The sequence below is a fragment of the Leptinotarsa decemlineata genome, unplaced genomic scaffold, assembly GCF_025532065.1.
Source record: "Leptinotarsa decemlineata unplaced genomic scaffold, Ldec_3_MD MMD2_tig00026316_RagTag_RagTag, whole genome shotgun sequence".
Taxonomy (NCBI): domain Eukaryota; kingdom Metazoa; phylum Arthropoda; class Insecta; order Coleoptera; family Chrysomelidae; genus Leptinotarsa; species Leptinotarsa decemlineata.
This window is the reverse complement of record NW_027412685.1, coordinates 35,598-179,776: the sequence shown is the minus strand read 5'-3', so window position 1 is coordinate 179,776 and position 144,179 is coordinate 35,598. Positions and strand designations below refer to the sequence as shown.

Here is a 144,179-nt window from a genome sequence, read left to right as displayed (position 1 = left end):
TAATATTGTCTCTCACTCTCCGGTTTGAGCATGAGACAATTATGTTCTTGGCTTTGTCTCTCGATGAATATCTGGCATTGTTAGGTACTCTATGTATGTATTGAATATCATTTTCAGATATCGAAACATTCAGAAGATTGAATATTTCATTCATTATTTCATTCAGATTTTCGTTCTCTCTCTCCTGTATGCCATGGATCTCGAGATTATTCATTCTTGATGCTTGATCAAAATCATTCAACTTGGTGCCTAAAGTCTCGATGCTCAGTTTTATTTGAGCATTTTCAGCAGAGAGCTTTTCTATTTTCTTAGCGCATTCATTGAATTTTGAAAGATGTTCCTCAAAATCTGTTATTTTGGCACTACAAAAGGACACAGATTCTCTGAGAATTTTCATTTTATCTCGCATCTCATGCATATCATTTCTAAGTGCCTGTAGAATTGGTGTGATATTGGGAATGCCATCGTTCCAATCAGTGGTCTAATCAGCGCGGTCGGAACCAGTTGTAGCCGACTGTCGAGTAGTACAGACATCCAACAAAGTTTGTAGGTCGGTGTGATCACGTACTTTTTTACGGCAGTTTGGACAATTCCACTGGGTACCCTCGAGCCGCAAAACATCCAGCTGACTCACTGATAGGTTTAGACACTAACCATGGAAAAACTTTTGGCAAAAACCACTACATTGGATCCCCGACTTTTTACGAATAACAGCCTCGGTACATATACCACAGAGTTTACTCATTATAGAAAAGCAATGTGTTTTGAAAACAAAACAATTATAGTTCACAAAATTATTTCAATCAATTGTTGATGTCTCGATTTCACTTTAGATTATTCAAAATTATTTTTCAAACGGTGAAACCCACTAAAACACGATGTGAAACACAGAGCGAAGCAAGGCAACAAGTTCATACGACGGAAGTAATATTGATATTACTCATATTATTGATTTAGTATTTTCATCTGTTCATGAATATGATTTTTTAACCATAAGCTAATTCACATATATTTTTATTATTATTATTATTATTCTGGCATCGACTAATGTTGAGAAGGTCTGTTGCTTTCAGAAAGTTCAAAACATTTCTTATAGCTTTGGTACTGTAATGAATCTGAAGTCGGCCCTGACCGTTATCTCAGACACCTAACATATGACTGACTGATCGCTAAAGGAATAATCTCGACAAGTCGCCGCGAACAGTCTAGGCCACTACCGAAATAACTAGAGAAATCTAGCACGGTCGTTGCCAATATATAAGCCGGCTTCTCGTCCCGAGATGGCCGTCTTTACCTAGAAAGTGAATCGTGCGTTTAAAGAAAGAATTCTAACCGTGAAGATGAATTAAGCGTTAGTTGCTAAGTGTTGCATATAAATTAGTTGTGATAGTGAAATATTGTTAAAAATAAATTTGTTTAAGACACTTAATTCCTAGTGAACTTGAAAGTCACCGAATTGAAGCCAGAATTGGAGGAGAGAGAGCTATATTCTTCCGGAAAGAAATCAGTACTCCAGAAGAGACTATGGGATAACTTGATTGAATCAGGAGAAGATCCCGAAACATATTTATTCGAAGTTTCTGGGGGTGATTTGAGTTCAATAATGAGCAAACTTGATGGACTTCAACAAAATTCGGCAAGCCTTGAAGATAAGCTTCTGGAAAATGTAAAAAGATAAATTTCTAGAAAATTCGGTGAGTTTGAAAGATGAACTTCAACAAAATTCGAAGTGTCTGGAGGAGAAGCTTCTGGAAAACTCGAAGAGTTTGGAAGACAAGCTTCTGGAAAATTCGAAAAGTTTGGAAGATAAATTTCTAGAGAATTCGAATAGCTTGAAGGAACAGCTTTTAGAGAATGCAGAAGTCTTGAAGAAAGAGGTTTGTAGTGTGGCGAGCCTACTCGAAGAAAAGATAGAGACAGAGATAGATAAAATCAGGAAGGAAATGAACACAGAAGTAGAGGAAATCAAAGGCGGAGTTCAGGCAGAAATCAGCGAGATAAAAAAAAACATTCAGCAAGTTGCCAAACCAAATCTTTAATTCTGCCCACCCCACAGAAACGGTTACTGAAAACTCAATTCCGGAACTGAAAGATGTCAAACTCAGTTTTGAACCAGGAAAGCTCTCCATCAAGCCGCCCCAGTTCGATGGAAAAACTTCTTGGGCAAATTACCGCCGACAATTCGAAGCTGCGGCCAGAGCGAATGTATGGAATGCAGGAGAAAAGGCGGTAGCATTAGCATTGGCGTTGCGTGGAGAAGCAACGAATATTTTGCAAAGCCTCACGGCCCAAAAACAGGAAGACTATGACCAACTCATAAAGCATCTTGAGCTACGGTATGGACAGGCACACCTAGAACACGTTTACCATTCACAGCTGAAGAACCGCTGTCAGAAATCAGGAGAATCCCTACAGGAGTTTGAAGCCGACATAGCTCGATTGGCCCGTCTGGTATATCCTGCTTCACCCGAAAATGTAATGGAGCGGTTAGCAGTTCAGACATTCTTGAATGGACTTTGCGACCTAGAAACGAAGCAAGCCTTGACGCTAGCTCATCCCAAACATCTCGTGGATGCACTGGCAAGCGCTCTGGAGGCTGCAAAATAATCCTGCAAGAGCCAGAGCAAAGTTCGAGCTATCGAGGAAGATGGAAAAGTGCCTGCTGATATTGAGACCACCATCAGGAAAGTAATGAAAGAAGTGTTGCCTGAGAGGAAACAAATAAGATGCTGGAACTATGGAAAAATTGGACATGTGCGTATCAAATGTCCAGCTCTCAAAGGATCGACACCAAATCAGGAAAACTAGAGGGAGTCGATGAGAAGGGGAAATCATCGGCATGTACCCAGCAAGGCCCCGTAAAAAACGCATATGTTGCCGTTCTTTAACGACAAGACAAAGGTGTTTTCGTAGACGGCCTCATCAACAACGAGCCTTGCACCATGCTGATAGATACAGGTGCGACGAGAACCATTCTTGCGCCAACCTTTGCCAAAACACCGGCAAGAATTGAACCGTCAAGCTGGAAGCTACACACCGCCACAGGGGAGCCAGCCACTGTTTTTGGAGAACTACCAATTGAATTGGTATTGGGCAGCACTAAATTGAAACATCGTGCATTGGTGGCGGACATCGAGGACGATGCGATTATTGGAATAGACATAATGAATTCCAGAGAGTTCAAGCTGAATTTTGAAGATGGCGTCCCACGTGTCGGCGGAGAAGAGCTGGTGCTTCATGGAAGAAGTGATGAGATGATTAGAGTCCTGTTGGCCGAAGACGTGTGCGTACCTGAGAGGGATGAAACCATCCTAGAGGCTCGCTTGGACGGAGGTGCGAGCAGCGGAAATGTGGTAATGTTCGAGCCCAAGATACATGACGAGAAAATTGGACGAGGAATCGCACTGGGGAAGACCCTGTTGCGTGTTGATGAAGTTTCGCCAGTCAGGGTCATGAATGTCAATTACTTTCATGTGACCTTGAAGAAGGGAACAATGCTGGTAATTGATATTTCCTTCAAGGACATACCATCAACTCACCGATCTAAATTGAGGGAGTTAGTCAAGAGGTACCAGGAAATCTTCGATATTGGAGGAGGAAAAGGCCGCATAAAATCGACACGGGGAATGCCCGACAAATCCGGCAATCAGCTAGAAGACTCCCCCTTGCGAAGAAAGGAGAGGCAGACAAGATAGTCAGCGATATGGAAAAAGAAGGAGTCATCGAACCATCTGACAGCCTGCGTAGATTATCGCCAACTGAATCAAGTGACGAAGAAAGACAGCTACCCTCTTTTAAGAATCGACGACACCCCAGACACGCTAGCCGGCTCCACAATTTTCTCGACTTTGGATTTGAAGAGTGGATATTGGCGAGTTGAATTGGCCCCAGAAGATCGAGAAAAGACTGCTTTCACCATCGGCTCAGGAAGACGTGTCTAATGTATCCCGACTATATAATCGTGGCGGTAGACGAACAAAAGATCAAAGCAGTTAAGGATTGGCCCATTCCAAGAGACATACATCAGCTTCGGAGCTTCCTTGGTTCATGTACCTACTACCGCAGATATGTGCTGGGGTTTGCCAACATCGCCAAACCATGGACTCGACTTACAGAAGGGCAGATCCAGTTCCAGAGGTCTGAGGAATGCCAAGACTCATTCGAGAAGTTGAAAAGAGCTTTTGATCAACGCTCCTGTTTTGAGCTATCCCCTACCGGACGGAAAGTTCATTTTAGATACGGAACGCTCAGTAATCCAGAGCGTAATTATTGTGTCACCAGACGAGAGCTGTTGGCCGTTGACAAAGGTGTAGAACATTACTACAAATACGTGTATGGAAGAAGATTTCTGTTGAGAACGGACCATACGGCTCTCAAATGGCTTCTGCAGTTCAAAAATCCTGAGGGCCAAGTAGCGCGGTGGATTGAGAGACTACAAGAATTTGACTTCGAAATAGAACATCGAGCTGGGACTAGCCATAAAAACGCAGATGCCCTATCACGGAGACCATGCCCCGATGACTGCTCACATTGCCGACGAGCAGAAGAGAAGGAAGCAGCTATTTGTAGAACTAGAGCTGTGGACGACAACTGGGAGGATGATAAGATCAAGGAAGACCATGATAAAGACCCAGATCTTGGTTTAGTCATCGGATGGAAGGAAAGTAACTGAAGACCATCGTGGTAGGAGGTAGCAGGTTATTCGCCAGCGGTCAAGTCCTACTGGGCACAATGGAACTTCCTTACCTTGGAAAACGAGGTTCTGAAGCGGGTGTTGGAGTCAGAAGACGATGCAGAAGAAAGGCGCCAGACAGTGGTACCCAGGAGCAGACGACGGGAGGTGCTCAAAGAAATACATGATGGAGTCACTGAAGGACATCTGGGAGTAACCAAGACCCTCCGGAAAGTAAGACAACGGTTTTACTGGGTTAAATGTCAAGCCGACGTCAAGGACTGGTGCAGAAAGTGTGCTGTATGCGCTGCCAGTAACGGACCTAGGATACGACCGAAAGCTCCAATGCGCCAGTATAACGACATCGACATCGCCGGCCCGTTGCCATAGTTCGACCATGGGAACAAATACATCCTGATAGCCATGGACTACGCCAGTAAGTGGGCAGAAGCCTATGCTGCCCAACCAGGAAACCTTTACCGTCGCTGACGTCCTGGTGAAGGAATGGATATATCGATTCGATGTCCCATTGGAGCTGCATTCGGACCAGGGCAGAAATTTTGAGTCCAACCTGTTCCAAGAAATATGTAAACTGTTGGACATTCGAAAGACCAGAACCATAGCCTTACATTCACAGTGCGATGGAATGGTGGAACGAATGAATAATACCATAAACCGCCTCTTGTCCAAGGTCTGATCATTAAAGAGACTGGGACCAATACCTCCAACTGTTCCTGCTGGCTTATCGTTCAGCAGTGCACGAGTCGAACGGTCAAACCCCTGCCAGTATTATAATGGGCCGAGAGCTGCGGCTTCTTTGCGACCTGAAGTTTGGGACTCCTCCAGAATAAGACACTGAGGGGGAAGACTATGTCAGCAAGCTTCGGCAGAGAATGGACGACATCCATGAACGAGTCCGTCTGAACATCCGGAGTGCCAGCGATAGAATGAAGAAGGCCTATGACATCAAGGCGAATGCTGGAGAATTCGAAACCGGTGACCTAGTTTGGCTGTACAACCCTAAGCGACGCTGTAGTTTATCACCGAAGTTGCGGAACTCGTGGGAAGGTCCGTACAAAATCATGAAAAAGATTAATGTTCTCGTCTACCGAATCCATAAACCACCTCGAGGAAAGCCTAGGATCGTCCATTTCAATGGATTGGCTCCTTAAGCTGGAAATCAGATCACCAGAGGATGGAATGGCGTTCCAGCAATTCATGTCCTTATACTCGAACGGACAGAAGGTCGTACATGGGGTAACTCGAGAAGAGCCACGAGACCTTTTCAAGGTTTCAGTTGATTAAGCACTAGCTCACTGCGTGGCAGAGGATCTCCAAATTTCCAAGGATATCGCTGTGGTATTCAACAAGGAATTCGGTCAGCTCCAAACATTACGAGACCAGAATCCAGAAGTCGAAGGAGTGCTACAGTTGAAGAAGGGTCAGATAAACATCTTCTACTTGGTGACCGAAAAGCATTCTCGAGACAAACCGTCCTATGAAAATGTCTGGAGGAGTCTTACTAGACTGAAGGAGACGATGCTCGACCAGAATCTCGTGGACTTGGCAATTCCTGGAAAATTGTGAGAAGCATGTTGGAAACGATCATCAGATCCAGCGGCATCGAGATTTTGGTGTGCGGTAACCATCTTCCACTACCGAGCATGAAGACTGTGGAGTGTTACTTCCATCAAACTTCACAGTGCAGATATGGGGAGTCCTGCAGGTATCGACACACGCCAAGGATGGCATTCCGGGACGAAACGTCTTCAAGAAAGGGGTAATGTAATGAATCTGAAGCCGGCCCTGACCGTTATCTCAGGCACCAAACAAATGACTCATCGCGAAAAGAATAATCTCGACAAGTCACCGCAAACAGTCTGGGCCACTACCGAAATAACTAGAGAAATCTAGCATGGTCGTTGCCAATATATAAGCCGGCTTCTCGTCCCGAGATGGCAGTCTGTACCTAGAAAGTGAATCGTGCGTTCAAAGAAAAAATTCTAACCGTGAAGATATATTAAGCGTTAGTTGCTAAGTGGTGCATATGAATTAGTTGTGATAGTGAAATATTGTTAAAAATAAATTTGTTTAAGACAGTTAATTCTTCAACTCGTTACAGTACTAAGGCAAGTTCTGATATCATCCGGTAAGTTATATCGTTGTCGATCGGCTTCATATTGGTGGCATTCTAAGGGAAGGTGTTTGACCGTCATCAAAGTTTGGCAATTTTCACAGGATGGTTGTCTTTTCATCACGTACTTTTTTACGGCAGTTTGGACAATTCCACTGGGTACCCTCGAGCCGCAAAACATCCAGCTGACTCACTGATAGGTTTATACACGAAACATGGAAAAACTTTTGGCAAAAACCGAAACGAAACGAAACATTTTCAACCACCTTCAAACAAATGGTTGTCTTTGTCTTTTCAGTATATAATATAATGTTAAGTTCGTATGTCCTATCCTAAGTCGTATTATTATGACTTGTTCTCTTCTCGTTAGCCCTTGTGGAAGTCTCATGGCTGCAATATCGGGTTTGATATCTTTCAATTTTGAATCTTTGTTTGTCTATTTGTGTTGCCATGTGTTGAGTATTGAGTTTTTTATGAATTTTTTTGTGTCATTTGGACTCACAGGTATATTCAGATCGACATTATTCCCAGTTACAACTCTTGCTGCAGTGTCAACTTTCTCATTACCGTCAATTCCTATATGACCAGGAACCCAAACAAATATGATCGATTTTCCTTTGGACTGGAGACATCTCATCGGTGTTAAGATTCTTTGTACCAGCGGATATTTACCGAAAGAGTTTTCTATTGCTTGAATATAACTCAGCGAGTCTATGCAAAGGATTCATGAATGAAAATTACGTGAGTCCATGTATAGCAATGCTTGCCAGATTGCATATAGATCTACTATGAAAACATTCGCTTGATTCGGTAACGTCCAGAAGTGGGTTGATCCCAAACATGCGAAAGCACTTCCAGTTCCTTGCTCAGTATTCGATCCATCCGTGTACACTATATGGCTATCGGGTATGTTTCAATTATTCTTTTGAATCCAGTCCTGATCACCGCTGGGTTGATTTCCTCTTTGTTGAATACATAACAATCTAAGTTGCTTTCAATCGGTTTCATTTCCCACGGGGGAGACTCGCAGAATTCTAACTTATATATATCTGGAAAGCGGGTATCCATTGAAGACATCAGCTCTTTCAGTCGTACACCGGTTGGGCGAGAAATAGTAGGACGTCTTGCGCGAATGAATTCTTCTTCCTCTATAAACGTATGCTGCTAAAAGTTGGTTTCTTCTGTATTTGAGTAGCGATATCCCTGCTTCACAACACAATGATTTAAGCGGACTAGTCCGGTAGGCCCCCAAGGCCAGTTTCAATCCAGTACAGTGGATTGAATCTAACACTCTGAGAGTAGAAGAACGAGCTGCACTGTATTTGGTATAACCGTAGTCCATCTTAGACATTACTAGAGTTTTATATAGTTGCACTGCGATGTCTCTATCACTTCCTCACTTAATCTTAAATACTGCTCGGTTAAAAGCTTTTTTGCATCTTACGGCTGTCATTAATGTGAGATTTTCAATGCAGTTTTCTGTCTAGAATCAAACCAAGAAATTTGATTGGTTCAACACATTCAACGTTCTGGTTTTGTAATTCCAGTTTTGGGTCATTGTAAATATTGCGTAGACGACAGAAGTGGATGCACTCAGTCTTAGTGGTAGAGAATTTGAATACAAGACGGTTTGTCTTATTTTCCAATTTATCGATAGTGTCTTGAAGTGTTTCATCTATTGATTGTATCGATGGGGAAGAGAAAAAATTGACATATCATCAACATACAAGCTCTTTCCTACCATTGGGTTGATGTTTTCAATAATATTGTTGATTGCTATCGAGAAGAGGGGGACGCTAAGTGTTGATCCTTTAGGGACTCCGTTTTCAAGCTCTCGTTGGGTGGAGATAGTATTTCCATTTCTGATAGAGAATTTCCGATCATCCAGAAATCCTTCGATGAATATTGGTAAGTTCCCTCTGATTCCCAAATCATATAAGGTTTTCAAGCTCTCGTTGGGTAGAGATAGTATTTCCATTTCTGATAGAGAATTTCGGATCATTCAGAAATCCTTCGATGAATATTGGTAAGTTCCCTCTGATTCCCAAATCATATAAAGTTTTGAGAATATTATAACGTCAAGTTGTGTCATACGCTTTCTCTATATCAAAGAAAACCATGTGTTCTCGTTTCGCGAAGCTATCTTATATTGAGTATTCTAAAAGTGTGAGCTAGTCGACTGTGGACATACAGCATCGAAAATTCGCTTGAGATGGTGTTTCTAAAATCCATATCAGGCGTTTGCTCACCATCTTCTTTAAGTGACTACTCATACAACAGGTGAGTGATAATGGTCTGTAGTTTGACGACAATTTCATATCTTTATCTTGTTTGGGAACAGGAATAATGATAGCTTTCCTCCATTTATTGGGATATGTTCTTTCTAGCCATATCCTGTTATATAGTTCCAGAATGACTGTTTTTGCTTTTAATGGGAGTTTTTTTATGAATTCATAAGGAATATTGTCGTTACCCGGAGCAGAGTTTTTTGTTACGTTCAATGTAATCTCAAATTCCTTTAGCGTTGAGGGTTTATTGTATTGTTATGTAGCCAATTCATTGAAGTTCGATGGAATTTCAAATTCTTGTTTTTGTTGTGCGAACTCCGGATTGAAATTTTTTAAAGTACTGATTTCCTGGAATTGATTAGCAAGTGCTTGTGCCATGTCATTGTCGTTAGTTATTAACTGCCCATCCACGATGAGGGCTTGTGAAGTAGTTGAAAAGTGTTTTCCTTTTATTGCTCTTATTTTATTCCAGATTTCTGATAGCGGTTTATCGCTCATCAATGATGATACAAAGTTTCTCCATGTTTCTCTCCTACTGGTGAGTATCAGTTTCCGAGATTTTGATCTTTCTTTTTTAAAGGAAGTAAGATTATCTTGGGTAGGAACTCTTTTTAATATGTTGAATTTGTGTTATTTATCAGCAATTGCTTGGTCTCTTTCAGAGTTCCACCATGAGACTAGGACTGGAATCAACGTTTCGGCGGCTCCTACTATTTGCCTTGCAACCGATTCTACTGCCTTTTCTCAGTTTCCTCAGTTTTCATTTCATATAGATCTCAGTTAGCTCTTTCAGTTGCCATCGCTTTCTAGGATATTCTTTGATTTTTATGCTGGCCAATTCAATGGAAATTGGAATATGATCACTTGAGAGGTGATCACTGAGGCATTGCCATTTCAGGAACGGAGTTAATTCCGGTGAGCAATGCCATCACGCTTCCACGCAAAGTCGGGCAAATATAGGTTACATATTGTTAAAATATAAGGATATTCAATTCGGATGGATATAGCCTGAAAGTCTGTCCGTAGAGTAACATAAGACGTAGGTATGTTTTCTTCAATTAAGTACATAACCCCTCCGTTCGCTTTTCTTTCATGATTGACGTCTTTCCTCTAAGATTTATAGCCTCTTAAACTGAAATTTTCCTCTGGTTTCAGGTGCGATTCTTGAATACAGATAATGGAAGGAGCCCTCTCTATCATAATTTGCTTCAAGTCACAATAGTGGTATTTTAATCCGTTACAATTCCATTGTAGGATATTTTCTATTCGAGACATTATGAGTATACTGTGTGTAGAGTATAATACAAATTATTCGAGTTTAGAGAGTTATTGAATAAATAAACTGAGTTATTGAATAAATAGACTGAATAAATAAACAAATATAGAGAAATGAATACAAGTAAATATTATAAAGTGTATACGTATTATTCAAACTATTATCAAAGATTTATATCACGGGTGAATTTTGGTGGGTTAGAGGAGTTTCTCGCCTTGCCTTTTGGCCATCCTCTCTTCTATTTACTCTGAGAAGAAACGGATGTATTTGATTCGGTATCTGATATAGGTTTGAGGCTTGGAGTTCTCACTGCATTCTTCCTTTCACCTTGGTGTGTTGGGATTTTCTCGCTCGATGAAATGAGAGGATTTGCTGGTTTCTCAAATGTTCGTTTTGAGATTTGTTTGGCGATGGCATTGTTTATTATTAGGGATAATCTTGGGAGCAATTAATTTATCAGGTCTGATACGTTCGCATTCATTGGCTTTGGATTATTACCAACGCTTTGGGCATACGAGATTCTTGAAGTGGGTGTCGTAATTACCACCTTTTTCTTGGCCTCTGCATATGTTAAGTTATCTTTGACTTTAGTTTCCTGTATAGCTACCTCAGTTTTATATATAGGGCAATCTCTACTTCGTGCACTACGGTTACCGTTATAGTCAATACATTCGATAGGTTTCTCGCATGGTGATCCCTCATAAATCGCTTTTCCGCATATACAGACTTGATTGTTTTCACATCTGAGGGATGTATGTCCAAATTTCTGACATCTGGCGCCAGATATTCGGTGGTGACCGTTCGCGACACTTCATGCTGTGTCATTCATCTCCTGAGCACGGTCTACACTTCGAGATTGCAGATTTATCAAGGTTTACTCCTTATTTGAGCTGTCCTTGGCTTCGTTACTCATTTTCGACCTTACCGGCATGGGTGACCCTACCAGGAGAGTAAACTCCAGCCCGCATCGCTCTCAGAGTCATTGTAACTACTGAGCCCCTCCACCATGTCAAGGTTCCACAGCTCCGAGGAAGGGTCACATATATTAATATTATCAATTGTATTGCACAACCATATGCAATAAAAGCGTACATAGTTCATTGCATGTTAACCTCAAAGTCTTTGAGTAGGTACACAACTGACTTTCATGATTATGATTATTGAAAAGTCCAGATTATTTTATATTCATCATCCATGTAATTTAACCTTTGGTCTGATTGGATACAAATGAATAAATCTAGTATCATTTCAAACAGTACCACTATGTTGATTAATAAGGGAAGATACTTCCAAATCACATTCACCGATAAATTTTTAATACATTTTTTAAAGCTTGTTTCATGAAGTCAACGAAAATGAGGATGATTTGCTTGATTGTGATTGAATATCCAATAATTTAACTCCTTTCAAATGCGTATGATTGGAACTACTTATACATTAATCAATTTTGGTACTTCTACTGTACTGACAACTTCGAAGGCAATAATCAGGTAACCACCATGAAAGAGCAGATCAACATTTTTAAAGCTTGAAAGGAATTATTCGAGTGTAATTTCCACTTTTTTCCATCGCGCGCGCAGTGTTATCAACATCAAAATAATCCATTCCTCGCTTTTTAATTTCTTTAACAATTTTAATTGAATTTTTGAATTCAAGTATACCGTGTACTAATGTTGATTATTATCAGGGAACATAAAAGAGCCTCACGCTGGTTTGAAAAGTAAACTGAGCTACTTTCATTACTTGAAAACAATAATAACTGGAGAGAATATGATGCAATAATATTATTATTGGAGCAGAATGGTTTCACTTTATGTCTGTCTCTTATTGTCTGTCTTTTAAGTCTTTTATTTATGTCTGTCTTCTAACTGAACATGTATCTAAATGAACTTTGGGCTTTTGGATTTGCTGATAACTATAATTATTATATGAATTGAAGAAAATATTGAATGTTAATTTTTTCCCAGTCATGTAGTAGGTTGTTGCTCAGAAAACGGTTAATTTAAAACAGTCTTTTAAACTGGGATTGCATATTCAACAATATAATAAACGAATATACAAAGAAAATGAAGTGCAGATGTATACTGATCTGAAATATTAGCCATATATGAGGTAGGATGGAAACTCCCAAAGCGAGGAGTATAGTAAACGACTACAATAGAAACTATTTACGAAGATTTATAGATTATGTACAGAAGTTTTTTCCAGATACAAACTGGAAGACAAACTCTTTCAGAACTACTACTTTCACAAGAACATTGAATTATACGAAAGGAGCATGTACTTTCGAAACAACAACTTTCAAATGTACATTGAATCGCATAAAATACATATTTTTTCATTCAGATCGTGCTCCACATACATCCTTTTCAGATAATGTTACAAAACGAAACACATATTTCTTTCATAACATCGTGACTTGATGAATATTACTGGAGTTTTTTCCCAACATCAAACCATTATTTCGAAACCTCGACACGTGTTTCGATCATCAAGTGATCATCTTCAAGAGAAGGATTAAACTAAAAATACTTACAATATTATCCTTATTTGAACCATATATACCTCTTCTAGGTACCTGTGTCTTGAGTGTCTTAAATTGATTTCACAATATTGCCTTATCTACAAGTCTTAAATTAATTTTACAATGTGTTCTTATGGTACCTTTAATAATTAGAATATTATTTTAACAAGCTATATAGTACAGTATAAGGTATTGGTCCACCATCGTCATTCATAATATTATTATGTTTACTTATTTCTTCACTCTCATGGGCATCTAGATTCCTGTTGTTGTTAACTTGTCTAACTAATCTTAATGAACTAAAGTCTATGGAATGGTTTTGTTGCAAAATATGATGGACGACTGCTGATTTTTCCGGTCTTCCATATTTTAAGTATGCTAAGTGTTCCTTATAATAGATCATTTTGTCTGTCCATAATGTTTGGCATCGCAGTCCTTACATTTGGTTTCGTTAATTCCAGACTTTTCCGAATTCTCTACTTTGTCTTTTGGATTTCCTGAAAGGCTCTGTAGTGTATGACTTGTTTTAAAAACCACCTTCATACCTAGTTTCTTGAAAATATTTCCAAAGTTCTTCGTGTATTGGTGGTACAGAACTTGATTTTTGTCGTTTTTGAAAGTCGATATTTCGTTCATTTTTGACTTAAACTTTTTCTTCCTTATTAGACAACTTAACAACAACAGGCATCTAGATGCCTATGAGAGTGTAGAGATAAGTAAACATAATGATAGTATGACTAAGGATGGTGAACCAATACCTTATAGTATACTATATAGCTTGTTAAAATAATATTTTAATTGTTAGAGTTACCTGACTATTACATGAAAACACATTGTAAAATCAATTAAAGACTAGTAGATGACGCAATATTGTGAAAGCAATTCAAGACACTCAAGACACAGGCACCTAGAAGAGGTATCTATGGTATGAATAAGGATAACATTGTAAGTATTTTCAGTTTATTCCTCCTCTTGGAGATGATCACTTAGTGATCGAAACACGTGTCGAGGTATTAAAATGACGGTTTTGTGTTGGGAAAAATTTTCTGTAATATTCATTACTACACCAAAGGTTCCAAACAGTGCATCACAAGTATCATAACTTGATGTCATATTACAGATATCAGAATTTCTATGAAAGCTACAAAACCATTACCCTCCTCTGATCCAAAAGTAAAACGACCCTTAGTAGTATCATTAATGAAACTACTCGTAATGCAGACTGAGTAAACGTTTTAGTGAGTTCACGAATATTTTGACTGTGAACAATAAAAAGTTGAAGTCAAACTGGTTTGAACAAAAATAATAAAATACAAAATTCGAGCCGAATCTACAATAACATTTTAACTTCTGACTAAATATATCAAAAGTTTTTGCTATATGATGATATTGAAAACTGAGAATGAACAATCGAATCTGTTTTCATGTGCTAAGATAATTTCTATGCGTCTGGTATGGATAGTAGAATATTCTTAGTAATGGTAAAAACTGATTCAACATACCAAAGAGGTTTCCAAACCACATAAATCGTTAGGAATGTAGATGGTGGTTTATGTTTGTTCATGTTCAGTTAAAATAAAAGATGTACAAATTTACATGGGTTTTGATTTTGTAATGTTTAATATAAAGATATTTCTTGAAATCGTAAGTTATTTGGTAGATTCACAGATGCATAATATTTCCATCCATAGGTAGACCATGTGTTGCCATTGGATTATTCAGTAATAATATTTTTGATAGCCATAAAAAATCCATTAAGCATAAGTAAAACCTTACACAAACATTTCATATTCCCCTTACAACTTTGGGGCTCCATCAAAAAAAATATAATGCAAGGAAACATCTTTGAACATGTAGTATTTTAATAGAGGAATAAGAAAATGATAAGGTAAATACAAACCATACACTAGCAGAAGATGGGCTGCCAGTCACGCCCAATAGAGCGAGAAGAAGTATGTTTTCTCAAAAAACGGCGCATTTATTCTTAATTCATTTTCGCCGACATCGAAACCGAGAGGCATCCTGAAGTTGTAAGACGAAAGTCTTATGGAACTGAAACTTTTCATTGTTATCTACTAGTTATTTCAATGAAGTATAAGAAATACATATTGAATGGGAATTACTCGACAAACCAAGCAACGTGTAGAACATGAACGATGAAGGTTATCGCCCAATAATTCATAAACAGAAAGTATTAGCGAAAAGAGAAGCGAATCGCGTTCATCTAGTAGCTACCGAAAATGGTTAAAATGATTCGAAAATGGCATATGGAAATGTATCAGGTCAGAAAATTTCAGCAATAACCTTTTTCAAACGAAAACATTGCAAGTCTGAATGGGGTGATCACTAACCCCCTGGGTCAAAGAGTAACATGTCAATTGATGGAAGTATGACAAGTGAAGCTTTCATATCATGGCTTAACCGATATGCCTTGTTCAAAAACCAAGGACAAACACAAATCATTTTTTATGGGACCAAGAAACTTTTTGAAGCATCTATTACTGAAAATACAAAATACTATGTAATTACTTCAGTTGCAATCCCAGAATCTCCGTTTGCGCCAAGGATCGTGAAGAAAGGATAGAAAAAAATATAAGTGGATCTAGAGTAACCCAGCCAATGAGTCCCAATCCTTGGTCAATTCTTAATTCATCAAAACACAAAAACAAAGAAGATAGTGATTTATCATTTGATTCAGAAGTTTCCCATCGTGATGACTCATACAGAGAGAGTGACAATGAACCACTGATCAAATTTATTTCTGCTTCTATAGTAAATATTAGGGATGGAGAAGTACTTTGTGATGGTTTTGATAAATCTTTGGATAAGTCTTGGGTTTCTTGGTTACTCCTGAAATGAAAGTTGTATCGTCACAAAGAAAAGTATCGTTGGATTCATTCTCTTTTTAGCCAGAAGACTCGCAAACGAAATCTGCTCCAAAGAATTTGTCACTTGTAGTTGAGTCTTGGTTTTGTTTCTTGTGCAAAACAGATAGTTAAATCGGTATGAGGTTTTGTATTCTATTAAACAGATACGTACGTCCACGAAGAATGCGTCAGTCTTACTAAGACTGACAAAGATATCTTCGTTTATTCAGACTTGGTATATGTCAATGAAAATGTTACTTTTGTTTTGTTTTTGATGAGAATATCTATTTTCATTTTTCACCTGAGTAGCACTTACGAAATGATTCAGTATGAAAAAATTTCATTATTCTTCCTAATTCGATGTTCTTGGTGATATGCCTGAATGTTTTAGTAAATGTGAAAGGAAACAAATTATTCCAATTACAACTATTTCATACTTCGCATATTGGAGATTACGATTAGGTTAGGTCCAAAGTGAGTGGGTCTATTCGACCCTCCACCACAACACGCAAGGGTTTATTGTGGCTCACACCTATTCACATTCGACCAAATAAACCCGACTTCTTAAAGAAGCCGATTAGTTTGTATGGTGAGTGGTCTTTCAGGTCACATGGTAAGAGTACGGCTTTGCCGAACTCTAAAAACCTAATTCTTTATTTGGCAAAGCCTAAAGCGATGCCAACGACAGATTCTGGTCCTGTGGAGTTGCTTGCAGTACCCACATATTGGAGGACTTGTTGTAGAATGTTTTCTATAACGTACAGGTACATCTAACCGAAAATTTCAAAATGAAAAATAACAGTTCCTATGGATTGTAATATTTGGCTCATGTACCTTAGTTCATTGTTTGATTCCATCAATAATTGTTGTAGATATTTCGTGAAAAGTAATAACATTTTCATGAAGCTCGAATAATAGAAAATCATATGTCCTTTGACAACAACGCCGAATATAACACAAACTCACTTATTTTGTTGTCATTTTGTAAACTTGAGTATCTCATTATATGCCACAGAGACATCTGAAGTTTAGTAGGGTAATCAAGTTATTATTTTTTCATCAATATAACTCTAACTATCGACTTTCCTCCATTGCCAAGCTTGATTCCAGGAATTTACTTATCAAATATCACAAATATAACGTCAGATGGGGTAAATCACTGCGTTTTGTTTTTATTAAAAACACTTGACATTGTTGAAATTCCATGAAGTCTAAAATGTTATTCAAGCCGATTAGGAATTGGGCAAGAAAATGTTTGGGAAATTTCAAATGTTTAATTTGCACACAATGGTCTTCTTATTATGAAAAATCATATACCTATTGTTATAGTGAAGAAGAAAGTAAAACAAATCATGAAATTATGAAACGACAACAAAAATTAATTGGCGTTCCGGGGCGACTTCATTGATTCCAGTGGCGCATTTGCCACTTGCCAAAACTTACTACATCGAATGTAGCTTTGTAGGGTACTGATCATTTTTTATGAGCTTTTAGATGAGGTATCACAAGTAGTGAGTTGCCATTTAGGAATATAAAATTGGGGTGGCTTGGGGCGACAGGGTAAGTGAAAACAAGTTAGCTTCCACATCATTTTGTTTCTTCCTCCCTATCATGGAAGTTGTCTTCAGCGATTTCTTGTATTTCATTTGGTTGCTCAGATATAGCCATTGTAAGTTTTCAAATTGTCACCCTGTATATGAATTGTTGGTGTAGCCTGAAATTTCAACTGTGTCACAGCAACGGAAACAAGCAACAACCCAGCTGTAGAAAAAAACAATGGATTTGTGTCCTATGTCATGCCTCATTATTGAATTTTGTTTTTGGACAATGCGAAAACCAGCAACAACCCAACCACAGAAATAGAAAGAAAAATCCTAACCTCACTATTAATAATAATAAGCACACTCTTCAATCAAAGTGTACTCATGGTATGCAATATACGGACTCAAAGCTCTGATACAGTATTTATATTTATATCTGTTGGTCGGTAGCCAGGCGGTTCGACGTGGGTGCTTTATTCACTCAGTCAATCGGCCGATGTGTGAGTCGATGGTTCAATCCCCAGCCTGAAGGCTAGATTTTCACTTGCTATCGTCCAACCCGTGTTAGAAATCACACGTTAAAAAATAAGACCTCGTTAGTCCTTAGTTCGCACAAGTTTCGACTTCTGAGGGTTGTCGTTCGTAGGGGTGCGATAGCTGATTAACGAAAAAAAACATATTTCAAACATTTTTTTCAATTGCAAAACTGATGGAAGTGAAAGGACAAAACATAAATTTCATGAAGATGTCGGTCGACTCGATCAGTTCTATCTGCTTGTTCATCAACACGTACGCAAAACATGTTTATTGCTTTTTCACTAATTTGGACTTCCATTGTCTATTATATAAAATGATTTGAAATCTCTGAAACAACTAAAAAAGAAGACTTGAAAATGAAACGTTGAAAATAACAATTATATTAAGCAAAAAAAACCTGAAATGAAACCTGTTACGTGTTCGGAAGTAAACTGTTTTTACACGATCTGCTTCCTACTATAAATATTTTTGTTGATTTTTACCTGAGTTCTTCTTCTTCTTGATTTACCTCTTCTCCCCGTAAAGGTTTGAAATGTTAAATCTAAAGTTCTCACGAATAGGAATATGCTGAACTGGTTTCAGGGTTTTGATCCGTCTACTGTGCTATTATCTTTAATCACTCGACGTTTCGACAAAATCTCATTTTTCACCATCTGGCGTTTATCTGTTAAGTGTTGACCGTGTGGAAGTTGACCGACCTTACTCGATTCGCCTCCTACTATATAGGTATGTTATATCTTGTTTTCCACAATTCACTTTTTAAAAATTGGTTTATTTCTTTATAAACACTTCATTACAATATTTGAATATAATGTGAAAAACTTGGAACATTAACTGAATAAGTAATTGATATGAATCGTATATGAACTGTACTAGAGAATGATTTCTAAGTTAATGAACATCTTTCTGACCTCGCAGGGTCTATTTATACGTTTGGTATTAAAAACAATATTTGAACAGTGTCAGCAATTGCTTTGTCTGGAGCACAAGTGTTCATATTGCTGATACTGCACAATAAGCACTTTTAGCAGGAAGCTGTTATCGCTTTGTAATTTAATACGTGTGAGACATTAATTCGCATATAACAACTCCTCTTTTATACAAAAAGTTGCTGCTTTTTGCTGCAACTTTTCACAAAACATTTTCCTTGTGGAAACTGGTGTTGAGTTGGATTTCCTCTTCTATAGGTTCCTGGAGGTTGATACTTGGTCTTCTCCTGGGGATGAATCTCGTTAAGATACGGGATGGTTGTCTGTCTGATCTTGGATGATCCGGGGGTGGTTGGTTCGAAGTGGATGTAATACCGATTCGTATTGGTCCTTTTCGTCTACATTTGTAAAAGATGTAAAGTATGATTAATACAATGATCAATGTTATAGTGCAATATGTGAACCATGATATGTGCTTGTTCACAAACGGCTCATTGATAAGTTTATCCAATTTTTCGGAATATTGGTTTAATTTATGTTGAGCGATGTTCAACTCGTCAACGTTGATTTTGTTGAGTTTCAGCGGTTTCAGTTCTGGAAGATGTCGTTTTTCAGGAAGATGGTCGCAACAGCTGTATGGTATTCGAACGGCATGGTTTTTATATGTGACGTTCTTATATCTATCGACGAAGTATTTGGAGTGAATTCTAGTGCTTCCAACGAATGAGCTGCATCCGGGTTGGAGTTTTAGCAGGGAATTGGTTTTGATCACTCGTGTAACTGGTTCCATATTTTCGCAGTTAATGGTGATTGGTAGAACTTCAGATATTGTTATGAGCCACAAATTTAGACTCAGTTCCTGGACATTGTATTCCGTAGCGTAGATCAGTGAAGACTGGCAAGTTTTCGGAAGGACGGTCAATCTTCTCAATAGTTGGGCTTCGCATATAGCTTCGCTGTCAATCGGGTAGGGTAGTAGATCGGAACAGATTCTTACGCCATGATTCAGAGTTTTACAGTTTTCTAAATTTTGAAGTGAAATGTACAACAAGGATTCGTCATCTCTCGCAATATATTTTTGAACAGTTAATAATATGTGATGAAGTCCCGTTCGGTTATCTGGAATTGGTATTGGTAAAAGTCGATACAGAGTGTATGTTTCTGGTTCGACCAGTGGAATTTTTAATATGAAAACAATTCTTTTGTCCACTTGATATGCTTCAAGTTCGATGATTTCGATATATTGAGCAACATGTGAGAGCATTGTGGGTAAAGGTAGATTGTTTTTATGGAGTGATTGAGAAATTTCCTGAAGTGAGTTCATTAGGTCATTAGGAGTGATAATTGAACTGTGAAGTATTTTCAATCTAGCGAATGTTATTGAATTCAATATGTCATCAAGAGTTGATTCCAAGAAAAGATAGCTTTCCATTAATGTTTCACATATTTCCAATGTTTTCAATTGTGCTTCATAATACGCAAGATCGTCTGAAATATTCTAGATTGATTGTTCTATTTGCTTGATATCTCGATTGAAGGTTTCTTCATCGATTTGAAGTTTTTGAATAGTTCTGTTGAAATTTCTAATTACTGATGTGGTCACTGATATTTGATTTTTCAAAAGGTTTTCTAATTGGTGTTCGTCTTGAGTGAGTTTATTAATACAGTTGGTGTAATATTCGCCGTCTGACGAGTCTAGATTACCAGTAATGGCTTTCCAGAAGGTGCCTATTCCATTAATTAATCCTCGTTTGGATCTTTTATAATAATTTTGGGTGTCTGCAAATATTTCTCGATATTAAAATCGAGTGAGTTAGATATTTGGGTCAATAAACTAATGTGTGTTTTCACTTCGGTTTTGAAGGATAACATTCTAGGGTTTGATTGGTCAAAAGTATATAGCATGTTTTCCAAAATTTTGTTGTTGTTATTTAAGGCAAATTCTATGGAGTCCAAGTCTTTGTAGACGAGAAGAGTCCATTTATCATTGGAAATTTTCAAAGTGCTTTCTTCGTAAAGAAAAATTCCTATTGTGTTATTAATGGGTTGAACGGAGTATTGGGAATGTGTTTTGTGTGTTGCTGAAATCAGTAGGAGAATCCTGAAAATGAAATCAATTTTCAGTACAAGGTCGTAGTCTGTCAAAATTTACTTTTGTTTTTTGTCTTGTCTTCCAATTAACTAGCATTGCTGAGTTTTGGTAGATTTCTATAATTTCGAATGAGCCATTAAATTTGTTTTCTAGTTTATTTTTAATTTGGGATTCTTTAACGTAAACATTGTCTCCTACCTTATACTCATGTATATTTTGTGCAACGTTTCTATCGAATCGAATTTTGGATTTTTCTTTTTGGTCTTGTGTTCTTTGACGAGCAATTTTATAATAATAAGAGATTTTATTATTTAAATCTCGTATGTACTTGGTTATGAGTTCTTTTTGGTTGTACAGAGTTTCGGGTGGTCTACTAGAGGTGTGTTCGAAAAGTAGTTCGTAAGGGGTGAATCCGTGTGTTTTGTTTTTTGTGTTATTGTAACAAATTATTGCGTATGGTGAAATACTTAAGGGGTGTTCATCAGGGTTGTCGATTTTATTTGTTCTTATCATTTCTAGAAGGGTCGCGTGAAAACGTTCTAAGGAACCGTTTGATTGCGGATGGTCCACACTAGAAAATGATTGTTTAATGTCATAAAGCGTACAAAGGTCTTTCAGTAGGGCGTTGTTGAATTCTCGACCGAAGTCACAATGAATTCTGAGTGGAGTTCCGTAGTGTTGAAAGTATAGCAGTAAAGTGTTTACTACTGATTTTGCTGATTTATTTTCAATTGGGTAAGCTTGGGTAAATTTGGTGAGTTCGTCTCGAATTGTAAGTATATAGTTTTTTGTGGGAATTTCAAGAATGTCAATGTTTATTCTCTCGAATGGTGTCTTCGGAGTTTCTGTAATGACTAAAGGGCTTTTAAGGTTTTGTCTGCAAATTTTTGCTTTTTTGCAAGTTTCGCAGTTCTTTACAAAATTTTCTACGTCTTTGATTAAATTTGGCCAATTATATTTTTCTTTTACGCGTCTAACCGTTTCGTTAATTCCTCGATGTAAATTATTTTTTCCTGAATGGCATTGGTCCATTACGATGGGAATTTGGTCTTCGTCGGGAGTTCTTGTTAGATTTTGGCATACTGTTATTTTAATTTCTTTTTCAGCGAAAATGAAAGAAAGAATTTCCAAAATTGGTAAATCCAAATTATTTTCGACAAAGTACGTTTTGGAAATGTCTATTTCATCTGTTCATTTATAAAGGATGAAGAATAGAATTTCTACTGCTGAGGTATGATCGAAGGGTAGAGCAATTATGAAATATTTCCTGTCTTTAACGGTTTTACTTGAGAGAATATTGATTCTATCGTTGTAAAATTCGGCATTTTCCTCGAATATGTCATCTATGATTTTATGATGAAGATCTTCTAATTTATTTTGACAGAAAAAGGTGAGGATGTATTTATGTGATTTGTCTAAAAGTTGCGAATTGTCAAATTTGATTTTTGAGTAGTCAATCAGGGATCGAGTTTTATATAAGTGACTGAAATTTTCGTATTCTTGTAAAATTTGTTCAAAGGGGGTTTCTTCGTGTTCTGGTGTTTCTTTGTTTTGTGTTTCTGTGTCTGGTGTTTCTATGTCTTGTGTTTCTGCGTCTGTTGGTTTGTTCGTTTCATCGATTTCGTTTGAAGCGAGTATCGTGAAAATTTGCACATTCTCTGAAGTGATTAATTTTGATCCGTGATAGGGCGTCGGCATTTTTGTTTATTTTGCCAGGTTTATACTCTATTTCGTAGTCGTACTCTTCTAATTTGAGTCTCCAACGTGCCAGCCTACTACCTGGGTCTTTTATTGAAAAAAGCCAAGTGAGGGGTCTATGGTCAGTGATGAGTTTGAACTTTCTTCCGAACAGGTATGGTCGAAAGTGTTTCACAGCCCGTACAATCGCTAAAAGTTCTCTGTCAATCGTAGAGTACTTTGATTCAGCGTTGCATAGTGTTCTGGAGGCATATGCTATTGGAAGGTCTTTTCCTATCGGTCCTTGTGAAAGAACAGCTCCTATTGCAAATGCGCTAGCATCTGTCGTTAAGAGGAAAGGTTCTTCGAAGTTGGGGTAAATCAAAATTGAACTAGAAGTAAGGGCTTATTTCAATTCGTTGAATGATTTCAAACATTCTGAGTCGAATTTAAATGGGGTATCTTTTTGTAGTAATTTTGTGAGTGGTTTGGAAATTTTGGCAAAATTTGGTATGAAGCGTCGATAATAACCAGATAAACCTAAAAAGGATTTGATTTCTTTTGGGTTTCTTGGTTGGGGGAATTCTTGGATGCATTCAACTTTGGAGGGGTTTGGTTTAATGCCGTTTTTCGTGATGACGTGTCCAAGATAAGCGACTTCTTTTCTTAAAAATTCGCATTTGTTAGGCCGAATTTTCAAGTTGGCTTTCCTTAGTCTTTTGAACACTTCCGTCAGTCTTGAAATATGTTCATGGATCGTTGGTGAGTATATAATGATATCATCCATATATACAAGACAGCGCTCGTTTTGGATGCCAAGGAGGATGTTATCCATCACTCTTTGGAACGTGGATGGTGCGTTCTTTAATCCAAAAGGCATACGGGCAAATTCATAGTGACCGTTCTCAACAGAGAAGGCTGTTTTTGGAACGTCTTTTGGGTCGATTTCGATCTGGTGAAATCCTGACGCAAGATCGAGGGTGGTAAAATACTGACATTTTCCAAGCTGATCTAGCAGGTCGGAAATGTTGGGTAACGGATATTTATCGGCTACTGACAGTTCGTTCAGTTTTCGATAGTCAATCACAACACGCCATTTGGGTTTTCCTGAAGCATCTAGCTTTTTCGATACTACCCAAACAGGGGATGACCATGGGGATGTCGAATGTTGAATGATACCTTGATTAGGCATTTTGGAAATTTGAGTTTTGACTTCTTCTTTGTGAATATGAGGGTATCTGTAAGATTTTCTAAACACGGGTCTCGCATTGTTAGTTTCGATTGTGTGTTTAATTTCATTTGTGAAGGTGAGATTGTCGCCTTCAAGATAAAATATGTCAGAAAATCATAGGCATAATTCGGTTATCATTTGTTCTTCTTCATGGTTTAAATGGTCAAGTCTGAGTTGGTTTTTTATCTCTTGAGTTCTGTCAATTTGTTCTAAATCAAAGTTCTAATTTAAAGTTCAAAATTGATTCAAAGTCTGTTATTGGTTCGAGAATAAGGTCTAAAAAATCTATTGTTTTGGGGATTGCGTTGGCGTTTAAGATAGATGTCAAATTTTACTAAAGCATTTGGTATTCTGACTTTATCTTTTTCTTGCGCTAACAGTATAGCGTCGGTATTTTTGAGGTTACTTTTGAGTTTGAATATTCTTTCTGTTCTGGGTTCAATTGAAATTTGGTTTGGTTTCGAATTTTCAATTACTTCATTATCTATAACTTTGAACAAAGGAACTGTTTTGAAATTTGTGATTAATTGTTTGTTTTTTAGATCAATAATGCAATTATAATGTTCTAGAAAATCGGATCCTAATAAACCATCGAATTCAATATCAAGGTTGTGAACATAGACTTTGTGGGGATCATTATCTCTGAAATTCATCAGAGTCGATTCAGTGATTAAAACTTTTTGGTCCGTGATTCCCTGGACTATTACATTTTCTGGGAATCGCTGAAGGTATTTTTCACAAGTTTTTGGTTTGAATATCAAAATTCCTGCACCAGTATCTATTAAAATTTTGAAGGTATTTGAAAGGTCTTTGATGTAGTATAAGTTTTTTGAATTCATTGAGTGAAGTGAACTTACATGAAGCGTTGTTCCGGGAAGTTCAGATCGGGGTGATAATCTTCTAGGTTCATCGATTGGATTTGAGTTTGAATGTCCGATGTTATGTCTTGGGATTGACTGAAATCTGGAGGGTGATGTTGTGTTGGAAGTGAAAGAAAATCCTGGTACTCTGAGATATTTGGATTGTTTAAATATTGGCCATGTTGGTCATTTTGGTCATATTGATCGTATTGATCATATTGCGGGCATTGACCATTATCGGTATAATAGTCATTTTCTTGGCTACTAGCTGTATAGTAGTTCTCATACTCTGTGTTATAATCTTGAAGAGGTTGAGATTCTTCATATGTAACGCAATGTGTTCTTTGTTGATTTGAGTTGGGGTTGCGTTGAATTACTGAGGGACGATTCTGGTTTTGGTTTTGGAAATTTGGCCTAGGTGGGGTATTTTGGAATTGCGGTCTTTGTTGATTGTTTTGAAATTGTGGTCTTTGTTGATTGGTTTGAAAATTCGTTTGAGGACGGTTTTGTTGGGGAAAATTTGGTTTCGGAAAGTTCGTATTTTGAAAGGAATTTGTGTTATTTGGTGGTGGTCGTTGTCTTTGGCGGTATTCGTTCGACAAATGACCAAAGCGTCCACAAAAGTTACACGTTCTAGAAGACTGAGGTTGTTGGGGTCTTTTGGAAATGTTGTTTTTCTATTGGTTATGTTTGTCATGCTTTTGGTTTTCGAAATACGAAAGTTGGAGTTCTCTCCTGATTCGCATATGTGCTTCGAGCATGTCTCTGGGGTTTCCAGCGCGTATGATTTGTCCTAGTCTGGGTTCAAGTCCGGTAAGTAGTGTATTCAGTGTCATCGTTTCGATGAGTCTCGATTGAGCTGTTTTTTGATCGGCAGTGAGAGTAGATTTATGAATACAAGCGTGCATTTTGGCGTTATGTACTTGTAATCTGTTGAAAAATATCAACGCGGTTTCATTTGGTAGCTGTTTAAGTCTTTGCAGGTCTTGGATGAAGGAGGTGAGATCTCGGGTATCACCAAAGTTTAAATTCAGTAGGTGTCTGATCTCTTGATATGTTTCGGGGTTTCGAGTGCTTATCAGTTGGGCAGCTCTTCCGCGAAGTTTGTTTTTAATGTGTATCGTCAAAAGATTTCTTTGGTCGCGAGTTCACATTTGGTATGCACAATCGCAAGCATTTGTAAAGGTTGTTAGAAATATTTGGTCTCCTTCAAATTCAGGGACGATCGAAAATATTTCCGACAATTCATATGGTTCAATTTCGGGAAAAGGTTCAGGGATTGGTTCAGGGGCATTTTCGTTGTCAGGCATATCGCTCAATTAATCGATTCACTGGACTATAATAAATCAATAATAGCAATACTCAATACCTCTGAGATAATCGAACAGTACGATTATTTTGATGATAATTGATCTGTGCAATTATCAACAATTGGTTTTACAATAAGCCAATAATCAATCTGTATGATTATTGCAATGAAATAAAATTCAATACAATAAACGAGATGAATCTTTGTTGACTTACAGTATTTGTTTCATGGGTGATTCGTCTTGTTCTCGAAGTTTTCCACCAGGGGCTTCACTAGGTGTTCCTTCCGTGGTTTTCTTCAAGTGATGACTCCTCGGGTTCTCTTGGTTCTCGCTTTCTCGAAGGGCTCGGTCCTTTGTTTCCTTAAAGGGCTTGGTTCTTTGATTCCTTGAAGGATTGGAATCCACCGCTGCCAGTTAGAATTTTCTTGTTCTAGCAACGTTCAGGAATCCTACCGACTGCGCCAATTTGTTATATCTTGTTTTCCACAATTCACTTTTTAAAAATTGGTTTATTTCTTTATAAACACTTTATTACAATATTTGAATATAATGTGAAAAACTTGGAACATTAACTGAATAAGTAATTGATATGAATCATATATGAACTGTACTAGAGAATGATTTTTAAGTTAATGAAAATCTTTCTAACCTCGCAGGGTCTATTTATACGTTTGGTATGAAAAACAATATTTGAACAGTGTCAGCAATTGCTTTGTCTGGAGCACAAGTGTTCATATTGCTGATACTGCACAATAAGCACTTTTAGCAGGAAGCTGTTATCGCTTTGTAATTTAATACGTGTGAGACACTAATTCGCATATAACAGGTATATTGATGTTTGTTACGTGTTCGGAAGTAGACTGTTCTTACACGATCGGCTTCCTACTATAAATATTGTTGTTGATTTTTATCTGAGTTTTTCTTCTTCTTGATTTACCTCTTCTCTCCGTAAAGGTTTGAAATGTTAAATCTAAAGTTCTCACGAATAGGAATATGCTGAACTGGTTTCAGGGTTTTGATCCGTCTACTGTGCTATTATCTTTAATCACTCGACGTTTCGACAAAATCTCATTTTTCACCATCTGGCGTTTATCTGTTAAGTGTTCGGAAGTTGACCGACCTTACTCGATTCGCCTCCTACTATATAGGTATATTGATGTTTGTTACGAGTTCGGAAGTAGACTGTTCTTACACGATCTGCTTCCTACTATAAATATTGTTGTTGATTTTTACCTGAGTTCTTCTTCTTCTTGATTTACCTCTTCTCCCCGTAAAGGTTTGAAATGTTAAATCTAAAGTTCTCACGAATAGGAATATGCTGAACTGGTTTCAGGGTTTTGATCCGTCTACTGTGCTATTATCTTTAATCACTCGACGTTTCGACAAAATCTCATTTTTCACCATCTGGCGTTTATCTGTTAAGTGTTCGGAAGTTGACCGACCTTACTCGATTCGCCTCCTACTATATAGGTATATTGATGTTTGTTACGTGTTCGGAAGTAGACTGTTCTTACACGATCTGCTTCCTACTATAAATATTGTTGTTGATTTTTATCTGAGTTTTTCTTCTTCTTGATTTACCTCTTCTCCCCGTAAAGGTTTGAAATGTTAAATCTAAAGTTCTCACGAATAGGAATATGCTGAACTGGTTTCCGGGTTTTGATCCGTCTACTGTGCTATTATCTTTGATCACACGACGTTTCGACAAAATCTCATTTTTCACCATCTGGTGTTTAACTGTTAAGTGTTCGGAAGTTGACAGAACTTACTCGATCCGCTATCTACTACGTAGGTAACTTGATGTTTGTTATTGTGTTCGGAAGTAGACTGTCCTTACACGATCTGCTTCCTACTATAAATATTGGTGTTGATTTTTACGTGAGTTCTTCTTCTTGATTAACCTCTTCTTCCTGTAAAGGTTTGAAATGTTGAATCTATTGAAGTTTATTACGTGTTTGGAACACGTGCACTGGGGAACCATATTTTAACTCATTCTTCTGACATATTGTAATCTGGGTGGAATCAAGCGGCTCGATTCAGTAGAAATTATCAATAAAAGAGGGACCAGTTCCATAATTCTATTCGATGTCCCTTTTTATCAAGGTTGCTTGTGATATTTGTGTTTCCAATCAGGCGGATGGATTTTTTTCAATGAAATCTGGCAGTATCAGAATATGCTCAGAAGCTGAGTTACTCTGTACTTCCTCATATGTATGAGGAACTGCAGAGGACTGAGAGGTAGAGAGGATTGAAAGTTACTGAGATGTGTTCAAATTGTTGATTCGAAATAGTGTTCCGTATTCACGACAAGCTCACTTTCTCATAACAGTAACGTGATTATACCAGGAGCAAGAGATGTTACGCTGTTGATGAAATTTGAGCCCTGATTTTATGATGTCTGGTTTTGCCACAATCTTCTTCTTGAAGAAAACCGATGGGGTTTTAGAGCTCAATATTCTATTTCGTTTTTTGTCACCACAAACTGATTTTTCTCAGGTCTACCTCGGAATATAAAATCTCGAGTTCAACGATAAACCAGGAAAAAATGTTGATCATTTACGAACCAAAGACTTTGATTGAAAACATTTTCCTGCTACTGCACTTTCCGCAAAATCTATCCGTTGTATAACTAGTAGAAATGTATTCAATACTGTTCAAAAATATTCAAATTCAACTTGAATATGGCATATTTTTATGCCACACTAACTTTTCACAATAAAAGGGTAAAAGGGTCATATTAGTCATTTTTTCTTTCGACATGTCAGTGAGGTGTTCATGAACTTTTGAGGAAACACGCCGTTTTCTTTAAATAAACTCGATATTTATGGTTCACTCAACTGTAAGAATTACTAAAATGAAACTTGAATTCTCCTGTAAAAATGGAAAACATTTAAAATAGCGCATTTTCGTGTCATACGTGTGTATTTACAGATTACAGAGATAGCCTATCTAAAACATACCACCAAGAATTAAGGAGAGGGGCAACAAAATCCAAACTGACATCAGTTTTTTTCCGATAGAAACAACTTTTGAAGCAAAATGCATAGCAAAATCTCCAACCCTTCAAGTATCATATCCCAATTTTTTTTTAAATACGAATAGGGTCCAAGTAATACCTGACTGAGGAAGGATGTTTATTCCTCATACATGATTCCTAATTTTTATTTAATTTCTCTTCAAGACTGGTCCAATGAGTCAAAAAAATGCTCTTCGCCAACGTACATACTCTTTAATGGAAATTACCGTAACTTTTTCACAGGTTTTCATGGTTTTGAAAAATAAGTTCAATAATGTCTAGTGTTTCGGAAATTGATTACACCATAGTTGATGAATTTGAAAGATTCAACGAATTTTGAAATACTATAAGTCGAAAGACTATCTAGCAACTACTCGACTTATCTAGGTCTGATGCGGAAACTCAATAATTGTGTATTCACTAAAAAGAAGTCCTGCAAATCAGCAAAAACAATGAATTCTTTCAGAGGAATTCAAATACAGTTTGAGAAATTAAATCTAATATATATTTTTTATTTTTCGTCAAACATACTAATACATTTCAAAACTCTATTTTTCTGAAAGAGTAGATAGCCCTTCGAAAATGAAGCATCACAGTATAGAGATTATGTCTTGTGTTCTGCTACAAAACGCCTTGTTGTACATTTTCGATGGACCACTAGTATGACAGGAATATAAAATTTTATATTTTCATACATACAGAGAATTTTGAATCATCCATTGATCAGCTCAAGGAAAATTTCATAAATTGATTGACAGTTTGAAAAATATTCAATCAAACTCCCATTACTTCCGCATTAGGGAGAGAAGTTCTGTAAAATTGAAATTTGAAATTTTCATTTTCTTTCATTTTATTCAACGCGGGGCGTAATTTAACTGCTTCCCAAATATTTCGATGTCTGGTACATGTTGATTGATACATGATATTGCAACTGAAAAATCGAAAGCAAACGGATACGTAAAACGCCAACTTTCTTTCTCTCGACCTCAAATTTAACGACACTTTGATTTTTGAAGCGGTACCTTATATCGTGAGCTAACATTCATTCCAGGTGGAGGCAGATATGTAAGACTGTCAGTGAAAACGTGAATTCGGAGCTGTTACTTATAGCCTAAATTTGAAAAAGTCATACGTGTGCGAGGCGAGGAAAATTGGTAAATGAAAAAACAGACTCCAATGTTGACACTTTATTTTCAATATAATTTTTACAAGATTTCTGATGTTGTTTTCTAGAATGAAATAACTCAAATGTTGTAAACTAGGTAAGATCCATCATTTCACCTAATATGTAAATGGCGGAGAAAGAACAACTGATACAAATTGTAATGAAACATTTCCACCTATTATTATGGGTAGCGTTATAATTCAGAAACTCATTGAGATTGTTTGAAAAATGATGATTGAATTTTATGCAATTGCAATTCAATAATTCCTCTTGAAAATAGTATAGTTTTTGTTAGAATTCAAAATGGCCCTACCAACACAGTTTTTATTCTGAACACAGCATGTTCCGCATCACTTCTTAATATTATAAAATAGTTAGTCTGTTGATATAGAATTGTCGATTTTTTTCGAATTGACTAATATATGACTAGGAAATATTGATACTTGTAGCGAATATTTTTGAAATGACTCCTACTTTCAGACTGAATATCCCAACCAGCCCAGAGAAAATTAAGATATCCATCTATTTTTCAAATCTTATCATAATTCCTGAAATCAGAATATGATCTCCAGTATATTTGGTCCCTTGATGTAATTCATTCTCCTGGAATGTCTTAAGGATTTATTGGCACATAGTGGAATTAGTAATATTGATAGATTTTTGAATTCAAATTTGAATGATTGATGAAATAAAAAACTAGGCTGAAAAATAGACATTTTAGTGAACATGCTGAGTTTTGTTAATTATATTCCCAATAAATATCAATAGAGTAATATTCAAGTCCGAGTTGAGATCATGTGGGTCAATTCTTCGGAAATTCAAAATTTCGTAGGGCGGCTGAAATTCATTACAAGATTCAATATTCTTCCAGTTTTTTGTTCAATAATAACTGTAATAATAGCTGTTATGTTCGAAAAATCATACTTCATGAAAATGTTGATGTTATATAATTATCCCTAGTTGAAATCAAAATGCCTGTGAGCAGTTTATTTAGAAACACGTGACGGCGTTGAAATAGCACCTCCAATAATTTTTACCCTTTTGTTGTCCCATACCGCCATGTCCTCTTCTTTGTAAATCCATCTGAAAAAAATAAACACGAATGAAACAACTGTATTTTTTTTTTCATGATAAAGATAATTTTTCAATTTTACATTTTTCACATTCGATTTGTTTTTCTGAATCTTGTTGGATTATGTATATGATATGCATGTTCGAAATTATCATATATCACCAATTAATTCAATGTTAGTCAATAAAAATATCTGCCAAGAACTTTTTGTAGTATAATGCAAAAATCATCTAAATCCAATTATAATTTGATCTAAAATCCATACTTCAATAAATCGAACAGTTTTAGGCCTATATAGCATATTTAAGGTTTTCAGCCAAAATTTGTATAAGGATTCTTTTCGAATTACTTACTTTACATCTCAATTTAGGTAATATAGTATCAAAGGCAAATTTTAAATCACCTTCAATTGAAGTTTGAGTAGAATATAGAATTTCAAATACTATTAATCATACAATAGTATTAGTTTGAAAATGCCCTTATAGGTCGAAACTGCAATAACGTTAGTAACTAATAGAAGTGATAAAAAAACATAGATAGTTTCATTTCTCATTTTTCATGATGATCTCCTATCAATTCAATAAATGATTCGATTCAATTCCTTTCTTTCGCTACAACGGATTATATTTGCACATGAGCCATATGACTAGTATCAATTATTCCGTTGATTGTATCCAGTATAAAATGGCTAAAATCGCATATACGGCTTATGCTAAGTACAAATAATGCATAGTGGTTTCAGGAGATATGCAACTGCATTATCCCATGGAGTTGAAAACATCTTCTCAACAGACCGTAATAAATCCCTCGCTTTCCAAGGCAACAATTTGCAATTGGTTCTCACAAAATATAAATGTATAGTCCCTATTAGTAGCAAAAATCCAAGAACGGTGCAATACCAAACTGTACCAAAAGTTGTGCAATATATTTGAATTTAATGACAAATTCTGACTTGATCCAAATGGAACTTTCTATAAATAAAATTTTCATGTTTGTAAAATAGAAACAATTCATAATAATTAATGATTTCGTCAGACTACTTCTCTGGAGTCCAAAGAAGTCCAAATCATGGAATAACGAAATTAGTCATCTACAGTTACCAGACTGAGTCATGGCCGGTGAGAGAAATCGTATCTGCGTAAAGTTTGGGTCGGTATTCAAAATATCCTTATGCAATTAACTTTTAAAATCCATCACTAACTGAATACGGTCCTGAAATTGGATGTTTACGGCTCGAATAATCTAACAGACTGATAACAGATTTCTACACATCTTGAGGTAGGGGCTTCTCACCGGCCATGACTCAGTCCGGCAGCTGTAGTTATAACATTAGATATTTCTTCATGAAAAATTTGTACTTCATGTATCGGATAATTTTTGAGTTGGAAGTAATTATGACAGTCTAATTGCATTGCATTCTTATAGTGTGAAAATTCTTACCGATCTCACATCGTCGTCAGACATTAGATAATGCTTGCTGCTCCTGGATGAGAACCCATCTAATCTGTTAGGATTTCGAAAGGTTTCTTCTCTCACATCTTCTTCCATTGCTTCTTTCAATGCCACCATGAGTTTATTTACTAACATTGCTGTTCGTTTCTTTGGAACGATAAGCTGAAAAGAAAATTCGAGTTAATTTTTTCTTTTTTATTTATGTTTATAATTTATTGGGACTGCAATGCTTTTTTTTGAGTCGAAATAGGTGGTGCACGTAGATCATCTTCACATTATAAAACATATTGAAAAAAAAACAAATTCAATTGTATACATACTATATACCGTATGACACAGACTTATGGTACACCTCCCTTTTTTTCTTTATTCTTTCACCTATTTTTATGGAACTATTAATATTGATTATGCTTACAAAGAGGCACTTTTTGACGTAATGTGAGATTTTTTTCAACTTCCGGTTTTTCCGGAAATCTTATCTACGTTTAATTTTCAAACAAAACACCCTGTATATTATTACATTTTTGAAATCTACGCAATTTTCTGAATCCAATGATACCCGATACTTGATATTTTAAGCGTTAAGACGCTCGGTTTATTTTTCGATCTAGAGGGACATGAACGTGAAAAGAATTAATATTATTTCAATTAAGTCAACACAACGAATCAACATCCTTGTATGGAATAAAACTTAGATACTCATTTTCTCATATTGTGATTCATTTAAAAAACAAAACGTTTTAAAATACACAAATAAATCATAACAGCTGTTCAAAATGTAGACCGTCAACATCCAGGCATTTTGGAGCTCGTTTCGCGGTATTTTGAATCACACTGGCCAATTGTTGAGGCGTTATATTCTGAATGGCTTATCTTACTCGTACTTCCAGGTCCTCGCGGGTTGTTGGGGAAGTTGCGTAGACAATATATTTCAAGTGACCCCAAATGAAAAAGTCCAACGGGATTAAGTCGGGTGATCTAGCAGGCCGCCTAATAGGACCATGTGTTCCAATCCATTGCTTCCCAAATCTATCACGAAGGTACTCCGTCACTGCCCTAATATTATGGGAAGGTGCTCTATCCTGCTGAAAAAACAGTCGATTTGCCAGATTAAGCGGTAAATCTTCTAAATATCCTTCAATTTTATTTCCGAGAAAACCTAGGTATCTATCACCACTCAAAGGACCAGGCCAATTATTCTAACACATCCAACCAGACATTGAATCCAAAGCGTTCTTGGAAATTTTTCTTCTGAAACAAATTCTGATTTTCTTGTGCCCAATATCGGGTATTCTTTCTATTAAAGAAACCAAGATTGGTGAATCTTGACTCATCTGAGAATACAATTGTTTTCAAAAACTCATTATTGGGCTGCACATCATTGTGTAGAACCCATCTGCAATATTCCACCCTTCTTACGCTATCGGCGTCATACAGATGTTGGTGAAGTTTATATTTGAAAGACCGATACTTGTGTTTTTTTACAATTCTTCTTACACTTTCACGACTGATATCCAACTCAAAAGCCAGGTGCCTAAGCGATACTGTTTTATCGATTTCCAACCTCATGAGGACATTTATTTTCATTTCTTCAGATATAAAATAAATAATAATGATAAAATTTTCATTACCCTCATTATGATCAGGCTCACGTCTGAACTTCTCTTCAAGACGCTAGAAATAATTTCTAGCCGGACATTGTCGTGCGGGACATCGCTCCGAGTATATCCGGAGCGATGTCTACTTTCTCGTTTCTGTTATACACTTGTGGCATTTTAAACTTATTTCTGTTAGAAATCCGATTGACAACAATGTGTTCAGTAACTAACAAACAATGTCAGTTTATAGAAATGTCAAAAGTTGTTTGTAATTCATAGCCACCTCATTAACTTACCTTTATTAAATTGCGAAAATACTTAATAATTTTCATGGCTCTCTAGATCGAAAAATAAACCGAGCGTCTTAACACTTGAAATATCAAGTATGGCTATCATTGGATTCAAAAAATTGTGTAGATTTCAAAAATGAAATAATATACAGGGTGTTTTATTTGAAAATTGAACGTTGATAAGATTTCCGAAAAAACCGGAAGTTGAAAAAAATCTCAAATTACGTCAAAAAGTGCCAATAAAGAATAATAGGGGGGTGTACCATAAGTCTGTGTCACACGGTAAAGTACACGAGGTACTCTTATTTTCAAATAAACCTTTTTTGTTGGTCGGATAAATTAGAAAAAAGTGCCTGACTCGGGGGACAATGAAGCTTGTTTTCAAATCATAACATTTTTGTTTTGTGTATACAAATACTTTTAATAGAAAATTGCTACGGAGCATGAATATTCACTTCTACGAATGAAAATTATGAGCAAAAATTCACGAAATGAGCAATTATAAAAAGATAAATTCATGAAAATTTTCCAGTAATCCAACAGAAAAAATACATGTATCTTCATACATGTTGGATTTGTGGGGATAATGAGTTTCTGAACAACACTTGGTATCGTTTTATAAAAACTTGAGAAAAATGAACAGATATTCATATATCTAATTGGAAATTTTCAAGAAATATTTGGAGTTGATGCATGTCTTCTTCTACATGTGTTGTGATGCGAGACTGCAGGATAAAATGTTAACTCTCCTTCTTCATATCATTTGAAATGGAGGCGGTAAGTAATCTGAAAACTTCAGTTTGATCAGCAGCTGAATTGTCATACTACTGAATCAAAATGGACTGAGCATTTGGATTTCTTAACATGGGCAAAATATCAGAAACAATGCACGAATATGAAATATTTGGTTAACATTTGAGGGATCAGATAATCAAAAAATCAAATTGGATTTTGAAAAATGACCATTTTTAAAATGTTCCGTATATTTTTCTCATACGCTTGAAATAGTATCGACAAAATTAGATGAAATATATTCATATATTTAATCATTTTGGGATATTCAAAGACGTACTGGCATGTCTTCATTCGTTAAAAAATGTTCATTAACTCCTAATGAGGAAAATGAGGAAAATTATATGAAACTTCGAACTTCATTCATTTGAACTTTCGTATGAAATGAAAATTTCTTCAATATAAGGACTCACATTCTTCATCCTTTTGAATAACTCTTAATCTGTTTAAAAGTTGTTTTTCCGTTAACCACCTGTCGCACCCCTACGAACGACAACCCTCAGAAGTAGAAACTTGTGCGAGCTAAGGATTAACGGGGTCTTAACTTTTAACGTGTGATTCCTAACACTATTTCAAAATGCTTATTAATTTTTTGTCATTACCCTCCAGAACTGTAACGTGACCCTTTTTTTTTTAATTTTTGTTTGCGAGTGAAAGTTCACTATTGATTACAATGATTGCTTGCAATTATAATAGCAATATTCATGTTCCTTCTAATATATGAGTCTAAATTATGACCATAGGAAAATCTAATTCTGTACTGTCTTCACTGAAATGAAGTTTCGTTTGATCAAACGTTTGATGATATAAACAATGCTAACTTTGAAAATTTCAATGACAAATTATCCCTTGTCATCAATAGATTTTCATATTCTGATTACAACAACAAAGTTTGTCAAAAATAGTCGGTAAGAAAAGGCCAGTTGAAGATCATCTGCTATTTCTTGGTTGATTACATTGTCCCATTAAAGTTTCCGACATTAGAAAATAATACTTGTTTTCTTAGTACTGAATGCTTATGAATTACTTACTTGTTTTCTGTAATCAATAATTCTTCATCATTTCAATCATTACTGTTAACACAACCCATTATTTTCGGTTTGTCAGTGACAATTCACCTTTGATTGTAATGCTTTCGTCATATAATTATAATAACAATCTTTATGTTTCTTGAAAAATATAATTTGCAGGACTATGACTAGAGTCATAACTAAAGCAGTAATACGGTTTATTACGAATGAAATATTCATTTCTTGAATTTTCACATTTCAATTTTCTGCTATAAATGGCACTGTCCTCAATACATGCTTCAGAAAAAAAAATCTCAATAGCCTTCAGCATGAATGATACAACTATAATCTATTTATAAAAACAAAACGAGAATTATCCTCAAAGTTGGTCTTTTCAGATTATATCGCCCCATTCGGCAGGAGGTTAATGCAATTGTTTGTCGGTCGCAGCACGGCACAATTCCGCTGCCATTGGCTTTTAGCTACGAAATGATGCACTAATGGCCTCAGATTTAGCTACTTGAGGGAAGTAAATGGTGCTGAAAGTGACTAGAGTTATAACATTATCTACGAGTTACAAACGATTGCCAAACTGTGAAGGAAACGTCTTGTAATTTTTCATAAACGTGTCGATCTTGAACACAATTAATTTAAATTTCTTAATTTTTAGAAAGATTCATACCAATTTTCCTGTTGCTATTCTTTCAAATATATGAACTACTGAATTCATTATTATTTCCTTTCCTTTTTTTCCAAGCATCTTTTAAATATTTTTCAGGTGTGAAAATAGCACTCTTTTCTAGGATGCTGGTGTGTAAATTACAGGACAGTTGCGAAAAACAGATAGTCCAATCAACATACGACAGCAATGGCAAACTGCAACAAGTTAAACAATAATTCAGTGATTCTGAGATGTGAATTGTTTTGAGTTGTTCTCAATTTCCACGTCGTTAATTAACGTTGAGTTTCCACTGAATATTTTCAGAGATATGCTCGAACAGATCTATTTCCGATTTGAAATTAACATTTTCCTATTTTAATTTCCAACCGCCCTTCAACTTTTACTGTCGTTATACTCGTGTTCTAGATATGCTCTGTCAATGACTCCATGAGGTATCTAGGGAGCATGATGGGTATAATCAATTCGGTCTGTCGTTCGTTCAACGTAGCAAAATTACTTATGATGCACTGTTTGGAACCTTTGGTGTAGTATTGAATATTACTGGAGTTTTTTCCCAATACCAAATCGTTATTTTTTACACCACGACACGTGTTTCGATCACCAAGTGATCATCTGCAAGAGGAAGATTAAACTGGAAACTTCTCTAAGCTAATGCCATTTATGCTATACAGGTATACCATACAGTTAACCATACCGTCCTAAATTGATTTTACAATTTGCCTTATCTATTATTTTACAATATGTCCTTATGTAATGTTTCAATGTTATAGCTATATATAAAACAATTTTCAGCTACATACAAAATTAATTTCACAATATTGCCTACCCAAATTTATTTTTACAATGTGTCCTATGTAACTCCAATAATATTTGTTTGAAGGTGATTGACAATGTTTCGTGATGAATTTCACTAGTTCGGACTTCCATTGTCTATTATATAAAATGATTTGAAATCCCTGAAACAAGTAAAAAAGAATAATTAAAAAAGAATAGTTGATAATAACAATTATATTAAGTAACAATAAACCTGAAATGAAATGATAGTAAAATAACCTACAAGTAAAAATATAATAATTGAATAAATAAAAATTAAAGGAATGCAAAAAAGAAAATAATAAAAATAAAAAGGTGTGGAGATTCCAAGTCACGTTAGTTCACGACGTTTCGATTGTTGGTATCTACAATCGTCTTCGGGTGATGACTGGACTGATTCCTCCGAGAGATGACTATTTTATAGGTCGTTGAAATACTTTCACTTTCTCTACTTTCCATTTTCCGCTTCACTGATTCCGTGAGAGATGACCGATTTGGCGGGAGTTGGTCATTTCTCGTTTGATGATGGGTTTCCATATGTTTCGTATATCTACGCTGGCCTGTCCAACAACGTATTCAGCCAGGCCAGCGTAGATATACGAAACATATGGAAACCCATCATCAAACGAGAAATGACCAACTCCCGCCAAATCGGTCATCTCTCACGGAATCAGTGAAGCGGAAAATGGAAAGTAGAGAAAGTGAAAGTATTTCAACGACCTATAAAATAGTCATCTCTTGGAGGAATCAGTCCAGTCATCACCCGAAGACGATTGTAGATACCAACAATCGAAACGTCGTGAACTAACGTGACTTGGAATCTCCACACCTTTTTATTTTTATTATTTTCTTTTTTGCATTCCTTTAATTTTCATTTATTCAATTATTATATTTTTACTTGTAGGTTATTTTACTATCATTTCATTTCAGGTTTATTGTTACTTAATATAATTGTTATTTTCAACTATTCTTTTTTAATTATTCTTTTTTACTTGTTTCAGGGATTTCAAATCATTTTATATAATAGACAATGGAAGTCCGAACTAGTGAAATTCTCCAATAATATTATTTTAACAAGCTATATAGTATGCTATTTGGTATTGGTCCGTCATCGTTATTCATAATATTATTATGTTTACTTATTTCTACACTCTCATAGGCATCTAGTTGTCTGTTGTTGTTAACTTGTATAACTAATCTTAATGAACTGAAGTCTATGAAATGGTTTTGATGCAAAATATGATGGGTGACTGCTGATTTTTCAGGTCTTCCATGTTTAAATTGTGCTATGTGTTCCTTGTATCTTACTTTAATAGATCTTTTTGTATGTCCACAATATTTTGAATCGCAGTCCTCACATTCAATTTCGTAAATTCCAGACTTTTCCGAATTCTGACTGAATTTTAAGCGTAAATTTACGCTACAGACTCCCTGACTCCCTTGCAAAGGAAGGTGCGGCAAGCAGCTTCATCGGACCAAAACCTGTCATTGGCATCGCTTTAGGCTTTGCCAAACAAAGATTGAACATCTGGATGGCAGAAGATTTATGGACTCCTGGGATAAAATTCCAGAATTGGCTCACTCCAAGGCGTTTATTCACCCTTCGAAGCTTGATATTAAACAGTGGTTGGATTACACTAGGTATGAAGTACGATGTCTAACAGACCTTCTTACAGGTCACTGTCATTTGAATCATCATATGCAGAGACTCGAACTATCGGAAGACAGTGTGTGTCGACTCTGTTTGGAAAATGATGGAACATCAGAGAACATACTTTGTGCCTGCCCCACTGTGGACCGAATAAGGAATTTAGAGCTTGGCAGATCCGTACTCTCACCATCTGACCTGAAAGACCACTCACCATACAAAATAATCGGCTTCATTGAGAAACTGGGTTCATTTGGTCGAATATGAATAGGTGTGAGCCACAATAAACCCTTGTGGGTTGCGGTGGAGGGTCGAATAGACCCACTCACTTTGGACCTAATCTTAGACATACCCAATAAGAAATATATCCAACCAATTTTGTTTATTTTTATAAGAAATCTATATGATATAATTTTCTTTTTGTCCATGTATATATTTTTTTCGTTATAAATATTTCTAGATGTGTATGTGTGAGTATTTACACTTTATTCAATTTCAATTTTCATTCATTAACCCAATTGAGTTCAACAGATTTTTCACAGTAAATTATATGAATATAGACATAATTACATCTAACTTACCTGCTGAAAGTGAAACTAACTCAAAGATGAAAAATAACAGTGACAAAATAAAATTACTGATATGCGAGAATTGAAATAAAGATTAAATGAACTACGAGGATATGAAGATTCAATAATTGAAGAAGTTAATGTTTATTTTCATAAAGTTCTCCTGATATGTCATATATTTACAGTCAATCACATTTTCAAATCATCTGCAAAAAGTAAGACATCTGTAGATATATTTTAAGTTAACTTCGATAACATTCATAAAAGTATTGAAAAGAAATGGCCACGGGTGGCTTCCTTGTGGTACACCTGATAAAACACTAATTTCATGAGATACGAATTTCTTTACTTCTACATACTTCTGTTACTTATATAGCTTATCAACCATTCCAGTAGTGTCAAATGCTTTGGAGAAGTCAGAATGGATGACATCTACTTGATGTTTATCCTCCAGAGCATTCAACATATACTTTGAAAATAACAGTAGGTTATGAAATGTATTTTCAGTCTGCAGCCAGCACATTCACAGAATTCCTCTGTGATAATTTTCTTTTGACATATATAATCCATTCTAATTATTTATTTGAATGGGATTAATTGATCGATCCTGTACAACTAACAGGATACTTATTTACTGCACAATTCAAATTCGTCTTTTATAATTTGACGATGTCGACTGACCACTATACCTACCACTTTGTATATAGTCAATGTTACATGACTTGTAGATAAATTATATTTGATATATTATTATGAAATTCCATTGAAATTTTTTAGTAATATTTGCTTATAGGATCAGCGGCAAGGGGCAGCATTGGAAATACTTCACCGAATAGACTAAGTTCCGAAGAAAATCCTTATGTTACGAAAAGACTTAAACTCTCTAAAAAATGAGCCTCTGTTGATTTAAAAAACCTTGAAGAAAATTGTTTAGGAAAAATGAAGGAGCACAAGTAAAAATATAATATCAGAAACAGAAACAAAATATAACCCTTACTCATGAATAAATTCATCGAACCGAAGTGTCTCGGATGCAAAGTCCCAAAACAATATAACACAATATCGACTGAAATGCGTTAGACATTCGTTTGCTTTCAAAAGAGAAGTGTAAATATACAGTGCGAATCTTTAACTTGGAATGAATAAATAAAAAAAAAACAAATGAACTTTTCAGTTCTCACTCAGAACTGAACAATACGGAATAAAAATGAATTATAAACCAGTATAAGTGCCTGCATCGTCTAATTTGTTTCGAATCTGCTTTCGATTTCGTTCTGTTAAATGAGTTTGTGTGTATGCATGATAATATTTCGTAATTATGAGGTAATTTCTCTTTGACGTCTATTTATTTTGTACCTGCTTTTGATCAGTCACAGTTTTCCTTGTCGAATCTTTGCATTTTATACATATATTTTCATCAAGTACTTTCTTGGTTTTTCTCATTTTGTCTTCAATCGAGGACCGCCTGCCCGGTACTGACGATGCCCAATAGGCCGAAACAGCTGTATACCGGTGGCTCTTAAATTGAAATCAATATGGAAATAGGAGTGAGTATCTATTTATCTTATATATATATATATATATATATATATATATATATATATATATATATATATATATATATATATATATATATATATATATATATATATATATATATATATATATATATATATATATATATATATATATATATTTGGAATGGTACTAATGAATTGTTGACCAACTTCCAACCCCAGTCTGTAGGGTCTAGCTGATAAGCAAACCACACTTGAACTTGGAATATACCCGAAAAAGATGCTGATGAGCAGCCACGCACACAATTCAACAGAGGACAGATGTTGTCTCAAGGTTACAATGTCGTATACATTGAGGGACTGGGTTTCATTTTACCAGATATTCTCATGTTTATAACTCATGTATATTTTATATTATAAGTGTAGGTTACAATGACCGATAGAAGAATATTTTGGCATATCAATTACAGAGATGTATATACGTTGCGTACTCATGCATATTATGACGATTACAACTTTTACAACTTTATGAATCGTCATATCTCAAAAACGGTGGCTCGTAGGAAAAAAATATTGATACATTTTTTGTAAATAATTTTATGATCTATAATTTTTCCTTGAGTATTTTCATGATTAATCTCACTGTTTTGCTTAAAATCGCGAAAAACTAATTTTTTTACCTTTGACCTTGAATAAAATTTTTTCCATACAGGGTAAGGATGGGGAACTTTCAAATTTTATTTTTGATCCTATTTTAAACAATCTCACTGATTTTCAGCTTGGTGGGAATTTAGGTAGTTTTGCTCTTATTTTTTGTTCTAATTTGACCAGACTATTATCCCATTATCAAGTATAAAAACTGAATAGTTAGTTAGTTTTTATAAGAATACTGATGATGGGATTATCTTTTCATACTCATTTTGAATAAATCCATATAACTCTTTAATTTTGAAGGTTTCTCATATGTATTATTTAATATATTATAGCAATTGATTCGTCTTCAACATATGTTTATATGTCTGGTGTTCGATCAGGAATGCTTTGATTTTGGCTCTGGTATAATCCAATGAAAGCGGTAGTGGAAAACAGAGGACTTACATGGTTGAACATATTTATCCAAAATACCCTTGAGCGAAATAATATACATCCTCAAATGCGATAGTGTTAACACTAGAAGAGATGTCGATGGCCTTAATAGTGCAAATTTCAATTTGATAAGTAAAATACTTGAATATTTACCATTTTTTCATTTTCTTCTTTTTGTCAGTGATTAAAAAACAGGCACCACCTTATCAGAATCACATATAAAGCCATCCGTTTATTTTTAAATAAATTGATCCTGCAACCTTTCTTCAGAAAAACTATTGGATCATTAAACTAGTGATAGAAATATTCCAAAATGAGACTCATTAATGAAGGATGCTTGAAATGGAAGTAGTACCGAAAAATTTCATAACAGGAAAAAATGAATCGTTGGAGCACTTTACAAATTTCTGGTGAGGTACACTCGTTTTCACTTTCCAAGTTCACATTTTTATTCTGGTTTTTCACTGAAAACAATGATTGCATTTGACGTTTGAGAACATCCGTACATTCATACTTGCATACGTTATAATCACATATGACTGTTTATTAATGAATTTGCTAATCTGTGATTGGCCACGACGGTATTGAGGAATGTATCTCGTCAACAGACATTGGTTTGAAAGTATGAGTTATGGATCATTGCCTATTTGGACCAATAGGAAACGATCGCATAATTGACGCTTTTTTTTAGTTATAGAAAATCGTACCCTTTATTCTGAGAATTTTACTCAACTCCAACAGAAAACGCTTTGCAATATCTTGAAACGTGTAATTTATCTAAATCCATTCAATTATCACAGGAAGCTAGCTGCACTGGAGGTTCTTCACATATATAATATGTTGATCAATATAAGTTTATTTCCTTCATTAAAGCAACAGTTTAAATGGAATAGCCATGTTACGATGGTTCGTACACAGATAAATCTCAAAGGTAATAACATAAAAGCAGAGGATATGCATACTGGATAGTCTAACTTCGATAGTTCATTCTATTTGTTCAATATGTATAAGATCATTGACGATCTGAAATATTTCAAGAATTCGCAGAAATATTATTTTTTTGAGTTTTCGTTTCACGAAACTAAAAATAATTTTGTAAAATCCAACGAACATCGTAAGGATTGGTGGGGATGAATTAATGATGTAATCTTTTCCATTGGTGCTCATCATAATCATAAGGAAACTTCACAGACAAAGAAGATTCTGGCATTTGAATAGATAACACAGATCGTATATTTATTCGTACTTGAAATATGTTATACTTTCTGGATGACTATTTTATTGTTTGTTCGATTGCAAAAAGCAAACTAATGAACGGTGATTCATCAATTGTACTCAAAGCTCTTCGTTTCTAATTCAACATCGTCTTCCTAAGAGAATACATATCCACCACAAACGATAAAGTATTTTCTTCGAGGACAAAACACAAGCACTACAGGAAATTTTTTAAGGCGCTCTAGGAGCAGTGACTGTGCGAGGTGCGAAGATATTCACATTGGATTTAAATTAAATTGAATCCATATAGAAAAACGTTCACAGTTCTTCAAATGAAAGAGTTCTCAAACAGTGAAGTTTAAAGTGTAGTGAGTTGAACCTTGAAACACTTGAACACTTTCCGTGAAAGTATATATAGAAAGAGAAAAATATCCAACCTTTCTTGGATGTTCCAGAGTATCAAGGTTACAAGTGATGTTCGCGTCTCCAATCAAGTGGATGGCTCTTTTCTGGAATAAATCCAGCAGCTTCAGGGTATGCTTAGGGGTGGACCTCCATACATCAGAACAATACTCCAAAGAAGGTCTGATATGAGCTTTATGAAACATCAAAAGTTGCTGAGGTGTGTTCAGTTTTCTGGTTCGTAACAGTGTTTTGAACTTTTGAGAAGCAGCCTTTGCAATTCCAGCGACATGATTGTGCCAAGACATATTGGTGTCCATTATAACCCTCAACAAACTTATCGAAGCAGAAAGCGAAATTGTCTGTCCTGATATTATTATATCCGATTTAGAGACATTTATCTTTTTGGAAAAAACCATTGCCGGGTTTTTTCGGCATTGAATTGAACCTGGTTACATTCACTCCAATTCTAGATCCTCATTAAGACATACTGCCGGTGAAAATGTGCATCCACAGTCAATGTCCAATCCAAATGGAATGGACATCGACTGGATTATACAAAAATTATATGAGCCTATGAATGTCTTCACGTTTGTGATATGAGTAGATTCGTCTCTTCGGTGACATAAAGTCATAATGTTATTCAGGTAATCATTTATTTATTAATTTCTGACCAAACTCACTCAATTTGTCTGATAACACAAAGAATGCATATGAAATCCATAATTCATTAAATTGAAAGACCAATCTATGTAATTTTTCAAATATTGTTATCACAATGTAGGGTTATATTATCCAGGTCAAGATGTGTTATGTGTGATGTTATAAAATGTGTTTTGGGGCAGAGATATGTCTATGTCGATCAGTAATTCCTAATTGCTTGGTAAAAAAAAGCACGCAATCGATGCCACAACTCCTTGGACATCCATATCGGAATGAAATGGACAAGTGTCCCACCTCTTCGGTGCTAACTCTACCTTTTAGTAGGTCATTTTCTCTGGGGCTAGTGTTATTTTAGTTTGATTCTGCCAATAAAATTGTTCATTATTCATTATTGTTATCAATTCAATGTTATTGTGAAAATTGTTTTCTTTCAGTTTGTATTTGAAATTAACTTCTATGATTAATCTACACATTTTGTGAGTTGTTTTCGAACTCATTTATTTTCTTTCTTCGTTGTTCGTGGATTTTCAACTTCCTTTGGAAGTTTCCCACTGTTTCTGTATAATGATGGAGAAGTAGAAAATAAAAAATATTTCTTTGCCACGGTAGGTATAGTATTGGGAAAACTATGGGTTGAGTCGACTTTAATTCAAACTCATCAGTTTTAGTCATAACAAACCATTTTTAATATATTCATTCTAATTATAATTCAATTCACCCTAATTTCAAAGAATTTGCATATTTGCTGATCAAAAGTTCTGAAAATGTAAACCTAAATTCTCCAGAGGTCTACGAACTCGTAGCGTCAATATTTTCAATTCAATTTCAATTATCTCTTTTGCGAGTATTTCAAATAAGTATCAGAAGTATTTTTGCGAGGTAGTCGACCTCTTTAAAAAGCTGAGGAACATCTCATTCCATTACTTTTGAAGCATTCGACGTGTTCATCACAAAGTAATTCAATTATGTATACGGGTCAAAGAATCCAGAAAATTTCAAAAGGACAATTTATTCATCATCTGAAAGGAGAATTGGTGTGGATTAATTATCTAAAATATAAGGAAAAGTTGTTGGTTTCTCCTCGGAGTTCCAAACGGTGTGTATTTATGACTATCAACTTGAAAAAATATTTATGTTGCTATTATTATAACATCCCTGCTATTATAACATCCCATGTATAATAAAGAATTGAGCATCTATTATGCTATTATTAACAAATGTCACTGGGAATAATATTCACTTTCCTAACATTTTATGGAATGACTCACAAAAATATCATAGTTGGAAAAAACCTCTTTGGTTTTCTACTTCCATCAATATAGAAAATGGGGAAATTCGAGGGTAGGAGGAAAAAGAACAAAAATCAAATACATTGATGAATAAATGAATTGAGTACTAATTCTCATAATGTCATCTAGATTTGGTGCTGTAGAGACGATAAGGCAAGTGTCTCACGTCGAAACATTGGATGTCCACCATTGAGGATGACAGTGTTCCATGTAAGTGAAATTTTACCTCTTTCTATTACTATATTGTGTAGCAATCCTGTGAATTATATCTGATTCAATTCCATAACGAATGTTTGGAAAACAAACTGACTAAAGTGTGTTCTGTATAATTCATTGTTTATATAAAAGTTTTTGTTTCTAAAGTATTTTTTCCGTTTAATTCAATGTTTTTATGAAAGTATTTGTTTCAAGAATACTTTTTTTTGTATTTGTATCTGAAAGTTACTTATTTGTATGATCTACACATCTTTATTGAGAGTAAATTTTCTGGAATTTTTTTTATGAAGATGGAGAAATAGAAAGCCCAAACCTTCTGTTTCAAATTATACTCATTTTCAAGATATTCATGTTCATATGCATGACTGTAGTTGACTTTGGTTAGTTGATTTCTAATATAACATAGCATTACCACAATTTTACGAAAACTGTTCTGAACTACTCCAGAGGTGTCAAAATTCCTTAAATGCAACATTAACAGACGAAAACAATTATGAATAAAAAATTCAGTGAAACCGCTTGATTCCCAATATTTGTTCATTTTTCAAATCTTCATTTTTTTACATTATGCCATCATATGCATTTTATAGTACTGAAAAATTTCTTCAACTCTAGCTATTATTGTGTAGTTACTTTATTTTACTTGTACAAATAATAATAATAAAAAAAAAATTAGATTTCACTTTAAGCTACTTGCATATATTATCTGTCACTGTTCTTGCATCTTTTTATTATGTCTACTTAACTTCTAATAACATGTATATATACACTAACTATAGATAAGCACAATTGCTTTATGTTCGGTTCTGACTAGTCTGATAAAGTTTTATACTGTATGTACCACATGTATAAAATCTTTCAATGATGAATAAATTTCTATTCTATTCTATTCTATTCTATTTATCTTCATAAGTTCATTTTTTATTTTTATTGTTCGCATTTGAGTAATATTATGCAATAAATTTAAGAATTCATCTTTATTTCAGTTCACAATGTTTGTTCACTTCACAAATTAAAATTTCTTCATTTTTTTGAAACGTTACCATTTCCTTTCTTTCATTTAAACATGAAAATGGATTTTTGAGAAGGCTTTTCTTCCAGTTTGTGACGAAAAGTTACTACTTTGCATGATCTACACATTTTTTATGAAGTTTATTTCCAGAAATGGATTTCTTCCTTTCTTTCTTTGGAAGATTCCCACATTTTTTTGTATAAAGATCAAGAAGTAGAAAGCCAAAACCTTTCTTTTTCATTAACAAATACTATTTGAATATTTCTGCTAGCTGCTTCTCAAATGTATTTTCGAATACGATACAATAATTACACTAAGTTTATGTGTTCTTTCCTTTCGTCACTGAAAAAAACAACTATTTAATCAACTAGACACTCATTGCCGATGCGAAGCCATGGCAATGAAACTAGCCAAAGCACTGAATCTGTTTCTCTGTCTTGTGGAACAAATACATTTTCCCGATTGTTTTTTTTTTAATTATTATTCTGGCATCGACTACTGAGGTTGTACTATACGATAAATGTTTATATTTCGTTGAAAAGGTCTGTTGCTTTCAGAAAGTTCAAAACATTTCTTATAGCTTTGGTACTGAGGCAAGTTCTGATATTATCCGAAAAGTTATGTTAAGTTCGTATATCCTATCCTAATTCGTGTTATTATGACTTGTTCTCTTCTCGTTAGCCCGATTGTTTGTACAGTATTTTGGAAAATCGAAATGAAATCATAAAATCATAAAATTTTTATTTTGGATATAAATCATTGATATTCACTGCACTTTTATAGTTTTTAATTTTGAACCGTTGAATCGTATTTTCTATTAATTATTATTGGTAGCTTTCAAATATATGCTGGAATCACATTAGCAGTTCCGTTGCTAGAATTGACAAGTTTTTGATTTTTTTATCAAATGAACAATTGTTTTCATCATAGCGAGAGCATGTAGAAGTGACCAACTATACCGAGAGGAAAAAGATCAAATTGAAGATATTGGGAGAAATTATCTAATCTTCCTTGCATGAAGACAAAAAAATTATGCTCATTTATTGTAGTGGAACATTTGAACTTCAAAAATATGACCATTGGGCTGGTCATCTATGTTTTTCAATACACTGATGGTAAGGCATATTAACAACGGCTTGGTATCCAGAAATTTATAAGAAAGCCAGAAAAAGTTGCAAAATTTTCAAAATTACATAACCCACAAGAATTTACTTACCATCTTCTTTGGAAAAGTTCTGCCACATTGTTAGTGAATGATGGGGCATATAACCATGGATCCCAAAAAACAGAATACCGCCGGTTGCAGCAGTAATTCAAAAATAAATAAAAATAATCATGCTTTAATTACAAAAGACAAAACGGATCATGAAGTCAGTAGAGTAATGTTGAGAAATTATTCGCACGTTAATTTGATCATATACAACAGTCTCTAACAGTGATATTATAGAATTTTATCTATTTACATTTTTGTAATGTCCTCTCCACTACGTTCTGTATTAGTGGGTCAATTTAGACATCCGAGAGTACAAAAATTCGCACCCAGCTCAAAGTTGGTAGGATTGTTCAAAATACTATCATAAATGGAATCTTAAATATCCTCATTGATCCGATACCTAGAAAAAAAATTAATCGGGGTGAAAGGTCCAAAAACGTCATTTTCGAAAATTTCGAAAAAAAATTGTATACAAAAAATGTCAAAATACTTTTCTAAGAGCCCCCGTTTCTGATATATGATTTAAAAAGTTTGAAGAGTCATAATATGTATAATATGCAATCGTTTCCACGTCCCTTTGAGGTAATGTACTTACGTTTTTTTTTTTTTAACGTGGTTTCCCCGGTAGGGGAAACCACGTTAAAAATACGTTCGAAAAATACGTTCGAGTATTTTTAACGAAACACGCATATCGAAACTCATCTAAGCATGTAGTTTTTTTTAATGTACTTAGCGCGTTAAAAATAACGCGTTAAGTACACTACCTCAAAGGTGGCGTGAAACTTGTGCGTCTGTGAATATTATGACTCTTCCTCTTTGAATCGTTATATCTCAGAAATGGTGGCTTTTAGGAAAAAAAGTAAAAAGTAATTAGAAATACCACTGAAATCTGTACGAAATGCACAAACTGTCTGCACTATTTTTTCCATATCAACGACAGCTAAGATGAGAATAATAACCATATACAATTATTATAAAGAGTAACTGTCACAATGCAAAATCATGGCCAGCTAGAAAAATACTTCTGTGAAGAATCCTACACTGACACCTGTCGGATATAATCCAACACCCTTCGTGGTATTACCCAGGGAAGTAGGTGTCAGTCCATAAACCCTTCTGTATCATTACACATTCTGAGACCAGGAAACTTCCACATTTTGTAAAAGTGAAAAGAGTGAAATTGTATATAGAAAACGTATTTCCATCTTCCCACTATCAACCCATACATGTCAGTTCTATTACTCCTACTACTCGTTGGATGCTGCGAACTGGATAGTTTGTATATGATTTTATGATTTCAATTCAAATATAGTGAATAAATATACCCAAAAATTATTTTATGTACAATTTCAACGAAATGGCAATTGTAGAGGCAAGGGCGACAAACTATACAGCCTATACATTAAAAATTTGTTTATTCATAGGCTGTGTGCCGCGTGCCGCAAATCGCTCTCGCACTCGCATTCCTTGGTTCTTATTCCCTTGGTAGTGTTCGTCTGAGACAGTTAAAACGCATTTAAAGTATATACGACGCTCACACAAACATTTGAATAATATATCACAGTTGTTTCTGAGACAGTTGAAATGCATTTAAAATATATACGACTCTTACACAAAACATTTAAATAATATATCGGGTTGCGGTGGAGTTCGACTAGACCCACTCACTTTGCACCAAACCTAACCTAATATATGACAGTTGTTATCACAGCTTGCTGCTAACTATCATAGTTGTCTACCACTTTGTGCTCCGACTGGTCTCAGGCTTCCTCAAGCTTATTTTTCGAGTTTCTCATCACTTGCTCTCTCTCCTTAATTTCGGTTTTATTCCAAGTCTCTTCACCACATATGAGGCTTTTCATCATATTTTCGGCATTGAATATAATATTTGTTTCATGTGTGTACAGAAGTCTACCATTTTCTCATCGTAAAAACCAAGAGGGTGTGTTCTACATCATTGTTCGCATTGCAGTAGATACAATCTGAAGATACTGCTCTCTTGTGATCCATAGAGACACTTTCGGAAACAAACGTGCCCCGGTAATGCCTGGGTAAGGTAATGGTCCACCTCCCCATATTTCCGATATAACCAACTCTCGACTAATACCTGCAATAGCAGGTATTAGTCGTCGTTGTCCCATTTCCGTTGCCAGCTATTCATCAAGTTTTCCCTGCCGATCCCCTTAGAAATGCCTGCATACTGTTCTTTTCTCTCGATGATTTGGAACTACAAAATCTGAGAGTGGAACACTCTAGACAACATCTTTCTTTCAGAAGACCTTGGACCCCCTAACATTGGGCATCAGACTGGCTAATGCAGGAACTATTCTCTCTGCCTTGAGGATACTTTGGGATACGTGTTCGGCAAAGGTAAGCTTCGTGTCAAGTCATGCCCCAAGATACTTAACAGCTTTGCTCAGTACTATATTCGTGCCTTGCAGTTGGTCCCAGCTTTCTCCTTTGGTGAGCAGTACCGTTACGGTTTTTTTTGGGGCTAAACTGGGAAGTTTAGTCTGCTACCAGCAACAATGCTCTGTATGTAGTGTTCATCAAGAGTTTTTTTTTTCTGCAATCATCATCGCTACATCATCAGCAAACCCGATCAATGTGACGCTTTCGGGCATTTCTAACGAAAATAACTTGGCGTATAGAATGTTCCATAAGGTAGAGCCAAGAACTGAGATCTGAGGCATGCCTCTGTTTTACACTAACAAATTTTGCCCTTTCCTTCGTTTCCAGAAGAATCTGTCTCTCTGATAGCTAGGATGCGATTATACTCTCATTGATTCCCCTACTCCTTAGTGATTCCATATGAGCTGCCACGATGCACTATCGAAGGCACTTTTCACGTCTAGAGTGATAAACGCACACTATTTTCGAAGAGCGGCGGCTTCCTATGCAATACTTATTACCATATTGACTGCGTCTATAGTTTGTCTTTCTTTTCAAAATCCAATCTATTGGTGGGGTAGTCCTCCAGTACGCATTAGTTCGTCATTGAGACGTATGAGTAGCAGTTGCTCAAAAAGTTCATCTTCTGAATCGAGTGAGTATATTGGTCTATGTGACGGAGAATTGTATAGGGGTTTGCCGCCTTTCTTCATAAGCACGAGGTTAGCTTTCTTGCATTCACTTGGGAAGTTGAGGTGCTATTTGGGTTTTGTAAAGTCACTTCTTCAAGAATTTCTGGCAGGATATTTGCTGGTCTAGGGGCCTTGTTAGTTTTCAGTTTCATGGAGGCATTTACTAATTCATCTTTTGTAAAATTTATGAAACTCGCGATCTTATCACAGGTGAAGTGGACTTTCTCATGAATGGAAAACAAGTCACTTACTTCATTTTGTCAGCGGCCAAATTTTGTTTGGGAGGAATGCCCAGAATTCCATTCATCGCTATCTTGTACCCACAACCCCAGATGTCTTTATTTACTCCTTCACATAGTTTTTTTCAACAATCCCATTTCGATTTTTTGATGACATTCCTTAGTGTTTTCTTTTTTTCATCTAGGAATCCCAGTGAATTTGATTCTCCATAAGCGGAAATCTTCTAACGCATCTCGTGTATTCACTACCTTTCTGAAGGCACTGTTTTCGTAGTAGTGCAATATCATTGTTCCACTAGTAATTCGGTATCCTCGAACTGCAACTCTTCTTTTTTGGCACCACCTCATCACAAATCCGGTTCAATTTTTCTGTGAATTGATTGGGGTAAAAATCATCATGTTATCTTCAATTATCAATATGCCATTCAGCTTTTGCTGGTCGAGTTTTTTCACCTGTTATCCTTATAGTGAGATTTCTTCATACACCTATACGTTGTCTGTGACCTCGAACAGAATGTAATTATAATCACTCAACGATTTGTCTTCTAATACTTTCCACTGAATTATCTTTGGACAGATATTCTCTAAAGATATAGTAAAGTTCAGGATAGAACCACAGTTCTTACGTCCAAATGTAGGCTTATCTTCTTGAATGACCACAATTAGGTTATATACTACAATCCACTCCGTCATAACTCCGTCCTCTCGTGTCACCATAGTTCATACCCCATTGTGGAGATTTAGCATTGAAATCACCAGCAGTAATGCAATCCCCTTTATTGTTGTTAATAAGGAGCTATTTTTCCTGCAAACATTCCTCTTAGTCTTCGATATCAGCGTTATCGGAAGAATAACTGCTAAATATTCTAAAATTTGTGAAGGTTACATATGTGAAAACATGTCCATTCATTCACAATAAGTATTTCTACTTCAAGCTTATTTGTCTGTAGCAAGAGCCATATCGTGAGCTGGTTCCCTTCTCTTAAAATTTATTTGTAGGATTTTTGTCATTGTCAGTATTTGAAATTGCCACTTCCATTTGCATGGCTAATCGTGCTTACATTTTCTTCTGCGGTTGACTCTTCTTCGGTTATTTCTGTTCCAGTGACCGCTTCCTGCCTCGATTGCGAGGTTAATAATGCATTTTTCTTATCCGGTTGTATTGGGCATTTGAGTGTACTTGATAGGTGTCCTTCTGTTTCACAAAAAATGCAATATGGCTTTTTCCGACACTTACTTGCCCTATATCCCTCTTCAGCACACCTCAGACAAAATATCCTCCGATCTGGCCCTGTGCATTGTTCTTTGAAATGTCCAAATTCTCAACATTTGAAGCAGCGAATATTTTATGACTTTCAGCGAATCTACTGATCGCCCAACCAATCAGTGTTCTCAATTGCATACATATACTCAACTACTCTTCAACCAACCCTGGAAGATAAATGAAGAAAGTAATAAAATTATACTCCAAATTATGTTTTTGCACTATTCAACTTAAATAAAATTGATGATTTTTATTTCATCTGGACCTGGAACTGTTGACACAGTTCAAGCAACTTTACATGTGAGATACATTTTTAAGTACTTTACTTAATGAAAAATATTAGAAAACTATGGAACAGATTCCTTTTCATCATTTTTATATATTTTGCTCAACTGAAATTGGTACTATTATCTCAAACTAACAAATAAAATTTATAAATCAATTCATTAATGAAATATTATAAAGATAGAATGAAATGAAATATCATACGATAATACATTAGGTGTTATTACAGTGCTCATTTTTATTCCGTTAAACAACCCGTACTCTACCTACCGTACCTACCGGACTTATAACGTATCTATCGAATGTGATATCTTCCATAATTCAATTTTTGTCTGCCTGTTCATTCACGACTGCTTAATATTATGTCCAAAATCCCTCTCTTCGTGTAATCTGTCTTATTAGGGAATTGTCTGCAAAATGTGTAAACAACTTATCAACTTTCCGGAAATTATAGAATGCCAGTGGAACACAAAACACGATACAGAAAGCAGATAATCTTCTTTACAACAGGTGGAAATCCTTATTGTATGAATATTCAATTTGAAATACTTAGATATTCTGAGTGTGTATAATGGTGACCAACAAAATTGTTAATTGAACTTTTTACAAACTTCGAAACTTTGGTATAACCATTTCACAAATAAAAAAGTTGTAATTTTCTGAATTTTCGCAAAGTTTGATCTTTCTTGAGCATATAATATATGATCTTGAAAATATATCTTTTTCAATAATTTACGATAGGAATGTTGAAAAAATGTTATTTCATGTTTTCCATTATGCTGGTGTTCCAAGTAGTAGATTTTTTCAACTGTCACTGTGTCAAATTCAATATTTGATCAATTTATTTACATACGAAATATTTTATTGAATATATTGAGCGATATGATGAGAATGTTTCAATAGAACTGGCCGATATTTGATGAAAATCTATATTTAAAACTAATTAATACAGTTTATTGTATGATTTTCACTATAAAGGGTTTTACAAAAACCGCGACACGTGTTTCGCTATACAATAGCTTCCTCAAGCATAAACTAAAAGGAGTCCAATGACTCCTTTGCAAGAGAGTCAGCAGCTTCATTGCCTTCCAGGCCAGTATGGCCAGGAATCCAGACCAGAGACAATCTGTTTAGTCTTCCTATCGAGGAGAGTCTTTTTTGGCAGTTTGCTACCAATTTAGACATTGCTCGGTGGAAGCCAAAAGCTTCCAATGCCGCTTGACTGTCCGAGAATATTTTTATTGACTTGTGAATGAGGTTGGATTTATCCAATCTCTCCGCACACAATTCAATAGCGTAAATTTCCGCTTCAAATACAGTCGCATAAGTTCCTAAAGTCTAACCAAATCCAAGATAGAGTAAAACAAAACAAAACCGAAGCGTGATGTTCACGTGATCGCCCAGTGTCAGATGGAAAGGACAGCGTTCATTGGTGAATTTGTCTTTTTGGTACGAGTTCGGTACCAGCACAGGGTTGTAATCAGTCTTTGCGTGTTTGTGTGGCGTGCGTTATAGTATATTTTTTTTATATTGTTTTCCAAGATGTCCAGTACAGACACTGCTGATGACACTGTGAGCTATCCTCTGAGTCCAGCCAGGAAAGGACAAAAAAAAAAAGACATTTGAGTGTTGAGATGAAAGAAGTGATTTTAAATGTGTTCAAGAAACAGATGGAAGAAATTAAGACATCGACTGTCGACGAAGTCGTATCGAAAGTTTCCGATAAAATTGGAGTGTGTTGCGAGTCGATTTACAATGTTTTACGGGAATATAAACAAAATCATACATTTTCCAAACCGAATACAAATCAGAATCGTCAAATCATTATAAAATCAATAGATGATGCTGATAAACATGCAATCAGGAGGAAATAAATGAAGATTTTTCATTACCAAGTTTCAAGCGGTCAACATTCCACAAAGTATTGAGACATTTGAATTTTGTATGGAAAACACGAGGGCGCAATAGTTTATTATTGGATAGGGGGGAAATTGTGTTATGGAGGAGAGAGTATTTGACCAAAATTGAATATTATAGGAAACAACAGAGAACAATTTATTATATGAATGAAACCTGGGTTAATGCTGGTCATACTACCCCTAAAGTATGGGTCGATGAAACAGTGACCTCATCTAGGAGGGCCTTTCTAGATGGACTATCCACCGGATTGACAAATCCATCAGGTAAACTTATATTTATATTAAGACCTGCCTCAATCTCAATATATGAAAAGTAACCCTCGTATTTGTTTTATTTTCTTACATACCTCTTCATAATTTCAGGTGAAGGAAAACGGCTTATTATTTGTCACATCGGTAATGAGAATGGGTTTGTCGCTGAATGGCTGTGGTGTTTCGAGTCGAAGAAAACTGGAGATTATCACGAAGAAATGAACGGTGAATCTTTCGAACAGTGGTTTTCCAAAGTTCTACCCCATCTGGAGGATAATGCTGTGATTGTAATGGACAATGCACCTTATCGACGGTTAGAGAAGATTCCGACAACGTCTTCAAAGAAGGTTGAAATCCAAAATTGGCTGCGATCAACGAATATTAGCTTTAAAGACTCAATGCTAAGAGTACATCTACTAAAAATTGTCAAGGAGCGCAAGCTGAATACCAAAAATATATAGTCGATGAGATGGCAGCAGGTCAAAACAAAATTGTCCTTCGCCTGCCTCCAAACCACTGCGAGCTCAATCCCATCGAGTTAATATGGGCGAATGTGAAGAATTTTGTAGCTCAGCATAACACCACGTTCAAATTTGCAGATCTCAAAGTACTTTTTGATGAGGCTTTGAAAAGAGTCACAGCGGAGAAATAGGAGACGTGTGTTCGGCATGTGATATTGGAAGTCGAGACAAAGATGTGGAAGCTTGATAACATAATAGAGGCACAAATCGAACCACTGATAATTCAGATTGGTGAGGATGACACTACTGATGAAGAGAGAAGTTCATCCAGTTGAATAATTTTGATTAATATTTCTTTTGATTTTACATAAAATAAAAATTATCAATAAAGAAACAATTACGTCTCTTTTCATATAATGCTTGAGTGCGTTGTGGAAAATTCAATGAAAACCTTTTTATATTACACATATTATCTGCATTTTTTCCTTTAAACTTCAAAACTTGTGCATTTCACTCGTTATTATAAAAAAGTTTCCCTAACTATGATATAGCATTTGCGAATGTTGGTTCTGAATACGACCCTGGCCAGTTCTTGGGATTTTCAATATCACGTGCATAGGGCATGTCAATGTTTACATCCACTCTATCTTGGATTTGAATTTGCTTTAGGTAGGTAGATAGCTCTGTTCTGGGGCTGCGACTGAAAACACCTGCACCAGAACCAGAAGGTCTTTTTGATCCATCTGTGAACCAACAACTATCTGCTCTTAATATTTCCTTCTCCCATATGGGTGGGTAGATGAATTATGAATGATATCTGTATGTGCCGGTTTACGATAAATTGAAAAAAAAAAATTTTTTATTCATTGAAAAGTCATGTTTGTTGTTAATTTATATTATTGTCAAATCCAAAAAATTTAACGAGTCGTCCTTTTCTATCTCCATTGTAAATGTGAGAGAAGGGTGGAGAGAATTGATAAAATTCAAAAAGTTGGTCAACCGTCTGTTCGTTCCTGTGAAACATATCATCCACATATCTATACCAATACATGAAACTTCTTACCAGTGGATCACTGTTCCTTCTCTCTAAATCGTCCATGAACATGCCATGAAAAAAAAAACGTAGAGAAGACTTTAGACTTTTTAAATGCTGGCATGTACGATATTGACAATAAATTAAAATTTAAAGAACATATCACATCTTTATGCACAAAATTGGCTTCAGGATCATTTGCTGTCAGAATTGTCTCCAATGAACTTGATATATTCACTGCTAGATCGACTTACTTTGCCCTAGTAGAGTCTCATCTAAGGTATGGCATTGCATTTTGGGGATTCTGTAGTAAACAACTATTGAACCAGGTCTTCGTGTTGCAAAAGAGATCTTTGCGGTTTTTATGTGGGGCAAACCATAGGGATAGTTGTAGACAACTTTTCGTTAAATACAGAATCCTCTCTCTATTCAGCATCTTCATTCTTGAAGTTGTTTGCCTGATTCATAAAAGATATAACACTGATTCTCCAGATACACATAGAATCAACAACACAAGACAGAACAGTAGTACTAATTTACATCTGCCAATACCCAGATTGACTCTAACAAAACACTCTAACATGTACGAAGGGAAAAAAATGTTCAACCATTTACCACAGGTAGTTAGGGATATAGTAGAGCAGAGACGTTTCAGGGAGTCGGTCAAAAATATACTGCTCATGAAAGCTTATTATAGCCTGCAGGAATATTATGATGACAAATTGTAAATATTCTCAGTGTTCTGCCAAGATAAGCTAAAACAATATTATGTATTAACGATCACGTTTTTATCATTATCATTATTACTATTATACATATAGTCTTGTTTTATTCCACATTAATATGTGTATGTGTAAATTGAATTGTGATACAATTGCATTTATAATGAAAATGCTAGGTTTGTTTTGTTTTGACAACTATGTTTTACATACTTTTTAATTTGCTGTTTTATTTATTTATATTTTTATATGTATAAATATACACATATATTTATATTTTCATCACACTTTGTCAATGAGAATTTATTCTTGGACAATAAAGTATATTTATCTATCTATCTATCTAGTCTCAGGAACGACCTCATCCATTTATATCAGAAATGAACTTTAAAAACTATTCATTTTCTCATGAATAAAACGGAAAAATTCCGATCGATAGTCATGAACATACAACCACCTAAATTGTATTCGTTGATTAAATTACACAAAGATAACTACCCGATAATGTTCTATCATTCATGATGTGATACCTTTGGTGGGTTCAGAGACACGGCGAATGGGAGCTGTCTGAAAAGGGACCTAGGCACCACGCTCTCTCTTTGTAATAGGGGAGCTCAAGCGGGGATTTCGGGATTTACTTAAGTGTGGCAGATTAATATACAGAGGGATACCTTGTACCTGGTTAAGTACCTCCACAAAATATGAGACCCATATATAAGGCCGCCTGTGAGGGATAAAGGATCAGATTAGTAAAAAAAAATTGATCATCAGAAATTCTCGAGCGCGTCAGATTGGGTAATTACCTGCTAAAAAGTTGTAAAAAGCAAAGTTGTAGAAAAATAACGTCATTTCGACACTCTCGAGCGTAGCTAATTTTTTTTTATTTTGAAGGAAATAATTCAAGGATAACGAAAATATATAATCTGACGATTTCCGCAAGTCGAAATAACAAAAATTCGCCGATAAAGTTTAATACGTACAGCTGTGTGATACCTATATTTCCCTCTCCAAGTTTCTAATTCTCTATTCTCTATTCACTTTTTCTCTATCTATTACTCTCTCACTTCGTCCCCAATCTGAATTAGGTTGCCATGACGCCATCACAGCTGATCACAGAGACTCGTCGTGTCCTTATAGAACGAAACTGCAGTAACGTTAGTTACGAATAAAAGTGGTAAAAAACATAGAAAGTTCCATTTCTCTTTTCTTCATTAATTAATCAATTGATTATAAAAAAAATAATTTTTTTGAGCATTTTTTTAAAATTATTTTCTTATAAATACAAGTATTCTACTTAAAAAACATACACTTATTTATTTGCATGCTATTTTCTGAGCTTTTCAATTAATTAAGTTCAATGAATTAAAAAAAAATGAAAAAATATTGTTTTTGTCAGATTAAGCGTCAGATTATGAGACAGCACGTCTAAAACATAAAGATGAACCATATATATCTTAATCTGACGCACTTGAGTATTTCAAAATGACGAATTTTTTTGCACATTATAATAATAGCCGCGAGTTTGCGTCAGATCGAAATCGTCAGATTATTGAATGAGAGCTTTTTTTTGTTGCATTCAACACCCCCTCAGAAAATCAGACGCGCTCGATTATTTTTTTTTTCTTCTCACTTTTAACCCTTACGTACAATCACCCACATCATGCAAACAATCAGATTAACATACCAACATTATTAAAAATACGTAGGACATTGATGCTATCAATATCTGACGCGCTCGAGTATGTCCATGCAACAGTATTTTTTACATATTTAAAAATCTATAGCCGCTTCCCCCACCGATGAAAAGGTATATATTATATAACATTTTTTTCTTCTTATCATCTCAGCTTTGCAACCTTATATGTCTCAATGACGCTCGAGTAAATCCCCATTTTGCATCGTGCTGTTGGGATCGACCGTCGCGTCGGTACAACTAGCTGATTGTTAGAGTCTTGAAATAAATACCAATAGTTATTGTTGATACTAGTTATTAATGCCTAAACCACATCAATAACAAATCATGGTGGCAGCGGTATTAGTGATATCGAACAAATTTTTGAAATGGAACGGAATACAAGCTCTGGCATACCAATTGTTTCAGTTTCTAACCTCCAGGGAAGTTCACCTTCTCAACTCCTGCGTTGTGGGTACAGTGGAAGAAACGTTTTCAACGATATATATCAGTTTCGGACCTATCATCCAAATCTGATAAGGAGAAAATTGATATTTTCATGTATGTGATGTGTGAAGAAAGCGAACAGGTGTCCCTGACTTTTGCGATACAACCAACTACATACGAAGATACGCTGAAAGCATTCGTAGATTATTCTATACCTCGCCGAAATGTAAAGACCAGGAGAAAGCATTGGCGCTTTTATTACATCTCTGCATGCTCTTGCAGAACACTGCGACTATGGTGTTCTCAAGGATCAACTTATAAGAGATCGTATTGTTGTAGGAATGGTAGATACAAAGACTTCTGAGCGGATGCAGTTACAGGCTAATCTGACGCTGGCTGATGATATCTTCGGTGCCAAACAGTCTGAAATCCAGGGTCAACAGAATAGTATTCTGAGGCATGAAGGCATTCACATACAGGATGTCCTGCCAGAAATTCCGTGTGCAGAAAATGCTCATCTGAAGGTCATTGGAAAAAAGTTTGCAGAATGAGAAGTCTGAAACCCAGAAGAATGGTTCGAAATGTTAATGCAGATTTAGAAAACAATGGTGAAGACGAATTCAGGGAATATAAAGCAGCAGGTATTTCAGAACAATTTTTAGCGACTATGTCTTGACATAGTGATCTTTCTAACCAAATTCATAATGGAATTGCCCATACTGTAGATAATTGATTTTGATAGTTTGAAAGTTTCCTTTCTAATTGATACTGGAGCTGATATTATCTTTAACCCTTTCCATTTATTGAAGAAATCAATGCTCAAAAATGTCACAAATTGTAATGATTGTATATTTGGACCTGATGATGAAAATTTGAATGTGTATGGAAAAATCTCACCAAGGGGATGCTTGGATTATAAAAGATTTAAAAGTGTCAATACTTGAGAGGCCAGGTATTCTTGATTTAGGTATTTTGCACTTCAAAGCTAATAATGTAATGACTATAGTTGATGAATCTAGGGATAGTTCAAATGTTAATGTTGCTCAAGAATATCACAACGTATATGACGAATTGGGTAATTTCAAGGGTGAAATTAATATTTGGCATAACATTAATGATGTCGTTATTCACATAGATGACATATTAATACATGCACCAACCATAGAACAACATGATGATATTCTGCGTGAAGTTCTTTCTCGTCTTGTAACTAGGGGCATAACTCTAAACGAATCCAAATGCATCATTGAGCTCGTTTTGTTGCAGCTCGTTTTGTGCCAAATAAATCATCTTTACTTGAACCTCTTACCATGTTGGTAAAAAATGATGTTGTATTCTCATGGGGAAAGTTACAGCAGAAATCATCAGATAAATTAAAATATTTATCATACAAATGCACCCACTCTTGAGTTTTTCGATCCATGTAAGCAGGACATTGTTAGTACAGATGCCTCCTCTTACGGATTGAGTACTGCACTGATGCAACTAAATGAGAAGAATGAAAAAGAATCAGTTGCCTATGGCTCTCGTACTCTCACATCCACTGAAAGCCTTTATGCACAAACTGAACGAGAAGCTCTGGCGCTAGCCTTGGCTTGTGAGAAATTTAAAGAACATCTAATCGGTTTGGATTTTGTGCTGGAAACAGACCATAAACCATTGATACAAATTTTGCAATCAAAAAACGTAGATGTTCCAACACCTCGTCTTCAAAGATTTCCCATCATGCTAATGAGATATCAATACTCAGTTTCATATACTCCAGGAAAAAACTTGGTTGTGGCTGACATAATGTCGAGGAACGCCCTGGAAACTTTACCTGAAGCTGAAGAATTAGCTTCTGAAATAGAAGCACATGTTCAATTGATAGGGAAAAATGTTCCAATTAAAGACCATTTTCTCTCAAAAATTATACATGAGCAATCTAGTGATCCCATATGTAAAAAATTGAGAAATATTCAATTACAGGGTGGCCAAAAAAAAGTAGTTTCTTTCGAATTACTCCCATATTTTCAGTACAGACATGATATAAGCTTTTGTAAAAATATCTTACTGAAAGGTTCTAGAATAATTGTACTACAATTTTTGAACTTCATTAATTCTGAACACCATGGCATGGTAAAGTGTCGAGAACGTTAAAAATGTCTGTATGGTGGCTTGGTTTGTCTACCCAAATAGAAACACTTGTTAGTGTTGAAGAACGCACCAATATTAAGGAAACTTTCATGAAGGATACAATTCCAACTAGACCTTGGCAGAGAATTGCAATAGATCTCTTCAATTGCAAAGATTGGTTTCTTATAATAACAGATTATTACTCAAGATTTTTTGAGATTTTTCAGTTGTCGAGTATGACTGCAAAGATGATTATTTTAAAAGTGAAGGAAGTATTTTCAAGGTGTGGCATACCAGAAACAGTAAGGATATATGATGGTCTTCAGTTTCAAGGAGAATTTGGCAAGTTTTCTAGTGACTATAATTTCAAACACATTACTAGTGGCCCTTACTATGCTCAGTCCAATGGTTGTGTGGAAGCTACAGTTAAAGTAGCAAAGAACTTGATTAAAAAGAATGATGACATTCATGTAGCCCTTATGTCTTACCGATTCACCCTTCTTGATTGTGGTTTCAGTCCAGCTGAATTACATAGTCTGCTAGAAAATGTTGTTGATCCAAGAGCAATTTTTAGAGAAGAAGAGATAATTAAAAAAGAAAAATAGTCTGAGAATTATAAGAATAGACATAAGACTGAGGATCTAACAGGTTCAGGAATTGGTGAAACTGTTTGGCTTTCAAGAACGTATGGCAAAATTATTGAAAAGTGTTTTTCAATAATTTTGTCGATTTTATCTTATAAAAACACAATGTGGTACCTATCGTCGTAATCGATGGTTTCTGATTCAAGCTCCTTATGCTTGAAGTATAGTAGAACTTGATTTAGATGAATGTGTAGATGCTCAACTCATGAATAAAACTGATTTATGTTTAAGTGGACCTAGTGATAGTGGAAAAAGTGATGTTATAGAATTAGAAAGTTTTAGTAATCCAGAATCTAGTAATGATAATAAAATGCTCAAGATTCCAGGGAGATTCAAACGAGTATGTAAGAAACCATCCTGGATGTCTGATTATGTATGCTAATTTAGGGACTAGTTGTTGTACAATTTCTTATGTGAAAAGGGGAAAAGTTCTACAATTCATGATGTGATACCTGTGGTGGGTTCAGAGACACGGCGAAGGGAAGCTGTCAAAAAAGGGACCTTGACACCTCGCTCTCTTTTTCTCTCTCTGGGCTCGACCGTCGATGCAACTAGCTGATTGTTAGAGTCTTGAAATAAATACCAATAGTTATTGTTGATACTAGTTATCAATGCCTAAACCAAATCAATAACAAAACAGGTAAGACCGGTAGTTTCTTTCGTCACAGCTCCTTCAGTTAAAATATCCGAAAAACTCATTGCAATTATTCAAAACCACACCAATTTCAAATTAAAAATTAAATTTTAGGAATTCATACCTTGATCAATGAAATTCAAGATAATTGACTGCCGGATAATGCCAAATTGATTTCATTCGATGTGAAGAATATGTTTCCCAGTATTCCTACGAATGAAACGATTACTCTTGTAGAGAATTTATTGGACGTCTATCAATCCGGTAGTGGAAAATGAAATATTAGACTCGCTTACGGTGTGTTTGTCACAGAATTACTTCCAATTGAATTGAACTTTTTGCTCATCCTGCAAAGGTCTCCTAATAGGAAACCCACTTAGTCCTATTCTGGCAGATATTTTCAAATGGTTGTAATTTAGAAGTTACTTTTAGTTTATTTTTGAAAAAGCTATTGTAGGTATAGTGAAACACGTGTTGCGGTTTTTGTATAACCTTTTATAGTGAAAATCATACAATAAATTGTATTAACTAGTTTTTGATGAGAATATTCTTATTTGCTGTGTACGTCATAGTTGAATAACGATGTAAGAGTTGATGTATCTAAAAATTTCTTACCATTTATGAGGCTCTGAATGTTATTAACTGTAAACATGCTCCTTTGATGTACATGTGTTTTCTAAGTGAAAGTTGTGTAATTTTGCATTTACAAGGAAAATTGATTTCAGACCCCACCAAAATGAACCCAATAGTAAAATTGAGAATGATCTGGAAACGCTGTGAGGAACTGAAGAAACTGGATGACAGAAATAGATTGACATATCGATTCTATACTAGATGGCTGGATACACAGGACAACAAAAGCTGATGACTGCTGAACACTCATAATCAGCTCCTTTGTGAAGGTTTCAAACTTTATGGTATAGGAAGAAATAGGTTGATGAACAACATGAGACTACTGCAAAAATATACCAGGCAATACGTTAATATTTTTCTCGAAAGAATTTATCTAGTTGATTATTCGAGATAGTTGATTATTGGGATTATTTTGCGACTTTACGTGGCTAACGGACTGTCAATATCCATGATGTTTCCTAGGTGGCTCGGGGAGTTACTAACATCGCCTGACCAGAACACGAAGCGAATAACCAAAACAGTCGATGCTGTTGAAACAAAAAAAAACACACGTCAAAAATAGCTGCATAACTGCTTCATCAGAACAGGGATCGGATCAGAATTATTACAAAGCTAATCACTGGATACTGCTCAAAGTGTTCATTCAGAAAATACCTGAACAATTCAGAAAAGAGGGGTCTTGGGTACAGGCATTGGCACAAATGAAGAGAGACAGCTTGTAATGTGTCTTGGGAATGTGGGACACTGGACCACAGAAGGCGAGCAGTTGATGAACAATCCAAATTTTGTCCTGAAAAATATGGCTATAGTGTCCAACCGAAAGTTCGGTTTCGGTCGAGTTTCGGCAAAAAAAAACGGGTTTCGGTTTCATCAGCAAACCTGCCGAAACTACGACCGAAACCGAAACTACATTCGGAAGTTGTGTGGTCATGATCGGCTCGTTAAATTTCATACAAGTGATATTAGGTAACAACTCAAATAAGTAATTTTTGGTTTAATATTTTTGAAAACCCGTCAATAATATTCAAATGAAGGATCTACTACCTATTTTTTCTTTTATAAGGGTTTTTTATGTTGATTATCACTAAGTAAAAATGTCGAAGACTACATAACGTTGTGATTTAAAGATAAGAAAATAAAGACTAACTGATTAAAATGACCTTTTCTTTATTTTTCCCTCAAAACATAATTCTTGTAAGGATGTTTCGGTTTCGGCCGAAACTGAGACCGTTGCCGAAATTCGTTTTCGGTTTCGGTCGTGAAAACCAGTTTCGGTCGAACACTATATGGCTAACGTCCGACAAAGGACTTGCACAAACCAGTACAGGAAATAATTTAATTGAAATGGGTATCAAACTGTCTACTTGCATCAAAGAATTTTATTTATTTTTTAGTTTTTATATGGAAACCGATTTTTGTAAACTTTGACATAATTTCTGTTTAAACTATACAGGAGGCTTCACTGCTTGATTTGAAATGGATTATTTGTCGAAAAATTTGTACTTCAAAAAATGTTCTAACATTTCAAAAACAAATAATACAATTAGATCGAACATGAAATGAAGGAAAGAGCTATAATGTTGTGGAAGAAAATGATGGAAACTCTATACCTATGTATTATGAATTCAATATGTTTATACAGTCTGGTATGGATTTGTCATTCAATTATACTTAGTTTGCTATAGCAGTTATTTCACTCTCTAGAGATATATAATTTATACTCAATTGGTAGTTGATTTGCAGAACAATTACTGGAAATCGTAATTAGTTGTGTTTTTGTATGATAAGAAAAACTCTAGAGGAGAAGTTTTGTAATGTCAATCAGTGAATATGTAATGACTGTCATTGCTATGGTTACCGTAAAATATTATTTCATTCATAGAAATCGGGGTCGATCACCCGTTTCTTCGGTGTCGATATTTTTTCAGTGGAAAAAGCGCTGAACTACTTTATGACTGTCGGAGCTTTGAGCGTCGTTGTGGTCATGTAAAATTTGGGCTAGACTAAACAAATGAATATATTGCAGTAGCTAGCGTAGCTGACGCGAGGTCTTGGGAGTTTCTTGCGAGACACAGGAAACTCGGTCACCGGATCTCGTCGAGACGAGGTTATATGTGGTTGGATTCCTAGTGCTGATTGCTTAGCTAGAGTTCATAATACAATTACAAAAAAGGGCAAAAATTTGAAGTTATACGCCACTCTCCCTGAAGTAAAAGAAAAATTAAAAGTATTTTGTACTGAATTGGTGCATGTGTAGTTATTCACCAGGTTAAATTAACAGTAAATAGCAGGGTCAAATTGGCGGCATTTCCTTGGTTCTAGTTTCTTTTATTTTATAGAATTTTACATTTTTTCTGTTATAATAATTAAGAAGTTGTTTTTTTTTATCCTGTACATGGAGTCGTTGTTTTACTTATTATACTTTATATGGTGGACTTTCACTTTCTCTTGGACTGAGAAAAACACCATCCACGTAGAGTAAAATGAAGTTAAAAGAACAAAAACAAATGAGAGACTTTTTGTCAATCTATCGAGAAGAGAATAGTGAGTAAATAGGCTGCAAGAGTTCTGGCTCATTCCTTATGGAAATTAACATGGAAAATGGCTAAGGTCCATTCTGCAATTTTTGGTTCCTTTCAAGGTCACGCGTACGGCAGAGAATGGCGAGTACACCAATCAGAGCGCTCCAAATTGTCACGTGACCCAGATGCATCGTCGCGAGTACACCACACTAGCGCCACCTATGAGTCACAAGCTGAACTATCTATTGGTTGAAGAAGGACACTGTAAACACTAGACATATGGGTGTTGTCATGCGACGCAGTATGCGCAGTTGCCGGTTTTATGATGTCTGTCAATACGGATCGGTGTCTGTGCAACTGTCAAATGTCAATGAGGATGCAGGACGGTGTCTGTGAGGGGGTAACCTATCAGCGTCATCGAAATCGACGCAGGATGGAACGAGTATAGTAGCGATTTTAGCGGGGAACTCCGCCCCTCGGCCCCCTTGGTACTCCACCTAACCTATCGGCCCCCTTGGTACTCCACCTAACCTATCAGCTCCCTCGGCCCCCTTCAGTCACGTGATTTTAATTAAAAAAAGTTTATAGTTATGAGATTCGAACCTGGGTCGTCCGCGCCGTAGACATTGTCCTTAGCCTCTACACCATCGTAAGATATTGAAGTTAACTGCGAATGTTGGGTATTTATAGATTTTAAACAGACAGATACTTAGATTTGGGAAATAATGTAAAGATGTGTATGTGTGTGTAAGAGCGAGAGGCGCGTGTGACGTAATCGATGCACAAATTTGCGTATATTGAGAGATTCATTTGAATAATTTATAGTACAGAATTGTTTCATGTCCTGTTATCAGTAACCGCACAAAAATAGGCGCTCGATTCATCGATACAAAAGTATATGGAAACACCAAAGTTATAGAACACACAGAGTCATCTATGAGTCACTAGCTGAACTATCTATTGGTTGAAGAAGGACACTGTAAACACTAGACTCATAAGACGGCATCTGTCAAATGTGAATACATGCCAGCATGGCAGGTTCGGCGTTGCCAGTTGTACAATAAATCATTGTTTATGGGGCAATGTGGCGTTGCCGGTTTAGGAATTAATCGTGAACTACTCCACGAAAATTAAAAGCGCGAAAATGATATATTAATAATAATGAATCAGATTTAATAAAAAACATTACAGATTAATGAGGCTGTATCGTTTCAAAGTGTGATCCCTCAATGTTACAAGGTATCTCAAAATACATCATTGAAAACAAATATGGCGTCGAAGTGTACAGGGTGCGTCAAAATACATCATTTAAAAAAAAACATAACAGTTCCACGAGGCTGTAAGTTTTCAACGTGCGATCCTTCAATGTGTACAAGGTATCTCAAAATACATCATTGAAAAACAAATATGACGTCGAAGTGTACAGGGTGCGTCAAAATATATCATTTAAGGAAAAAAACATGTCGATTTGAAATATGATATTAATGTGTATACAGGGCGTTTCAAAATACATCATTTAAGAAAAAAACATGTCGATTCAACAGAAGTCTAGCGTTCCAACATGTCGGGAGTCTCGTATCTTTGTTAACCAAGTTAGCATCATCAGGTGAAAGAGGAGATCCAAAAGTGTCGAGAGGTTGAGCTTAGTGGACTCAACGTGAGGGCGCGAATGGGGGAGCGAAGTATTCGACAATGACATTTCAAAATACGTTGTTTTCCATGCGTTTTCGATCGTTTTTCGTGCGTTTACGATCGTTTTTCGTGCGTTTACGATCGTTTTTCGTGCGTTTTCGATCGTTTTTCGTGCGTTTTCGACCGTTTTCCGTGCGTTCATTCGTTATCATTTCATCGTTATTGTCGTAACGGTTTTTCGTGTTTCAATATGACAGTCATTTATCATTTAACGCGTTTCGCTAACCAAGTTAGCATCATTAGGAAATGACTAAAGTCCATGCTTTGTCATATGAAGATTCATTTTGCGAATTTTCAGACTCTTGAACGGAACCTTGTGGAACACCCAACATAACTTCTGTTGTTACAGAGTAGTGTAGGTCAGCCAATCAGAATGAAGACATCAAATATTGCTCGATTGATTGTGCTAGATGAAATTGAACTGGAGAATGAGGGTCGAATCATAATAATAATAGTGATAAAACATTAAAAGCTTCAAAGTGACGTAGTCAGCGTGGGAGGTGGTGGCGTGTGTGAGGATTTGTGGAAATAAATGAGTTATTACAAAAAATAATAGCGCAACTGTCAGAAGGGCACTGAGTTGTATATTCACTAATAATGATCGGATCGTCGCACACAGCACGTCAAATGAAAGGATAAGAAATGGAGGAAGAATTGCAAATTCAACAAACTTGTAATTAAAAAATGTTGGGTTATGAACAACTATAAGTTTATTCCAATTGCAGAAGCTTGATTCAAAACGCAGAATGTATTGACAAAGAAAATGAAAAAATCATTGGATACTGAAACATATGATATATTTGGATTCCTTAGGGTGAGAAGATTTCGAATCCATCAAACAACGACCACTTCCGGTTTTCACTTCCGGTCCTCCGATTTCGATGACTTCAACATCAATGGATTCGTTTAGATGTCATGAAACATAATTAATCATTTGTCGAAGCCAAAAGGGCCTTATAACCTATTTTCATTATACTAGCAGCAACAGACCGATGTGGGCACTCATTTCGAATGATTTCATTTGTAGATTATGAAAAGTATGATATACAGTGCCCAATGTGAAACACCATAGAAAGAATTGCACATTTAAAGAAAATCATTGAACATATTTGAAATTAAAAGTTGTTGGGTTATGAACAACTACGAGTGTAATGTAATTGCAAAAGTTTCATTCAAAACACATAATTTGTTGACAAAAAAATGAAATAATCATCGTATACTGAAACATATGGTATTTTTGGATTCCTTAGGGTGAGGAGGTTTCGAATCCGTCAAAAACAGGTCACTTCCGGTTTTCACTTCCGGTCGTTCGATTCCGATGATTTTGACATCAATGGATTACTTTAGATGTCAAAAAACATAGTTAATCATTTTACGGAGCCAAAAGGACCTCATAACCTATTTTCGCTATACTAGTCGCAACAGGTCGATGTGGGTACTCATTTCAAATGATTTAATGTGTAGACAATGAAAAATATAATATCGAGCGCCTAATGTGAAACAGCATAGGAAGAATTGCAAAGAGAATCATTGAAAAAACTTCGGATCGCCACGTACATCATGTCAAATGAAAGAAGAAAAATTGCAGAATTCATCAACAACGAAAAAACAAATATGGTGCAACATGTCAGAAAGGCACTAACCCACATCTTCATTAATGATAACTGAATCTCAACGTGCAGCAAATCAAATGAAAGGAAAACGAATGCAGAATTCATCAACAGAAAAAAAAACCGAGACGATGCCAAGAGGGCACAAAGTTGTATCTTCACTAATAATAGTCGCATCATCACATGTAGTACTTAAAATAAAATGGGGAAAAAAAGCAGAATTCATGTGTTTGTTGCGCTATTCAAATCCAAGATGACATGCATCAATATCAACAGTGAATATGCATATAACAAAGACTCTTTGATTTTCTTTTGTTTCATTTCAGAATATGTCATCACTAATTTTTATATTCAAACCCAAAGTGACATTGATCACTGTCAATGTCGAATCTACATCCGGAGATACGCAGTTCTCAAAGCGACGAAACAAAGGCTCTTTGTTTCATTTTAAAATATGTCATCACTCATTTTACTATAAATACGTCATGCATGGCGAAATGAGTTAGTTGCATCCGTTGAAAGTGATACCAGTGACAAGTGCACCGATTCTATTTGAAAGTAAGTGTTTTAGGTTTGACTTTTTCCTCAGATGAATTTATTCAAATGTAATTTAATTGAAAATTGGTGAGAATTGTTGAATCATTTGATTTCCAAAATTTTTCTCGATATATATATCTTGGATGATTTCAGTCAAATGTTTTACATGTCGTGGTTTGTTTGAGATAGTATTCGCATATATTGTCAATCAAAACATGAAGCTTTCATTTTTTATTTTTCACAGATGGATTTACAAAAGTTGAATGCAAATTCGATCGTGAAGAGAAAGCCAAGTATCAAAGTAGCAGATTTGCCTAGGGAGATGCCGTAGAGGATATTCACTGGCAAAATCGTGAAAGGAAAATTTGGTGAGGCGGTCTTGTTAGATTTGGGAGATAAAGTATCATTTTTGCCCCACCGAGTGACGGAGGCGTATCGTCCTCACTTAGAAGAATTTTCATCTGGAAAATACGCTATTGTGTTCAAAGGGTTAATGGACATTGGGAAACCGAATCTTGTCGTTTCATTTGAGATTGTACAAAATTAAGGTTAGTACTGTTTCCAATTTTTTCTTTGTTTTATAGGCAAAGAGTTTTTGGGTGTATACAATATTTTTCATTCGGGTCAAAAATTCTCACTCACAGATATGATCCGCATAAAGTAGTGTTTTCATACAATATTTTTCCTTCACTTAGTACGTGCAGAATATGTGTTTTAAATTCTTTATTTTGGATGACACTTGATTTTTTATTTTCATTATAAGTGTAGCAATTACTTCATAAAAGACATTACCCTTTCTGTTACCAAAACGTTTTTTTTAGTGTATGTTTTTATTGAAAAATCGAATTTATTTCAGTGTATTTTTTACTGAAAAATCGAATTTATTTCAGGATAATACATCAACGTGTGCAGTATCAGTCAGAGTCATCTCAACAACAACATTCAAAACCGTCATAGCAACCTTTCCAGAACGAGTTTGAAATCTCAGCAGTTTCCATTTTTGTCAGTCTATAGTTGCACATTATGAGGCTAGAATTTGTCGAAATTCAGTGATTTGTTGGACAAACTGCACCTATTCAATATATATACAACTGTAGTGAATTTGGAAGACTTTGAAGATTCATCGTGGTGTGTTCCAAAATTCAAGAAAAACACGCCGTTCTGTATGGGTCATTCCAAAGGAAATTTGTTCAGCTGCAGTCTCAATAACGTTGATATTTTATATAAATGGCTTTATAATATACTACCAAAATAAATACAATACATATCACACACATCTTTTTTTGGAAATGAAAACTTATCTTATACAGGGAAAGTTGTCAAAAATATGCAATAACAAAAATTATATACCAGATTTTATAGAGATGAAGAAACATCATATTGAAAGATACTAAGTTGACAAAAACAGGACATTTTAGAAATAAAGAAAATAAGTTTGTCTGTCATTTTAAATTCTGATTCGTTGGGTCGATATAACAAAAAGTGGCATTTTATATCTTGAATTTTATTCAGGACATTATCATAGATGATTGACATTTGACATTAAATTTCAAGTGTGATATTTGGAAATTCATTTCGTATTGTAGTTTTTTCGAAATTCCCATTCAAAATAGCATCCTTTGATATAGATACCGGACGAGTCTATTATGTGTAGATAACCTGAGTTTCAATTGTTCGGAGTTCTGAGTTCTTGTACATATAAACATAACAAAGTAACGATACAGACAAATATGGAAAATCGTCATGAAATAATTCAAATCCATTCAAGTGAATTCATGAATTGAAAGATATTTTAACCTCAACTTCGATATTCTGAAACAAAAACACACAGTATTCACAATTCCATCTTTCGTTATTCCAAGTTCATAGTCATCAAAATTGATACAGTTGCATGAATGCACATCAAGCATTTTGTCGTAGTAAGGTGACCGGGGCAAAGTTACAACTTCAGCATAATATGAATGTTTATAAATATTAGGGAAGATCAAGATCATCAACAGGTATTAAGAAATTCATTCGGTGTCCAAAGCTTTCGGAATACAATGCAAATAATTTTCTTTATGACTATTCGTTACATATTAAATATTATTACCTCAAAATATATCGAAATCATAACACGTTTGCGATTCATTTTTTCAGTTACATTCGAAAAGTGAGTTTCAGTTTGCAGAAATAATAGCCCACACATGTTGGAAATTTTGCCATAGTGTGGTGAAAATCGTATTGAAAATTCTACGAAATATAAGCGCATACATACAGAGTGAATCAATATTTGAAATACGTCGTTTGGAACCCCCCATAACCCTTCTCTATCGAATTTTGGCAGAAATAATGCTGAGTCGTATTGTAGAGTTAACGTTCGAAATTGGGGAAAGTGAAGTATTCAACAGTTTTGCGTGCGACGGTTATGCGTGCGTTTTCGAACAGTTTACGTGCCTTTATTCGTTATCGTTTCGTCGTTATTGTCGTTTTTTTTCCTATTTCAATATGACAGTCATTTAACACTTAACGCGTTTCGCTTACCAAGTAAGCATCATCAGGAGATGACTAAAGTCCACGCTTTGTCGTATGAAGGTTCGTTTTGCGAATTTTCAAACTCCTGAACCGAACCTTGAGGAACAATCAGCCTAACTTCTGGTACAGAGTGGTGTCGTAAGCCAATCAGACTGGAGAAATCAAATATCAGTAGAATGATGGTTTTAGATGAAATTGAACTGAGGAATGTGGGTCAAATAATGATAATAATAGTGATAAAACACTAAAACTCAACTTGTGTTACAGAGTGGTGTCGGTCAGCCAGTCAGAATGGAGGAATCAAATATCGGTCTAATAATTGTGTTAGATGATATTGAACTGGGGAATGTGGGTCGAAAAATAATAATAATAATGATAAAATGTTAAAACTTTGAAAGTGACGTAGTCAGCGTAGGAGGTGGTGGCGTCGTAGAAAATGTGTGAGGATTTGTGGAAATGAATGAGTTATTAGAAAAAAAATGGAGCAACTGTCAGAAGGGCACTAAGTTGTATATTCGCTGATAATAATCGAATCTTCGCTTACAGCACGTCAAATGAAAGGACAAAAAATTCAGAATTCATTGACGAGAGAATACAAAGATGGCGCAACATGTCAGAAAGACATTAAGTCACAATTTCACCCATGATATTCGGATCTTAACGTGCAGCACATCAAATGAAAGAGAAACGAATGCAGAATGTTATCGACAAAGAAAAAACAAAGATGACGCAACATGTCAGAAAGGAACGAAGCCACATCTCCGTTAATGACAATTGAATCTCAACGTGCAGTACATTGACTGAAAAAGAAAAAAAAATTTAGAATTCATCGACAGAGAACAAAAAACAAAGACAACGTAACATGTCAGAAGGGCAATGAGCCGTATTTTCGTTAATAATGATTTGTTCTCAACGTACAGCACATCAAATGAAATGGAAACGAATGCAGAATTCATCGACAGATAAAAAACAAAGATGGCGCAACATGTCAGAAGTGCACTAACCTGCTTCTTCGTTAATAAAAGTCGCCTCGTCACGTGCAGCATATCAAAGAAAAAACAAAAGAGGCAACCAAAAGGGCACTGAACCATATTTTCGTCAATAATAGTCGGATCGTCGCATTTGACATGATTCATTCACTCAAAACTGAAATATTTAGAAGATACCAAAGGAGATCTCACGATGACTATAAGTTCTGGTATGCTTTGTTAGGTATCGAATGATGCGTGCAATTTCGTTAATTCCAGCGACATGATTATTCCAAGACATATTGGTGTCCATTTGAACCTCAAAAAACTCATCGAAGCAGAAGGTGGAACCCCAAAAAAATAGGAGATATAGTACACCAAGTCAGTGAAGAGCGGCATTTTTCTGCCGAAAAATTTTTGAATTTCTTCAAATTTTCCAAATATCTGTAACAGAAAGACAAAACTCAGCTGCGGAACGCTTCTATCTCCTGAAGTTAAGTATGTGTCGGTAGTGTGTAACGAAGGTTTCCATTAAATTCACTGGTTGCGCCCTCTGGAGGATGTTTGTTGCGATACACCATAGATGATAATATTTATTGTTTATCATTTCGAATCCGTTGAATACAAGGGGTTTGGAAATAGAAAAAAACAACGTTTCAACGCTTTGTAGACGTGTTTGATGCTCTATGACCAACACCCGTTATCCATATTTTCATTATTATCCCGACTGTATGACCACCAAACATTCAATATTATTGGGATTGAAGGGAGCTGATAGGTTAGGTGGAGTACCAAGGTGGCCGATAGGTTAGGTGGAGTACCAAGGGGGCCGAGGGGCGGAGTTCCACGCTTAAATCGCTACGATACTCGTTCCATCCAGCGTGCCCCCTTGGTACTCCACCTAACCTATCGGCCACCTTGGTACTCCACCTAACCTATCAGCTCCCTTCAATCCCGATAATATTGAATGTTTGGTGGTCATACAGTCGGGATAATAATGAAAATATGGATAACGGGTGTTGGTCATAGAGCATCAAACACGTCTACAAAGCGTTGAAACGTTGTTTTTTTCTATTTCCAAACCCCTTGTATTCAACGGATTCGAAATGATAAACAATAAATATTATCATCTATGGTGTATCGCAACAAACATCCTCCAGAGGGCGCAACCAGTGAATTTAATGGAAACCTTCGTTACACACTACCGACACATACTTAACTTCAGTAGATAGAAGCGTTCCGCAGCTGAGTTTTGTCTTTCTGTTACAGATATTTGGAAAATTTGAAGAAATTCAAAAATTTTTCGGCAGAAAAATGCCGCTCTTCACTGACTTGGTGTACTATATCTCCTATTTTTTTGGGGTTCCACCTTCTGCTTCGATGAGTTTTTTGAGGTTCAAATGGACACCAATATGTCTTGGAATAATCATGTCGCTGGAATTAACGAAATTGCACGCATCATTCGATACCTAACAAAGCATACCAGAACTTATAGTCATCGTGAGATCTCCTTTGGTATCTTCTAAATATTTCAGTTTTGAGTGAATGAATCATGTCAAATGCGACGATCCGACTATTATTGACGAAAATATGGTTCAGTGCCCTTTTGGTTGCCTCTTTTGTTTTTTCTTTGATATGCTGCACGTGACGAGGCGACTTTTATTAACGAAGAAGCAGGTTAGTGCACTTCTGACATGTTGCGCCATCTTTGTTTTTTATCTGTCGATGAATTCTGCATTCGTTTCCATTTCATTTGATGTGCTGTACGTTGAGAACAAATCATTATTAACGAAAATACGGCTCATTGCCCTTCTGACATGTTACGTTGTCTTTGTTTTTTGTTCTCTGTCGATGAATTCTAAATTTTTTTTCTTTTTCAGTCAATGTACTGCACGTTGAGATTCAATTGTCATTAACGGAGATGTGGCTTCGTTCCTTTCTGACATGTTGCGTCATCTTTGTTTTTTCTTTGTCGATAACATTCTGCATTCGTTTCTCTTTCATTTGATGTGCTGCACGTTAAGATCCGAATATCATGGGTGAAATTGTGACTTAATGTCTTTCTGACATGTTGCGCCATCTTTGTATTCTCTCGTCAATGAATTCTGAATTTTTTGTCCTTTCATTTGACGTGCTGTAAGCGAAGATTCGATTATTATCAGCGAATATACAACTTAGTGCCCTTCTGACAGTTGCTCCATTTTTTTTCTAATAACTCATTCATTTCCACAAATCCTCACACATTTTCTACGACGCCACCACCTCCTACGCTGACTACGTCACTTTCAAAGTTTTAACATTTTATCATTATTATTATTATTTTTCGACCCACATTCCCCAGTTCAATATCATCTAACACAATTATTAGACCGATATTTGATTCCTCCATTCTGACTGGCTGACCGACACCACTCTGTAACACAAGTTGAGTTTTAGTGTTTTATCACTATTATTATCATTATTTGACCCACATTCCTCAGTTCAATTTCATCTAAAACCATCATTCTACTGATATTTGATTTCTCCAGTCTGATTGGCTTACGACACCACTCTGTACCAGAAGTTAGGCTGATTGTTCCTCAAGGTTCGGTTCAGGAGTTTGAAAATTCGCAAAACGAACCTTCATACGACAAAGCGTGGACTTTAGTCATCTCCTGATGATGCTTACTTGGTAAGCGAAACGCGTTAAGTGTTAAATGACTGTCATATTGAAATAGGAAAAAAAACGACAATAACGACGAAACGATAACGAATAAAGGCACGTAAACTGTTCGAAAACGCACGCATAACCGTCGCACGCAAAACTGTTGAATACTTCACTTTCCCCAATTTCGAACGTTAACTCTACAATACGACTCAGCATTATTTCTGCCAAAATTCGATAGAGAAGGGTTATGGGGGGTTCCAAACGACGTATTTCAAATATTGATTCACTCTGTATGTATGCGCTTATATTTCGTAGAATTTTCAATACGATTTTCACCACACTATGGCAAAATTTCCAACATGTGTGGGCTATTATTTCTGCAAACTGAAACTCACTTTTCGAATGTAACTGAAAAAATGAATCGCAAACGTGTTATGATTTCGATATATTTTGAGGTAATAATATTTAATATGTAACGAATAGTCATAAAGAAAATTATTTGCATTGTATTCCGAAAGCTTTGGACACCGAATGAATTTCTTAATACCTGTTGATGATCTTGATCTTCCCTAATATTTATAAACATTCATATTATGCTGAAGTTGTAACTTTGCCCCGGTCACCTTACTACGACAAAATGCTTGATGTGCATTCATGCAACTGTATCAATTTTGATGACTATGAACTTGGAATAACGAAAGATGGAATTGTGAATACTGTGTGTTTTTGTTTCAGAATATCGAAGTTGAGGTTAAAATATCTTTCAATTCATGAATTCACTTGAATGGATTTGAATTATTTCATGACGATTTTCCATATTTGTCTGTATCGTTACTTTGTTATGTTTATATGTACAAGAACTCAGAACTCCGAACAATTGAAACTCAGGTTATCTACACATAATAGACTCGTCCGGTATCTATATCAAAGGATGCTATTTTGAATGGGAATTTCGAAAAAACTACAATACGAAATGAATTTCCAAATATCACACTTGAAATTTAATGTCAAATGTCAATCATCTATGATAATGTCCTGAATAAAATTCAAGATATAAAATGCCACTTTTTGTTATATCGACCCAACGAATCAGAATTTAAAATGACAGACAAACTTATTTTCTTTATTTCTAAAATGTCCTGTTTTTGTCAACTTAGTATCTTTCAATATGATGTTTCTTCATCTCTATAAAATCTGGTATATAATTTTTGTTATTGCATATTTTTGACAACTTTCCCTGTATAAGATAAGTTTTCATTTCCAAAAAAAGATGTGTGTGATATGTATTGTATTTATTTTGGTAGTATATTATAAAGCCATTTATATAAAATATCAACGTTATTGAGACTGCAGCTGAACAAATTTCCTTTGGAATGACCCATACAGAACGGCGTGTTTTTCTTGAATTTTGGAACACACCACGATGAATCTTCAAAGTCTTCCAAATTCACTACAGTTGTATATATATTGAATAGGTGCAGTTTGTCCAACAAATCACTGAATTTCGACAAATTCTAGCCTCATAATGTGCAACTATAGACTGACAAAAATGGAAACTGCTGAGATTTCAAACTCGTTCTGGAAAGGTTGCTATGACGGTTTTGAATGTTGTTGTTGAGATGACTCTGACTGATACTGCACACGTTGATGTATTATCCTGAAATAAATTCGATTTTTCAGTAAAAAATACACTGAAATAAATTCGATTTTTCAATAAAAACATACACTAAAAAAAACGTTTTGGTAACAGAAAGGGTAATGTCTTTTATGAAGTAATTGCTACACTTATAATGAAAATAAAAAATCAAGTGTCATCCAAAATAAAGAATTTAAAACACATATTCTGCACGTACTAAGTGAAGGAAAAATATTGTATGAAAACACTACTTTATGCGGATCATATCTGTGAGTGAGAATTTTTGACCCGAATGAAAAATATTGTATACACCCAAAAACTCTTTGCCTATAAAACAAAGAAAAAATTGGAAACAGTACTAACCTTAATTTTGTACAATCTCAAATGAAACGACAAGATTCGGTTTCCCAATGTCCATTAACCCTTTGAACACAATAGCGTATTTTCCAGATGAAAATTCTTCTAAGTGAGGACGATACGCCTCCGTCACTCGGTGGGGCAAAAATGATACTTTATCTCCCAAATCTAACAAGACCGCCTCACCAAATTTTCCTTTCACGATTTTGCCAGTGAATATCCTCTACGGCATCTCCCTAGGCAAATCTGCTACTTTGATACTTGGCTTTCTCTTCACGATCGAATTTGCATTCAACTTTTGTAAATCCATCTGTGAAAAATAAAAAATGAAAGCTTCATGTTTTGATTGACAATATATGCGAATACTATCTCAAACAAACCACGACATGTAAAACATTTGACTGAAATCATCCAAGATATATATATCGAGAAAAATTTTGGAAATCAAATGATTCAACAATTCTCACCAATTTTCAATTAAATTACATTTGAATAAATTCATCTGAGGAAAAAGTCAAACCTAAAACACTTACTTTCAAATAGAATCGGTGCACTTGTCACTGGTATCACTTTCAACGGATGCAACTAACTCATTTCGCCATGCATGACGTATTTATAGTAAAATGAGTGATGACATATTTTAAAATGAAACAAAGAGCCTTTGTTTCGTCGCTTTGAGAACTGCGTATCTCCGGATGTAGATTCGACATTGACAGTGATCAATGTCACTTTGGGTTTGAATATAAAAATTAGTGATGACATATTCTGAAATGAAACAAAAGAAAATCAAAGAGTCTTTGTTATATGCATATTCACTGTTGATATTGATGCATGTCATCTTGGATTTGAATAGCGCAACAAACACATGAATTCTGCTTTTTTTCCCCATTTTATTTTAAGTACTACATGTGATGATGCGACTATTATTAGTGAAGATACAACTTTGTGCCCTCTTGGCATCGTCTCGGTTTTTTTTCTGTTGATGAATTCTGCATTCGTTTTCCTTTCATTTGATTTGCTGCACGTTGAGATTCAGTTATCATTAATGAAGATGTGGGTTAGTGCCTTTCTGACATGTTGCACCATATTTGTTTTTTCGTTGTTGATGAATTCTGCAATTTTTCTTCTTTCATTTGACATGATGTACGTGGCGATCCGAAGTTTTTTCAATGATTCTCTTTGCAATTCTTCCTATGCTGTTTCACATTAGGCGCTCGATATTATATTTTTCATTGTCTACACATTAAATCATTTGAAATGAGTACCCACATCGACCTGTTGCGACTAGTATAGCGAAAATAGGTTATGAGGTCCTTTTGGCTCCGTAAAATGATTAACTATGTTTTTTGACATCTAAAGTAATCCATTGATGTCAAAATCATCGGAATCGAACGACCGGAAGTGAAAACCGGAAGTGACCTGTTTTTGACGGATTCGAAACCTCCTCACCCTAAGGAATCCAAAAATACCATATGTTTCAGTATACGATGATTATTTCATTTTTTTGTCAACAAATTATGTGTTTTGAATGAAACTTTTGCAATTACATTACACTCGTAGTTGTTCATAACCCAACAACTTTTAATTTCAAATATGTTCAATGATTTTCTTTAAATGTGCAATTCTTTCTATGGTGTTTCACATTGGGCACTGTATATCATACTTTTCATAATCTACAAATGAAATCATTCGAAATGAGTGCCCACATCGGTCTGTTGCTGCTAGTATAATGAAAATAGGTTATAAGGCCCTTTTGGCTTCGACAAATGATTAATTATGTTTCATGACATCTAAACGAATCCATTGATGTTGAAGTCATCGAAATCGGAGGACCGGAAGTGAAAACCGGAAGTGGTCGTTGTTTGATGGATTCGAAATCTTCTCACCCTAAGGAATCCAAATATATCATATGTTTCAGTATCCAATGATTTTTTCATTTTCTTTGTCAATACATTCTGCGTTTTGAATCAAGCTTCTGCAATTGGAATAAACTTATAGTTGTTCATAACCCAACATTTTTTAATTACAAGTTTGTTGAATTTGCAATTCTTCCTCCATTTCTTATCCTTTCATTTGACGTGCTGTGTGCGACGATCCGATCATTATTAGTGAATATACAACTCAGTGCCCTTCTGACAGTTGCGCTATTATTTTTTGTAATAACTCATTTATTTCCACAAATCCTCACACACGCCACCACCTCCCACGCTGACTACGTCACTTTGAAGCTTTTAATGTTTTATCACTATTATTATTATGATTCGACCCTCATTCTCCAGTTCAATTTCATCTAGCACAATCAATCGAGCAATATTTGATGTCTTCATTCTGATTGGCTGACCTACACTACTCTGTAACAACAGAAGTTATGTTGGGTGTTCCACAAGGTTCCGTTCAAGAGTCTGAAAATTCGCAAAATGAATCTTCATATGACAAAGCATGGACTTTAGTCATTTCCTAATGATGCTAACTTGGTTAGCGAAACGCGTTAAATGATAAATGACTGTCATATTGAAACACGAAAAACCGTTACGACAATAACGATGAAATGATAACGAATGAACGCACGGAAAACGGTCGAAAACGCACGAAAAACGATCGAAAACGCACGAAAAACGATCGTAAACGCACGAAAAACGATCGTAAACGCACGAAAAACGATCGAAAACGCATGGAAAACAACGTATTTTGAAATGTCATTGTCGAATACTTCGCTCCCCCATTCGCGCCCTCACGTTGAGTCCACTAAGCTCAACCTCTCGACACTTTTGGATCTCCTCTTTCACCTGATGATGCTAACTTGGTTAACAAAGATACGAGACTCCCGACATGTTGGAACGCTAGACTTCTGTTGAATCGACATGTTTTTTTCTTAAATGATGTATTTTGAAACGCCCTGTATACACATTAATATCATATTTCAAATCGACATGTTTTTTTCCTTAAATGATATATTTTGACGCACCCTGTACACTTCGACGTCATATTTGTTTTTCAATGATGTATTTTGAGATACCTTGTACACATTGAAGGATCGCACGTTGAAAACTTACAGCCTCGTGGAACTGTTATGTTTTTTTTTAAATGATGTATTTTGACGCACCCTGTACACTTCGACGCCATATTTGTTTTCAATGATGTATTTTGAGATACCTTGTAACATTGAGGGATCACACTTTGAAACGATACAGCCTCATTAATCTGTAATGTTTTTTATTAAATCTGATTCATTATTATTAATATATCATTTTCGCGCTTTTAATTTTCGTGGAGTAGTTCACGATTAATTCCTAAACCGGCAACGCCACATTGCCCCATAAACAATGATTTATTGTACAACTGGCAACGCCGAACCTGCCATGCTGGCATGTATTCACATTTGACAGATGCCGTCTTATGAGTCTAGTGTTTACAGTGTCCTTCTTCAACCAATAGATAGTTCAGCTAGTGACTCATAGATGACTCTGTGTGTTCTATAACTTTTCTTGTTTCCATATACTTTTGTATCGATGAATCAAGCGCCTATTTTTATGCGGTTACTGATAACAGGACATGAAACAATTCTGTACTATAAATTATTCAAATGAATCTCTCAATATACGCAAAGCCACGTAAATTTGTGCATCGATTACGTCACACGCGCCTCTCGCTCTTACACACAAATGCACATCTTTACATGAAATATTAATTATTTCCCAAATCTAAGTATATTTTCCTATCTTCAATATGATAATGACAATTACATTCTATGGAAATCAAAAATAAAAATGCTGTCAAGTATAATGAATGAGTCAATTTCGGTCCCGACAAAACTAACGCTGTAAATACCCAACATTCGCAGTTAACTTCAATATCTTACGATGGTGTAGAGGCTAAGGACAATGTCTACGGCGCGGACGACCCAGGTTCGAATCTCATAACTATACACTTTTTTTAATTAAAATCACGTGACTGAAGGGGGCCGAGGGAGCTGATAGGTTAGGTGGAGTACCAAGGGGGCCGATAGGTTAGGTGAAGTACCAAGGGGGCCGAGGGGCGGAGTTCTACGCTTAAATCGCTACTATACTCGTTCCATCCTGCGTCGATGACGTCACACGTTTCCCCCTCACAGACACCGTCCTGCATCCTCATTGACATTTGACAGTTGCACAGACACCGATCCGTATTGACAGACATCATAAAACCGGCAACTGCGCATACTGCGTCGCATGACAACACCCATATGTCTAGTGTTTACAGTGTCCTTCTTCAACCAATAGATAGTTCAGCTTGTGACTCATAGGTGGCGCTAGTGTGGTGTACTCGCGACGATGCATCTGGGTCACGTGACAATTTGGAGCGCTCTGATTGGTGTACTCGCCATTCTCTGCCGTACGCGTGACCTTGAAAGGAACCAAAAATTGCAGAATGGACCTTAGCCATTTTCCATGTTAATTTCCATAAGGAATGAGCCAGAACTCTTGCAGCCTATTTACTATAGTGAATGAAAAGCATTTTAATTGAGATTAAAATTCAGTTCTGGAACCACATAATCAGAGAGAATATAAGTAGATATACCAAATGATCAGATTTCAAGAAGACCGGCCTTCGTGCGACCGGCACGAACAACCCTACAGCCTTTTCGGAATTACCTAACATCCAAATTTTGATGTGGAGAAATCTGCATCTGGTGACAGCAGCTGCCCAAAATTGATTTAAAAAGAAAAAATAAATCAGAAAGGAGCTTTTGTAACACTGTTGACAGCGGTGTGGATAAATAAATGATTTATTTTGTCTAGAAATCTGATCACATCGGTCAACCGACAGGTGAAATAATTTTTTTTTTAAATAACTAGGATTCTGTGTTGAATAGATTGTGGACAATGTAGTTTAGTGAATGAGCAGTGTTAATTAAGTAACACACTGGATTTCCGTTGTGTATTTTGGAAGTGTCTTCGTTCTTATTAGTTTGGGAAGTGGATTAAAATATTATTCGTAGCTAGGTTTAAGAGAAAAAAAAATTATTGTGTAGGCAGTCTGAAGAAATTGAAATTTAAAGTAGCCACAGGGATTTTATTGTCAAAAGTTGGTGTTAGGGAAGAATAAGGTAAATTAAATAGTAGCCTTTGCCGACGGAAAATAGTAATGGCAAAGTAGGAGCTTAAGCGAGCAAACTTAAATATTTTGAATAACCTGAGTTTTTCGTTGAGATAGATGGAATTGTAAAATCAATACTTGCAGGAGGTAATAATTTTTTGAGAGATAAATAACTTTGGGTGAGCGATACATACTGGGTGTGTCCGATAGGTCACGAAGGGAGAAATTATTTTATTGAATTGAGTAGCGCATACAGGGTGCGTTGAATGAGTTGACAATACATTTGTAAATGTAAAGGTAGTGTTGTGTTAAAATACTTTGGGTTTGAAAGTTTTCTTTCAAATTATTTTAAAAGTACTGAGAGGTTAGAAAGCTAAAGAGTTCTCTGTGGCTTAGAATAGTTATTTTTTTACATTTGTGTGTCCCAACAGCATTGGCAAATACCTTTAAAATACGTGGCATTGTGCTGAGAAAAGTTCAGGGTGAATTTAATATAGGGGAAAACGAGAAAAAGAAGAGAATAGTAAATGAAAAGCATTTCAAGTAAGGTTGAAATTCAGTTCTGGAACCACATAATGAGAGAGAATATAAGTAGATATACCAAATGATCAGATTTCAAAAAAACTGGCCATCGTGCGACCGGCACGAACCCTACAGCCTTTTTGGAATTGCCTAACTTTCAAATTTTGATGTGGAGAAATCTGCATCTGGTGACAGCAGCTGCTAAAAGTTGATTTAAATACAAAAAATAAATCAGAAAGGAGTTTTTATAACAAATACATGTATAAAGTTGGTGAGTATTCAAATGCTCACATAGGTTTTCAAATCAAACCATATGAAAAAACATATTCAGGTTCATTTCAGCAATTATGCTGTGACCAATGAAACTCTTCTACCAATTTGATTAGATTGTGATTCGAAAACACGGTCTTTCCGAAATAAATATATTGAATTAATTATCTTTTGAGCCAGTGAAAATATTCCTCATGATTCATCGAACAATTATAAGAGAGCAACATTAATTAATGACCTATTTAAATTCTACGTGTCTGCATCTTCGTTGAAATCACTGATTATTGTTGAATCAAATGCTTTTTGCTTCATATAACTTCTCTTTAGCAATTAGTACCTAATGAAAGCACTTCATTAGGTTTGATGATAACAAAGATTGTCGTTGAACTGTTTCTGAAAATGTATAGAATATCATGAAATTCGAATTAGAAACTAATATCGCGTTGTTATTTTATTTATGCATATTTCATTTTTATTAATTGCGTAAAGTGTATTCTAAATGATATTAATGACCTTATATTGTGTTCTCATACGACGCACGATTCATCAACCAAATAGCATCTCTAGGAGAGGATTTCTAAGTAGGCTGAGAATAATGTTTCCATAGAAGATGTGTGGAAAAATTTGGTCAAAAGATTTGTTATGTGGAGTTTGCTCATTTCTTGAACTCATTGAAAACCACTTCAAAGAAAGAGTATCTAATAAATGAATGTGATAGTGAAGTAAGAATGTAGAATTTCTCTACAAATATGACACTTGTGCAATCGTTAGAAAATTCTAGAGATTTCACAGATAGCACCACGGTTTCAGTATTACCGGCAGCAGATCAAGAAACTCTATGTTTTGACCATTCACATACCAATTAATCGAGTGATACATATTATATTCGGTATTTCTCAAGAAATGGTATGCTTTAAAAGATTTTTACTTTATATTCGCAGCTGTTCAGAATTTTTCTCAAGGGCAAAGCACAAGCAATACATAAAAATCCTTAAGGCGCTCTAAGAGCGGTGCCTGTGCGATTGCAGTGATTCACATTGGATTCCAATCGCAGCCGATTAAATTCATTTGAAAAAACGTTAAGCAAGTTAATTACACATGAACGCAGTTCCTCAAATGAAAGAGTTCATGAACAGTGAAGTTCGAGGTGTACTGAGATGAACCTCAAAACGATGAGCAGCCACAGTCTGTCGCGTATTTCTGTCGCTCTTGGTGGAATCAAATGTGAACACTTCCCGAAAAATATCTATAGAAGAAAGACAAATCTCCAACCTTTCTTCGATGTTCTAGACTGTCAAAGTTGCAAGTGATGTTCGCGTCTCCAATCAGGTGAATGGTTCTTTTCTGGATGGAATCCTAAAGCTTCAGGGTATTCTTAGGAGCGGAGCTACATACACGAGAAAAATACTCCAAAGAAGTTCTAATCTGAGCTTTATAAAGCAATAAAAGTTGCTGACGTGTGTACAGTTTTCTGGTTCGCAACAGTGTTCCAAGTTTTTGAGAAGCGGCTTTTGCAATTTCAGCGGTCGGTCGGTAGCCAAGCGGTTCGGCGTGGGTGCTTTTTTCACTCACTCGAATTGACTGCCGTGTTGGTCGGTGGTTCAAGCCCTAGTCTGAACGATCGATCTTCACTTGCTATCGTCCAACCCGTGTTAGGAATCACACGTTAAAAGGTAAGACCTCGTTAATCCTCAGCTCGCACAAGTTTCGACTTCTGAGGGTTGTCGTTCGTAGGGGTGCGACAGCTGGTTAACGGAAAAAAAAACAGAAAGAACAAAAACAGATTTCAAAAACAAAAACAGATTGTGCCAAGATATAACCCCCAACAAACTTATCAAAGCAGAAGGTGGATTTGTCTGACCTGACATTATTTTATCCGGTTCAGAGGCATTTTTATCTTTTTGGAGAAAATCGATGCCTGTGTTTTTGTGGCATTGAATTGCACCTGGTTACTTTTACCTCAATTCGAAATGACTTCTAGATCCTCATCAAGATATAAATCCTCCTGCTGTCGGTGAAGATGTGTATCTGCTGCAGATATCCTGCAATCCAAAGGGAATGACAAAACAAGCGTGCTGTCATCAGCAAAGCAATATATTGGATTCTTGGTTTTTCCAAATAAGTCGTTGGTATATAATAGAAAGAGGGTTGGATACAAAATAGATCCCTGGCGAACACCAGCGTTGATGGTAAAAGTATTCGAGAGATATACGTCGACGGCCACCTGCAGGGAACGTTATTTCAGGAAGCTGGGGAGCCCTACACTGAAATCATCCGACAAACTATAGCATCGAAGTTTAGCCAGCAAACCTTCATGCCACACACGTTCAAAGGCCTTAGAAATATGAAGCGCAAAAGCTCTCAACTCTTAATGCTTCTCGATTGCGTTATTTCAAATATGAGTGACATACGATAGAAGGTCGCCTGTTGATCTTTGTTTCTGAAAGCCATATTGATGATCGCTCAAGATGTTGAAGCCTTCCAAATAATTAAGGATATGGTGGTTTACGGCTTTCTCCATGATTTTTGATATCACTGATAGCAAAGCGACTGGTCTATAGTTATTTGGAAGATTTCTCTTGCCCTTTTTAGGAATAGGCTGAAAGCCAGCAATCTTCCAACATAAAGGAAAAACTCCTTTCTTGTAAGACAGGTTAAAAAAGCTGGAAAGCACTGGTGCGAGTTCATTTGCGCACTTTCTAACTACGATGATGGGCACTTCATCAGGACCAGACACTTTGTTGATATTCAGCTGTTTGAAAATACGCCTGACTAGACATTGCGTTGTCGAAAAGTAATTTCCCGCATTGTGAATTCTAGTCTGGGAATAGTGGGGGGCGTCTTGAACCGTCCGCTTGTGTTAGTGGTGGAATTACAGATTTTGTGAAGTTTTAATTAACAGCTTCAGCTACCGACCAGAAGTATCTAGACCTGTTGGGATTGGCAAACAGTTCCTCCCTAATTCTCTGTTTGTGAAGTTCTAACTACCGTAAATTCAGAATCACAAATAGATGGATTTCAAGAGCTGAAACAAATATCTATTCAGGAAAAATTTCGGAAATGGTCTTGAAGATCTATCTACTCAGCAGATTTGTGATGCCAAACTTTGCGAAGCTTAGATTGTTCCCCAATATTCATCATCGGTAATTCACTCAAAACTGAAATGAGTTTATGATCAGAAGATCCCGATGGAGACCTTACGGTGACTGTGTAAATTTCTGGATTGGTTGTTAGATATAGATCCAGAAGGCTAGCATATTCTCCATCATGCTCAGAAATCCTGGTTGGTTCATTTAAAATCTGAGTAAGTATTACCATAATACCAATACCAATACCATTCGGTATTGTGAACATTGAAATCACCGAATATTGAAATTTCGGCACTGGGATGATTAATTTGCAGAAAGTCAATGGTGTCAATTGTGTATCGCTTGGTGGTCGACGAACGCAGCAGACGCTTCTGTGACATTATTTTGAACCACATAACTTCAAAATTTTGGGGTTTTATCATTGCCTCTCCTTGACAGGAGAGATCGTTTTTGATAAAAAGAAATATTCCAAAGTTACGTCTTAATCTGGATTGAAAATCATAGCCGAGATATAGAAAACTGACAGGGTTTGTTGAAGCACTGACTTTGGTTTATCTAAATACAAGATAATGAGGACTATTTGATTGCAGATGTTGGTGCACTGAGTTCATATTTGAGTGGAGCCCCTGATGTTGCTATTGGGCCTCTTAGCAACTGCAGTTACCATGCTAATTCCCTGATGACTTATATTAGAAAGACCCTGTTGACTGTCAAAAATAGTGGTTTTCGAATTACTTCCGCAGAATGATGCCCTTAAATCTGCTCCCACGTGGAGATTCGATTGTGGAGTTATTTCAACTCCGAAGTATGTTAACCCTAGGAGCGCCATCATGCAACTTCACGCTGCCTAAGCCATTCCGATGGTATCTCACCCGCAACGCCGGATGAGATCAACATCTTACTATCTTCCATCTTCTATTGATACTAATAAGATAACATATTGAAGTTTATTATGAGTATTCAATCATGAGTATTATGTTCATTATGAGTATTGAATGTATCTATATAGTAAAAACATTGATATTACATTCAGAGTGTTATCTACTTATTTGAGCTTTCTTGATATTTTTCCAATATTTCATTGAAATTATGTTGATGAGGTTATATGAAATAATTTTCATCGAATGATTGTTCATGACCTTTATCTTTTGTTGTAGAAATCTCAATCTTCCTACTACTGAGGTAGCAACACGCTCCTGACTTGACTCCTAGGGCTCAATCCATCTTCAAGTCTTGCAGAACATATCATGTAATAACCAAAGCATTTCAGATCGAATATAATAAATATCAGACTGTCCTAGCTTCGCTTTCATTCGAAAGAACATCTAAGGATGTCGAGTGGTTATCAAACTCAAAAATGTATATGGCCATTTGGGATACCCTCTTCAAGATAACCTTCTGAAAAAGCCGAACACGTTAGTGACAACAAGATCGCCACTCAGAAGAAAACGGTAGCATCACTCAGCACTTATAAAACACCTCATTCATTCACATCTGATCCCTAGTTCTGGTTCACAATTTCTTCAATACTCCGCTAGACGATAACACCCATAATATTTTATCGAATCTCCTTCAACATATACATAACTTCCAAATCCATTTCTATCGAAACCATTATCACTCACAGCGAATGAGCCATTGTACATCTTCCAAAATCCAATTTCAACCGAGCTGAGACAATCTTTCAAAAGCCTCAGCAATAACTCAGACATGGTTATTCTTCCGGCAGAAAAACGTAATGCCACAAAGTACTCAACTCCATATACTACATCGACAAAATGGAAACATTACTCGACTTTCCGGAGTACTAACCGACAAACAGGGACGTCACCACCTAGCTTGAAGAAGAAACCAAAGCACTCATCAACCATTGACACATTCTCACAGACAATAATAAATCTTTCGTTGCAAGACAAAAATATATTTTTTCGTACACCTCGTATTTACGGTTTTCTAAAAATACACAAACCAAACATTCACTTCGTTTCATCGTAAGTGCCTTTGGATCTCCTACAGATGTCACATATTATTCAAAATGTTCCAACTTGAAACTGATATTATTCTGAGTAGTCCAAAAAAAAAGATTTTGAATCATCTAAAGTAATAATTTGTTCAAGTCAGTCTCAACTCCCTACACTATAGGTTAATGGACTGACACCTATCAGAAAACAACTACTCCCCTGGCTATACCACGGAGGGCGATGATTATATCCAACGAATATATCCGACGATTATATCCAACGCCCTTGATAGAATGTAACACAAATCCATCACGGTCTACCTAGCAGATAGATATTACAAAATATCAGTTCTTATGATGTACTGTTTGGAACCTTTGGTGTAGTAATGAATATTACTGGAGTTTTCTCCCAACATCAAATCGTTACTTTCAACACCTCGACACGTGTTTCGATCACCAAGTGATCATGTTCAAAGAGGAAGATTAAAACTAGAAACTAATGCGAGCTAACCCTATTTATGCTATATAGGTATTCCATACAGGTAAACCATCCAGGCGTACCACCCATACAGGCATACCAACCTAAATTAATTTTACAATTTTGCCTTATCTATTATTTTACAATATATGTTTATATAAAACAATTTTCAGCTATATAAAAATTAATTTCACAATATTGCCTATCCAAATTTATTTTTGCAATGTGTCCTTATGTAGTAATCAGTAAACCCAACAACATTGTTTCATTTTTATTTTATTTTAACAAGCTATATAGTATGCTCTTTGGTATAGGTCCGTCATCGTTATTCATAATATTATTGTGTTTACTTATTTATACACTCTCATAGGCATCTAGTTGCCTGTTGTTGTTAACTTGTGTAACTAATCTTAATGAACTGAAGTATATGGAATGGTTTTGTTGCAAAATATGATGGGCGACTGCTGATTTTTCAGGTCTTCCATATTTTTTTTCTCCATAATGAATTCCAAATATGGAATCCAAATATGGAACATATACACCAAGATCGTGAATTTTTGTCAAAAATAATTTGGAGCGACAAATCAAAATTTACGAGGGATGGCATTTTTAATAGAAGGAAGAAACATTTTTGGGCTGATCATAATTCTCATGATTTTCAAAAAAAGTTTACCTGAATGTTTTCTGTACTTTGAAGAACAATAAAATCAGCTTTTCCATTTATGAAGACTAAATGCAAAGAGATATCTTCAAATATTAAGAACGACTATTACCGATTTCCCCGAAAATTTGCCTTTAGAGAAATATAGGAATTCGTGGTTTCAACTGGATGAAGCACCAGCTCATTCCACCCAAAAAGTTTCCGAGAAACTTTACGAAATGTTTGACGATCGTTGGTTTGGGCATTTAGGGCCGTGAGATTGGCCACCGAGATCACCCGATCTCACGCCAATTTCCTTTTTATGTGGCCTACCAAAGAAGAACTTCGACGGCGGATAGTGCAGTGTATTGAAAATCTGGATCCCCATGAAATTAAAAAAGCAACCACAAGTCGCGTACAAAAGAATATTTTGAAATGTTTAGAATGTAATGGACCACATTTACAGCATTTATTGGGAACATGTGATATTTTGTTCACAATTTTGTTATTTTCAATCATCCTTATTCTGTTATTTTCCTGTACTTTCACATGTTATAGCGCAGAAATTCTTACTTTTTACCTGATTTTTGATACAGTTATTCCCTGGAAACTTTTAGCCATAATTGAAGAAATTATTTCGTAACCTTACAAACTTTCTCTCGTTCATTGGCGTTAATTCAGGATACATTTGGTTGAATTTCCTGCAAGTTGTGACAGTGATCACTTTGTTCATGGGTAATCAATAATTTTATAAGAACTTCGTTTGACTAATCGACGCATGTATTTTGAAAGATGTTTTGAAACACCATCGATAACTATTTGTAAATTACTTATATAAGTAAATAAACTGTTATAAGATTGATAATTTCACTGCTACCTAAAACAAAACCTTGAAAAAAAAATCTTTCCAGAAGTGAATTTACTAAGAAAACTTTATGATTCAGGTATAGGGACATGTATATCATCTTGAAGCATTTTTCACCATCTTTCAATTTACCGAGTAATATACAGGGGGTTTTATTTGAAAAAACGAACTTTTGACCACTTTCATGCATAATGTAATTTCAAGTAATTTTAGCACGCCCTGTATTTCTTGCTGTTAATTAAACTATAACCAAACTATCATCAGAATATTAACTTTTCATGAACTGAGAGTACTGATGTAGGTACTTAAATTCAATTAGGGCTATGTTTTGGACCATATTCACCACAAATTACTTTTTATCTCGAAAACCGATAGAGATAGGTATAGGACATTATCGATAAAAAACGTATTATGATAAGAGACCGATTCCAAAAATGTTTTGATATACAGGGTGTTCTATTTAAAAAATAAAGTTGCAAGGAGTTTTTGATGGAAGTGGCAAAGCCACAATGCTGAAAATATATTAGATTGATAAAACAGAAAAATCCTGCGTTGCGTTTACCTTTAGCATATAACTTACCATCGACCGTATAATCATACACACATGTAAAATCTGGAAAATTTGTGAGAGTATTTATCAACAACAGTGATAGATAATAACTTATTTTCCTGTTTATTTATCGAAATACAGTTCTTGATGTGAATGAAACAATTAATTTCCAGTGTTTCATGAATGGTGAATAATATAATATGAAAATGATAAAATTCAGTCTACTCCGTGAAGTAGCGGTACATAAATTTCATGGTGAAGTAACTTTAATACCGAAGTTCATCTCATATGTTACGACTGAAATAACTAATATGTTGAGTGTATACACAGTTTTCCCAAAAGACAACTTTAAAATCACCATTTGACTAGTTTTGTTTCAGAACATTTCTCAATGAAGTTGCCCCGGAGCGCCAATTAATTTCTCATCAGTTCAGTCATGTCCGTAATCAACTTTCTCGTTTCCATCTGGATTTCTACTCCTCTATCATTATATTTATAGAAAGTAGCAATCTTCTGAGGAAAAAAAGAAATATTGAACACCCTGATGAAATCCATATATGAAAAGATATGTAGATCATGCACAAAAGTTTAGGTCAGTAACAAACTGAAAGTAGATTTCATATCATCATTTCAGGTTAGCTTCCTAAATTTCTGCTACCGCAGTTGTCGGTTGATTGGTCAAACCACCAACACTGACATAAAAACTTGGCAAGTTGACTTGGGTGTCACACCAATAGGTGTTTACACTTATGTTTCGCTTGCGTTTCGCAGCTATTTTTATCAAGTACTTTCTTGGTTTTTTCTCATTTTGTCTTCAATCGAGGACCGCCTGCCCGGTACTGAGGATGCCCAATAGGCTGAAACAGCTGTCTACCGGTGGCTCTTAAATTGAAATCAATAATGGAATGATCAAAAAGTACTTATCTATTGATTTGAATGGGTTATATTTTTAGGAGTGATTAATTTTGGGAAAGAAAGTTTTTGGCTTTCTACTACTCCATCTGATACAAAAAAATGGATGAGAGAATCTTCCAAAGAAAGGAAGGAAGTAATCAATTTGAAAATAAGTAACTATATACTGGATGTGTAGATCATGCAAAGAAGTAACTTTCAGACACAAACTGAAAGAAAGTCCTCCTTCATTCATGAATTACGATTTTGAATGTCACGGAATAAGCTTGATCTGCTTATTATTATTATGAAGTGTGTGTATTTTCTATAATATTATCCGATTTGGTACTGAAGAGCCTTAGGGCAAGTGTCTTAAGGCGAAACACGGTGTATACTAGTTAGAGTGACAGTCTTCCATGTGAGTACAATTTATTACCATTCATTCAAAGTAGAACTCATATGAATGATATCTGATTCTTATTCCTCAACAAATGTTCGATATACAAACTGAATAGAGAAAAGTATCTTCTGTATAATTCAGTGTTCATGTAGAAGTATTCGTTTCGAAAGAATTTTTTTTCTTTCGTGTTTGCCGTGTCAAAAAGAATGTTACATTTGAACAATTGAAACGTGTCAATACAATAAACAAGTCACTACATTAAAAGAGGTTGACTCCTCACTGGATACAAAGAAAAATATTGAATTGAAATTTACTAAAAAATCGTTATTTGTTTCAAAATTATGGTTTACCGGTAAAAGCCGTGTGGTTGAAGACCAAAGAGAGAGACAAAAAAAATCGACAATGACATCTGGCATGTAATTCAGTTTGAAAAGGTGTGTTAATTTGTCGATGATAAAACTGTGGAACAAAAAAAAATCATTATGGTGCAAGTGTGATCAGAGACATCTGCTGTTCTGTAAGTAACTCAATGAGAAAACCCAAAAATCAAGTATGTTAATTAAGGTAAAGCCCTGCCATAGGAAGATTGGAAGTTTATTGAAAAAGGAAATATTCAAAATGTTATGTATTAAATTGATGAAAAACCAGAATTATTATTGGTTTGGAAAACATGTAAATTTTTCTCAATATCTAATAAAAAGGCATAGATTTCACTGAGGTGATCAACGTATGATCTTTCATTGAAGCAGTTATTGGATTGTAATATGAATGACATTTCCAAAAACAATCTTTTAGATGTGTTTCTTTCAGTTGATGAAATTTTTGTTGAATTGCAGTCCATTTTATGACCTTCTTCAGAAACATGATTACTGAGAGCGCATCTCTCAGGATGTAATCTACTATCACTTTTATGTGAATTGATTCTGTCTTTGAGTAATCTTGACGTTTCACCAATATATTCCCTACCACAATTTGAACATGGAATGGAATAGATTAATTTTGATTGAAAGTTGATAGGAAAATAATTTATATTCAACTGGTTGTTATTGTTGATTTGAACGTCAATGGTTGACGTACTGAATAAGATCTTCTCAAGTAGAGGATCCGGGTAGGAGTTATTAATAAATAATCAGAAAAGTATATTTGATTTTTTTTTATGAAAAAATGGATTAGAAATCTGCAGAATGCGGTTCTTCATTTGTTTGACCAAATTGATTTTCGTTGACTGCTTGTGGTGTGACCAATAGTTCAAGAACCTATCAGAACTGCGATACCAATCTATGAGTACAGTATTATCTGGTGTTCTGATAACCTTCGTGTCAAGGAAAAGAACCCATTGTGCGTTGTTCTCTGTTTCGATGGTGAACTGTATGTAAGGGTCATAACTGTTGAAGATGTCCAACAATCTCAGATATTCCATCTTGAGAAAGGGATATGATGATGACATCGACATATTTTTTATAAAAAAGAGATTGAAAGGAAGTACCTGTAAGAGCAAATCTAGTAGGTCATCCATGACATATGCTGCTGAAATGGGGCTGATCTCAGCTCCCATTGGAGTACCAAAAGTTTGTTTATAAATTTCACCATTAAATGAAAAATATGTATTACCAATAAGGAAATTATTAAGTTGGAGGAAATCGTCTTTATGAATGGGTTTCTATGAAGATCTAAGAGCTACTCATGGTAACGAAATAGTCAATAAAAGGTAACAGTAGTCCCGCCTGAAGAAGAAGCTAGCCAAAAAAAAACCGTAGATGTTTCCTCCTGAGATGTCGTACAGTAGGAATACTACCGAAACACATAACACACGCTACCCAACACATTGATCAATTAGTGTTAAGACAAGATGTACAATTTAACAACATAACAGGAACTTCACTCGCAGGCTAGGAACCAAATTTCTCAATTATGAAATTAATAGTAACCATAAATATCTTAATCACTTTCAACACAACTTAGAGTTGCTTATGAATGAGATAATCCAATTATCAAATCATGAATTCTTCTTAGAATTTTCTGGAAGACAACAAATCTCTTTTAATAAAATTTTTCACAAAATTAGAATGAAGAATTTAAATTAATTCAAAAAACTTTTATCTAACCTTATGGTTACCAAGTCTGATAAAGGCAATGTCACTGTGATACTTGACCGTGACCAGTATATTAACCTTTCTACAAACCTTATTGAAAACTGTGATTCTTACTCACAAGTGAGTAAAGATCCCACATTACAAGTTCAAACGTAATTGTGATGAGTTAATTAAAAAATAATTTGAAGTCAATCAGATTGACGAAAGTACAAAAAAAACATATTACTAATTATACTGGGACTCTCCCCAAATTTTATGCTCTACCTAAAACTCACAAACCAACCCTGTCTGTTAGACCCATTATTACCTCAATTGGTTCGCCCACTGAAAAACTTGCTTCTTTTCTAACAGACATTTCAACTAAAGCTTATGAATGTGATAACCAATATTTTATTAGTTTTCTCTACATTCAATAAGATGAAATTACCTAACAATTATGTAATTGCTAGCTTAGATGTTGTATCTCTTTTTGGCAATGTCTATTTAGACACTTGTCTCAGATCTATTGATAGAAAGTGGGGACGTATTAGCCAATTTTGTGACATTCATAAAGACGATTTCCTCTAATTTATTACTTTCCTTTTTCATAATACATATTTTTCATTTGATGGTAAAGTTTATAAACAAACTTTTGGTACTCCAATGGGAGTTAAGATCAGCCCCATTTAAGCAGCATATGACATGGATGACCTGCTAAATTTCGTCTTACAGGTACTTCCTTTCAATCTCTTTTTTATAAAATAATATGTCGATGACATTATCATATTCCTTCCTCAAGATGGAATATCTGAGATTGTGGACATCTTCAACAGTTATGACCCTTACATACAGTTCACCATCGAAATTGAGAACAACGCACAATGGGTTCCTTTCCTTGACACGAAGGTTATCAGAACACTAGATAATACTCTACTCATAGATTGGTATCGCAAGCCTATCAGTTCTGGTAGGTTCTTGAACTATTGGTCATACCACAAGCAGTCAAGGAAAATTAATTTGGTCAAACAAATGAAGAACCGCATTCTGCAGATTTCTGATCCTTCTTTTCATAAATAAAATTCAAATATACTTTTCCAATTATTTATTGATAACTCCTACCCGGATCCTCTACTTAAGAAGATCTTATTTAGTACGTCAACCATTGACGTTCAAATCAAGAATAACAACCAGTTGGATATGAATCCTTTAGAGTCTGACAATGTCACAATTGGGGCTAGGCCACCTCCAGTTCCTATACTTTTCTCGTCTGTACCATACATAAGTGATATGACACCCAAGTTATGCAGAATTTTCAAAGATTTCAATGTAAAAATAGCTTTTAGAACCATCTTCACCATCAATAAATTATTTTCAAAACTGAAGGATGAAACTCCTATTAACTTTCAATCTCATTTCTCTATATCATTTCATGTTTAAATTGTGGTAGGGAATATATTGGTGAAACGTCAAGATTACTCAAAGACAGAATCAGTTCACATAAAAGTGATAGTATAGATTACATCCTGAGAGATGCGCTCTCATTAATCATGTTTCTAAAGAAGATCATAAAATGGACTACAATTCAACAAAAATTTTATCAACTGAAAGAAACACATCTAAAAGATTGTTTTTGGAAATGTCATTTATATTACAATCCAATAACTGCCTTAATAAAAGATCAGACAATGATCACCTCAGTGAAATCTATGCCTTTTTATTAGATATTGACAAAAATCTACATGTTTTCCAAACCAATAATAATTCTGGTTTTTCATCAATTTAATACATAACATTTTGAATATTTCCTTTTTTAATAAACTTCCAACCTCCCTATGGCAGGGCTTTACCTTAATTAACTTTTTTTTTGGGTTTTCTCATTAAGTTACTTACAGAACAGCAGATGTCTCTGATCACACTTGCATCATAATAGTTCTCTTTCGTTCCATAGTTTTATCATCGACAAACTAACACATATTTTCAAACTGAATTACATGACAGATGTCATTGTCAATTGTTTTTTGTCTCTCTCTTCGGTCTTCAACCACAAACAAATAACGATTTTTTAGTAAATTCAATATTCTTTTTTGTATCCAGTGAGGAGTCAACCTCTTTTAATGTAGTGACTTGTTTATTGTATTGACATGTTTCAATTGTTCAAATGTAATATTCTTTTCGACACGGCCAACCTCACTACAGTAAGTTGTGACCTTTCATATTAATTTTTATATTGTATCACCATCATACACATTTTGTAGCTTTTCCTTGAAGATGATAATAATTTTTGGAATAACTTGTGTTATAAGAGTACACTTCCGTTCTGCTGATCACCCAAATATATTTTCCAAGTTTTGTTACTAACTAGTCAGCAAAGACTGTCCGTCAACAACGTCAACGTCAACAACGCTCTGGGGCAACTTGATTGATTCCAGTGGCGCATTCGCATTTTCAGCTGCAGGAAAACCCGGAAAAATAATAGCATCACATCATCGGAAGTCGACCGACCTTACTCGATCCGCTCCCTACTATATAGGTATCTATACTCACACGATCTGCTTCCTACTATATAGATATTGTTGTTGGTTTTCACCTGAGTTCTTCTTCTTGATTGACCTTTTCTTGAAACTCGTTTCATGAAACAAAGAGCACGTTTTCGTTTTTATAGATGAGACAAGTCCAGTTCCATTCAACTTGCTTTAGAGAAAGGCCCTAGAATGAATGGGCAATGTCTAAAATGTTGAGATGGTATATGAAAATAGACTATTGGATCCTTTCGAAAATTTGGAAATAGCAAAGTATGGCCTTAGAACTGCGAATACAGTCAAAGATGTTATTTCAAATAGCCCATTATTTACGTTCATATGAATCACTCTATTAAAAATCAGCCGTAACTTTCACAATGGGTTTTGATTATTCTGCCAATTTCATGTCATACCATCAAATAAATAGAACGTTCTAAGGTTGATATTTCATTCATTTTTATATTGTCATTGTTTGTGAATGTTTAACCACCTTCTGAAAATTTTACAAACAACCTATCAATTCAATCTCACTATGTATATTTCAAGCATTTTTCTGCATCATTGCAGCTGATGCAGTTTATATTTATTGTGAATGAAGTACATTCATTCTGTCTTTTTTCCATTATTGACCTCTTCAAAGATTGTAATAACATTTCAAATAAAAAACGAAACATTCGTGTCCAACACCAGACAGCCCTATTTCGAAACGCTAGTACACCCATCAGTGGTGCTAGGGTGAACCACGTTGTTGAACCATTGTTGAACCACGAAGCATTGCCAAACTCAACTTTCTTTATAGGACAAGCCTGGATAAGTGAAGAGGATGACGTCTCCTCATACGAAGATGCCATCCATGAATGACTCAGTCCACGAACATCAAAGACAAACGAAACTTCCTAAAGCGGTCCATCACACAGTCAAACTCTAACAAATTTCAGATGTTTTTCCTAATTGATTTTATCATTTGCGAATTGCAGATCATCGTAACACCATAATTTGGTCCGGATCATATCATCAGTCGAATAGCAGAAGCTAGTGTACACAAACTTTTCAAATGTTTCTACACTTGAGAAAGACACATAATCAATATGTATGAAAAAATTCAATTTTTGCTTGCACCAAGATAAATATATCTCAGTTCCATAACACCACTACACGAAGAACTTTGGAAAGATTTTCAAAGAACTAGATATGAAGGTGGTTTTTAAAACAAGTCATACACTACAGAGCCTTTTAGTAAGTCCAAAAGACAAAGTCGGGAATGGGCTCATTTTACATATTTTTTTATTTCATTATTTGAAAGTTTATGTTTGAAATAGTACATCTGAAATCTGAATTTTTTTTCTTTATCTTCCCCCTCAAATCAATAGTTGAATGTGGCGTTCACCGAAACGTGGCGTGACGTCACATCAGTCGACTCGGCGACATAGGACTGCTGGCAGATAAGCGACATACGTGTGCTAAAGCCGTAGAAAGTAAGTTGTGTGTTGTTTACTGCAGTGTGTCAACTGCATGAATATGAATAATGATGAAAAAGGACGTTACAAGTATTGCATCGTTCTTAAATGCAAGAATTCTTCGGTAACTGCACCAGACAAAATTTTTATTTCACTACCAAGTAACTTAAAATCACGAAAGTTATGGCAGCGCGCTATGCGGAGGGCCGACTTTGTATCTGCCAAGGGGACGCATTTTTGTTGCGAAGATTATTTTAATGTAAGTATGAATGATAATGATTAATAAAAAAAATTATAGTTTACTTTGTACGCTACTTTGAATTTTAGGTTGAAAAAGACTTAGAAAAATTACATGTATATCAAAACTATGAAAGTGGGAAAAATTATATTGAAACCAGGCGTAATTCCGCATATATTTGTTTGCCAGATTGATAGACCGACGGCCCAAACATCTAAAGCTCCACCGTTTGTTCAAAAACAGGAAAAACAAATTTTGTTAAATACTTGTGAAGATCAAAGCATGTCTGATGAAGCAGGTACACAGAAAAAGCCTTTTGATGTTGGGATTCAAGGTAATAAACAGGTTTTCAAAAGATCAAAAGCTACAGCGCTTATGTAGTCCCTACTGTTATTAAAATATTCACCATGAAAATATCGACTTCAGGTAAATTACACGAATCAGCTATACTAAAACTGTCTTCTATTGAACACATAATGGTTCTTAACTTTTGAATTGTTTTAAAAACAAAAGAATTCAAAAATACGTAACACGTGGTGTTTTCAAATCAGCGAATGAAACAAAATCCAACGATTGCAGCGATTCATAATCTCCAAATACGTTTTCCCCACTCCTGTTTCAACCTAAAATTGCAAAAAGTTTAGCTCCATAAGAAAATACATCGGATTTTGTGCTCGTTCCCGCCTTGTTGATCTACTGATGCAAAATATTATGGACAGACAAAAAGATCTATCAAAATGGGATATAAGGAAAACTTAGCAAACATAAAATATGGAAGGCCTGAAAAATCAGCAGTCGCCCATTATATTTTGCAACAAAACCATTCAGTTCATTTAGATTAGTTAGATAAGTTAACAACAACAGGCATCCAGATGCCTGTGAGAGTGTAGAAATAAGTAAACATAATAATATTATGAATAACGATGGTGGACCAATACCTAATAGTGTACCATATAGCTTGTAAAAATAATATTTTACTCATTAGATTCGCCTGACTGTTACACAAGGACACATTGTAAAATTAATTTGACAGGTAGATAGGGCACACATTGTGAAATTGATTTTATATAGCTTATAATATTTTAATTACTATATTCACCTGACTATTACATAAGGACACATTGTAAAATTGATTCAAGACTAGTAAATGAGGCAATTTGTGAAATTAATTTTATATAAGCTTATAATATTTCAATTATTAGATTTACCTGACTATTACATTATAACACATTGTAAAATTAATTTAAGATAAGTAGATAAGGCAAATTCAAAATTAATTAAGACACTCTAGACGTAGGTACCTAGAACAGGTATCTATGGTATAAATGAGGATAGCTTGGTAAGTATGATTAGTTTGATCTTCCTCTTGAAGATCGAAACACGTGTCGAGGTGTTGGGAAAAAACTCCAGTAATATTCAATCGAGAATCTGCTGGAGTGTAATAAAAGTCAAACTGAAAAGTTCACCCCGAAAAGTAACTGCGTAATATAAAGTACTAAAGTACTTTACTACTAAAGTACTGAAGTACTTTACTACTAAAGTAATAAAGTAGTAAAGTACTACTAAAGTAATAAAGTACTTTAAGTCATATAGTCGACCGGGTCAGACGTCTTTTCGGAGTACCTACCAACCCTCTGAAATATTTATTGCGTGTCAAGTACCGATGCTAGATGTGTTGAAGTGCTCAATCGCATAGTGAAAGAGTAAACACGATACCGACAGTAAACCGGACCGAGAAGCGGACCATATACTAGAATTCGAACTCTATTGCGTTTCTTAGGAGATAGTCGGATGAATTGAAGAAAACAATGCTATAAAACAATATATTAAACTTTTTGGAAACAAATCAGTTCACCGTTAATATAAATCTCTTCATTGAAACATTATTGAATAGTACTGGTAGTGGTGTGAAAATATTTTTTGTTAAAAAGAAAAATGCCGGTAAATGAAGAAATAAAAACACAACAGATTCTCAAAAAAATACTTTCTAGCAAGAATGAATTGAAGGACGCAATAGAAGCAAGTGAAGTAAGAGTGAGACTTGACATAGAAACGTTGAAGAACATAATTACACAATTAGAAAGAGAAAACAAAGAACTTAGGAAGAAAGTAGAAACTCTGGATCAACACTCTAGAAAAAACAATTTTTTTGGATATTCGGACTGAAACGAAAGTTCAACGAAATAACTCCTGTAAATATATGTAATATCATCAACGATCTACTGGAAGTTACCCTCAATCAGCAAGACATTAACGATATCTACCCTCTAGGTCGCTTCGCTGAGAGATCAATTAAAGTTGAACTAGTATCCCGTTGGAAGAAACAGAAAATTTTTAAAAATTGTGGCGAACTTAGTGGAAAGAACATATACTTTGTCCGTGATCAACCCGAGGCACAAAGAGAAGAAAGTAAAATACTGAGGAAATATTTGAAGAAAGCAAGAGAAACTGCCACAAACACAGCATCTAATAAACGAAATAAACTTATCGTAAACGGCACAGCGTATACAATAGAAGAACTAGAACAATCAGAAGAAGAAGCAGATACCAAGAGAACAATCAGTGCACCACAAACGCCCAATCCTGAACAAAACTATACATCGGAACTAGTATTAGAAACTTCAGAATCATCTGAAATACACGTTAATATTGAGAAGCCTTTTTTGCAAGATATAATAAAATACGAAGAAACTCGAAAACGGATAACCCTGTAGATAAACACCAGACAGAGAAGTAATACAAAGGATATTAAAGCTGTAGGTAGATAAAAACCAGACACCTATTTGAATTTTCCAACAAATAAAATAAGTATTGTACAACTGTTTTAAATCTATCTAATCTGTTCTATATGTTTCGCTCGAAAACCCAATTGAGTACCTCATACCATAAATCAATTTGCTATCTCCCGTACTGATAAACAACTATTTCGACACTAGAATATACCAAATAGTTCTTCATTGTTTATAATTTCTTTGGTGATTAGTGTAAAGAAAACGTTCACTGTTTTTAGGGTATTATAAGAACGTTGAATTCATACCAGTATGAATACTTATATAAAGGAATACACAAACGAACCGATTTTAGCTAAAATTATAGAAAATGTTCAGAACTCATCTCAACCGAAATGAAAGGATAGAAATGTTTACATTTGAATATACGTAGTAAAGTGAAAAATATGGATGAACTGTTGATATTTTTGAATCAATTTAATTAAAAATTTAATATAATTCAATACAGTCAGTATTGAAGAATATGAAACCATCTACAATAAGGGAGAAATTATTAAAAATGATGGCGTCATAATGTATATTAGGTTGGTAGGTCGTGTATACCGACTCTTCATAGAACCAACTAAAAGCTTCTGCAGAAAAAGGTTTTATTGAGATTGAAAAATGGTTCTGTCACAATAAACTCACTATCAATATATTATCAAATATTTACCATTCACATCATATTGCAGTACATTACCCAATATGGGATACTTAAATATAGGAAATAATAATGAAATACCTGAAGGCGAGTCAATAAAATATCTAGGTATCAATGTAGATAGGCATTTTCGATGGCACCTACAGATGAAAGAAATAATCAGAAAGTTGAGAGGTACACTTTCTAAGTTCAATCGTCTAAAAAGCTTTCTTGACATTCAGCATTTGAAAACATTGTACTTTGCACTTGCACAATCACAACTATCCTATGGTGTAATAGGTTAGGGAGGAGTGAATGATTGTCATCTTAGGAATCTAAATGTCATACAGAAATGGATACTGAAAAATATATTTAATAGAAAAAAAAACTCATTCAACTGAGGCCTTATCTGAAGAAGCAAGTGTATGTGATATTCAACAACTTTTTTGTATGAGCATACTGAGTAATGCCAAAAAAAGGAAACACCAAAATAGAACCAATCATTCACTCTTACAATACTAGGAAAAAAGGAAACTCTTCAAATGCACCAGCACTAAGATGTGATAAAACTATAGGACAAAGAAACGCAACATATCTCGGACCACGCTTATACCAAATATTACCAGGAGAAATAAAAAATATCAACAGTTCTTCTATGTTTGAAAGGGAAGTGAAGAAATTTATTCTGAATACCGAAAGAGCTTTTTTCTGAATTCATTCATCAAACTTTCCAAACAGGAATTTGATCTAAGCAATTATTGAGTAGATGAAAATAACTATGTATTCTGTCTGTAACTAATGTTTCTGTTATTAGGTTTATTTATTATTAATTCAATAATCGATTGATCACTCATTATTTTTTATTGACATGTAAATGTGATGTAATAGTTATTATACACTTAATTCACAACATAATCTTATTACGAACAAGCTATAGATTTATATGGCTTCTGTGATCATCTGGTTCATTTTCGATAGCACTTCATGTAATTTATATCAGTGTATGAGAAAATAAACATATTATTATTTTGTTTTTTCACCGTATTGTGCGCTGGTCAGGCCTTATCCCCTGAAACCCCGATACATTCGGGAGGGCGCGCCAGCATTATCAACCAATGACCACTTCCCACACCGTGAGGTAAGTGATCATTAGGTCCGAGAATCATGTGCCCTGATCTAGCGCAGTGAGCCAAGAATGACAGCCTTCTGCATCTGTGCGGCTAAAATATCTGCCTTAGTGCGGCAAGCCGATATGATTTTAAGATTCAAGAGTAGAGAGGGCATCATTCCACCAAGGACTCCAATAATCAGAACAACCATCTTGACAGAGTGATTATTATCATTATAGAAAGACCAACTAGTCAGTAAATTGTCGTATTCATAAATTTTGTTTACGAATTGAATAAAATCAATTGAAACAATTTAATGTTCATACTTAGCTTCCTTAAGTGGTTGACGTTTCAAAAACAATCCTTTTTTTACTATAGTAATCTCGCTAAGCCAAGTATCAAAATTCAATTTTTTCAATGAATTTTTTCAACTTGTAGGCAAAATTCATGAATGCGACAAGTTTATGTCACGCAGTAAGTTTTCAGTGTGAACTTCTCAGTTTGCCCTTTACTACACTTCAGCAGATTCTCTATTGATTTAACTTTTATTTTTTCAGATTGTAGAAGGTTATGAACCCAAAAAACAGTATAAGAGATTTCAACGTTACAAATAAACACAAATCGATATTTTCTTCAATTGCAATCCAACTGTATTGAAAATGATACCCTAAGGAACGTTGAAATATGTTCCCGAATATCAACCTTATTTATACAATTTCTGTAATTTTTTAAAACAGATCATAAAAAATATAGATATATCAGAACAAAATAACTCCTAAACAGTTGCAAATTCAATACGTGATTTGAAACATAATTATTAGCAGTTTTCGGAACTTCTTTAGTTTTCGAGTCAAAAATAGAGCTCTGTAAATTTTTCGAAATGCAAAACTTGTTCCGTTTGCTGAAGACTTCTGTAAAATTACATGGCTCGGCTTCATTCATACATGAATATTCAATTTGAATTTAAGATTTCTCGAATGGCCATGAATTGATGGATCCTTCCATGTGATCTAATGAAATAAGCCTCTTTGTCAAAGATGAAATTTTACTTTCAATAATGTCAAATCATTGAAATTACAGTTCCATACTTTAGCGAAAAGTTACAACAGAGTTATATAAAAACCGATATAAGTCAATCACAGACGTCTCATTCCAGAAGTTTGTCGCCAGTTATGTCTTTTCCAATTAAAGCTGAGTAGGTCGAAAAAATAAATACAATTTTTCGTAATCGACTTGAAAAAAGTGTTATTGGAAAAACATTGATATCTGAAATAGGTTTCAATTTCAGAATTAGATGGAAGTTATAAGTGACAGTTCATCAAAAGATTTTCTGGAACTGGAATACAGGGTAATAAAAATATCGAAGATTTATATGTACAAAGCATTCAAACATTTATTCATCCGTTCATTTATTTATTATTCGTTTATCATTCCACACAACAATCTCACTTGCCATGATAATTTTCAGCTATTAGTTCACGTACTTTGAATAATACTAATTGATATTAGCTTCGAAAAATCAGTGAGCTTGATGCTTATGATCCCCAGATCAATGAGAGTAATGATAGAAAACGAACTCTTTTTTGCGATCCCTTAGTATGGAGGCATAGTTCGTTCAGAAGCCTGGTCAATGTTCTTACCGATTTTTCTAGAAGCAATTAATATTATTACTACATATGCACATCTTCACCGGCAGCAGTAGGTTGCATATCTTAATGAGGATCTTGAAGTTATTTCGAATCGGGGTGAAACTAACCAGGTTCAATTCAATGCCACGAAAACCCAGGCATCGGTTTTCTCTAAAAAGATAAATGTCTCCAAACCAGATATAATAATGCCAGGACAGATAGTTCCATTGTTTTACTTAGATAAGTTTTTTAGGGGTTTGAAATGGACAACAATATGTCTTGGCACAATCATGTTGCTGGAATTGGAAAGGCTGCTTCTCCAATGCTTGGAACACTATCCGAACCAGAAAACTGTACACACCTCAGCAACTTTCACTGCTTTATAAAGCACAGATCTGACCTTCTTTGGAATATTGTTCTCATGTAGGGAGCTCCGCCTCTAAGGTTACCCTGACGCTGCTGGATTCTATCCAGAAAAAAGCCATCCACCTGATTGGAAACGCGAACATCACTTGCATCCTTGTTAGTCTGGAACATCGAAGAAGAAAGTATCTATAGATACTTTCACGGGAAGTGTTCGATGACTTGGCACATTTGATTCTATATCAGAAATATGCGACAGAATGTGGCTGCTCATCGTTTTGGGATTAAACTCAGTACACCTCGAATTTTACTGTTCAAGAACTCTTTCATCTGAAGAACCGCGTTTATGTGGAATAAACTTCGTGAGACTGTTCTTCCCAATGGATTTAATCTCTAGCGATTCAAATCCAATGTGAATCGCTACTTTCGAACAGGCACCGCTCTCAGAACGATAAGGATTTTTCTGTAGTGCTTGTGTTTTGTTCTTGAAAAAATACAGATACTTTTCTTGCGAATGAAGCTGTGTAATTTTTTAAGTTAGTAAATTCAACTATGGCGGAAGCTAAGGAGGTGAGAAATCGTTCTTATATGTCGAACTTAAGTTTGGACATGATCCGAAAATTACCTACTGGGTTGATAAAACTAGGACCCATACAGATTTCTGCGGATGATAGTATGCTTCATATTGTGCCTGGTTCTTCAAAATTCTGCCACTATGTTATATGCATATAGACTTTTTCTTAAACAAAACCACAAAAATGAATCAAGGAGTTAGGAAGGTGGTCATAGTAATACTGATTTTGTCCTCTATAATTTATTTTATTTATTTATGAAGTCATAAAAGCATTCATCATATTTTAGGTATTTGTTTGTATCATTCTTAAAATCAAAACAAACTGCTATTTAATTCACAATATCTGACATATTCCAGATGATTTTTTTTTTTCAGAATTGATTTCTGGCTGCCTCAATTGTTTCTGAATTATTCTTCAATGATTGAAAACGTGTAATGCAATGTTAAATTAACTATAGAGGACAAATACTTATGATGCACTGTTTGGAACCTTTGGTGTAGTAATGAATATTACTGGAGTTTTTTTCCCAACACCAAATCGTTATTTTTAACACCTCGCCACGTGTTTTGATCATCAAGTGATCATCTTCAAAGAGGAAGATTTAAACTGTCTAAAACAGTCTAAAACAGTTTTATTCTTCCTCTGAAGAAAACAGTTTCAATCTTTCTCTTTGAAGATGATCACTTGGTGATCGAAACACGTGTCGAGTTGTTAACAATAACGATTTGGTGTTGGGAAAAAACTCCAGTGATATTCATTACTACACCAAAGGTTCCAAACAGTGCATCATAAGTATTTGTCCTCTATAGTTAATTTAACATTGCATTACACGTTTTCAATCATTGAAGAATAATTCAGAAACAATTGAGGCAGCCAGAAATCAATTCTGAAAAAAAAATCATCTGGAATATGTCAGATATTGTGAATTAAATAGCAGTTTGTTTTGATTTTAAGAATGATACAAACAAATACCTAAAATATGATGAATGCTTTTATGACTTCATAAATGGAGATTATATGGGCTTGAATAATTTTTTGGCGAGCATTGATTGGGATTTGGAAATACTGAATAATGAGAATTTTAATTTTGTAGTTACAAATTTTTACAATGTTGTTTATAGAGTACTGGACTACTATGTTCTGTACAGTACTGGGATACATTTTGAGTTGAAGAAATTGGTTTTTAGCATAAATCATTTCACAGAGAATACAAAAATGGATTTTTTTTACAAAACTTTGAATAACGCTTGCCACCAAGCATATATAAATGAAATAAAAAATAACATCAAAAATAATTCCAGAAGTTTCTGGAATTATATTAATAACGAAAAAATCACACTCCCTACCATCCAAAATGTATTATGATGATTTAGTCAGCGAAAATAGCAATGTTATTATAAATAAGTATTTCTCATCTGTCTATAGTGATCTATTTAAAAAAATCTGTTTTAAAATCTGTTTTTCCGTTAACCAGCTGTCGCACCCCTACGAACGACATCCCTCAGAATTCGAAACTTGTGCGAGCTAAGGATTAACGAGGTCTTATCTTTAAACGTGTGATTCCTAACACGTTAAAATGAAACAGTTAACCAAATTCCATAATATAAATTCAGTAAGACAGTAGATGTATGTAGTTATAGCGTTGATGTTGAAGAAAGTATTGAACTGGCCATGTCATTACCCTGAAAGTTTTCTGCAGGTCCCGGTGGAATCCCGCTATTCTAATTAAAAAATTCACATGTTATTTAACATTTCTTTGAAATCTTCCATCTTTTCAGAATATTGGAAAAACCTATTTATAAAAGTGGATCACATAATGACATTAAAAATGATCGAGCAGTTTGCAATCAATCTGAGTTAACCAAATTGTTAGATAGTCTAATAACAAAAAGCTATTATGGGATTGTAAACATATAATTATTAATCAGCAACATGGATTCAGTCGTGATAGATCTACCAGTACCAATCTGATCATTTATCAACGCTTCATAATAAATGATTTCAAAAAAAGATACCAGGTTGATTCTATTTACACAGATTTGTCGACCGAGTTTATTACAGTTTGTTGTTGCATAAACTAAACGCTCTGAGTTTTCAGTAAAACATTGTGAACTGGATTGAAAATTATCATGCCTGCAGAGTGTAATATGAAAACAGGCGGATTATCAGCGTAAGCTGTTTTTCAAATCAACCTCACAAAGCTAACAAGTCATTTATATAAATGATCAGGTTGTTTTGTTAAAATTAATTCATGTAATGAATTGATGGATGTAGCCGTTACTACGTGGTAGGAGATCACAATGAAAACAGAAATGAAAATTTCTATGTTTTTTACCACTTTTATTTCTAACTAAAGTTACTGCAGTTTCGTCCTATATGATTCTCAAACTCGTACAATAAACTAACAATGATTCATTACATTCGCCAATATATACCATTCAGGTACTTGATTGAGTACCTGAATTTACAGTTCACAATGCGGATGTGCCAATTTAAAAACCGGGGAGTAAATTAAATCGATTTGATTATTTAAAAGGTTGCACCCGCAATGTTTATGCTTGTGAGTTTCCAATAATTCTAAATAATTGAGTTTGCAACCCTTCCTTGCATAGTGCAGAATTTCCGTATTGTTTAGATTCGGAAACTTGTGGTTGCATGCCAAGGAATGGTTTGAAAACGTCGAATCATTTTTTCCTAATCTGAAGGACCTTTCATATTCATCATATCGTTTTTGGAAATTTCGGCCACATGGTCCCACATAAACACTATTACACTCCGGACACTTAAGCTTATAAACTCCAGATTTTTCCAACTTGTCGATCTTATCTTTGGCATTGAGATAACCTGGCATGTGGTCTGAATGCTACTTCCATATTGTTTTTTTCTGAAGAAACCTGCGATTATTTCTGTTCTTTATCCAAAATATAAGTTCATGTGCCTCCACGTTGCCATTCGGAAAAGATAGTGTAGTGATGAATTGTGCAAAATTTTATACTTTTATAGAAATCTGAGGTATAGATGCTGATTAAAAGAGGTCCAAGAATGGAATCTTGTGGAATCCCAAATTTGGTATTCAGAACTGCTGATTGATCAAAGCTGATACACCGAGTTACGTTTTCCAAAAATCTTTTAATAAGTTCTACATCACATTTATCCAAACCAAGATGATTTAGTTTATTATATAAAATACCTAAGGTATCAAAAGCTTTACTGAAGTCTAATAAAACTAGACATGTGATATAATTTTTATCGGTTGCTTTGAAAGTATCATCAGTTATAGTGAGGAGAGTGGAAGTAGTACTATGTTGAGAAAGAAACCCAGACTGAACGCTAGTGAAAACTTACAAATTTCATCATCTAATCTTTGAGAAACAGTTCAAGCGTTTCAGACAAGGAAGGTAAGATACAAATGGGCCTAAGATCAGAGGAATGTGTCGGAGAGTTACACTTGGCCAAGGGAATCACAAGTGAATGTTTCCAAGGGGAATGAAAACTCGAGGTTGTGATACATGTATTAAGTATGAAGGTGACGTATTCCAACAGATGTGTTTCCAACAAACGTATCATTTGAAGTGAGATAATGTCCGAACGTACAGCGTTGCTCCTAATTTTATTTAGAAACTTCTATACAGATTTTTTGTCAACGGAAGAGAACCTGAAAAAATGTGCAGTATTCTTAGTTTGGTACTTTTCAAGAAGCGACAATTGAAATTATGTTTTGTCGGGGAGGGAATTATTACGAGAGAACTGATTGATTTCCCCTAAGTTTTTCAGGTTTGGTGGTAGTTCAGGGTTGGATTTCTGACGCAAGATGTCTAAATTACGTAATGTGCTCATATTGCTTCGGCATCTTTTTTCAAAAGAACAAATTGAAGATAGGCTTTCTTCTCCCGGCGAATAGTAGATGTCGTATAGTTCCTCAGTTCATTACAGCTGCCCTATGCTGCAATGCTGTTGGATATTGTAAGTCAACCAAGGTGAGGGTGGCTTGGTAACTCTAAATTTTCGGAAAGGAACGTGTAGATCAAATAGAGTAATGAGGTTATTGTTGAATGATGTTACCATGTCGTCAACTTTATCCAATCTATATATTTCACCCCAGTCAATTAGTGTAAGGTCAGTCAAAAAGTAATCTTTATCAAAATTAGATGAATCGTGATACGAAATCCACTTGAAGTTATTCATTTTAGTGCCGAAATTTTCAATACTACACGGGATTCAGAGTTGTTCGAACCCAGGACTGACTTTATAAAAGGCAACATGATAGTTTTCTCAATATACGAAAGAGAAATATGTAAAACAATTAGAAGATATGAATAGGTTGAACAGATATAGAATTTATCTATTTATACTGTTTGACTGTTTTTGACTTTTTCACGCCTAAATGACTGAACGGATTTAGATGAAACTTTACATAAATACAGCTTATACATAACATATACGCTACAATTTACAGAGGTTTTGTGTAATTTTGTTCATAATATAACGATATGGATCTTTTTATGGAAGCAAAGTCAAAGAGTAAAATGAATCCATATTGCGACATATGTAATATGAAAATATCGAATGTACGGAAAGAATCAAAATGCAAAACTGATGATTGTAGTGAAGCAAGTCATATAAAATGTGCAAAAAAGTATGTATAAAATATGAGGATTGGATGTGCAAGGCATGTAACCCCTCTATTGCTGACTTATTGAAAGCAATAAAAACTATGTCAGGTCAAATAAACAATATTGAACATACTATGGAAAGTTGTAATGACAAAATTGATGAAAATAACAGGTTAATAAAAGCACAAGCTGAGCAAATCAAGGAGTGTATGCAAAAGATCGAGCAATTAGAAACAGAATACGTATATCTCAAAAAGGAAAATGATGAGCTCAAGTTAGAATTAAATTTCCAAGAACAAAAATCAAAACTCAACATGGTTGAAGTTGTGGGGGTACCCGACATCAACAAAGAAAATGTGCAGACCACTGTAATGAATATTTGCAAGGCACTAAATGTGGAAGTCGAAACGAACGAAATTGACTTCTGTTATCGCGCTAAAAGGAGAAATAATGAAGGTGAACCCCAAACAATTATCCTGAGGTTTGTGTCTAGGCTGACAAAAGAAGAGTTTATGAAAGCAAGAAGAGTAAAACAATCCTTGAACATTGGAGACGTCTATCCGAATGTCAAAGGCGATGACGCCAAACTCCCAATTTATGTTAATGAAGCGCTTACCGGGCACAACAACACTTTGTTTGGCAAATGTAGAGAATTCAAAAAGAAGAACGAGGTGAGATTTTTATGGGTGAGGAATGGTAAAATTTTCATGAGGCAGTCCGAAAACTCCCGTATATTTTTAATAAAATCAGAATCAAATTTAAACGATGTGCAATAAACAATTACAAATAATTGAATGTTTATTATCCAAAGGTGCAAGGATTGAATTCGAAAATCAACGAGTTCATTTTGAGTTTGAGTGCTGCAAATTATGATATCATAAGATATCTATGAGATATCTATGAGTATCGAAACAGAGTAGACGTGTTTGCACCAAGCTACTGAATTTGTTGAAAATACTAGGGGATTTTGTGTGGAAAACTGTTGATTTGTGCACTAGTGGTGAAGGTGTTGAACTATCATACCTTTTCGCATTTGAAAACTTGGACATATTGGATAACACAGTGAGTATATTTTTTTTCACAAAATGGGGACTCGAAACCGTAAGGGAGAAGATGAACTGCAAGCAGCCGTCAAAACTCTAGTAACTAAGTTGTGTACATCTGAAGAATTTCTCACTCAATTGGCGAGCACTATTACTGAAACAATATCTGCTAAGAGTTATGAACCCGAGTTCGCTGACCGAGCATCACTCAGGGATAGAGTTACATCCGCTGTTCCAGACGCGACTACATGCTAAGTCGACAAAACTGAACTTACTGTGTTACTCTGCCTGAACTGTAACGTTGTATTTGTTCAAAATAAAGTCTTTCAAAGAAAGTATTTTCGTATATCGCATACGTAACTGGCGCAGTCGGTAGGATAAGTACACTTTTTTCGTCGGAAATACACGGCATCGAAACCGATTTCGGGCTAGAAAAACATGGGTTTTTACTCTTCGGCACTTATCGAGACTTTTAGTGACTTTCTTCGTTCCTGTGCACCAAAAAGGGATTGAGTTAACCTGAAGGCCAAAGGAGGAGTCCAGACATTCCAAACAAAGCAGATGAGCTGGTAACAGAATCACCGAAAGATTAAAATACATTGGTACATACATACAACCCTGTCTGCTCAAACGGTAAACCCAACAGTTACCCTGAGCATGTTGAAAATGTTTGTCGATACGATACCTAATTATGATGGTAATATGAATACTTTGACTAGCTTTATATCAGCATGTGATTTTTTTAACATATAGTAATACAAATGATCCTATCTTGGAAAAATATTTAATTAGAGCAATTCAAACAAAATTAATCAACAGAGCTCAATTATTAGTAGGTTGTAGAAGTGAATTAACTACTTAGGATTCAATAAAGTCCGCTCTTGTTCAATGTTTTGGTGATAAACGAAATCTTGAATGTCTAGAACAAGATTTACTCATGTGTAGACATCTGAGAAATGAATCCACTTTGGATTTTGGTAAAAGGTTACAAATTTTGAGAAGCACTCTCACACAAAAAATAAATTCATTTCTTGACACAGAAATGGATGCTGCTAGTAAATTAATTTATTCGAGACAATACCAACACATTTGTTTAAGAACTTTTATTAGAGGTATATCAGGTCCATTACAAAGCTTGATTAGAATAAAGAATCCAGATTCTTTAGAAGCCGCTATGACTTACATTATAGGAGAATCTTTTTAGAACTTCCATAATGACTCAACAAACGAAAGTTGTCACAAGACCACAATTTCAAAACACACAAATTTCAAGATTTGCAAGCCCACAAAACATTCCTCAAAATTTTGGAAATTATCAACAATTTTCATATAACACTCCAAATTTTAACTATGACACCCCCCAAAGACCAAAATTCGCAACGAGACATTCAGCACCTCAGTCATTTTCTGCAAACTCATTTCCCAGACAACCTATCAATGTTTAGCCACGACCTGCCCAACAAACAGACAAGTCTTTGGCCCACCCCTAAATATCTTGAAACCTACAGGGAGGACACCTCCAAATCAACCAGAACCGATGTCAGTCACATCCAGAAACACATTCCATAGGCAACCGAATAACCTCCAAAATAAATTCGCACCATCAGGTCCTCGTAACTTCACATCTCAGGAAATTTACCAAATTTATGAAGAGTCACCCGATCTTCTAGAAAATACTAATGCCCCGAACGACTCTGACAATATTCCTGATAACTATGACCCAGAATTTTAACATGACTATTACACTTACGACCACAATACGGACGTAAATTCCCAAACTGAAGTTTATGAAAACTCTGGAGATTTTCTAGAAACCCCTGAAAATTTTCAGCAGTTTGGCCACACCAACCACGGGATATAACCATTGAAATGTACACCGAAATGAACAATAGCCTACCCTATATAGAAATATTTGACTCACCTATGAAATTGTTAATTGATACAGGGTGTTATCATTCGATGATGCGGCCCTCTATTGCCGAAAAATTATTTCCAGAAAGTATTCATCATAGCCCCTCTAAAATTGAAACAGGTATAGATGAAGAAGAAGTTAGATTCAAAGTTGATGTTAGGTCTTTTAAAGAACTCAATCCAGACCAAATAATAAAATTAATTCTATTTGATTTTCATTCATTTTTCGATGGTATTTTGGGCCTGGGAGAACTACAAAAAATGAATTTTCGTGTAGATTTGGTTCAAAATTGTTTAGGTAACGAAAAAGTTAAAATTCCAATACTGTTTAGAAATCCAAATAAGGAAGCTCACAGCGTAACTATTAATGCCAAGGAAATTGTCTCAGTGGAAGTCGCTGTTTCTCAATATTCTGATGCTGTTTTAATACCAGAATACAATTTTCAAAATATATACATCCCTGAAACACTCACAACAGCAAAAAATGGTTTAGCTAGAATTCACAACTAGTCAGACGAATCAATTTCAATAACTTTTAATGAACCAATAAAAGGTTCTCCTTTTTCCGATTATCAAAAAGAAAATTTTTATTCATTTCATTTCAAAAATTCGGAAGTAGAATCCCCTTGCGAAAAAACTCTTGATATAACAAACTTAATTGGTTGCGACCACTTGAATAGCGAAGAACACTCTGCTCTAGTAGCTCTTTGCAGAGAATTTTCAGATATTTTCCATATAGAAAATGAAAAACTAATCTTCGCAAATAAAGTCAAACATGTCATCAACACCCATGATGAAATTCCCGTGTACACAAAGTCATATAGATATCCATTCGAACATAAAGAGGAAGTGCGAAAACAAATCAACAAGATGTTAGACGATGGCATCATAAGACCAAGCCAGAGTCCATGAAGTAGTCCCATTTGGAGAGTCCCAAAAAAGTTGGACGCCAGTAGCAAACAAAAATGGCGTATCGTAGTCGATTACCGGAAAGTAAACGAAAAGACCATCGATGATCGATATCCTCTTTCAAATATCAATGATATTTTTGATAAATTAAGCCGATGCCAATATTTTCCAACATTGGACCTTGCGTCAGGGTTTCATCAAATAGAAATGCATCCCGACTCTATCGAAAAAACCGCTTTTGAAGTTGAAAATGGACATTTTGAGTACCTCAGGATGCCATTTGGGCTCAAGAACGCTCCAGCAATATTTCAAAGGGTTATTGATAATGTCTCCAAAATAAATAATGCTTGGTGTACATGAACGACATCATTATATTTTCGACAAGCCTTGAAGAACACATATCCAACTTAAAACTTATCTTCAAGAAATTGCGCAGTTCTCGATTGAAATTTCAAATAGATAAATGCGAATTTCTTAGAAAGGAAGTCGAGTTCCTAGGCCATGTTATAACGCCGGACGGGATAAGGCCCAATCCTCGAAAAATCTAGGCAATTCAAAAGTTGCCGATTCCCCGGTCAGCCAAATATATCAAGTCATTTTTGGGACTTTTAGGATATTACAGAAGGTTTATAAAGGACTTTGCAAAACTAACGAAGCCCTTTACCAAATGTCTCAAAAAAGGATAAAAGATAGAACATTCATCAGAATTCATAAATACTTTCGAACTTTGTGAGAGAATACTGCGCAATAACCCAGTTCTACAATACCCAGATTTTGAAAAACCTCTCATAGTAACAACTAAATGCCTCTAATTTCGCTATCGGTGCTGTCTTGATCTGTCTGAAATGATCGTCCTATTGCTTATGCATCCCGAACCTTGAACCCTGCTGAAGTAAACTACAGCACGATTGAGAAGGCCATAGTATAGGCTACTAAATATTTTAGACCATACCTATTTGGCAGAAAATCTCTCATATTTACCGACCATAAACCTCTCCAATGGCTTTTCAGTCTAAAAGATCCAAACTCACATTTGGTAAGATGGAGACTGAAACTTAAAGAGTACGACTATGTACGATAATGTACAAAAAGGGTTAATAACATACAAACGCCGATGCCTTATTGAGGCACAACTTTGGATAAAAATTAAAATTGAGGGGAAAATGTATGCACTGGGTGAATTATATAAGGCTCCCAATCAAAATGTCTCATCTTTTCTGGACGATTTCGAAAATGTTCTCAGTCTAATCTACCCCACAGTTGATGAAGTCATACTTATAGACGATCTCAACATCAATATGCTTGATTATGAAGACAGCTCAGTCGAAAGACTCAATTCAATTTTGGATTCATTTGCTCTGAATCAAATTATCGACTCTCCTACGAGAATTAACTGATACTAGTGCCACTCTGTTGGATCTTATAATAACTCGTGAAGAACTTATTTTCGAGAAAGCTGATTACCTGTAAACTCAAAGTACCTAGAAAGAATCGGACCCAAAAATTTTATACACCCAAGAATTTCAAATATTTTAATGAAAGTGATTTTCAGAGAGATTTGTATAATATCCTCTTCTTCAGAATTTTTGATCAAGAAGATATTGATTCAAAAACTTCTTTCTTAGTCAATAATCTAACAAACTTATTCGACAGGCATGCACCTTTCATAAGATCAAGGATGAGTAGACCTAGCGCACCGTGGATTACAGAAACTGTAAAGAAAATTATATATATATATATATATATATATATATATATATATATATATATATATATATATATATATCAGGAACAAAGCCTCTCGTAGGTTTAAACGGACGAAATCAGAAATTCATCTTCAATTCTATAAAGATAAGCGGAAATATGTGAATAAAGCCATCAAACGAGAAAAGCAGGCATTTTTTTTATCTAAATTCAATAATAGTACTTCCAAGGATAGGTGGAAAACTCTAAAACAAACCAATAGTGTTACTGGAAAATCAACCAGTTTTCCAGAAAATCTGAAAATCCCTTGGGAAATCAATGATTTCTTCGTCAATTCAACACCACACTTGGAGCCACCTGAAGAACTATTGAATTTTTACAGACACAACCGTCTCGTTAATACAGAATTCCACTTTAAAGAAGTAAATGACTTATTTGTTTCCGAAACTGTCTTAAAAATAAAGACGAATGCACCTGGTTGTGATGATTCAAATATTAGGCTAATCAGACTTTTTTGTCCACATATAATTGAGTATATCACCCATATTACAAACACTTGTCTCTTCGAGGGTGTTTTTCCGGCAACTTGGGGTAGAGCGCTAGTACTGCCAAAAAAATCAAACCCTGTTGAATATAAAGATCTTCGTGCTATCAGTATCCTACCTACTTTGTCAAAAATATTAGAGCGCGCGATGGAGAGGCAGTTAACAGAACATCTTTCGGAATTCAATATACTGCCACCTGTTCAATCGGGGTTCAGAAAAGGATACAGTTGCACAACCGCTCTCCTGCACATTGTTGATGATATCATAAGAGCAACCGACCAAGGACAGTATACTATACTCATTTTGTTGGATTTCAGTAGGGCGTTTGATAACCTTAATCACACACTTTTACTTGGTATTCTGGGATATATAGGGCTTTCGGATACAGCTATTCGCTTATTAGAAAATTATTTGAGAGGTAGATTCCAGAGAGTCTCTATTGACAACATAGAGTCTATCTTCCACTCATATCTAGAGTACCACAAGGCTCCATATTAGGTCCTGTGCTGTTTGCTCTTTACTCCGGCAATCTTCTTAGAAGTATTCAGCAATGCAACATTCATTTTTATGCGGATGATACTCCAATTTATTTAAATTTTCCACCTCAAAAAACGAATAATGCATGCGAGATAATCAATAGGGAACTCGATATATTCGTTGAAAATGCTATTGATCATTGTCTGAATATAAACCCCACAAAGTCAAAGGCTATCTTATATGGACTCAATAATAAGCGAGTTGATGTTCTAAACTCAGTAGATATCAAAATTAATAATGAAAATATCGAAATAGTAGACGAATCCAAGGTTCTAGGAGTATTATTGGATTTGAGGTTTGAAAAACATGTCAATGCATTAGTGCAAAGAGCATATTCATCCTTACGACTTATATATGGTGTACGTCATTCTTCCTATTACGTTGAAATCCTTACTCTGCGAGATCTTGGTTTTATCTAATTTCAATTATGCGAACTCCGTTTATGGACCAAATTCAACCAACCAATGTGAACAAAAAATTTAAAATTCTTGCCTTCGGTGAATATATGGAATAAGGAAGCGAGAAAGAATTTCCAACAAGATATGTGAAACGGGTTGGTTGAATATGGAAAACAGAAGATTTGTACATTCTGGAAATATCTTTCATAAAATCATCCTTACCGGAAGACCTTCCTATTTTCATCAGAAAATAACATTCCGCACTGATGTTCATAATGTCAATATTAGACATCGAGGAATATTGTCCCCACCCCCATTCAGAACTGAACTCTTCAGGAGATCGTTTAGTTACCACATTTGCAAGATATATAATCTCATTCCACTAAATTTCAAAACAGGAAGTATCCAAACTTTCAAAACCTAACTTAAAAATCTTTTGTTCAGGACTAATCAGTAGGTTTTTATTCATTATTTTCACATAACAAGGTTGAAAACTGCCGCTTTCACGAAAAACTGTATAGACATTTTTTAATATTTTTTTATACATTGTTCTTTTGTATCATTCAACAACATTCAGGGTTAAGTGAAAGAACAACAGAGTAGCACTCTCCGCTGCTGAGTTGAACCTCGCCCTTTATTTTCTTAAATCTATTTCGAAGGATTATTTTTATTTGAATGTATTAAAAGAGAAAATAATGAAGAAGTTATTATTATTATTATATTAACTAAGACGTGGCTGTCCGCTAGTGTTTTTGATGGGGAACTCTTTATTTGAAATAATTACAAGATGATTAGGATAGACAGAAATTTTTGTGATACGAGAAAGAAGAAAGGAGGAGGAACACTAATAGCCGTTAGGAAAGATTATGAATGTCACCAATTATTATATTCCTGCAATGATAGTAATGTTGAGGATTGAATTATTTTTATGATAGCAATATTTTTATTTATGCATTGTATGTACCCGATAGTATGAATTTACAAACTTATGAGTATATCTTTGACAACAGAGAGAATAGATTACTAGATTCGAATAATGTTTTTTTATTGGTGGGGGATTTTGACATTCCGGGAGTAGTAAATATAGGCAGCAAAGAAAGATTATCCTCAGTTGAACAAAGATATCTGAATTGTTTGAATTTAATTAATGGTGTTCAGTACCAAACGGACTCAATAGGTACCTGAATTTAGTAATTAGTAATTGTTCCATCAGTTTAGAAAAATGTGATATGCCACTTGTGGTAGAGAATGAACACCACCCATCATTATTTTTCAACTTGAAAGTGAATCCTAGAAGTGAAAATAACCAACCAAATAAGAATTTTAACCCCAAATTTAATTTAAAAAAAGCTGATATCAGAAAACTGTATGATATCTTGAAGGAAACATTACATATATTCAACTGAAAGACAACGATAAAAATAAAATAAATACAACAATAAAAATTAATTGGCGCTCCGGGGCGACTTCATCGATTCCAGTGGCGCATTTGCTTTTTCAGCTGCAGGAAAACCCGGAAAAACCTGCAGCACCACATCATCTGAAGATAAATTTAGGAAACACTTGTTACATGAATAGCATTTTACAAGTGTTGTTCATGACGAAGAATTTCAAGAACGAAGTTTTAATGATGAACGAGAACGGGAATGTTTCCTGCTTATTCATCAAACTCAAACAACTGTTCATGCAGCTGCAGTTTCGTAAGAAGGTATCATCTTTCCCTCCAACCGATTTCCTGGAGTCTTTGAAGTCCACTAAATACTCGTTAGGACAACAAGAGGATTGTTCCGAATTCTTGGGGTTCTTGTTGAATACTCTTCGTGAGCAAAACAATAGCAAAATCAATACTCCCAGCCGCTCTGGACTGAATGATTCCGTACAACCCATCTCGTCTTGTGTTTATAAATCTTTTGCTGGAAAAATCCTCACTTGTTTACTTTGTGGTAAATGTTCAAGAAGTACTGAAAACTTATGTGAATTTCTGGAACTTCATCTAGCTTTTCCTAATACGACTAATTACCAGTCCGTGCAAAGCTTATTGTTAAATCATCTGAAAATGGAATTTTTAACAGGTGATGATCGACTGTATTGTCAAACATGCGCCAAACTAACTGACTGTTATAAGGAAACAAGTATAGCTGAGGCACCAGTCAATCTAATAATAACACTGATGATTTTCAAACAAGACTCAACCTCTAACGGAAGCAAGAAACTCTTTGGAAGGTTCGAAATAGATGAACATTTCAACCTAGCAGACCACTGTTATAATATTCATGCAGTCATTGTTCACTGTGGTTCTGGCGTTGAATGTGGTCATTATTACGCCTTGGTCAAAGAAGAAACGGACTGGTTTAAGTTTGACGATAGTCGTGTCACGAAGTGTTCTGGCGATGCATTGAATTTATTGGAGCCTCTGGAGACACCCTACATTTTGTTTTATGAGAGAGAGGACATTGTTGGATTAAGATCTTCAGATGATGTGGTGCTGCAGGTTTTTCCGGGTTTTCCTGCAGCTGAAAAAGCAAATGCGCCACTGGAATCGATGAAGTCGCCCCGGAGCGCCAATTAATTTTTATTGTTGTATTTATTTTATTTTTATTGAAGGAAACATGTTGGGATGAATTGGAAAGTAATAATATGGATATAAATTCTATAGTACAAAAGTTTCATGACATTTTGCATAGAGTCTTACAGGAGTGCGTCCCTTTGGCTAGAAAAATTAAAAAATTCTATCCACCATGGTTTTCAAGATGAATAATAAAGGATTTAAAAATAAAAGATAAATTTCGTGAAAATATAAAAAATTTAACAATATCCTGGATTATCAAAATTTCATATATTTAAGAACAAAAACAAAACAGGAAATAAAAATTGCTCATAGGATTTATCTGCAAAACATTGAAAACAGCATATCAAGTGACTCTTAAAATTTTTGGTGATATGTTGAAAAAAATTATTCAATCTCAAATTCCTTGACTGAAACCATGGTGTACAGAGGGAAACAATAAAGGGTCATCAAAATATTACAGAAGCTTTCGCAGATACTTTTTTGAGCGTATAGTCAAAAGGTCAAGCGGATTATAACACGAACTCTTGTTTAGATATAGATTCTGTAAATGATGAAGATATTCTAAGAGCCGCAAAAAAACTCAAACCAAAAAAAAATTGTGGGATTCCCTCTTATATAGTTGAAGGATGCATATAGCTCTTGATCAAAACCCCTAAAAATAATATATAACTTAATCTTGCAAACTAGTACTTACCCTACACTATGGAAACGCTCTGAAGTTTGTCCTATATTTAAAATTGGCATTAGGAAGAATATACAAAACTATCGGCCAGTAGCACCGATTTGCGCACCCGGTAAGCTTTTGAATCAATTATTCATGAAAAAATTTTAAATCACGTTTATCTATGTCTAAGTGAAAAGCAAGATGGGTTCTTACGTAAAAGGTCCACGATAACTAACCTACAACAACCTAACAACAGGCAAATCAAGTTGTCGAAAATAATAGTCAACTAGATATTATTTTCACAGATTTTAGTAAAGCCTTCGACAAGGTTGATCATGAGGTTATGTTGAAAAAACTTTACACTTTTGGTCTGTCAAATCGACTCTTGAAGCTGTCAGCTTCGTATCTTCTAGACATGAAACAGTATGTAGTTTATGAGGGATGGGAATCAAAGGATTTCTTCTGGTGTACCCCAAGGGTCCAATCTAGGACCACTCTTCTTTTTATTACTAATAGATGATCTGCCAGAGGTAGTTCAGGACTCGTAATGTGCACTATTCGCAAATGATTTTAAATTATTCAAGGAAATCAAAAGTCAAGATCAGGGCTGATACAGTTATCTGAGTGTAGTGACAAATTTGTGATTTTACTTCGAATATAATCGGAATCAGTAGTAAATCAAGTCAAATTCGTTAACTAATAACGTTAGTTATATAGTGATTGGTGAGTTTATATCCCACTGCTACTAATTTATTGATCTGAGTCAACCAATTATTTGGAGTCGGCTAACCTGAAGGCATTTCTTTCATCACCGGTAATAAACAGACAGCAGGACCGCACCCAGTATTCCGGATATGAAATTATTAGCAGATCAACCGCCGTGAAACAAAATGACTGATACATTCAAAACCAATGCCAGAGCGGTTTCTAACTATAGGGACCCTCAAAACTCATCAATAGGAACTAATTAACCACATACAACTTACTCTAACGTAGTGAATAACTTCAAATTCCCTTCGAAAGAACAAGCTATACTTTTTCCAGCCATAGAAGGAATTAAACTTGAAAAATATATTCTAGCACTAGGCACAAAAGTACAACCTAAAGACATAATTTTCTCCTCGAGAATTTCCAATAACCGTATATGCATTTACCTCTCCAGTGAAGAATTTGTTGAAAATTTCGTGAAAAATACCGGTTTCATTTCTATTAACGGAGAACTCATCACGACCAGAAGAATGATAACGCCTTCTATTCGCCTAGTAATGTCAAATGTATCTCCAATTATACCACACTCGATCATTGAACGGAAACTTAAAGAAATTGGACTAAATATGCTTTGTCCTATCACATTCCTCAGAATAGGGATCAATAATCGTGAATTCAGTCACATACTTAGTTTCCGTAGACAGACCTATATCTCTCCTTCTGATGATGTTACTATTCCTGACTCCCTCATAGTAAATTTTGACAACACCTCATACCGAATATTTCTTTCCGATGACAATCTCAATTGCTTCAGGTGTAAAAAATACGGTCATATCGCTTCCATTTGCCCAGAAATCGTAAATGAAGCCTCAGAATCTAATAACCCGAATTTGAATCTCTCTGAACAAATACTTTCCATTGAAGTACTGCCTGAAGAAGTATCACTTCCGGATCTGAACATACCTACACCTCCTCAGAAATGAAGTATATCTGAAATATCTAATCCTTATATAGGAAATAATACGACAAAGGAACCTATAGTAAACAATTTTACTAAACCAATCGTGCCTAATTAAAAAGAAAACAAGAAAGCTAATACAGAAAATTTATCCGATATGCAGTCTCTGATTCAACCCGCTAAACTGATGATTGAACAAGAAAATCCTCCTTTTCCTTTAAATTTTAATCAACTGCCGATTTTTTTGGAGAACATTTGGAACTTCAGATTTAGTAAATATAGCTCGAAACTACACTGACAATGTTCACGGACTCCTCGGTATGTTTGCTAAAATCTACCCAACACTAACAGAAAGAGGCCTTGAAGCTAGAATAACAAGAATCAAGGAAAAAATCCTCAAACAATTGAACCAAGAACTAGAAACTGATTCAATCATGTCATTATCAGATCAGGACAGCAAATGTTCCCAAGAAATGTACTAGGACAATTGATTTATCAAATCTAACAATGCATTATATTCATACTACAGTGAAATATCAACGGGTTATTTACCCACCTAGAGATGCTTAAGGTATTGATGAGAGAGAAAAACCCTCTTTTTATCTGCCTGCAAGAAACTCATTTCCAAAACAACCTCACTTATACCATGAACAACTTCAGATCTTTCTATAAAAATAGACATTCACAAAGAGCTAGTGGTGGCGTATCCATCTATGTCAAAAACTCTATTGAAGCGGAGGAGACTCCTTTAACAACTAATTGCGAAGCAGTAGCTGTATCACTTACAACAAACAAGAAGATTAATATATGCAATATTTATATCCCACCACATCAAGATATTCATTTGAATGAATTGGTAGATATCCTACAGCAGATCCCTAAACCACGTCTGATTCTGGGAGATTCCAATTCACACAATATTGTATGGGGCTGCAAAACGACAAATACTAGGGGAGCAATATTAGAACAATATTATTTTTGACTTCATGCTACTTAATACAGGCGACATAACTCGACTCAACCTAGCAACAGGAAATCACTCAGTGCTCGACTTGAGCTTATGCGATCCTAGTTTATATATGAAGTTTTCCTGGAACGTTTCTTCGTATTCGTATGGCAGTGATCACTTTCCAATCTCTATAGATACTGATCACAACTCCCAAATCCCCAAAAATGTTCACGAAAAATGGAAAATCAAGGAAGCCACTATTGAACAGTAGAATTTTTTTTTTCTGATCTGGTTGATATAAATATAATTTCATTAACGCCTCCTGCGATATCAGCTGAAAATATCGTAGAACAATTTTCTAACATTATTGTCGAAGCAGCAGAAACAGCTATTGGAAAAACTTCCAAACTAAAAATCTTTCAACTCCAATAACTGAAATCTGGAAAAGCATTAAGAGAATAAAAGGTTTGAATTATAATACTGGAATAACATTCCTAAACGAAGATGGTAATATGATCTCGGAAAATGTGGAAATTGTGGAAACTCTCTCCAATTTTTTTCGAAGGCAAATGAGTGATGAAAACTATACACCTGAATTCTATACGAAAAAAACAGAAGAAGAAGAAGATATGGATATTGATATATACAAAGACAACCATTTCCCATTTGAATCTTCCTATTACACTCATGGAATTGTACGATGCATTGATGAAGGCAACTGACTCTAGTCCGGGTCCTGATAACATTCCATACGTCTTCCTACAAAAATTAAGTGGAAAAGGAATCAATCATCTCCTCAGTATTTTAAATGTTTTTTTTTATCGCAACAGTTTACAAGCAAATTGTCAGAAGCAATAATCATCCCGATACCTAAACCTAACAAAAACAAATCAGAATCACAGTCATACAGACCTATATCTGGCCAAAATCATCAACGCAAGACTCGTCTATTTTCTATAACAGAATGATCTAATCATTTTAGAGCAAAGTGAATTCCGAAAAAACCGCTCCACATTAGATAACCTAATAAATATAGAATCAGACATACATGAATCCTTTGCAAAAAAGCAAAAATTATAATAATAAAACAACTGCACTCATGGGGCGTTCAAGATAACCTTCTAGTATTCATTAATAATTTCCTTTCGAACAGACTGTTTAGAGTGAGAACTAAAGTATTATCGAATACCAAAATACAACAAAATGGAATACCACAAGGTTCATCTTTGAGTTCAACACTGTTTTTCGTTTCCATAAATGATATACGTGAGGAAATTCAATTACCGACTAAAGTCAATCTGTATGCTGATGATCTTGTTCTATATACAAGCAGCAAAAATATACACTCTGCAGCTAGACTCTTACAGAACGCAATACATTGTTTAGAAAGATGGTCGCAGAAAACCGGTCTGCAATTTTCACCAACAAAAACTAAATGTATCATTTTCTCCAATGAAAATAATGGTATCTTTCCCTACATTATGCTTGAAGGCAAGCAACTTGAATTTGTCAAAGAACACAAATTTCTGGGACTTATCTTTGACGAAAAATTACAGTGGAAAACACATGCAAACACATGCAAGTAATTCTTGGGGAGCAGACTGCATATCGCTTATGCGGTTATACCGTGCAATATTCAGATCCAAAATTGACTATGGTGCCGTTGCATATGCTAGTGCAAAGAAATCGGTGTTAAAACCATTGGACGCAATACACAATACAGCCATCAGAATATCCTTAGGAGCACTATGTACCAGTCCAATGGAGAGCTTATATGTAGAAGCAAATGAACCCCCTCTAGAACTACGACGAAACTATCTAAGCCTCAAATATGCTGCCAGAATATCAGCAAACCCAAAGAACCCGACTCATAGGCGAACGTTTCCTAATCATATCAACTTCATATATGAGCAAAAGATACATTTACCTACTCCTTTCCACACCAGAATCCACTGAATGTCCGTTTCCCTCATGTCTGACTCAACTTATCTCATATAACCAATCTTCATCCATCTCCATATACTATTGAAATTCCTCATTGCAACACTGAATTATTGAGTCTTCCAAAAAGTGAAACAGCAAGTAAGATCATCCAAGCGGAAGTTCAATCACATATACACAAATGCATCGAAAACAATAGACGGAGTAGGAGCTGCCACAGTCAATAAAAAACTTAGTCAATGTTACAAACTACCTGCCACATGTAGCGTATATTCTGGAGAAATATTTGCGACAGTACAGGCTTTGGATCATGCCAAGCATATGGTGGGCAATACAGTTATTTTCACCGACTCACTGAGCGCTGTCAAGGGGATACGTCAACTTTACCCAAAGCATCCACTTCTCCTTCAAATCAAAGTTGATCTTCAAGAACTATATCATGACGATCGTTCGGTGGAAATAGTATGGGTTCCTTCTCACATTGGTATTCTCGGTAACGAAAAGGCAGATTTTGTGGCACGTAACTACTTTGAGAACCCTGAAGGGGTAAACATATAAAAAGTTCATCAAGAAAATTTATACAGTTCTATTAGAACGAAAATTTCGCAAGATTGGACAGAAAGGTGGCAAAAACAAACCACAAATAAATTATTCAAAGTGAATCCGGAATTGATCAAACAGAACTACTCATACTTAACCAGAAGAGATCAAATCACAATTACTCGTTTGAGGATCGGTCATACCAGAATAACACATGAACACGTATTCAAGAAACAAACTCCCAAATTATGTGAATTTTGCAATACACCGTTAGGGACCCCATCTATTCCTGTCGCCTTCCCATCGGGCAGCTGCTCAACAACTGTGCGCAGCTCCCCGATCGAGAAGGACGGCTGATTTTCTCCCCATTCTTCCATTGCTCCTTCCCTAATCCCCCGTCTGACTGGTGTGTCATTTGAGGGGTCGTCCTTAGGGAAGTACTTATTCAGTAGATACCTACTGGTTTCTTCCTTCCCTTCGGTGTAGGTTCCATCCCCTCTTACGACATTCGAGGGCACTTCTTCAGCTCTATCATCGTTGATGAGCCGGTAGATGCGGTCCCACGGATTTTCGTCCTGGAGCCGCGCCACCCTCTCCCTCAACCAGGCTATTCTTGCATTCCCTATTATTCATTTATACCTGTTTCTTGTCGTTCTGTAGTCATTCTTCCTCTCATTCTTGCTTCTTCATCCTTGTTCCCTGAGCTTCTCTCCTTTTCCTCCTTACTTGCTTCCTCATGGTCTCGAGCTCCCTGCTCCACCATTCTCTTTCCACATCGATCACCCTCTCACACCTAGGTATAAACCTCATACAGGCTTCTTTCATTATTCCTTGAAGCATTATCGCTTCCCGTTCAATATCCTCATTCGTATCTAGCCTTCCTGGGCTAGTGGTCAATTATGATGTTTTCGATACCTGCCCAGTTTGTGCCCCTTATATTCATTACCTTAACTTTCCTCATCTTGGGAAACCCCGTCAGACTGAACTCAATCATTCTATGGTCACTTAACGTTTCTTGCATGCATACTTTCCAATCGTCCACCTGCGTGTTCCCACTTATGGTCAAATCAACCCAGCTTTCACCCCTGTTGCTAGGTAGCCGGACTTTCGCTATCATTCTCTATGACGTATCCTTTTCCAGTCACCCATTCTAATATGTCCTCTCCCCGTTCGTCTGTGGTGTTTCCACCCCACGTTTCCTAGCAATATCTTTTTCCCTTACCATTCATCAAAGATTCTCCTCATCACATCCATCCTTGCATTCCTTCTTCCTCCTGGTTCGTCATACACATTCATAATACGTATCCTCTTTCTCTCTTGTCCTATCATTATGCCCACTCCATTCACACTCCTTGCATTCCTAAGAGCTAAGCTTTCAACGGAGGTACGAACCCAGATTCGAACCTTCGATCCATCCCCTCCGTCGTATGTCAGCCATCCCTCCCAAGGTGGTTCTTTGACCCATGGCTCCTGGATACACACTACTGCGGTTCCTCGCTCTTCAGCGGTTCTCCGCAGCAGTGTTGTAGCTTCCTTTCCCTTTCCGACGTTAATTTGAAGGACCCTGAACATAATTGGTTCTCCTCCGTTGCAGCTCCACTCTTCTCTTGGGTCAAGTGCCGAGTGCCTTCTTTCGTTCATTCTCACTCCGGCTCTTTTGCAATTAATGCAATTGAGCCCTCTATCTCCCCTGCACTCTCTCCCCTCATGCATACCTCCACACTTGTTGCATGCTGGGTCCTGCTTGCATATCTTAGAAGTGTGCCCAAAATGACAACATTTGAAGCACACTGCTACACTGCTGTGCTCCTCCACATATATGTCTGCTAGGTCTAATTTTATCACCTCCATTCGCATCATCCTCCGGACGAGTGTCGGATTCACCTCTACGATTATGTTTTCCTTCCATCTATTTACCCTGCACTCTCTCCTCTTTCGTACCAGCATCCCTCTGATATCCTACTCCGCGAGCTCCTCCACCAAAGATGGATTCTGCTCCAGAAGGAGGTCTACCAGTACCTTGTCCCCATATCCTTTTTCCACCCCTGTGAGCATGACATGGGGATTCGGTTTTTTGCCTTCTTTAACGTTCACCATGCTTTCATTCTGAAGCGCTTCCCTGATCCTCTGCCTACTTTCATCATCTTTTCCTTTTAGGACCACAACCCCATTACGACTCCGGGTGATGGCTTCTACGTAGCTCATCATCCCCCCATTTCGTAATCGTTCACCCACTATCCTAGCCGTGGGTGTACTGTCCTCGTCGGCCTTGAGAACAACGATCTCTTCCTCCATTGCTGTCGGCGTAGTCCATCCTGGCCTTTGTTCATTTCCTCTATTTCGGTTGAGCTCACTGGCATATGTTCTTCTGCCCCTGTTCCTGGTTTCTGTTCCTGGTTTTCCTCCTCCTTCGCCTACTTACTGCCGCTACCCGAAATTCAGCGTCCGATTCCATATCCGTATCAGCTCCCGTCACAGCTGTGGTTGGCCGGTCAGTGCCTTCTGCCTCACTTGGTTCATGAGACGTGTTTTCGGTCGTCCTTTCGGCCGACCTTTCGCTCGTTCTCGTCTGAACCGGCTTAGGTATACCTCTCATGAGGTTCTCCACCGTGGCTTTCATGTCCCTACATTCATTTCCAAACCTATTCATCCAGTCTACCATCCCTTCCAGTCTAATCCCCACTGCCATAAGTATTTCCCTTTCGCGTTTATGCACGCTTACTCTTTTCTCTAGCTCTCTCATTCTTTCGCTCAACAGATGCTCTCTCGTCTCTAATTGAGCCATTCTGCTTCCCATTCAACCTGTTATAGTCATGATTCGCTGCAGGCTGTTACTTACCGCCAGCTGTTCGTCCCTGGTGGTAGCCTTCTGGATCGTGTCGACCATGTCCCCAATCCCGGCGACCATGGACCGTGCATCCCCAGCTTTTTTGCCAGCTCCAGCCGCTGACTCCTCTCCCTCTTCTCCACTGGATCCCTCCAGAATGGTTCTGTTCAAATCATCCCTCAACTTCTCCGCCGATTTGTTCATGATGTCCCTCACGGTCTCCACCATTGTTTGTTTCGCCTCCTTCAATGCCTCGTCTATCATCCGTTGTTTCTTGCCTGGAGGTGTCCTAGGCAATGAATCTCGGGGTTTAAATATTTCCTCGAGATGTTCGTCCAATTCCTTCTCCCCTTGTTTGCGCTTTTTATCCATTCTATGAAATGGCGAAGGTACACCTTCGCCAATTTTTTGAAACCCACTTTACAAAGTGCAAACCGAAATCGGCCCGCAACTTATGTTAAATGTCAATAAATTTCAAGAAACCTTCTGGAAACGGCCCGTATTTTAGTTCGAAGGTCCGTAGAAATACAACTCCGATAAGATAAGTTTCTTTCGTTTTGAACGATTTGTTCGGTGTTTTTACGTATTTCAATCCAATGCAGAATTCCGTTTTTCGAAATTGCATGGGATTGATAAAATACTGTTATACACTTTTTGTGTCTCTATCACTTTGTTTTAATAATTAACAATGCCTAGTACCTTTTTATGTGTCCTTTTTCACTTTTACCATCACTTGATAACTAATACCACTAACAGGTTTCAAATTCATCCGTTCTAACAAACACGTCCACTCTCGACGACAGCTGAACGTGAAGTCAAAGCTATTCAGTACTTAGTGCAGTTGGCTTTTTTTTGTTACTGTATTGCAGAAGTAAAAATATAAATTACTAGCTGTTGCCCGCTCTTATATTAACGTACAGCCGAAGTTACTGAACCTAGAATCTTGAAATATGCAGGTAGGTTCTTTTTATAGCACAAATAAGCATTAAGATAGGGAATGAGGAATTTCCATGGCCAAGAGGAAGGAATAGAGGTTTAAAAATTGTATTGAATTTCGTCAGTTTTGAAGTTGGAAACCTGAAGTTTCAAGTTAATGAAAAAATATTGTAACTATTTGTTTAAAATGGTCTGTCACGAAACTGAATGTGACAAACCAAATTCTACAGGGGTGAAGCCGCGGGAAACAAATAGTTTACAATGAATTACTTCAAATGCTGATTTTTTATTTGGTTCAATAACTTGAAGTTTTTCCATAGTCCTCTTGGATTTCAGGCGTGTGTTTCGTTCTTCTTCAACGTCTTTCCTAGATTCCTCAGTCTTATTCATGCCTCACCTTTATCTTCCAATGCAAGCTTTCAGTAATCTTTCATGGTCCTTTGATTATTGAGTTCCTCTTCGGTGAGATCGTTACTAATATAAAAACCTGTGCCCTTTAGCTCGAAGGCATTTTTCAGTATATCACTTTTCATTTCATTTTGAAGTAATTCAAAGAGAATTTACCTCACTTCATCGCTAGCTGACTGCCCAAGACGAAAGATGTTCCTGACGTGGGATTATTCAATTTCGATGTTGAGCTTTCATTAATAAAATCTTATAATAACCCGAAGGTGTTTTCGTTATTATTTTTTAACAATCCGTGAATAAGAATATTGTTATTTCTATACTTTTTTCAACCCTGAATAGTCTTTCCCATAGAAAAGTATTTTCTTCTTTGAGGTCGGATGTGGATTTTCTAAATTCTCCATTATATATTTCATGAACTTTCCTCAAGCTCAAAATTTCAGTCTTAATTTCATCATTTTGCCTTTTCATCTCAGAGTTTTGGACAGTGAGTTCCTTCATTTCAGCGAGGAGATCACTTAAACATACTTCCAGAGTCATAACTCTGTGTATATATTGAATCTACAATAAAAAGATTGAAAGTAGTGATTTCTATTCAAGAGGTGAAAAGTGCAACTGTTAAGCTGAGAAGGTTTTATATGTGGTTGTGAGTAAGAATCAGAATCAGGATATAATTCGAAACATGCAATAAATAAGTCTAGCTTTTACATATTACAAGATATTCGATTGGGAAAATTATTAATTGTTCGTCTGGATCTTCCGCTAAAAAACGAACTAGATTTCAAGGTTTACAGCCACTTCATACACGAGGAAATTAGACTTAAGTTGGGAGCACATTCACATGGTCAACACAAACAACGGTAGCAGTTTTTTGTAACACGGAATGGACTAAGAAGTCATCAGCTACATCTATCAATGCTTTCAATAATTGAATCGATGATGTCTCATCTTGAGTCTATCTGTTTTGTTTTGAATCCATTATTCACAATTATTTGTATTTTCTAAGCTTTCATGTTTATTGTTTCACCAGTATCCATATTGATTTATATTTCATTAGGCTTTTATATGACTCTTGTGGCTTCAACTATGATCAATGATAAGATGCACTCAATTAATTCAAAACACATCGACTTTATGTCAGGAAAGATTTGACTTCACTCATTTCTCTTCATTCATTTCGTTCTTCCTACAGAGATAAAGAAGTGAAAGCCAACAAGAATGTTTCCTTAAGGACTCTTATTCGATAATAAATATCACTTTAACACACATAGGTTTGTTTGCATATACAAGTACTTATTCATGTTGTATTGTTCAGAAAGTTCTCATTTCATTCGGTTTCCCACAACTAATTAGAAACTTCTGGTTCATTCAGTCGACTCGATATCTATCAAACTCTCACAACCAGCTACCTTCTCTGTGTCATCTAGTCGTGAGAGACAAACTTCCATTATCGCATGCGAACTCCCAAGACACCTAATGAATTTAATACATTATTTCCCGTTCATCATTAGAAACAAACAGATTTTCATTACTGTGTAGACCACCATTAATTATATCATTCAATCATGTTTTATATTGGATATCGACTATTCAGCATCAATTTATATAATGAATTAGGATCTCTGTAGTTAATTGTAGTGAAGTTCATCAGTAAATATTACAAATATACAGTTGACAAAATTACCAATATCGTGTTATTTCAGTTCTATTTATTTTTGGGCGGATTGATGCAACTTCCATTTTGCACCATATTACAAAAATAATTTTTCAATAAAGATTTCATGGTGATGAGGAAATCATTTAAACTGAGTTGAGTTTAAGTCTTCGTCATTAACAGTAGATTGGCTAGGGAAACGTACGTCGAATGACAATTGTTTGGTTCCAATGTGGGGAAAGTGTTCGTTTTTATTGATTTCACACCAGAGGTTTCAATTTGACCTATCAACCTCAGCCATTAAACACAAATCAAAAAAAAGATATTGATGAATGCATAGTGATTGGGGAACTCACTATTCAACTCTTCAAAAAGAACTTTCCATCAGACGTGACACGGAAGCGGGCAGAGACTGCTTTATGGATAGCTCTGATAGCGAGATATGCTCCCCTACCTTTCGCTGCATCGGTTTCCCTCTGATCCGTAGGGTAGCAACCTGTAAGAGTCCCTTGTCGAGGGATACGGACAGAAAATCTGAGGAATCACCTGACCATGGTCTGGTACGGTCATTAACAGTCTTCGAGGGTGACGTTCATGACGAGGCAAGATATCATCGTAGCGCAGAAGGAGGATCCGGAATTGAAAACTACGGGAATGGATTGACAAAGGAGTGAGCAAGAGATTTCCAGGCATTGCCAGCAAGAAAAGGATTACTGATTCTAATGGGACTCCATGTGCATTCGAGATGACTTACTCACTCGGAAATCGGAAAGCCCGGATGAAAGAACACACAAATTTCAGATGATCCTTCCAAAGACGTGTATTGCGAATATACTCGAACAGCTCCACGATGGTCGCACTGGAGGGCATTTTAAAAGGAAAAGAACTTTAGCGAGATTGCGTGAGAGGTACTATTCGGTCAATTGCCGCCAAGACGTGGAAGAGAGGTGTGAGCGCTGTGACCTGTGCTCTTCAAGAAAGGGTCCAAAGAAAAGGCAAAGAGGAAGATTGAAGCAATATCTCAGTGGGTGCCCTTTCGAGAGAATCGCAATTGACATTCTGGGACCACTTCCTATGACTACATCCGGTAACAAGTACCTTGTGATTGTGATGGACTATTTCTCCAAATGGCCTGAAGTAGTAGCCTTACCCAACCAAGAGGCTAATACGGTGGCAGAAGCCCTATTGCAGAATGTAATTGCCAGACACGGAATACCCCAGGAATGACACTCGGATCAGGGCCGCAACTTCGAATCGGATTTATGGAAGGAAATGATGACTTTGTTGCGAATGGAGAAGACAAGAACAACTGCTTCTCACCCATAGTCCGATTGATTGGTCGAGAGGCATAATCGCATCATAAATAACTACCTCTCGATGTTTGTCTCCGAAAACCAAAGAGACTGGGATGAATTGGTTCGTCTTTTTCTATTGTCATACAGAAGCTCCCAACGCGACAGGTTATACACCATCCACGTTGTCAACTAGTAGGGAACTGAAGCTTCTTGTAGATGTATTGTATGGCATCCCATCCAAGGGGTACCTCTTTCAGAGTATGTGAATGATCTGAAAGATATACTGGAAATTGTACACAAATTTGCCAGATCCAAATTACAGCTCTCCAGCGACAGGATGTCTATCCCAAATTACAGAGACCATGGCAAGGACCTTACTTGGAAACCAAAAAGGTCAACGTTCCGGTGTAAAGAATCCAATCGTCACTCAGAAGCAAGCCTAAATTTGTACACAGAGGAAGACTGAGTCCGTACGTGGGTCGTGATGTTACCTCTTGGAAAGTTGTTCGGGGCGAGCAACCTCAGGAAGGGAGTTGTGTTGTAAATCATTACCTAAAGAAAATAATGCTGTGACGTGGTCAAGACCCTGAGCATTCTCGATTATTCTAGTCTTCGCACTGACTTCGATGGAATCCCGGCGATTATTCCACCGGCTTCGATGGATTTCTGAGGAATTCTCCACCGGTTTTGCATATGAACGCTACCTACAAGCATTGCGATGTAGTCGAGTTTCACGGACACTGCGGTGCAAAGAGATCTTATAAAGCGATAGCTAACTAAGAAGTCTAACTTAGTCTTGAACTAACGTCTCTTCATTTTTTTATTAAACTACTGATTTCAAAAAATGAAATGTGATTAATATATGATGGTTCATCAGCTCACTTCAATCTTTTAGTCTTGAAATATCTTTCAAATTCACCCTAATTGGTGGATATCTAGAGGAGAAATCTCAAGTCATTGGTGTTTAAAGCACCAGTGCAAGACGTAGAGGACCTAATTTGAAAACATCGCCTTTCACGACCGGAGTCTTGATTGAAGAGAAGAAAATCCGTGCTAGCAGCCGTAGTCAAGTGGAACAATTAGTACCAAACATTTCGTCTACTATTGCGTCTACTATTGCAGTATATGCGTTGACTGCGAGAATGGAGTTTATATCTCGAAGTCACGGCAACGACAAAGTTTCTGGAACTCTTTTTATGATTGCAATGGTAATAGGGATCGAAGTACTTACGGCTAGGTTTTTTCAATATGAACGAGTGAATTAAAATATTCAAATTTCTGTACAACTGATAAAATATTTTCCTTTCTGCATTCGTTTTCTGATGTTTCATACCCTTCCTCTTTCAACTATTATTCGAACCAAATGATAGTTATAATATTTCATCTTTGGAAATAATATTTGGTAGTATTTCATCAGTTCGGACTTCCATTGTCTAATATAATGTAAATTGATTTGAAATCCCTGAAATCTGTAAAAAATTAAAAAGGTTAACAGAAAAATAACAATTTCAATAAACAATAAAACTGAAATTACAAAAAAATAAGCTGAAATCAACCACAACGAGGAACACCGGTTCAGGAGAAAATTCAAAGAAGCCGCGTATATGTTGTCCAACAACGCATTTAGTCAAGCTAGCGTAGAGATACGTAACATATGGAAACCTCCAATCGAGCTGAAAACTACCAACCCCCGTCAAACGGTCATCTCTCGCCAAAACCAATGAAGTGGAGAGAGGGAAGAGGGGATAGGTGGAAGCACTAACTATAAATAGTCAGATCTCGGAGGAATAAGTCCAGTTATCATCCGAAGACGATTGTGGATACTAACAATCGAAACGTCGTGACGTAACTTGGTTTGGAATCTTTTAATTAATTTATTATTTTTAATTTTTTGTTAATAATATTTTTTAATTTTCAACTTGTCTTAATATTTCAATTTTTATGTTTTTTTGGTTGCTGCTTGTATGTTATTTCTTTGTAATTTCAGTTTCTTTTTGTTAAATAAAATTTTAATTTTTCGGTTAACCTTTTTAATTTCAAACAGATTCTTTCAGGGATTTCAAATTAATTTATATTATATCAGAATGGAAGTCCGAACTGATGAAATACACCACGAATTCCTAATTAAAACTGAAAGAAACATCGTTCAATAATGAATGAAATGCTATTGATGAAATATCCCACGTTAGTTTTTATTTACAGAGTGATACGAGTGATTGTAGTTCAAGAGCTGTTCTATACCAGACAGTCAGATTACAGAAAAATAGTAGAATATGCAAGTCATAAGTTACTTCATCGTGAAATGTGATATTCTGTTACGGAGAAAGTAACTGAGTATCCTTTTTGTCTATTTGATGGGGAAAGAGAGTAATAAGAACAGATTACCGTTGAAAACATGTTTCTTGCTGCCATGTCGAATTTCAGTGGGTCTCAGCAATGCAGGAATTTACATTCCGTAACGAATATATTCCAGGTATCTAGAAATGCTGTAGAAGCAATTTTAGCCTGATAGATCATTCATTCGAAGTGTTTTGAATATTAAAGACTGACAGAGTCGTGATCCTCGTTTCTGAAAATCATGGAACTGATTTAGGAGGATTCAGAATACAACAAACTTGTATTGCATAAGAATACCATTTACTTCCCTAAAGAAAATGAAAACAAGTTGAACAAGAATTACGGGTTTGTTTGAAGGTGATTGACAATGTTTCGTGATGAATTTCACTAGTTCGGACTTCCATTGTCTACTATATAAAATGATTTGAAATCCCTGAAACAAGTAAAAAAGAATAATTAAAAAAGAATAGTTGAAAATAACAATTATATTAAGCAACAATAAATCTGAAATGAAATGATAGTGTAATAACCTACAAGTAAAAATATAATAATTGAATAAATAAAAATTAAAGGAATGCAAAAAGAAAATAATAAAAAATATAAAAACGTGTAGAGATTCCAAGTCACGTTAGTTCACGACGTTTCGATTGTTGGTATCTACAATCGTCTTCGGGTGATGACTGTCATCGCCCGAAGACGATTGTTGACAATGGAAGTCCGAACTAGTGAAAGAATTACGGGCTTGTGCTATGCTATGTGATATGCGAGAATCTTAAATCATCGTGTCTTATCGAAGCGATCATTCCAGATGAATTTGGGAAGCTCTAGTAGAATGCCATTATTTGAGCATTAAATCAATAGATATTCATATGTCATTGCGGAATTTTCCGTACAACCATAGATCCATATGTAGTGTATTGATTTGTTACCGATCCTACTCACTACTATTATGATAGGTAGTAAAACTATCTACAAATAAATATATAAGTAAATGTGAAAGTTTGTAAGGATGGATGTATATATGTTTGTGGCTCTGAACGGATTTAGATGAAACTGTACATGAATACATCTTATACATCAGAACAATACATAGGCTACAATTTACGAAGGTTTTGTGTAATTTCTGTCATAGTGAAACGATAAGTATTAAGTAAGTCGGAAAAATTCCTGCTTCCTGGGGGCTATCTTGGCGTTCGCCGCCTATACCATTGGAGTTACATGCGGATAATGTACCGTAAGATTGTTAATCTTAAATGAATAGTTCCAAATAAAAGTGCGCGACAGCATATATCTACCTGCTCGTCATCTTGATTTCTTTCAGGCTGGATCCTCTTATGTGGTAGTCACTATATGCAAAATACTGAGCCATAAATACAATTAAATTGGAATTTTTTTTTACAATACACATTTCAGAATATCTATCAAATGCTCATTGAAATTGATACAATTGTCGTTTTAAGTATTCAATATAGATTAACGTTGTCCTCTGTACTAAGTAATTTTGACGAATCGTTTAAGAGTTATCATGATAAGATTAACTTGATTCAACGCAGTGAGCCATTACGCGTCGCGTCTACTGTAAGACGACAGTGGATGATGAACGGGGGTAGAGTGGCAGTTCAATCAATGGAGCGCTATCCCTGAAAACTGAAATATACAGGAATATACAGCGTGCCTTATTAAAAAAAATGTTTTCCATTAATAACTATTGATATCTCATTTGAAAAATTAAGTTTTTTACACCATTGAATTCTACGTAAAAAGTGCTCTGGAAATAATTTTCACCGTAAAGTTTATCATGAAATTTGACAACCACTATTTTTCATCCATCTAGTTTGAAAACATGAGATTTTCTTTAAAATTTGGCCCACTCTGTACAATCACTTGAAGTATAATTCAAGGAAAACATCGAAGTTTTCCGCCACTGATAAATTGTCTAGATAAAAGAAGCAGCAAAGACAGCTCTCGATCTCATCATCCCGTCACTTGTCCAATTTACGCCGAGGATACAAAATTCCAACTTGTTGCTCGTCTCAACGCTTCAAATTAAAAATGAAAAATAACCATAGCGTGCGCTTGAGCGCTTAGAGATGTCAACAATAAATTCAATAAATCACTCTTACTCACGGGATATTCATCATACGTGACGCCTAGCTGATAGTCCGGATTTTCGTCCAGTGACCCAAACCCGATCTCAACCTTTTGATCGACGGGAAGACTCTCGACGAAGAAGAATAACACTACAATCAGAAATACGCTGGTCATCTTTCCGGATTTTCAAAACATCTCAGAATCGACGAATCAACAAGTTTTGGAAAGTTTTTGGCGCGTAATTTGAGCACTGTTGTTGTAGGCCGTAATACGATAATATACTGTACGTGGAGTTGGCCAACGGAGCTTTTAAAGGGGCGTGTTCGTACGCAAACGCCACCGAGCAATGTTTTCTATTTTCATGGGGGTTCCCTTTATTGTTGCACTTACTGCCCACTTGGAGACATTTTTTTCTAGCGAGAAGAATTGCTGTTTTTCGACGGTACACGGTGACTGTAATTGAGATCTCTGATAGAAATTTAGTTCATGCTAAGTACTCCGTAATAGTAATAATAATGAGTTCACTCGTCAGACAGCACAGTACATACGGCTGTTATGTAATAAGTGCCCGATATTTTACAGAACGCTTCCTCAGTTATTTATAAGGTATATGGGTAGGTATAGCATTGCGTAAGAAATTTGCTTCGTCGGTTAACAGGATTTGATTTTCAAATAAAGGATTCCGTATAAGGCGTTGGAGAAACCAACGCAGAAGTTGATACGTAACGGAAAGTCATGATAGAGGAGTGCCTAAATTCTTTGAATATGGTAGATATAAAAATTTTCCATACCAGAACATGAGAAATATTAAACGTCTGCGCAATTTTTCTGGAGCTTGTTTCCGGGTGTTCTCCTACCAGATTAAGAACAGCTTCCTCTGTTGCTGGGGTTCTTACCGTTCGATGTGCACCCGACAAAAGGCTGAAGCCTTCAAAATTGGTAAAAAGTTCAAAAAAATGATAGCAAGATGAAACCCATTAGAAAAGGAGGGAAATATGATGAAAATGAAAGGAAAAATAAATTACGGGCGATCTGAGTTTGGGAAGTGGGGGGGGGGGGGTGAGTTTTGATGGGTAAATTTTTTTTTCTCGATTTCGGGCAAAACTACAAGTGCAATAAAAAAGTTGAATGGCAAAGTTGTAGGTATTAAAAAGGTCTACCACTTTTGTATTCACGATTTTTTCACATAACCTCAAAATTTATGTGAAAAATTCAAATAACCAAGCTTTTGGTTTTTTATTTTTTTTTCAAAAAAAATTTTTTTTAGTCAATTTGGTGAAAACTTACTTATTTGTGCCCCAATTACACTGTAATTTATTTTATTTGAAATATTCATTCTTTCACCTTATTTTGACTCAATTTCAAAAAAGTACCCTAATTTTCAATCGAAAATTTTCGGGTCAAAATATCAGCTTTTTTCAAAAAGTCGGTGTGTTTTTGTTTGTTAAAATCTCTACTTTCTGATGGTGGGAAAAATTTACATTACTATAGTAAATGTTCTCAAAAAATGCAAAAAATCGAAAAAAAACTCGAATTCGATTTTTTTTCTAATCATTATGTACAATTTTAGGCTATTTATTAAAATTTACACTTCAATTATTCAAAAAACGTAAGGTTTCATGTTACATTGATAAACAACAAAATTGCAAATCGAAATATATTACCATAATCAACGAACAAATAAGTTAATATATCGTTGTGGAATTGGCCGCGGTGATAGTGCGCCCGACTCACGATCGGAAGGCCGTGGATTCGATTCCCTCCTCGACCAGATATTTTTCTCGAGATAATTTATCTGGTTGAAGATGGTATGATTCTGCAACCGTGTTAGGAATCACACGTTGAAAGGTAAGACCTCGTTAGTCCTTAACTCGCGCAAGTTTCTCAACTTCTGAGAGTTATCGTTCATATGGGGGCGACAGCTGATTAACAGAAAAACAGATTTTAAAGAGAATTTTAAACAGAATATAAGACACAATAATTAATAAGACATCTATAATATTTTGAGAAGGTTGTAGAACCTTCTTTAAATAATATTTGTAAATATATATTTTTTGCTGTTTAAAAGTAATGTATATACCTGAGTGACCTACGGAAAATTTTAGCCCATTGAAAGGTATTTCATAGAGAACTACAGAAGTGTAAAATTTAAAAGAGAAAACAAAAACTTGTCTCTAAAAACGGTTCAATCTTCCGTTAAAGTAAACGGAGACATTATAGCCATCGATCCATTTTTGCTATTTCAAAGGATATCGTTAACGATCGACAGTAAAAAGATATGGAAACTTATTTACAATACGAGCTGAAACATTTTCCACTGTCACTTATCACAGAAAATGGCCTCAGGAAAAATGTAAAATCTTAACTTTACGAATTATTTGTAAGTGTGAATAGATCAACGCATTCGGATTTTTATTGCACAAAGTAATTTGGCAGAACATCGGTGGAAGAGATCATGAATAAATATTTGCGCTATGTAGAAAAACATTACGCAGCAAGCAGCTATATTGTCTTTGATGGGTAGGTACCCCAAAATAAAAAAATCAGTTACTGTCACAACAGTACCAGCAGCTACTTCAACTAAAAGAGGAGAACGTAGTCGTAGAAAAACCTCAGACAATATTCCAGAGTTTGATTATCAAAACCATACAAAAATACCATTTTTCCAAAAAAATTATCTAACAAGAAAAACAATTACAAAATAATGAAAACTTCAATGGAAAGAAAAGTCACAAGGGTTTTTCCTTGTGACTCGATAGAAATTTCCAGAGATACTAATAAAATTGTCATTATTGTGGGTCAAGATATTGATCTTTTGGTCCTTTCAATTCAATTGAATTCAAATAATCATGACATTTATTTTCTCAAACCAGGACATAGGACTTGTAGTTTTGCCGGAAATCAAGATAAACTATTTTTTACCCTTAAAAACTCACCTCCTCCCACTTTCTGAACTCAGATCACCCGTAATTTATTTTTCCTTCCATCTTTATTTTTTTTCCCCCCCTTCTCTAATGGATTTTATCCTACTGTTATTTTTTTTGGTTTCTATAATTATCAACCCTGGTCTATTAACCGAGTGTGAATTCTTGAAAAGGTTTTGGAAGTAGGAGTTATGCGGTTCGGATAACGCTTCTGATACAAACGTCTGGCCTCATATACATTTCCGATAGCAAGTCCGTATGTGGAATGTATGTAAGCATATTCTACATATGGTAAGGTTTACCATTTTCAAGCGAATAATCATACTAATATTAAATAAAACTATTTAACTATGCGTCAAAATATTATTTTTGACATGACAGCAAAAAAACAAACATTGGAATAATCTTACTAGTCTTCTTGATACTTTTATTTTCAAAGAGTTCACGAATCAATGAGAAGACAATTGGATGCATCGATTAATTAAAATTAAAATATCTGGAAAATGGCTGCTTCTAGCGATTTTTGACAAGCATACCTTTTTCACGTAAAAATAATAAAAGTATCGATTTTTCTTCCAGAAAATGTGATACATACTTGCACGACAAAGTTGTGACTCCCCAGAAGAGACCAAGACTTGTAGGTGGCGCCCCTACAAATGTAACTGGGGGTTACAAGAAAGATAACAATCTTGTATGTAGTAAATGTATAAATAAAATATTCCTTTTAGAAACTGTGATTAAAAGAGTCTTCAATATTGTTAAGCTCCATACGAATGAGTACCTACCTCTTTTTTTCTCTTCAAAATTTACTCATGCTGACTATTATTTTCATTCCATCAGATAATCTATTGATAATTTCAATGCACATTCAGTGTAGGCATGTAGTCACGAACAGGGTAGTTGATATTTCTAGTCCCAGATTCTATTTGTGAGGAATGTAAGTCACGATGAAAATCAATTCATTTCCAAAGACGAACATTCATAAATGTACATTGCATAAATGGTCAATATATTGTTCGATTGAAAGATACTCCTGCACGATTCCCCGTATTGCATGTTAATTATAATTCTAACAGTTCTTTTCTGGATAATGAATACTGTATCAATATACGAACTACTTCCCCAGAACAGGATTCCATATTTCGCAACTGCTTCAAAGTTTGCATGTTACATAGTTTTAATTCAATTGAGATGCCGGAATCTATCAAAAGTGTCCATGGCAAACAGGACTACATTTAGTTTTATGCATAATTTTTTTATAATATCGAACCAGCCCAAACATTCACTGATATAAAAACGTAGAAATTTTGTACTGCAAGTTATATTTTTATCTATATATTTCTATATTTGTGATTGAGGAAAGTTGTATCTATAGTTGTCTCGAACGAAACAGAATCGTGTTAGTTTTTGATTTATTAAGTATTAAATAATTACTTTGAAACCAACGCTTGGTACCAACTAACTGGTTACTTGTATTTATTATGTAATCAGGAAAATTATCTCCAGCTCATAAAAGGCTTGTTTTATCATTATAATATTGAGTGTATTCATCTAAGCAAAAGAACTGAAAACAATGATTTTTTTTAGTTTTTTTTCTGTGCGTTTGTGTGCAATAATCTCTGCACAACTGATTTGGGTCTATTCTATTCATAATTCAAAAACTCAAGGCTATTTAAAAAACTGCGTCAAGCATCTATTGGAAAAATAGTGTGAAAATACTGTTCGATTGATTCATTCGTAAATTTTTCATATATTCATCAACATGTTTATTCATGAGTTGCTTGTAAAATGGTGGGGCAGTGAATAAAAATGAAACAACTTTAAAAGAACTTGATAAAACCCTGCAGATTGTCGTGTTACTACAAAATGAAAATCTACCGGCTAAGCAAACTAATTTTTGACTTAATGTAGCTGCACATTTGAATATTGATCATGATTTGCTTTCATTTGTGATGCCCATTCTTGATATTGAATAGAATGCTCTGGGTATTGACAATATGAATATTAAAATGATGGCAATAGTTTTATATAATTTTATTGAGAAGGTGAAACATATTGTGACCGAATCATCAAACCACAAGATACGTCGAAAATACCACCTACATCATAAAAACAACACCTCAAACTTAATGAACGAATATGAAAAAGGAAAACTTCATCAATTCAGTTCAGCATTTCATTTAAATTTTTTTCTGACTCATTTGAAAATATTTGACGTTTCATAATTTGTTTGCTACTTTTTTTTTCTCTATTAGTCAGAGATTTCCAGTGCAACGTTTCGTTTCGTAAACATCAATCACAATCTTGGTTTTTATACGGTTTGTAAAAAAGAACACCCTGTATCAAAAAGCCTTTTCATCGCGAATACAATGAAGTATGGCACAATATAATCGTACGTTATTCGAAACAAACTTTTTATTCAATTTGGAACGTTTCAGTGAAGTATAAGGTGGAACAATTGATGAGCTGGCATAATGTCAAAATAATTATATTGATTAGTAGATGAACGTTGTCATTGCAACGCACCTTATAAAAACTCCAGTGGTTTTTCCCAAGACGTGTATTTTTCTTTCTGATTGGCTTTTTCAGTTTTTTACTATACTCGTTCGAATTACTCTCAGATAAAAAGTGGTAGCAGAAGCTCTCGAAACAATTACCTACTTTCACATGAACATTAAAAGACACGAAGGAAAAATCTTTTTTTTTTAAGTTCGAACCAACCATGGTAAATCGTAATTTTCTATTTACTTCAAGTAGGTGATTGCCACAAATGTCGTTACTGGATTAATAGCAATCCCAGAGGTTCTCATGTCGTACATACGGTTTATTGGTTTTTTGAAAATTCCCTTCCCTAACCTTTTTTTTCTTGTTATTTCAATAGATAATTTGTATATGTTCCAACTTCAAAACGCTATAGACCTAGATCTTACTCATGTAATAGAAATGATCCGGATTTTTCTGAGAAGACACATACAAATTCAATGTATCGCATTCAATTGACACTTCATTGTGAAATTTTCACTGGACAGTTAAAGGCGAATTTCCACCAAACGGACAAAACCACAACGAA

At 35.4% G+C, this 144,179-nt stretch overlaps 1 protein-coding gene across 2 annotated transcripts; it reads right to left on the bottom strand.

The window, feature by feature from the left end:
• Window positions 1–30,126: 30,126 nt before the first annotated feature.
• On the bottom strand, window positions 30,127–138,448 carry AstCC (Allatostatin double C). 2 transcript variants are annotated; one of them, XM_074181825.1, is made up of 4 exons: window positions 42,802–43,251; window positions 37,016–37,209; window positions 32,632–32,805; window positions 30,127–31,202 (listed from the first exon to the last, which is right to left on the bottom strand). In XM_074181825.1, exons 2-4 carry the CDS (start codon window positions 37,091–37,093, stop codon window positions 31,110–31,112), a joined length of 345 nt encoding a protein of 114 aa, XP_074037926.1. In that variant the 5' UTR covers window positions 37,094–37,209; window positions 42,802–43,251; the 3' UTR covers window positions 30,127–31,109. The 2 variants fall into 2 exon arrangements, with proteins under 2 accessions (XP_074037926.1, XP_023011648.2); XM_023155880.2 differs by lacking the exons at window positions 37,016–37,209; window positions 42,802–43,251 and adding an exon at window positions 138,222–138,448.
• Between the last annotated feature and the right edge of the window lie 5,731 nt (window positions 138,449–144,179).

Bases quoted from the DNA above. Each gene is read 5' to 3' on its own strand.
- AstCC (XM_023155880.2), bottom strand. From the start codon at position 138,359: ATGACCAGCGTATTTCTGATTGTAGTGTTATTCTTCTTCGTCGAGAGT. The intron at 32,806-138,221 runs GTGAGTAAGAGT...TTTTCTTTTCAG, and splicing joins TCACGTATGATGAATATCCC to CTTATCGTTCCAAAGAAACG. The intron at 31,203-32,631 runs GTAAGAATTTTC...TATTTTTTTCAG, and splicing joins CTGACGACGATGTGAGATCG to ATGGATTTACAAAGAAGAGG.